The 144,179-nt window shown below is 36.3% G+C and overlaps 2 protein-coding genes across 2 annotated transcripts; one reads left to right on the top strand and one right to left on the bottom strand.

Annotated features, from left to right (window-relative positions):
- The first annotated feature begins 45,842 nt into the window (after positions 1-45,842).
- On the top strand, positions 45,843-63,882 carry LOC123668279. Its single transcript, XM_045602042.1, has 7 exons — positions 45,843-45,862; positions 50,740-50,775; positions 53,911-54,066; positions 60,170-60,205; positions 60,854-61,030; positions 61,884-62,038; positions 63,473-63,882. The coding sequence occupies exons 5-7, from the start codon at positions 60,919-60,921 to the stop codon at positions 63,866-63,868; spliced, it is 663 nt and encodes a 220-aa protein (XP_045457998.1). The 5' UTR covers positions 45,843-45,862; positions 50,740-50,775; positions 53,911-54,066; positions 60,170-60,205; positions 60,854-60,918; the 3' UTR covers positions 63,869-63,882.
- A 4,838-nt stretch (positions 63,883-68,720) lies between these two features.
- Positions 68,721-121,689, bottom strand: LOC123668099 (P protein-like). The gene is made up of 19 exons (XM_045601893.1): positions 121,479-121,689; positions 101,382-101,677; positions 98,594-98,723; positions 97,941-98,001; positions 96,775-96,910; positions 95,626-95,768; positions 87,354-87,534; positions 84,277-84,425; positions 83,735-83,938; positions 82,120-82,235; positions 81,776-81,914; positions 80,926-81,061; positions 80,174-80,271; positions 79,347-79,448; positions 78,593-78,686; positions 78,053-78,195; positions 77,606-77,716; positions 75,894-76,035; positions 68,721-69,337 (listed from the first exon to the last, which is right to left on the bottom strand). The coding sequence occupies exons 2-19, from the start codon at positions 101,563-101,565 to the stop codon at positions 69,159-69,161; spliced, it is 2,448 nt and encodes an 815-aa protein (XP_045457849.1). The 5' UTR covers positions 101,566-101,677; positions 121,479-121,689; the 3' UTR covers positions 68,721-69,158.
- Between the last annotated feature and the right edge of the window lie 22,490 nt (positions 121,690-144,179).

Below are 144,179 nucleotides of genomic sequence, written 5' to 3'. Positions count from 1 at the left end.
AAGTGAACCAGATCGAAATATCACTTAACTTACTGTTAATTTCCTTAAAGTTCAAGCGTTTAACTTTCACGAAAACATATGAAATTTACATGCACAATATTTTATTTACTCCAGTCAATCCGGTTCAAACCAGATCTGAGACTGCAACACCATTACCATGGCTAAAATCGTATAAGGCTTAACCCTAACCCTAGCGCTTTAGTGGTCAGTCAGTCAGTTCAGCCTATCGCAGTCCACTACTGGATCTAGGCCTCCGCAATCCTCATCCAGCCTCCACCGGCAATCTCACGAAAACCGTCGGCCCAGCAGGCTGGAGGAAGTCCCACACTGCATTTGCCAAAACGCGGTCTCCACTCCAGGACACGTCTGCTCCAGCGGTCATCGGTCCTGCGACACAGGTGACCAACCTTCTTCTAACACTTCAAATTCTGTGTGGCCACCAACATATGGTTACTTTCGTTCTACCGCGGAAAGTATCTTTCTGATCATATCTTTGAGAGAGACCCCAAGCATAGTCCGTTCCATGGGACATTGGGCGACTTGAAACTTATGGACTACTATTATTTTTCATTTCGAACTGCTGTTTATTGATATAGTTTACAGGCTTCCAACTTCCAGAGGCAAGCAAGTAACCATAAACGTAAGTAAAATCACACTAATAATCTTATATATAATAATACTAATTATTATATATACTCTATTTCACAATATATTGAAGAAACTCTAAAACTATATAGGTATATATTATAACATTTTATAATAATATCAAACTTATTCCGCCTGTTATATTTACCAGCCTATTTGACATTGTCCAACTTTTGTATTATTTTCGCTCTATTTAAAACTTGAAGGTCGACCAAACTTACTGAAGGATCAGTCACAAAAGTCAAACTAGGTGAAATTGAACGGAACGTATATCTTTTAATAACAATACTTATTACTTATAAGACCGATTATGATGCAACTTTTATAACTCGTCGAGATAAAGTGGCGAATATCGTACATTTAATGGCATCCTCCGACTCGTATCAAAGATCGTAAAAATGTATTAAGACCGTAAAAATATCGTAATACCCAAATATATGCCAGTATGTGTAGTGATTTGGTACAGTGGACTACGAGTATTATGATTGATAATATTCTTATTGAAATCAATTTTAGTCGACTTAAAAAAAGGAAGAGGTTCTTAATCCGATTGTATTTTTAAAGCGTAGTAGTTAAGTGTCTTATAGGTTTTGATTAGGTACATACCGATTTTAATTGATAGCTGGTGCTTGTCGGTCCCATTTAAATTTAATCGTTGGTTATCCCTAATAATATGTATTGACTTCTCATTTTATTAACGAGCAACGAATTATATCTGACGTACTGCATTTCCATTTAACAGATTTAAAAACAAAAAGTAACTGCGGAGTTTCTACCCGATACTTCCTCACAGAATCTACATCCGAATCAGCGGTAGTTTCACTTTTAACTTTCATTAAAGTGAATATAATTTTAACTTTTGAAATGACGATTTGTAAGTAGTTTTGAAGGCTACAAATAAGTAATTTTTAATTTTGATTTAATTTTTGACATGTGTGACATTTTATACCTTTTAGTCCTAATCCTAAGCGGAATGTACTGTAACGTCAGAAGGGTACGAACTTTTCCAATTTAACCGATTTCTCCGACAGACGCTCTAAAATTTTTAGCTTTATTGTTGGCCTAGTTTTGAAATGATAGACTATCCAATTAGGCTAGGCTAACCGTGAATATACCGCGTGCACTTGTATTATGAACTATTTGCACCGCGCAGTTTCAAAATACAATTGTCTTGATCATCTCTTTTTTTAAGTCGGTTAAACCATGTAGCTTATGTTTTATTCTGGCCCTCAAGCTATTTATTTAATTAAGTATTCATTAGTGTAGCAATGGCTTAAATGGTTTACGCGTATGTATGGTACCTAAATATTAACCAAAAGATCGGCGTCCTCAAAAAATTACGCATTAGTTCCAGTAGTAATGTACAATTACAGTTATACGGAAGACCAACGGTTCCGTGGCAAATAGGGTGTCGTTGAGTTAAGCACGAAATACTACCAATATCATAAACGCGTAACTTTGTGAGGATGGATGGAAATTTTTTACAATATCGCGCAAAAACTGTTCAACCGATTGTGATGGAACTTGTTACATAGATACCAATACAACTTACAGGCTACTTATTATCCCTACATTCCCAGGGGATCGGACATTATGCGAAAGGAACCGCAAGACACATCTAGTTAAAAATATAACAACCAATTTTTTTTTCAGTTAGGCATATTTGCCGATCCTTGTACATGGCAAACTGGCACAATCCTGTTCAAAATCTGGAGCAGTCCGACTGGAGCAGTACCTCGATCTTACAGCAGATACCAGCTAAATAATACTGCTTTCAAGGAGCTTGTGTTCCTGTGGTAAGGTGACCACAGCAGCGGGCAGGGTCGGCAACGGGCTTGCGATGCTTCTGGTGTTGCAGGCGTCTATAAGCTACGGTAATCGCTTACCATCAAGTGGACGGTAAGCTTGTTTGCCGACCCAATTGTAAAAAAAATGGCCATATAAGCTAATTACGACGATTTACGAAACCCTAAAACTTAGAACAATTAAAACCTGACCGCCAAGTGTACAACTCATACAAAATTTTCCAGAGACTTAAAATTTTACAATATCCACACGCAAGTAACGAGTAACACGCTTCATTAAACAAAAATAACACTTAAATAACATAAATTATGTTCAAAGGCTATTTTTTATTTACATTAGAAAGTAAAAACAGCTTTTCATTAAATATAAGACTATTTATTTATTATTTTAAACTTTTTAGGTAATTTTTTATTTCAATAACTTATGTTATTACGAAAGGATTACAAATAAAATGACTTCAAATGATCCTTTCGCTTTGGCCTTATTATCTATCTACAAGAACATAGCAAAATCAGGGTCACAATATCTATACATCTAGCATAACACCCATTATTATCCGCCATCTTGTCACCATAACTAGCCTCAAGAAATAGGTCGAATTGTATCTCATAACTATGGCGATACATAAATCTAGTCATAAAGAATATAACTCGTAAACATTTTATAAGCCATTCCGGGACACGCACATGTTACCGTCGTTTATTATCTATTCCTTGTTCCTTTTTCACCTACCCTCCTTTTGTATGATATTCTGAGTATACTTATATTATTATTATCACTATTATTAGATTTTAAAATGACATGATTTGGTCTGTAACATTTCACTGCTGGGCATAGGCTCACAATATTAATGATAATAACCGCAATCTATTACTTTGCGTGCTCCTCAAAACACGTTGGGGAAACCTACTAGGACTAACGACCAGATTATAAACAAATACATACTAACAATCATTCCGCATAGTTACGACTACCTTCATATTGCTAAATCTATGGGCACCACGCATACACACACACGCGCTAACACACACATACGAGTACAATAAACTTACGAACCGCGAAATAACACATACACACACAGGCAAAGACTCGTTCGTGTTCATCCGTAAACACACAGACCATATAAAACTTCGAGAGAAAAGCACTTTTGACTCAAAACAATGTGTATATAAAATTGTTTAAAATAACATTTCGAAGACATGTTTTAACTAAATACATATGTAGTGTTGACAGGTGATATGGGTCGTATCGTACGGTACAAGTGACTGACTTGAAGCGATATTTAACTTTAATATAGAGTTAGGTAAAATTGGCTTTGTTTTCAACAATTAAAGTACATTTTGGTTTAAACCATTACATTAGAGCATGTACAAAGTAATTATTACTAATGAATTGTATGTAATGAGACAAAAATAATTATTCTGCCTGACATTTGAATTATATTTCATTACTGTTGTAGAATTTTCCCCCACGTTTCTTTAAACATGGGAAACGCCAACACAAAATTACGTACAGAGTGTATCTTATTTGTCTTAGTATAATTATTGCAAATCATTAAGGCGCCAGATGTGCCATACTCCAAAGTTATAGTATTTTAAGCCACTCTATTGTATACGGTACTTTAGAACACACATTTATACAACTAAAACTCGTGGTTTTTCCTTGTGACATACATTTCTAACTCAAAATTTTTTTTTCCAAATAGATTAATAATGTAATATTCGCGATTACTAACATAAACGAAAAACAACTCTTTCAATTATAATATTTTGCCAATAATTTCTGTAGAACGTAACAACCATTATTTGAAAGTAAATCCTCAAAACGCTTCTTCCTATAAATTATACTACAGGTAAAACTAAAATATCATCAAAAGGTACTTGAATCACAGGAAATATCACACGGAGACCCTCATATATTATTCAAATGATTTCAGACTTGAGTGATTTAGGAGAAATATTTGTGAAGGAACCGACTTGCTTCTCTGTGATTTCATTTGTTTAGCGTTTTGTTGAAAAACTGGACAACTCACGCAGTTTCATTAACTTTGAGTTTTGATACTTGTAAAATTTAATGAGGCCGTTGCGCCAACACATAATAGAGTGATATTTCTAAGTCTATACAATATGTATACATTACACTAAAACACGAAAACATTTTTTCATATTAAACTTGTAAATTATTAGATTAGCATCTTTTGAATAAACAAGATTCTTTGCATTTTAATATTCAACATTTTTTGTGTAATATTTATAACAATTTTTCGTAATAAAGAAACTTCATTTCAGAGACAGACCATCTTTTATCTTTTAAATTGTTTTTAATAAAGTTTTTTACAACTAACTTCGGCGGAATACCTAAAGTATCGCTGTAGGCGCTTGTAATGAGATATTAAATATTTATCTAAACGTGCAATTAATATTGCCTTTGCTTTTACGTTTGGTACGTGAATAAAAAAGTTTATTTTTTTATTTTTGGTAAAGTATTATTTAATTAGCTGATAATTATACATATAATTCTTTTCAAGTTAAGTGCTATTGTTAATGTTTCCTTTTTTCTTTTTTCCTTATTAAGGCTATCTGAGGATTGCAGATAACCGCGATGTCTTGCGCGAACTTGGGAAGGCCTATGTCCAGCAGTGGACTGCAATAGGCCTAACTACTTTTTTATAGATTTATGTACTGATCAGGAACAGCAACTAATCATGATTCCAAAAAGATTAAAATATATATGAAGATTAAAATATAAATAAAAAATTAAAATAAAGAAAAATATTAAAATATATAAATGAGACGATCAATGTTTTTTATAGCTGTAATAACTAATTATAATGTTAATGTCTATTCGCTATGTTACAACTCACACCATGTAATTAGTCATAACGGGATCAATACGTCACAATACATGTCGTAAATTGATAAGTCTGCGTTCTTCTATTTCGCACTTTCACAACGAGCCGTATCTCACTTTTACACGTGTAGTAAAAAGGATAACAATTCAAATTGAGTTAAACAGAGTTTTACTATCTAACACATTAAAAACTAAATAAAGATAAACACCACACAGTCGGCTAGCACTAGAATTACTCGGGTAGGCCAGAAAGACACAGTACACGTGCACAAACGCCCAGACCACGGCAAACATCTGTGTGGCCGATACAAATGTATTCCATGTGCGAGGATCGAACCCGCAACAGCCAGTGCAACAACTATAAGCTGTTACCGTTGCGCAAACGTGTCGTCAAATCACGTCGCAACGTCCACTGCCTTCGTCGGCTTCTAGTGTATGTTTTACCCTTTATTTCGAATCCTATAAAGATAGGGATTCGCTGTTCGCTCTGTAAAGTCCAGAGAAAACCAAATCTAAAGAAACCTCTAACTACTTATTTGTCTCTTATTATATATCATCACTGAAGTTCTATCAGTAATAAAAAAACAAAAACACATTCATAAGAGGTATGCCATAACTATATTTGAAGCTTTTCCATCTGGAATTCGATTTAAAAATATTATAATCCTGTCTCTACGTAGATATTATACAAAAATTCAATTTCAATTAATAAAAAGTCGTACCCAATTAAAGCGGAATCTTCTGATTCTTGCTTTTCATCGTAGAATTGATATTCCGAACCGTTGGTGCCACTGGACGATTGAAAAAAAAACTTTTAAAACTTTATTTCAATAAAAATAATTTGAATCCGTGTCCGTTCGTGCGATCTTCGTCATTACTTATGTAATTAGCATATTATTTCATAATAAGGTTTTTCTATGTCATTTTTCTTTGATTTTTTTTTTTGGATCAAATATTTTTAATAACGTGTTTTTAAGAAACATAATAAACACAATTTAGCTATAAAATAAAATTGTATTTGTAAATAAACAACTAATGAGTTTAATAATAAAATAATAAGAACGTAATGAGTCCTCTAAAAATCGACTAACACTAAAATTAAATATAATATTGTATTCCCTAATCAATTTTTGTAAATTAGATAATAAACAAACGCCCGTAACTAACTTGTATTTAGAAAGCTTAGAAAGATAGACGAGAAGAAGAATTAAAAGTGAATAAGTATTATTGTATTAAGTATAAAACTCACTATCCTTAAAAAAAAATAATATATTTTTTTTACTTTAACATATTTCTGATAACCCGTATTAAACAAACGACTATCGCCAACATCAAATTAATTTAAATGTTATACTACTTTGATCAAACCAACTTAAAAAATATTGTAAAAAAAAATCGCTACCTCCTATGAATCGTACCACGAGCTAAGTACAAATGTCAAGCTAGTCTCCTTTGAAAATTCATCGCCTTCGGGCAAAGTTTCCCGGCCTATTACAAAGCTTTTATATTCTTTATTAACCGACATTGTTTAGGACGTTTCGTACCAAGATTCCGTTCGTTAAAATATGAATTGTAAATTCTTTGCTATCAAATAAGTTCTTTGTAGTGACAGTTTGTGCTCGCGGTGAAGACCTTTAGGTGTTTCATGTTTTAATTATATTTTCTGTATACCAAATTTTAAATGGAGATTATTTATTTGAGACCAGCTTACACGAAAGACGTTTTCTTATCAAGCGAAATGTCAAACACGTGAAGATTTTATAGTTAAGCTGACCCCGCACAACTTTTGTTTTGCGTATCCGATACAACCATTTTTAAAATCCAGCACGATCATCTTGGCATGACTAAGGTCAGCGAAAGATGGGTACCGAGAATGCTCACGCCGCCGCAAAAACAACAACGCGTAGAGAGTTCACGTGCATTTTTGGACCTCTGCAATGAAGACAAGGATGGTGTATTGAGTCGAATTGTTACTGCAGACGAAACTTGGTTTCGTCATTATGAACCTGAGTCGAAACAAGACTCTATGCAGTGGCATAAAAAGGGCACAGCACCCCCCAAGAAGTTTAAGGTGTCACAGTCAGCTCGGAAACTCATGGCAACGGTCTTTTGGGACTCAGAAGGATTATTGATCGATTATAAAGAGATTATAAAGAGCGATTATAAAGAGCGATTAAAAGAAGCCATTAAACAGAAAAGACGGGGAAAAGTGACGAAAGGTGCTTTTGCACGACAATGCGCTCGTCCACAAGAGCCGCGTTGCGTTGGCTGCCCTGTTTAAAGTGGGCTTCGATATTTTGAACCACCCACCCTAAAGCCCAGACCTGGCCCCGAGTGATTATCACCTCTTTCCAAAAATGAAAAAAGAGCTGCGGGGTAAAAAAATTACCACCGATGATGAAGTTAAGGAGGCAGTTTCAGCGTATTTTGAGGACAAAGACAAAACATTTTTTTATGACTTTATAAATAAATTAATTGAAAGCTCTGAGAAATGTGCCGTCTTGCAGGTGAATATATTGAAAAGGAAAAATAATTGGGTTTTTTTATTTCAACCCCTTATCCTTCATTCCGCGGACATAAAAACGCTCCCTCGTATATATATATAGATAAATTAAACAACCCTTGCGTACCGAAAGTTTTGTACTATTTTAAAATTGTATTTAAAACCTAACACTAAATTTAAGTCGTAACAAGTTCGAGTCACGCTTTAGATCATAATTAATTTAAATAATGATTATAACAAGGTAAAATAGTAAACTAGTGTAAAAATTCAAGTTTAATTGAGATAAGAGCTTTGCATCTACATGTAAATATTTTAAGCCTAGACGTAAGAAAATACGCAAAAACTTAACAATCTCTGCTAATATAACAAAGACGTTCAAATACTTTTATAACGCGTCGGTTTATTTCTTCCTTTGAACGCTACTTTCGCTAATATAATAAAATTCGTGAGGAAACCTTGTTTTACGAAAATAATATTAATTTTGTTATTTTTCTTATTATATTAACTGCCAAATCATTTCTAGTAGTTCGGGTATACAGTGATGGGGACAACCAGGGGACTTTATTTTGAGAGCTTCTATCACGTCTAGAAATAAAATTAAAATAGTTATGGTTCTAAAAACAATGGGCCCGTACAATTTCGGGGTTAAGGTTTTATTAGGAGTGATTTTTTTTAAACAATTAAATTACTTTTTGAAAAACCGGTCGGCTTTCCCCGATTACGAGATTACAGAGAATCGCCTTTAATTGAAAAATCATATTTTTACTTTAAATTAAACTTAAAACAGGTTACGACTCAAATTAATATCAGCAAAGGCTTTAAAAATACACATATTAAAAAAACACAGAACCGCAAAACCGCAACAAAACCGCACAAAAACTCTAGTCTTCATGTAAAAATACTTCGTTACTTAATAAGGAATAATAAAATTACCTAATTAAGCAAACAAAAAATGTAATCTCATTCATATCTAAAGTGTTTCAAACTACAACTAATAATTAATGTAAATTTAATTTTTAGACGAATAAATTAACATAAATAAATGTACACTAAAATATAATTTATGTGATTTTTAAATATGATATGCTGCTGGCAATAAATCATCACATCGATTCTAAAAAACTAAAACACTAATGTATAGAAACAATTTAAAAGTCAAAGGAGACGGAAATGAAATACGGTACATGGCATTTGAATGTCACAATATCACAGTGTTTAACATGATATTATCATGCTGAGCACATTAATATGGCATGGTCTTATGATATATTAACACTTGGATCATATTTAGTGTTGTAAGTTGTAAAGCAGGGAATTCTGACCATACCTTAATAAGTCTGTATGTTTTACTGCTTAGTAAAGGTCTTCATGAATAAGGTGCATTAGGTTCTCATCCACCACGCATGTGGAACACAACAGAGATTTGTCGGGTATTTCCCCATCAAACAGACAACCAACAAAACCAAACAAAATCTCATTTTAAAAAGTAACTTTTGAGTTTCACTAGTCATGTTTCATCGTATAGTGACAGACAAAATTATAATTGTTTAATTTTTTATCTGTTACTTACAAATTATCTTTATAGAAACCTAGGTGCTCTATTTACCTAAAATACGGTAATCAAAAACTATCCTCGACTTCTGCAGCCCTTTTTATCACAAACATCTTCCAGTTTCAAACTCAACTATAATCGCAACTAACCCTAACAACTAACCCTAAAACGGTAGTTACAGTATTACAATTGGTAACAAAAGATGAAACCATCACGTGCAATTTAACCGGCAGTTAGTGCAAGTTGCAGTTAAATGCAGATAATGGGTCGATCGGACCGGAATCACAGTAATTATGCTCTCCGGCGAGCGTAGGGTTGGGAGTGGCTTGAGCGTAACTAGTTTATGTACTTGAGGACAGCTTTGTGTCTTCGTACAAACGTGTACAGTTCTGGATATACGTTACTATTGTATATTTTTTTTAGCCGAGTCCTCCTCGGTAAATAGACTATCAAACACAAAAGGTAGTTTCTGAGATTAGCACGTTCAAAACAAACAAACAAACTCCTCAGCTTTAATATATTTAGTATAAATTATTTTATTTTATTTACTACACCTGTAGTTATAACACAAAAGGTAGTTTCTGAGATTAGCACGTGCAAAACAAATGCCTACTGAGGGCGTTTGGATCAGAAGCTTTTTGCTACCGATTGTAGGTTCAATTTTCGCTCACGACAAATTTCTTTATTGGTTATTATAATTTTTATCGTAATGAAAAACTCACACTCCCTTTTTTGTCTTGTTTGTCAAAATTGCATTTTGTAGCATATTATCATATATATTAAAACGCTAAGATTAAGATGTTTGTCTCCCTTTTTTTTTAAAATAAAACCTCACAATTATTACTCCACATAAATTACATATCATTTTATAGATAATTGCTTGCTCTACTGACATTAACAAAAAAAATATCGCTTTTGTTTTTGTAAATTAATTAATTATTAAAATTGTAAATATGACGGCATTAATTTTAAAAACAATGTCAACAAGATTGACGTTCGGTAAATTTTTTGTTCAATTTCAAATCAACTCACGTATAAATACTTTTTTGTAATTATGTAAAGTGATAATTATCATACTTGTTTAGCGCGAATTATTCGCACGGGTATAGCTAGTATTGTGTAATTGTTGACCTATTTGTAATTTATCAATTGACTAGTGTCAAAATGACACCATAACTTCATCCACTCCGCATTTAAAAAAATCATACGCTTCAGCCTGTAATATCCCACAGCTGGGCATAGGCCTCTTTCCTCATGTAGAAGAAGGATCAGGAACTTAATCCACCACGCTGCTCCAATGCGGGTTGGCGATTATATTCTCTACTATGAGTAACGACCGCCATCAGGTGTACATGATAACAACTGGGACCGCCGGCTTAACGTTTAATAAATGTTATTTTTACAAAAAACATTACAAGCTATCGCAATAGACATCAGTGAAAGAACATTCATTGGTGTAGTAACACCAGAGCAGTTATTCGTCTGTCTTATTATTCAGCACTATTACTAAGATGATGTATTAAATACACTCAACCTACATGATTCAGCTCCATGTAGCAACATAAGCACTATTATATCAATGTTTGTGAAAAGTCACTTGTGCTATGGGTACCTACTGTAATTCTTATTATTAGACTGCATATCTGGACTTCGATGAGAGAAATCGCTTAGTAAATAATGTATACTGGTGCCTAGTGGTCGAAATTCGACCATAATATATTTAAATTATATTTTGAACATTATTAAAGTTCTGTTCTGTTCATTATAAAGGGAGGGGGAAAATGAGGGGGGGTTAATAACATATATGGCAAAACAACTTTGTAGGCAGCTAGTATTTTATATATATGTAGGTAGAATGAGTCACTTACAATTCGCGACCACATTTACAAATATTTTTCAAGTCATGTAAACCGCAATTACGAATGCTAAACAAAGAATTAAAACGTGTTTCAACGCGTGATCAATTATTATCAAAATCTAAATGTCATTATTAAAGTTTAATAAGGCTTTAAAAACTCTTTAAATCGTCATATCACAAATTATAATTATACTAGCTGATACCCGCGAAATTGCCTGCTTTTTATTAGTAACTAGCAACCCGCCCCAAAATCGCACGGTTTGCAAAGACTATCACTGTTCCTCTACTATATTATGCATATATTATACATATAAACCTTCCTCTGAAACCGCATCAAAATCCGTTACGTAGTTTTAAAGATCTAAGCATACAGACAGCGAGAAGCGACTTTGTTTTATACTATGTAATGATAAGTAGTGTCGTTCAAACCAATTTTTCGCAATAAAATATAGCCTATTTCCGTTATCAGGGCTATCTTTATTCTATATCGTTCATCACATGTCACATCTACATCTTTAAATTATAAATTTGAAGGTTGGCGCCGATAACCTCCACCAGATAATTTTACTTAATTAACAAATGCAAACGAAACCTGTATTACGTTTAAAGATAACTTGCAAGATACCGCCGCTAGCGATAAGCAATAAGTAAACGATTTACATTTAATACATAATTTTATACTTACACATCTACTCTCTACTATCTACATTTTTACATTTATAATATAAAAATGAGTCGCTGAATGTGTTGCTAAGCGCAAAACTCGAGAACGGTTGGACCGATTTCGCTAATTCTTTTTTTAAAATATTCCTTGAAGTACGAGGATGGTTCTTATGGAGAGAAAAATTCTAAAAAAAAATTTAAATTTCCTGATAAAGTCTAAAAACAACACTTTTCTATACTACCATACGATAAAGTTTGTGTTAGGCGATACGAAGTTCGCCGGGTCAGCTAGTTTCTTAAATAAATTGTTAATGTATAAATAATATTCTTACAATTGTATAGAACACGACTGAGACTCAACGAAACATCTATTTCTCACTAGGCTGTATGGATTATAGTCCTTTGCCTTTCCCTATTGGGAATAAATTTTAAAACAAAATCTATTTCTCACTTCAAATCTATAGTTATTCATTCACAATACACACTTTTAACTACATTAAATACGATATTACACTAATCACTAATACGCTACTTATCGAGCAGCAACGCTAGCCGCACAATAATTAAATAATAACTGCTTCTTTACTTACAAATTATCATATTTATAGGATAAAAATCCCGCCAATACATGACAAAGATGGCGACTGACCAATCAGAAAATTATTTTTAACTATTCGGAAGATGGTTTCTCTTTATGCTCTTCCGGTACTTCCACAAATAATAATTAGAATAAGAACGTTTAAATGATGACATATTTATTGTTTAACTACCCCGCAAAACAGATAACAAAGATAGTGACTGATTAATCGTAAATTAATAGGTATTAAACATTCAGCAGATGGCGTCATCATCTTCGCACTGTTCCGGTATTATGCGAATAAACAATAAGAGTGATATCGACACAAAATACAATATTTTAATAATTGTGAGAATTACAAATTTAAATGCTAACAGAATGTTAGTTTTTAGGCTTTAACGATCACTGGTAACCGATGACCATGGCGTCTGCAACGTCGACGATATATCGGGATTTTCAAAATAAAAAATCTTCACACTTAAAACGCAATTCTGGAGCAGAGAATAACTAATTAGATTTGTTATAAAACAATAAAAACAACTTTAATTTACATCGGCAAGTAATAAAATGTGAACATAATCAACGTAGGTAGTTGAGAAATTAGTCAGTCAAATAGGTAAGCATAATTAGGGATAATTCAAAAAGTACTCGTGTACTCGTCAGATCTAACTCAAATTTAAATAGAACCACACCAAATACAGTTGAATTAAGAACCTACTACAAAAAACAAATTAATAGTACAATCCCAGAGCGCCAATGGACCATTCATATCACCTTTAGGTACATACAGTAAATTTGTAAACGTTATCTAAAAGTTTAGGTGATGAAGATGAAGTAGGCTATGAAACATCACGATACAGCTCACATGAGATCATGCGAGTGTAGTTGCTAACGTATTCTGGTGAATTTTATATGTATATCCCTGACGTCATGTATAATAAACCGAATACAAAGATGGGTACAATTTTCAGTTATTCCCAGGAGGAACCCTTCCTTTTCCGAGATTCTAACGCACTGGCCTAAAAAACTGGCAGTTTTAATCAATTATCTGAATCTTACTATCCTAGTAATATTACAAATGCAAAGGTATGGGAGGTTGAATGGATGGATGGATATTTGTTACTCTTGCACGCACTACTCAACCTGATTGTAGGTAAACTTGGTACGTAGGTACCTGGAGATCCGGAATAGAACAAAGGCAAACGGGTCGAAAATTATGCGCGTGCATCCGCGAGGCGCAGTTAATGAAGAATAAATTTAAATTGCTTAATGGATACGATGCGAACTATCAAACGCATGAAGTTGAAATAATTGTTACCTTTTCTGAAATTATCAACCTTCATGACAAATCTTCTGTAGGAACAAATAATCAAAAAACTTATTAAAAAAAATTGGTTGTCTGTAAAGTTGGTTTACGGACGATAGTTTAACGCGACAACGTCATAAAAAACATTTTCTCAGACGCAGAGGCCAATTGAGTGGAAGAGAGATAGATGCGGCTTAAGCGTACAATGGACGTAACGGGACAAGGAGCGCAACGCTACAATGAGTCATCCTTTTTCCTGCATTCAGTCGGCGTTCATCGATTTATTAGACGTCATTGTTGTTACGTCAAAAAAACTATTAACGACTATTTAAAGATTCTTTTTTATTTTATTTATTTATTTTATACTTTATTGTACACCACAAATATATTACAAACAAAGCATAAAGATAGCTACAGACAGTGAAGTACAATGGGTGGACTTATGGCTAATTAGCCATTTCTTCCAGACAACCCAGGCATAAAAAGGAAACTTACTATCTAAATTTGGTAGGTGGTGTAGATGTATAATAAACTTACATATACAAATGTCTACTACATTCTAATTTTTATTCATATAACACGTAGTTCAATAAGTCCCGAGACTAAGTACTAAAAAAAGGTCTTTTTTATAAAATTAATTTTTATTCATCAACATAGTCTCCTCCAAGAGCGATACAGTCCCTCCAACGCTTTTCTAACTTTTCTATCCCATGTGTGAAGAACGATTTGTCTTTGGCTTCAAAATAAGCCTCCGTTGCTGCGATAACTTCACTATTTGAGTCAAATTTCTTACCCTGAAGCATTGTTTTGAGGTCTGCAAACAGCCAGTAATCGCTGGGGGCCAAGTCTGGCGAATAAGGGGGATGAGGAAGCAATTCGAAGCCCAATTCGTTAATTTTGGCCATCGTTCTCATGGACTTGTGACAAGTCGCGTTGTCCTGGTGAAACACCACTTTCTTTTTGTTCATGTGAGGCCGTTTATCCGCAATTTCGTACTTCAATCGCTCCAATAACCACATGTAATAGTCACTATTTATATTTTGCCCCTTTTCAAGGTAGTCGATGAAAAGTATTCCATGTGCATCCCAAAATATAGACGCCATAACCTTACCGGCCGATTTCTGAGTCTTTGGACGCTTCGGGCGGCTTTCACTAGCCGCTCTCCACTCCGCTGCCTGCCGATTGGATTCCGGAGTGAAATGGTATATCCAGGTTTCATCCATTGTTACATACCGACGTAAAAAATCCTTTTTATTATGATTCATCAGCGCAAAACATCGCTCTGAATCATTGATACGTTGTTCCTTTTGATTAGTTGTAAGCAAACGCGGCACCCACTTAGAAAAAAGCTTTTTCATGGCCAAATTTTTATGTAAAATAGTGAAAACACTACCAGCTGAAATCTTCACTATCTCGGCTATCTCTCGCACTTTTACTTTCCGATCTTCCAATACGATTTTGAGGACTTGGTTAATATTTTGTTGAGTCACTGCTTCATTTGGACGACCTGAGCGTTCCCCATCATTGGTGTCCATGCGACCGCGTTTGAAGTCGGCATACCACCGACAAATGGTTGCTTTAGAGGGAGCTGATCCTGCATAACATTTTATAAGCCATTGCTGTGCTTCAACGGTATTTTTTCCCATTAAAAAACAATGTTTTATCAACACGCGAAACTCGTTTTTTTTTCCATTGTATCGAAATTGCAACCGTAGCGTCACTTAAATGTTTCAAAATCAATAATTTTATTGTTCCATTTTTTAAAATTTGACACACATTCTTGTATTGATAGCCAGTACTTTTTAAAAATCAAAAGAGTTTTTAATATATGCGCCATTTCCAGGTTAGTCTCGGGACTTATTGAACGATCTAGTAGGTACCTACACAGATTAGAAAAAAATACATAACCGTAAAAACATTTATTGAACACGAAAATTATTAAATTATTTTTAGTAGGTACAATTACATTGGGGGCAGTTAGTAGTTTTAACAAAATTATTATCAAATTATTACGTGGGAAAACAAACATGTTTTATCGTTTACAGCCTAATCACTAATGGGTTAATGACATACATTTTTCTATGTACATAAATAAATAGGCAACTAACAAACTCAAAAACATTTCTACTGTACTATTTAATTTAGTAATTAGAACTTTGTAATGGCGACTTATTATTAGGGTTCCGTCCGAAGTGTATCATCGGAACAATATATTTTTTTATAACACTATGGACAATACGAATGGTGTATCTGATGATAAGCGATTTCCGCGGCCTATGAACACCAAGACCACCAGAAGAAAATTAATGTTTTATTATTATAAGCAGGCATTTGTATATCCTCCTGTCCTAGTGGGTGTCCCCACCGTGCCTCGGAGAGCACGTTAAGCCGTCGGTCCCGGTTGTTATCATGTACACCTGACAGCGATCGTTACTCATAGTAGGGAATACATCCGCCAACCCGCATTGGAGCAGCGTGGTGGATTAAGCTCTGGTTCTTCTCCTCCATGGGGAAAGAGGCCTATGCCCGGTAGTGGGATATTACAGGCTGAAGCGAGGCATTTGTATATAACTGTTCGTGAACTCTACTCTTGAAGTTAGTTAAAAAAGATATTTTTTTTCAAGTACTAAGCCTACCCTGACCCAACACACCTTATATGGGTCATCAGGAGCTCTTATTCAATACAGGAAAAGTACAGTTTTTGACAACAGTATTATTTGGCTATGACCATAAGTCCGGGCTCAGCCAAGCTACTTAAGAAAGACAGATATTTCCTGCTTTCCACTACCCACTTACTAAAACAACAATTTTTTTTAATGATCATAATTTTTAACTGATTAGACGTCATTATTTCATTTTACACCGTATTCCCTATCTACTGGACCAACGATGTCTGCAAGGTCGCTGGAGTAAAATCGAAGAGTGATGTGGACAACTGGGATATTACCTATATACACACTAGCTGAACCCGCAAACGTTGTTTTGCCATATATGTAATTAGAGTGATATTTCTAGTTTCTCTGTGAATTAGCCCTCTTAACCCTCCCCCCCTTATAGCTTAGGGGTATGAAAAATAGATGTTAGCCGATTCTCAAACCTACCCAATATGCACACAAATTTTCATAAAAATCGGTCCAGCCGTTTCGGAGGAGTGTTTTAACTAACGTTGTGACACGAGAATTTTATATATATAAGATATGTCTAGCAGTTGACTGTGATTACACTGATATTATTTATTCGAAAACATATCGTGTTGTTTAGTAATCTAAACAATACTTATCAATTTTAAAAGATTCATTAAATATCTGTTGGATAAATCTCAGATTACGTGTATTTCTTTTTCTACTATGTCTAGGAAAGCACTTAAAGCAGTCGATCCTGATTGTTGTCAAAGACACCTGATAGCAATTGATATTCGTGGTAGGAACATATATTCCATATATATATGCAAAAGTGGCTATTGCCCAACAATGGGACGTTTACAGCAAATTTAGTTCAGTTTGTTTTCAATTTCAATTTAAAGATTATTAAAAAAAAACAACTTATTTTCCATCGTAATGAAAAGAGAATAAAATGTATCTTCCATTACTAATTCCCTTTAATCTGCTCAGGATTAAATTAACTTAATTTTTCAAACAACGTCTTTACGAAATAAATTATTAAAATACTCAAACAAATCCATCAATTAAGTACTTTATTTAGATTAAGATAAATACGATTTAAAAAAAACCTCGCGTTAAAAGCTTTTGAGAAAAAAGAAAATAATCTTTTTTTTTTTAATTAAGTAGCAATTAGATTTTACACAAAATATATAATAAATAGAAAAACAACATTTTAACAATACAAGTTTTAGGGATCACTAGGCGAAGCAAGTTAGGACATTGATTAAGTTTTAACAAATATATATATACTAGCTGACCCGGCGAACTTCGTATCGCCTAACAGTGACTTTTAAGTATTATCACAAATCTTTTGTATGGGAGTATAGAAAAGTGTTGTTTTTAGACTTTTTCAGGAAATTTTTTTTTTTTTTTTTAGAATTTTTCTCTCCGTAAGAACCATCCTCGTACTTCAAGGAATATTTAAAAAAAAAGAATTAGCGAAATCGGTCCAACCGTTCTCGAGTTTTGCGCTTAGCAACACATTGGCTGTGTGAACTTGGCACCCGACTTTGGAAAAAATGTTTTTTTTTGGATTCATTTAATAGATATTGGTTAGTAGTTGATAGTAGTGACAACAACTTTTTTTGTAGTTGTACAAAAAAAATTTTTTTTTGCACCAAAAAATATTGTATCCCCCCACATTTAAAATAAAAATTTTTTTTCTTCGATTCTTATAGAGGAACGTTAATAGATGATTGTAGTGCATTTGGTTTTGTTTTTAGTAAGCTAGAAAAAAAATAATTAAAAATATAAAAAATAATAAATTGCGAGCAATTATCGTCATGAATTTTACCTCTATAAAATCAATTTGAAAGCCACAATAATAACAATTACAGGTTCATTGAACGATAATTTCCGTAGCGATTTATAGTCATCATTTTTTTAGTTTGTGATAGAATTAATATGACATACTCGTAATATATAACAGTATCAGATGCAGTGAAAGTAAGAAAACCGGTGATTCAGTGCGAGCCAGTTACCGATGGATGGTCTTCACAATTACTGCATACGTCTAAAATGATTGAGGGACCTCTATAGAGGTTTGAGTGAAAAGATTTTCGTTTTGTAGTTGAGTAAAAATTACAGAAAATTGAAGTGAGATCCGCGGAAGTACGAAAACTTCGACTTCGACTGATTCGATGCGAGCCAGTTACCGATGGATGATCTTCACAATTACTACAAACGTCATAAATCATTAAGGGACCTCCAAAGAGGTTTTTAAATAAAAGACTTTCGTTTGTAGTTGAATAGAACTTACAGAAAATTGAAGTGAGATCCGCGGGAGTACGAAAACTTCGACGTCGACTGATTCGATGCGAGCCAGTTACCGATGGATGATATTTACAATTTTTACAAACGTCATAAATCCTTGAGGGACCTCCAAAGAGGTTTGTAGTGAAAAGACTTTTGTTTGTAGTTGAATAAAACTTACTGAAAATTGAAGAGACAGCCCCGGAAGTACGAAAATATCGATTTCTACATGTTCCGTGTGAGCCATTACATATGGTTGGTCTTTACGATTACTACAAACGTCATAAATTATTGAGGGACCTTCAAAGAGGTTTGTAGTGAAAAAACTTTCGTTTGTAGTTAAATAGAACTTACTGAAAATTGAAGTGAGACCCGCGGGAGTACGAAAACTTCGACTTCGACTGATTCGGTGCGAGCCAGTTACCGATGGATGGTATTTACGATTACTACAAACGTCATAAATCATTGAGGGACCTCCAAAGAGGTTTTTAATTAAAAGACTTTCGTTTGTAGTTGAATAGAACTTACAGAAAATTGAAGTGAGACCCGCGGGAGTACGAAAACTTCGACTTCGACTGATTCGGTGCGAGCCAGTTACCGATAGATGATCTTCACAATTACTACAAAGGTTTGTAGTGAAGAAATTTTCGTTTGTACTACAATAAAAGTTATAGAAAATCAACGTGAGAGTTGCGAAAGTACGAAAAAATAGATTTTAACATAAATTTCGTAGAGAGCATCCGCCCTTCCGAGAAGAACCTCGTATTCATGCTCCTTTAACGGTTCTTTTGAGAGCGGACTATTCACTTCTTTATACTACTTCTATTATATTCACTTTTTGATATATTTGTATCTTTGCGTAAAGTAGGTAACAAGCAATTTGTTTCACCGATAGGCTAATGTAGCGTCAACAGTGTTGTCAATAGTGACTTCAACATTACTCTCATTTCCGGCAGATTCCAGGCATACGCATAACGTGATTTTTTTTTAAATATTGTTCCTGTTTTGCGACAAATAAATAAAGATAATCTTTCGACATCTTAGCGTTTATTGCAATAGTTGCAATGTCCCAGACACCGCTACTCTACAGTACTAGTCTGTCTTTGTCATCGATAAACCGCAAATGTTTTAAAGACTCAAGAATAATATGTGGCGTATTTGCCGCATTGCAAGACGTATTTATTTTGATTAATATGAAAAATGAATAATTTTAAAATTTGTAGTCACAATTATATATACCAAAAAAAACAAAGTTGTAAAGTGACCATTATCATTACAACCGTATTATTTAGGTCGTCGTGTCCATACGACAAATTTTCATAACAAAAATATTCAATATGTATTTAAAATAAACTAAACTTGATATAATGTTTAAGAAAACATTACTAACGGGAGTGTGTATGAGTGTGTGTGTGGGTGTGTTTTCTTGTGTGTGTAAATATAAGTCTTTCTTTTTGTTTACGGGTACACAATTACTAAGAACTTACAATGAAAAGACTTCGAATTATATATTGGAAATAATGAGAGTCTTATTGTTAGTAACCGTACAGTTTACTTAGTATTCGGATTTTCTGTAATTTTTATTCTACTGCAAACAAAAATATCTCATCTACAAACATCTCGAGAGATCCCTCAATCATTTTAGACGTTTATAGTAATTGTGAAGACCAATTATCGGTAACTGGCCCGCGCCGAATCTCTGTTTTTCTTACTTTCACTGAATCTGATACTATTATATATTACGAGTATGTCACATTAATTCTATCACAAACTAAAAAATGATGACTACAAATCGCTACGAAAATTATCATTCAATTTACCTGTAAATGTAAATATTTAGCTTTCAAATTGATTTTATACAGGTAATCTATAGAGGTCTCTCAATCATTTTAGACGTTTGTAGTAATCGTAAATACCATCCATCGGTAATTGGCTCGCACCGAATCAGACGAAGACGAAATTTTCGTACTTCCGCGGCTCTCATTTCAAATTTCTTTAACTTTTATCCTACTACAAAGGAAAATTTCTTCACTTCAAACCTCTTTGGAGGTTCCTCAATCATTTTACACGTTTGTAGTAATTGTGAAGACCATCCATCGGTAACTGGCTCGCATCGAATCAGTCGAAGTCGAAGTTTTCGTACTTCCGCGGATCTCACTTCAATTTTCTGTAAGTTCTATTCAACTACAAACGAAAAATTTTTCACTACATACCTCTTTGGAGGTTCCTTAATCATTTAAGACGTTTGTAGTAACCGTAAAGACCATCCATATGTAGAGGCTCACACGGAACATGTAGAAATCGATATTTTCGTACTTTCTCGGCTGTCTCTTCAATTTTCAGTAAGTTTTATTCAACTACAAACGAAAGTCTTTTCACTACAAACCTCTTTGGAGGTCCCTCAAGGATTTATGACGTTTGTAGTAATCGTAAATACCATCCATCGGTAACTGGCTCGCATCGAATCAGTCGAAGTCGAAATTTTCTTACTCCCGCGGGTCTCACTTCAATTTTCTGTAAGTTCTATTTAACTACAAACGAAAATCTTTAAATTAAAAACCTCTTTGGAGGTCCCTCAATGATTTATGACGTTTGTAGTAATTGTGAAGATCATCCATCGGTAACTGGCTCGCATCGAATCAGTCGAAGTCGAAATTTTCGTACTTCCGCGGTTTTAACTTCAATTTTCTGTAAGTTCTATTCAACTACAAACGAAATTTTTTTCACTACGTACCTCTTTGGAGGTTCCTTAATCATTTAAGACGTTTTTAGTAACCGCAAAGACCATCCATATGTAGAGGCTCACACGGAACATGTAGAAATCGATATTTTCGTACTTCCTCGGCTGTCTCTTCAATTTTCAGTAAGTTTTATTCAACTACAAACAAAAGTCTTTTCACTACAAACCTCTTTGAAGGTCCCTCAATGATTAATGACGTTTGTAGTAATCGTAAATACCATCCATCGGTAACTGGCTCGCACCGAATCAGTCGAAGTCGAAGTTTTCGTACTCCCGCGGGTCTCACTTCAATTTTCTGTAAGTTCTATTCAACTACAAACGAAAGTCTTTTAATTAAAAACCTCTTTGGAGGTCCCTCAATGATTTATGACGTTTGTAGTAATTGTGAAGATCATCCATCGGTAACTGGCTCGCATCGAATCAGTCGAAGTCGAAATTTTCGTACTTCCGCGGTTTTAACTTCAATTTTCTGTAAGTTCTATTCAACTACAAACGAAAGTCTTATAATTAAAAACCTCTTTGGAGGTCCCTCAATGATTTATGACGTTTGTAGTAATTGTAAAGATCCTCCATCGGTAACTGGCTCGCACCGAATCAGTCGAAGTCGAAGTTTTCGTACTCCCGCGGATCTCACTTCAATTGTCTGTAAGTTTTATTCAACTACAAACGAAATTTTTTTCACTACGTACCTCTTTGGAGGTTCCTTAATCATTTAAGACGTTTTTAGTAACCGTAAAGACCATCCATATGTAGAGGCTCACACGGAACATGTAGAAATCGATATTTTCGTACTTCCTCGGCTGTCTCTTCAATTTTCAGTAAGTTTTATTCAACTACAAACAAAAGTCTTTTCACTACAAACCTCTTTGGAGGTCCCTCAATGATTAATGACGTTTGTAGTAATCGTAAATACCATCCATCGGTAACTGGCTCGCACCGAATCAGTCGAAGTCGAAGTTTTCGTACTCCCGCGGGTCTCACTTCAATTTTCTGTAAGTTCTATTCAACTACAAACGAAAGTCTTTTAATTAAAAACCTCTTTGGAGGTCCCTCAATGATTTATGACGTTTGTAGTAATTGTGAAGATCATCCATCGGTAACTGGCTCGCATCGAATCAGTCGAAGTCGAAATTTTCGTACTTCCGCGGTTTTAACTTCAATTTTCTGTAAGTTCTATTCAACTACAAACGAAAATCTTTTAATTAAAAACCTCTTTGGAGGTCCCTCAATGATTTATGACGTTTGTAGTAATCGTAAATACCATCCATCGGTAACTGGCTCGCACCGAATCAGTCGAAGTCGAAGTTTTCGTACTCCCGCGGGTCTCACTTCAATTTTCAGTAAGTTCTATTTAACTACAAACGAAAGTTTTTTCACTACAAACCTCTTTGAAGGTCCCTCAATAATTTATGACGTTTGTAGTAATCGTAAAGACCAACCATATGTAATGGCTCACACGGAACATGTAGAAATCGATATTTTCGTACTTCCGGGACTGTCTCTTCAATTTTCAGTAAGTTTTATTCAACTACAAACAAAAGTCTTTTCACTACAAACCTCTTTGGAGGTCCCTCAAGGATTTATGACGTTTGTAGTAATTGTGAAGATCATCCATCGGTAACTGGCTCGCATCGAATCAGTCGAAGTCGAAGTTTTCGTACTTCCGCGGTTTTAACTTCAATTTTCTGTAAGTTCTATTCAACTACAAACGAAAGTCTTTTAATCAAAAACCTCTTTGGAGGTCCCTCAATGATTTGTGACGTTTGTAGTAATTGTGAAGATCATCCACCGGTAACTGGCTCGCACCGAATCAGTCGAAGTCGAAGTTTTCGTACTCCCGCGGCTCTCACTTCAATTTTCTGTAATTTTTACTCAACTACAAACGAAAATCTTTTCACTCAAACCTCTATAGAGGTCCCTCAATCATTTTAGACGTATGCAGTAATTGTGAAGACCATCCATCGGTAACTGGCTCGCACTGAATCACTGGTTTTCTTACTTTCACTGCATCTGATACTGTTATATATTACGAGTATGTCATATTAATTCTATCACAAACTCAAAAAAATGATGACTATAAATCGCTACGGAAATTATCGTTCAATTAACCTGTAATTGTAATTATTGAGGCTTTCAAATTGATTTTATAGAGGTAAAATTCATGACGATAATTGCTCGCAATTTATTATTTTTTATATTTTTAATTATTTTTTTTCTAGCTTACTAAAAACAAAACCAAATGCACTACAATCATCTACTAACGTTCCTCTATAAGAATCGAAGAAAAAAAATTTTTATTTTAAATGTGGGGGGATGCAATATTTTTTGGTGCAAAAAAAAAATTTTTTTGTACAACTACAAAAAAAGTTGTTGTCACTACTATCAACTACTAACCAATATCTATTAAATGAATCAAAAAAAAAACATTTTTTCCAAAGTCGGGTGCCAAGTTCACACAGCCCAACACATTCAGCGACTCATTTTTATATTATAGAAGATATAGATATTATAGAGCATACATTTTAAATATCAAGCATCTTACTTCAAAAACATAGAACTTTCATACAAACTTCCAAGCCCCGGTTTACCCCCTTAGGGGTCGAGTTTCGTAAAATCCGTTCTCAGCGGATGTCTACGCTCTATAAGAAACCTACTTGCCAAATTGCAAATTTGTAGGTGTTATAGTTTCGGAGATTTTTTGATGAGTGAGTCAACCTACCCTCCCCCGTTTTAACCCGAAAAGGGAGTTGATTTCCAAAGACATATTATTTGGACACCTTCTCACTATCTATAGAGCATACATTTTAAATTTCAAGTCTCTAAATTCAAAAACATAGAACTTTCATACAAACTTCCAACCCCCGTTCTACCCCCTTAGGGGTCGAGTTCCGTAAAATCCGTTCTTAGCGGATGTCTACGTCCTATAAGGAGCCTACCTGCCAAATTTCAAGTTCGTAGGTGTTATAGTTTCGGAGATTTCGTCATGAATGACCTTTCGCGTTTATATATATATTATAGATTATAGATAGATTATAGATAGATTATAGATAGATTATAGATAGATATTGTAGTAACAATAAGGGGCTGTGTGCTATGAAGAACGTATGCTCGTATTATACATATACATTAATATAATCACAAATAAAACACATATAACCAAAATTTTAAGGATATTTCCACTTATTATACGTAGTTAAGCAACTATATCTATATACAAATATGAGAAGTTTACATTTAATTACTATTCGTAGTAGTAGCTGTTAAAAACAATTAACAGCAATTGGATAATACGCTTCAAGTCTGTAATATGGCGCTGCTGGGCATAGGCCTCTTTCCCCATGTAGGAGAAGGATCAGAGCTTAATCCACCACGCTGCTCCAATGCCGGTTGGCGGATATATTCCCTACTATGAGTAACGATCGCTATCTGGTGAACATGATAACAAACGGGACCGACGGCTTAACGTGCTCTCCGAGGCACGATGGGGAGACCCACAAGGACTGCACAAACACCTAAACTACGGAAAACGTTGTTGTCATGCGCGGGGATCGAACCCGCAAACGCCAGAGCAAACAGCCACAAGCCAGTGCTGTGACCGTTTGGCCAACGCGAGCGGCGTAGTTGTATATGCATACATATTACATTAAAACTCGATGCAGGAATGCCAAAATGAACCAGGCAATCAGCAAGTTTTGACCAAGTTAAAGCTGGTAAAAATTAGAAATAGCTAGTATTCTAAAGTTACCGAGGAAAACGTTAAAAGGATTTTATTTCGGCCCGAATATGAGAATGCATTAGGTAAAAATTAAATTTAGTTCGAAAGTAACGCGATACTTTAATGCGTTCCTAGTACTAGGTCACAAGATACTGAATATATATGGAAACATTCCAACTAATGGATAGGGTTTTTTATTTTTATTATCCGGAGGAAGGCCAAGATCTTTACAAATATAGGAGATATAGTGTGTTATAATTATTTATTTAGATTATTGTTGAAATAATATCCGGGCATTTGTTTTTACTTTATATCAAACTGTCTATGACTGTAAAACAACATCTAAGATGAATCAGCCTTTGTAGGAAGAAAGCTAAAGTTTATTTCAATTTAACGCGTTTGCCAGTTAGCAAAACTAGACGTCCATCGGGACTTCAAAAAAAAAAACACACGACAACCCATTACACTTCGTGTCTTCTCCATTTCACGTGACATAGGTGTAATCATTTGCTATCTTGGCAATAGTAAAAACCGTAATTATGTTTGCTCGCAAATGAAACCGACTTCAATACAATCGACCAGTAAATACAACGTAGGTGGACTAAAAAGTAGTCATGTCGATCTCGATTAAATTGAAATGGAACTAAAAGACAGGCACCATTTTTAGATTTAAAAAAAGAATAAACGAAATGGGTCAACCCAGTAAAAAGCTCTGAGGTAACACTCATAAAAAAGCTGCTCCTTTATTAAAGTCGGTTTAGTAAGCGCGAGAAAAACCTGAAACATGTGTCTAGTTTTGTAACAAAAAAAAGAGAAAATATTACGAGGCAAACAACATGTTAATAATATAAACAGATTAAGATGTTCGAGATTCTAAGACTGTGGGCGTAGTGTCAGAGGGCATCGTAGCATCTAAGGGCAGGCGTCGCACGCGACTTTTTTTGTCGTAACCCTTTTTTTATTGAGTCTTAATTACGGCAGCCGTTGGAAAGTAGACTAAGTTTAAATTTTTTATCTCGAGTTAATTTTTTTTTCAGAATATGAAATACCTATTTTATCTTTTGCTATTTAGCTAGTATATGTATCATAAATCTTATTTGCTTTAATTAACTTAGTTTTACGAGTATTGGGTATTTAAAATCTTAATAGATAATATAAAAGCAATAATAGTAAACATCACACACTCGACAACCAACATGTACAATTTAATTTTGTATTTGAGATTCGAAAAACTATACGGCATAAGTACAAACGCCGAGATCACTACAAAATAGATCATCAAACATTGCCAAGACTACGGGTCGATCCCACGACCAGCAGCATAACAGACAGTTTCAATAACCACTTCGCCAACGTATGGTGATACAAAGTCTATACTTGCTTGCTTGAACGCGCTAATCTCAGGTATACTGGTCCCATTTCAAAAATAATTTTAGTCTTAGATAGCCGATTTATCGAGGAAAGATAGGTTATATATCATCACGCTACCAATAGGAGCGGAGTCCACGTGGACGAATTCACGGCCAGAAGCTAGTGTATAATCAACCCCCAAACTGAATAATTCTCTTATTTTTCTGTTCATTGTCGTTTGTATAAAAAAGCAAGCTTACAAAAAATATCGTTACATACTTCAGCTAATTTATAATTAAAAATAATACCAGGTCAAAATAACATCAAAAGCGATTAAGCACCATAAAAATTATAAATAAAAATTTAACGACAAAAACAACGCATACCATTTTCTCGTGTCGTCCAGTACGAAACGGTCCTATACGTGAGAGTTATTTCGGCGGCGAGATAAAAAGTCCCTTAGCTGGTTAGATAGTGAGTTTTGTTTACTTATTATTATAATAATACTTTTTACTCGGAAAATGTCGCGAAATCGTATTATACTTTTATGCTTTCACTTTATATGAACGGGAATTTTACCATACATTTCGATTATTCTCAGATTGGTTGACGTTTATGGTGATAGCTTCGATTCTGTGTGTCGTTACGTTATGTTTTATAGCCTGAAACATTTCTTAGTAAAGAGGCTTTTATACGCTGAGAGGATTATCAAAATCCGGTTTAACTACTCTGTCAATAGTGCCTTCAAACAAACGAACTTTTGCAGCTTTACTAAAGCATTGGAAGCGCACGAATTTGCATCACTTATTTTAATATATTGGCTGTGTGATAATGGAAAAACCATGCAACAGACTGCTGACTTTGAAATACACAGGCCGAAGACGGGCAGCAGCGTCTTAGATGCGACAAAGCCAGCGCTGCGGTCACCAACCCGCCTGCCCAGGGTAATGACTAAGGGCAACACACATTTTTTTTTATATATCACTAGTTCGGCAAACAAGCGTACGGCTCACCTGATGGTAAGCGATTACCGTAGCTTATAGACGCCTGCAACACCAGAAGCATCGCAAGCGCGTTGCCGACCCAATCCCCAATCCTCCCAGGATCCAAATCCCCCCAGGAGCTTTGGTCACCTTACTCACCAACAGGAACACAATACTGTTTGAAAACAGTATTTTTTCGCTGTGATCTTCTGTAAGGTCGAGGTACTTCCTCAGTCGGGCTGCTCCGTATTTTGAGCAGGTAATTCCTGCTGTGCCCTACCTCAGTTAACACATGAGAACTTGTGGAGGCATATGTCCAGCAGTGGACTGCAATAGGCTGAAATGATGATTCAAAATATAACAATATTTGTGGAGTATAACAATTTAAATAAAAATAACAATGTTTACAAAAGGATAAGCGAGAAGCTCCTGCATATTATACGAAAACTCGGAGAAATCATTTTTTATTATCATTAACAAAATACTCACTCATCAAATTCGTAAAACGCAAATACGAAATATGCTTATTCGACATTGTCGTGAAAACGTTTAAAATACGTAAGTATTATACGAATACACGAAAAACACTTCTCTAAGTATTTAACAGAACACCTTGAATTTTAGTAGGCGACGAATCAGTAGATTATGAAAAGCTTTCAAAAATTACTTACAATTGAAAGAATAGTCATCTGCCGAATGGAACACGAGTATCAATCCTAGACTCCATTTTTTATTTTAATAACAGTAAATAAATTATTGTGGTCTTGTACTAAACCTAGACTTTAATTTATTCTAGAACATGTACTTTTAAGGAAATACTCAAAAGCCTTGTATAATATTGCTATATGAGTGTCCTGCGGTGTACCTACACCAACTATCCTTTACATGTGAATTGTATTATACTGCATCAAAAGATAAAATAAATTATATAATAAAGCTTTATTTCAATATTAAATACGTTTATGGTTTGTAAAACATTCCGAACTACTGTACTATTCTAAAACTTAATGAAAAAAAAAAAACTCAAAGCAAAAAACCAAACATGTTACATTTATTAAATAATTAAACTGTAATTTTTTAATTTAATCTAATTTATAACTATAGAATTATAGTAATAATAATCACTATGTGAAAGTTTCACTTATTTATAATATGTTACAATTTAAAACAAATCATCAAGAAAGGAAACCATTAACAAAATTAAAATAACTACATTATCTTGCCTTTAATATATGATGTCAAGTTAGCCTGTAATTGTGACATACATACTTTGAAAAATTTTCATACATATTGTAAAGTGTATTAATTTAAGAAGTGCATCCTTCGTGTATTATGATAAACTTTCTCCACAACTGATGAAACTTGCTCTAAGCCTGTTTAACACTAGGTTCCTCACATTAACCCAGACTACAACCTAACCTAAACTGAAATATTGTCTTTTTTTATGCAGTGACCGTAAATTAGATTATCTTTGTATAACTTCACTTCAAGGTCGATACCTAGTTTTTAAGTGATAGATCCAAAAGCATTATAAAGAAACAATGATGGCCCAAATAAACCGAATGTGATTACTATCACTAATTATAGCCAAGATAGCTTATATGTAAATATTGTTACAAACACTAATACTTTATGCATGTAAAAATCTGAAATAAACTACTTTTAATTATTTTATTTATTTATTTAAGGAACTGCCACCAGTAACATATTAATCTTAATTATATTTATTGAAATCTTTAAATCTCGAATCATTGATGATATTATCAATTAATCAATAAATATGTAACACACTTATGACATAACAAAAACCTGAATTTCAAAATATATTTTCTGAAGAATAACATAAACTGTGTTAAACAAATATAGATAGAAAATGGTTTATTTTGATTGATAGGAAAAATATAGATAACACTAGCTGACTCGGCGAACTTCGTATCGCCTAACACAAACTTTATCGTATGGTATTAAAGTTCAAATTGACTTTTAAGTATTATCACAAATCTTTTGTATGGGAGTATAGAAAAGTGTTGTTTTTAGACTTTTTCAGGAAATTTAAATTTTTTTTTTTGAATTTTTCTCTCCGTAAGAACCATCCTCGTACTTCAAGGAATATTTTAAAAAAAGAATTAGCGTAATCGGTCCAACCGTTCTCGAGTTTTGCGCTTAGCAACACATTCAGCGATTCATTTTTATATTATAGATAATTAATATAACACGAAATTAATTATTTACCTTTCATAGATACACAGTACTCATATATAAAATAAATTATATATACGAGTTATATCTATAGAAAAATTATTTTAACAAGAACATCATTTTCTTTATTAAAGTAGAATAGGCTTATTATGTGTAGTTTTTGATATCAGAAAGTTAATTGTATAATGAGAAACTCTACTCTTGTACAATAAAAGCCTACAGAATTATTTTGACAAATTACGAAGCTTAGGAGCTCTGTAAAAAATACTATGATATAGGTACTATTTACACAATTAAAGACAGTATCTTTAATTACTTGATCTTTCCCTATCTTCTCAGCAGAATTTACATTACAAATCACCGATTATTTCTTTATTATGAGTTATTATCGCATATGGCGCCTGGACATAGGCCTTTCTGAGTTCGTGCCAAACCACCCGGTTGTTAGCAATCCTCATCCAGACTCTACTGGTGGTCTTATGCAGATTATCGGTCCAGAGGGTTATTGAATTCATATTTATAATTAAATAGATTTGTTATTGAATATTATGTGTTTATTTATTATTTTATTACACTTTTAAAGGACATAAAAAAAAATTACAATATAAAAAATTACTAGAGTAAAATCTTACTAGAAAATCTTACGACAAAGAGAATTACAAAGGCCCTAAAAATATGTACAAACTTCTTATGGCATTTTTTTTCCATATTTTCTGTCTGTGTTAGTTACCAGCATTGTGGGTTTTATAATAATAAAATTATTAGCTTTAAATGACATTAAATATTAGTATTAGTTAGATTTATTTAACTGAACTATTCACTATTCATTTTTGAAGACAAAGGACTATAGAAAATGATTAACAGAAATTTTATTTCTAATATTTCATAGTTTACTATTTCAAATGTGATTATCTGTAAAACCAATTAAAAAAAATTATATACCCCGCTGGAGCGGTCAATTTTTGATATGATATTCAAAAATGTTTAAAAAAATTATTTCTATAGTTTGAATTGTATAAATAAAATTACTTATTGTAATAATTTCTCTAATATTACTAATATTTTTTTTTACAAAATAAAGTAAACAAAACAACATCAACAAGTCATTCAACATTCGATTAATATTCTTTTTACAAAGAAAACTAAGCAATATAGCTCCCAACGGATTAGGGTTACAGTTGGCTGCCTTACTAGGAATGTAGGTAACTCAATACCCGAGAAACTTGTTTGCCATTCAGGTTCTAACACTAGACCTTAGAAAAGAAAATTTTATACCGTTTCATATTTAATCTGCAATGCATAAAGCTATACTTATTATTTTAGGCATAGTTTTTTTGAGTTAACACAGAATTCTAAATTGTCTAGAATACATATTATCTATACTATTTTTATAAAGCTGAAGAGTTTGTTTATTTGTTTGAAGAACCTAATCTTAGGAATTACTGTTTCAAATTGAAAAATTATTTTTGTGTTGAATAGTCCATTTATTAAGGAAGATTATATGTTATAAAATTTTAATTTCTTTTTTTCTCAAATCAACGCGATTAAAGCTGCGGGTCACAGTCAGTATTTTATATGAACTGTATTGTTTATATCTCTTTGTGTTAAAAAAGGTCACATTTCTTTTGTGAAAAGCTTATCTATATATCATTATTGCATATTTTATCTGTATTATTTGCGTTTATTGTGTCAAATGTCAGGCTACAATGGGAGATTTTTAGCACTGATAAAAAACATACACGCGATCGTACGTTGTATCATCATTTATTTTTATATTAGAGCAATTAGTATAATTAAGTATGCAGGTCGGACACTGTTTAATTATTCATCGTTCGTGATACTAAAGTTTGTACCCCATAATCAAGTTTTAGTGTTAAATTATTGGTGAACCTAAAACGATACATATTTATTTCAAATTTAAATTTAAACTATACTCACAGGTATATAATACGTGTAAGATTGTTATTGTTTACTAACCTTTTCGATCGTTGTAGTCTCCTTCGCAAAAACAATTTATAATATAATATCACAACACCACATCAAAAATATCGCACTGCAGTTATCATATACAGATGGTAATTTGAAATGGGCAGCATTCGCCTGCGATATTCGTGCCGGCACTGTATCGAACCGAACCTTTATGAAACCATGGGGAAAATATGCATTTTTTATTATCTTTATCGATTTCCAGACCGCCACGATCAACTACGGTCGAAAAGTCAACGTAACGGTCTTCAAAAGGAACAGGTTCGTTCTTACAACAATATCACCCACAAGCACCTAAGTAATTTCATTAATAACATCTAAAAATCGATTCTACAATTCACGACAATTCAAACATAAGACTGCGGCAGCGTGTGAAATTCATTATTTTACTATCTAAGCACTCCGCACGTTATGCTAAACGTTGTTGCCGATCGGGGATACTTTTACTAGACTATAATTCAGCATATTTAACAATAACAATATTGTAAACAGCGACTTTTCGTATCATTTTCTTAATACAATGGTTGCAAACAATGATCGAGTAAAAAATACGCGCGACCGACGATCGGCGAGCCCGCGGTGACACTAAACTTCGTATAGATGTCGCGGCAGACGTTATGGAAAATGGCGACCAACAGTATCCGTCAAAACCAATTAACCAAATTCCCATCCTATTGCGTATGGAATACGAACCAAATTCAATTGCAGATTCGTATATTTTAAAAACTATTCGATCGTATTAGACGACTGATTTAAAGAGTCCTAAGTGGTAATGACTATGAAACGAATTGAAGTGCTATTTGTCTATTCGCATTAAACATGAGATGTTTTGTCTCTTCTTCTTCAATGTGATTTCGAACAAATATAAACTTTATAGTACGCGTGCGCGAGTTTTTACCTATTAGCGTTGTTACGCAATAATGAACTTTACGGTCTCATAAATAGTGAAAAATTAAATTATGGTTTTAATTTTTTTTATTTAATTGTTTTATGTACAATATCTACTACTGACGAATACAGATTATTAATATTTTTGAATATAGATTATTAATATTTTTATTTACCGACTTAACTCAAAAGTAATTTGATTTACAAAATCTTGATTATTTAATTGCCTTGATAATATTAATAAACCGAAATTGAACTTTTAAGTACCTAATAAGAAAGACGTATTTAGTAACGTAGTAAAAAAAATAAAGCAAGTGTTATAAAAAAAGTTTAGTTATTTTTAAAAGATGATGGTAGGTAAGTATTGTGTTTTGGAATACGCTAACTGACTCTCGTATTAGACATTTAAAATTAAATTCTAAACAATTACCTTTAAAAGCCGGTAGGTATATTTGAATAATACATCTTATTTTTTTTTTTTTTTATATAATTAGGTCGGCAAACAAGCGTACGGCTCACCTGATGGTAAACAATTACCGGCCCTTAGACGTTTGCAACACCAGAAACGTGTTGCCAACCCTACTCCTCAATCCCTTCTAGGAGCTCTAGTCACCTTATTTACCACAAGAAGAAAGCAGTGCCTATTATTTGGCAGGTTTATACAAAAAAATAAGTAAAAATCATTTGATAAGTGTTAAAGTGGGTTGTTGTGTTTGTAAGTTTGTTTTATACAACTAGGATGGCAAACAAGCACAATCCATCTGATCCGATTGTAACACCTCTTTAGGGGCTCTAGCTACAATACTTACACCGGAACAATACATTATTAATAGCAGTGCTATTTAGCTGTGATCTTCTGATGATGTTGAGATGCTTTTACAGTCAGTATGTTTAAGTTTATGAGGGTATTTACAAAATTTATATCTCACCACTTTTCGTGCGTCTCTTCGCAGCTGTACCTGTAGAAATTGACCTTAGTTCGCCTATTGCAGACGACTTAGACAGTTTCAGACAGACGCAGTGTCACCTAGGACACTCTTCAGGAAAACGCAGAGTTGCCTAAGCTCTGCGCCACCCTCTCGACCTCACTGGCTAGGCCCACAGGAACGACGAGTCGATACGTGTGGAGTCAGTTCGGCTGCAGGAGTCTTTCGCATTTTAGAGCTATGCCACGAATGCTTGACGGAGACCCCATTCCGGATTTCAAATGAAGTTTCCCTTCTCCAGAACCCAGATGATATTGAGCCCGGTTTATGCCTCGGCCGCCCCCCCCCCCCCCACGGGAAGAAAGGGAGTGGTGCTGTTCTACTCAGCCGGCACCACACGGCATCTTTAGTACAATATATTAAAATAATAGGTAAAATATTAATAGTTACATCCAATAGACATGTCTATTGCATTGTGATTACAACCACTATAATTGTGTTTGCTCGTAAATGAAAAAAAAACCGCATTCAGTTACATCGACAAGCAATACAACGTAAGTAGACGAAAAATAATCAACATATGCACTAGTCCTCACTACAATTTTCGAGGGTTTCCCTTGATTTCTCTGGGATCCCATGTGTCTGTGAATGTGAAAATGGTGAATCCATCAAAATCCGCATAACTTTTTACTGGGTGTACAGATTTTGATAATTTTTAATTTAATCGAAAGCTGATGTTTATCATGTGGTCACATTCAAATTTCATCGGAATCTGATTACAACTTTTGAGTAATCTTTGATAATGCGTATTTACTTGACTAATATTTTTTCATCTACCTACGTTGTATTACTTTTTGATATAATTGAAGTCGGTTTTTTTCGTTTGCCTGCAAACACAATTATTGATGTATAAGTTTCACGTATATTTGCCTATATCACGTATATTTTAAGTTGAAACATGTTTAAGTGTTATAATAAATTTTATTTAAGTATTATCATTAAATGTTTAGTGTTTTGGAGGATTGAAATTGTTTACAATTTCGATTCTTCATCAATAAACACTAAACGATTTGAAATTTTTTAAATATTTTAATTATTTATTGTTGTTGATTACACCATCGATAAAAATCGCTAGCAATAATAATCAATGTATATATAATAAAAATGTAAACGTACTTAATATGTATGTGCACACTAATCTCAGAAACGGCTTATCCGATTTAGATGCAGTTTTCACTAATAGAATCACTATAATTGTATCGTGGTGAGCTTTATTTAACATTTAGTGTTTGTTTCATGTCAATTGGTTCATAATTAAATAAAAAAGTTATGTCAGTTTAAAAAATCATATTGGACACGTAAACACCCAAACGACGGTGTTTATAATTCAAAATAAACCAGTCACTATTCCACGCGAAGTCGTGGGCACAGCTAGTAAATAACATATTAGCAATTTTTTTCAAGTAGCGACATCTCTTATCGTTATTTTAAATTTTATAAAACTTTTATAGATGGCGTTTATGTGTCCAAACCAAATCTTTTACTATTTGGTTTTTAGTATTACGACAAGATGGCGCTGTACAACAATTTGTTAAATATTGCTTCTCCTTTTTCACGATTTTATTGTTTTGAACTTTCCAAATTGGTAAGCTAGAAAATATTAATCAATATTTATCAATATTCAGAAATAAGTAAACTTCCCAAGTCAAGCGAGCGTAAAGAAGTTTTACTTCAATAGAATAATAACTGCATATTATTTTACTTTGTAACTATTTTTAAATTTTTTTGTTATATTCCTGCGTAATAAATGACGATTAGATTGGTTATTTAACCGACTTCAATTAAATGAGTAGGTAGGTAGGTATAAGGTAGTACTTATATTTCTTTGATTAACTTTTCGTCTTCTTTGATAATATTACTTATAATTTTATTACTTGTCGATGTAAAGTAAATGAGGTAGGGCAGAGCAGAAAATTCCCTGCTAAAAATTGCTGCTGCCTAATGAATGCATGCAAAAGTAGGTATGTGTGCGTGTGTGTATTATAATAGTTTGAAAATTTCCGATTTCAATTGCTCTTATCTTTAATTTGTTTATTTATTTATTTTTAAATAAAGGTCGCTAACACAGCATACATTCAAAATAAATTACCTAATAATATTCAGTTGTTAGTGATTATAAAATTTTGAAAACGAAAAACAGCATTAATAACTGTTGTTTTTCTATCTATACTTATATTAAAACTTTGTACTATTTTTAATCCAAAATTGTGCGGACGGAGGAGTATGAAATTTCGCACTCTAATAGCTTACTAGCTGACCTGGCGAACTTCGTACCGCCTTATTTTTGTTTCTTAAATACAATAATTACATATATCGAAATAAAATATAGCCACGCACACGGTATGCAAATTTGATTAAAATCGGTTAAGTAGTTTAGGAATCCATCGCAGACAAACAACGTGACGCTTAATTTTAAGATATAGAGGAGTGCAGAATGCCAATACAGTTTTTAATTATGCTTAAAGAATACATTAAATCCATAAAAAAACCTTGCACACACTACCATGTATTTGACACAGTCACACAGACATTCTCTTTTGTTTCATGTTCAAACATATAATTTAAATTAATTATGGTTGAATTTCAACCATTGGGCGACCACTAGTTAATTTTAATAAATTGTGTTTGCTCGCAAACGAAAAATAAACCGACTTCGATTACATCGACAAGTAATACAACGTAGATCGACGAAAAAATAGTCCAGTAACTACGCGTTATCAAAGATTACTCAAAAAGTAGTTATCAGATCTCGATAAAATATATGTGACCACATGGTAAACATTGGCTTTCGATTAAATTAAAAATCATCAAAATCGGTACACCCAGTAAAAAGTTATCCGAATTTTCGAGAGTTTCCCTCGATTTCTCTGGGACCCCATCATCAGATCCTGGTTTTCTTATCATGGTACTAAACTCGAGATATCCTTTCTAACAAAAAAAAAAAATTATGCTGTATAATACAACGTAGGTAAGTCGACGAAAAACGAGTCAAGTAAAAACGCATTATTAGATATAACTCGAAAAGTAGTTGTTAGATCTCAAATAAATTTAATTGCGACCAAATGACACACACCACCTTTCGATTAATTTTTTTTGTCGAAATCGGTCCACCCAGTCAAAAGTTCTGAAGTAACATACATAAAGAAAAAAAATATAGTCGAATTAAGAACCTCCTCCTTTTTTGGAAGTCGGTTAATGATATTGACCTAATGCAAAAACATGTGACTTATGCACTCGTGTCCTTAGACGTTAATGAGCGTGTTCTACTAAAGGCCCGCAACGCCATCGACTACGACTGCTGAAATTGCCGTTCCACTAACGTAAAAAACGCCGAGGGCGTTGTAGGCGAATTTTATAAGTGGTACGCATATTTGAGCACTGTCAGGTGTCAGCTGTGCTAGTAATATGGAGGCATGGTGAAAAAATGCAACTGTATTCAGCTGCTTCATTATGTTTTGAAAGAACTTTAATGAAGAGATGTCTATTGACTACTACATGTAAAGGTACTGATGGTTTGGTTCTCTTTGGTTTGTTGTTGTATGGATTAATTAGTTGTACAACTTTCTTCAATGTTTGTATGTATTTTAGATGCCTGATGATGGTCCAATAAAGGATCGAAACGTCGCATGAATTTGCAATTAGTGGTTTGATTGGCACCTTATGTCCACTTTCCTGCGAACCGTCAAAGAATACTTATAACAAATGGACACAACGATAAATAATTAGAATAGAGTTTTGATATATCTATGTATGTTTTATATTTTATATATCGCATTCAGCCTGTAACGTCCCACTGCTGGACATAGGTCTCTTCCTTCATGTAGCGGAAAGATTGAAGAATTCGTCGTGTTGCTCCCCTGCGGGTTAGCGGATATATTCCCTGCGGTGAATAACCATCACTATCATGTGTATATGGTGGCTATGTCTTTACGCGCTCTCCGAGGTACGGTGGTGAGACCCACTCACAAGGACAGACATCCAAACCGGAATATATATTAAAATTAAATTTAATTAAAAAATGTAACAATAGAATAAATTAATAATCATAATTTTCAGTTACGTCTACGTTGGAGATATCAGAACCTTCTGGTGGGTACTGTTTGCAACAATTATAACCTATTCTTAGAAATCAGAAGTGAAAGAGAATTTTATTTTAAAAAGAATAAGACACGGAGTAACCTTACAAGATTTATTCATTTACATCAACTAATTGTTTATCGACACAAGTACAAGTACGCGTCCTATTAGCACTAGAGAGTACGTCCGTCGCTGCCGCGAGCTCGAAGCAAAGAGAGCGATGCTACCGCATGATGCGACGTGGCGCACGCGGCGTTATTGCCCCGCTCTCCGCGCTCCGTTGCACGACGTCACTGAGTAGAGGAGCCGGGTCGTGGGAAAGTTTCTAACACGGCCTCTCCTGACAGCTGAACGTCCTCGTCAGCTTAACTCCCCTCGGCTTGGCTCTGCTCTTCTTCAGCAGGAGTTCCTCGGGCTTCATCTTCCTTTAACCCCAATCAAACCACCGTCATCTAAAGCAAAAAAAAATCTTTTGGTTGTTGTTTCATACTTTGTTGTCGTTGACAACATCCCATTGTAAAATGATCACAAGTGTGCATTTCAAGTGATCAGATTAAAATAGGTAGCTACAACTCGTATTCACAAACTATAGCCACAATGTCGGGGCTAACAAATACCACAATGTCGGGGTGAAAACAATTGCCACAATGTCGGGGCAAACTATAGCCACAATGTCGGGGCTAACAAACGCCACAATGTCGGGGCGAACAATTGCCACAATGTCGGGGCTAACAAACGCCACAATGTCGGGGCGAACAATTGCCACAATGTCGGGGCAAACTATAGCCACAATGTCGGGGCTACAATATTAATCCCTCTGCGAAGCGTCACACGCAGCTCACTCTTCTCTGCCCAGCACTGCAGCACAGGCCCATCAATGCAGCACAGGCCAAGCAATTCACCGCTTATCAGCAGGCTGTACGATGCGACGCTCAACTGAGTGTGTCACGCGTTGCGCACACCCGACGCAGCTCAGGTCGCAGGATGGAACGCTCAGCTGAGTATGTCACGCGCAGCAGTACTCAACGTAGCTCAGGCAGGCAGCACACACTATTCGCACCTCTGGCCACGCTATGCTACACATGAAGTTGGTCGTTAGTGGTCACAGCTGTAACATTTTAAAATAGGCAACAAACATCTAGTCGTACGTAGTCATGTTTAGGCTAAGCTCCAAATCACATCTCATGTCGGTGGTAACAGTATGTAGCACTGTTTTATATTGTCCATCAGTATCACTCAACTTATTTTTTTTTTTTTGGTCCAATATCAGATATTACGTGTTGCAATGTGATGCACAAAATATCACTTATTTTCAAAATTCTGGACTCTAAAACAAGTGTCGATGTGTACTACAATTCGTATGGGAGTAACCAAACAGAGAACTCACATTTTTTAATAAAAGCATCAGTTACAGTTTCGTTAGATTAAGATATAGCGCGTCTGAGTTAATTTTTCTTTTCAAAATGAGTGCAATACTTTTATTACGAAAGTATTAAATCAAGAGGAATCTCAACAAAAGCTTCGTCTTTTGTTCGCTCGGTCATACCTGACCTTGACTTATGTTACGTTCAATACTATCTCAGTTGATTAAAAAAAACAGCATTCCTAATGATTGATATTGAAACTCGGAACCAAACCACTGTCTATCAAAAAAACTTTATTCAAATAACCTTCAAAAGCACTATCGAATCGTCATTTTACCAATTAAAATTTTAAAGTGATTATTATTTTTAAAAGTAAAGCTACCACCGATTTGGAAATCGTTACGGCGTTACACCTATTTTTCCACGTCTGTAGCATGACAATCAACCGTACCTAATAGCATCACGTTTACGTGGATTTAACGTACTACTATCGCTTGACGAACGAACAGGATTATTCGCTGAACGCGCGCTCTTAGGCTTTACATATACCGACAGAAATTCGACCATATTATTTAACTGTAACCTAGCGTTCGTTGACACGGCTTTAATCTGAGATCAGAAATGCCTCCGATCACTGAAGCAGTTTTTAATTCACCTCACATGGCCACAACAATCGAAATTCAGTTTTAAAATTCGTATACGTGCAGTCCAGCCATCCAGCCATGCATTAGCATTTAGCATCACACGTAAGCAATTGCCTGTGTCCCAGACATTCTCGATAGTCTCAGTTATTTAATTTCCGAGCGCGATCTAGTTCTGCGCACCACAGGTCAGAATCATGAACACTGGGGTCGAAGTTTGATATATAGTAATGCTTAGATCTTACTTGAATGAAAAACGCGTCAACAATCCTGTCCGCTGTCCCTGCGCTGTCATCGCGAAGCGCCTCGGACGCTTGACCTGTCGCGTGCGACTCCGCATCTTCTACAGAGACCTCGTTGTTTCCTGGTGCGAAAGTTGGGATGCACGCTCGGCGCTAGGATGCGGTATCGTACTTGACGTCAATGACACCGTAGTAGGCAGCCTACTCTCTAGTGCATTTAACCACTTGAGTATTCGATTAAAAGGATCATCACGTCGTACACTATCGCGACGGCCATACGAACTATCGCGGCGCCTATCCCTCGTACTTTCACAGGGAGATTTACTACGATTGTGACAGGAACGAGTTTGTCTATCCAAACGGTCGTAATTACTACTGCGTGAATTACCACGACGTCTACAAGAATTCTGCTTTTTATATCGTTCTTCAGACGGAGTGTGTCAACCCGTAGACCCAGACTCACGATCAGACATTTCTAACTAAATAGCTGAATACCACACATGACACAAATAACGTAACGAACAACACAAAGCTTTCTTTCCTAATAAAACAAAAAATATTACGCAATCACTATTGTTGATTTTAAACAAAATACCACACTCGACACACATTTAACGAGCAACACGAGGTTTTTTTTTCGTATGAAAGAAGAAAAGAAATGTTACACAATCACTATTGTTGATTTATAACAATGGCGAACGGTCGAAACGCGCGTGTATCTATCCCACTTCTGATCTTAGAAATCAGAAGTGAAAGAGAATTTTATTTTAAAAAGAATAAGACACGGAGTAACCTTACAAGATTTATTCATTTACATCAACTAATTGTTTATCGACACAAGTACAAGTACGCGTCCTATTAGCACTAGAGAGTACGTCCGTCGCTGCCGCGAGCTCGAAGCAAAGAGAGCGATGCTACCGCATGATGCGACGTGGCGCACGCGGCGTTATTGCCCCGCTCTCCGCGCTCCGTTGCACGACGTCACTGAGTAGAGGAGCCGGGTCGTGGGAAAGTTTCTAACACTATATTAATGAATGTGGAAAGTAATTAATAAAGATTTTTTTATTTATAAATTATAAAGTAATAATGTGTTAAAAGCTCGCAACAAGAGACCCATACCACTTGTCATTTCTGAATTGCGGCAACAAATCTGCTATGGGTCTGTTTTAACGGTTTTGGATAACGCTATTTTACGAGTGACAGTATCCAATAGATAAAAGTTTTTGGTAAATAATTTTATTTTACTACTAGCTGACCGGGACCCCGCAAACGTTGTCTTGCCGCTAAACACCATTTAAAAATAGGGGTTGGTGGTAGAAGGGTGAAAATTTAGGGTTGCATGTAATTTTCAACGCCTAATCATAATAAATTAAAAATAAAATAATTTAACTAAAAATTAAAAAAAAAATAGCGGTGGACTACCCTTAACATTTAGGGAGGTGAAAAATAGATGTTGTTCGATTCTCAGACCTACCCAATATGCACACAAAATTTCATGAGAATCGGCCAAGCCGTTTCGGAGGAGTTTAACTACAAACACCGCGACACGAGAATTTTATATATTAAGATTGAATTCTAATATAAGATATATAATATAGAATAAAAAAGATAATAAAGAAATATCTCATATTATATATATATATATATATATATATAATATGAGATATTTCTTTTCGCAAATGTGAAACAAAAGTTGTAATTTATTAATTTAGAAGAAAAGGCTCCTATTAGGAGTACCGCTGATGTACCGCCTTTTAATACTTTTTATTCTAACTAACTTTATTCACAAGCGGTGTAGTCGATCCTTAATCTGTTAAATACAGTTACACGTCAGATAGCTATCCGAGAGGATCCGAACTGAGCAGTACCGGGCTATTTCAGCGGCAACTGATAAACAGGCACGATGTATCCGTATATCTTTAGTATAATAGTCACTTATAAATATTATTATTGTTTTTCCCACAGATTAAGATAAATGGTGTTAAAATATGTGGTAAACAAGTAAAAAAGGACTTAATAAAGACTACGACTTACTTACGATGTTTTTGAACCTAAGACATTAAATATTACCTGTGAAACTATTAATATTGCTAATAATTTTGTTAACATGACTTTAGAAAGCGGAAAGAAATCGAAGACAGGTATGTACAAGAAACATGCACTAACGCACACGCGCACACGAACACGCACACACGCCCACACACATACACACCCGCACGCACACACGCACGAATATTATCTATACAAATAAATAAAATCGGAGTGTCATTGGAGTGTGTAATAGTAAAATAACCGTTATTACTGAATGAATATGGATGTATCATCATCATCACCACTTCAGCCTATCGCAGTCCACTGCTGGACATGGGCCTCCACAAGTTCGCGTCAAAAATGGCGTGAGCTCATCTGTTTTGCCTATAGTCACCAAGCTGGGCAGGCAAGTTTGTGACCGCAGGGCTGACTTTATCGCACCGAAGACGCTGCTGCCCGTCTTCAGCCTGTGTATTTCAAAGCCAGCAATTGGATGGTTATCTAGCCATGCCATCGGTCGCCCTTTTAAGTTCCAAGGTGGTAGTGGAACTGTGTTATCCCTTAGTCGCCTCTTACGGATTTACTTATGAATGTATATACATATACCAAAAATATATATACCACGATATATATACCAAAATAACATTTTTTTAAAAAAATTTGTCTGTCTCTCTGTTCCGGCTAATCTCTGAAACAGCTGGACTGGTTTTGACGGGACTTTCACTGGCAGATAGCTGATGTAATAAGGAGAAACTTAGGCTACTTTTATTTTAGAAATTTATTTAGCTTGTAACTCTGCGGTCTGAACAATATTTTTTTTTAATTCCACGCGGATGAAGTCACCGGCACAGTTAGTTTATAATAAAGCGAATCCGACTGCTCATGTCGATGTAAATCATATAATTTTATTTAAGTATAATATATAGTATATATATGTATATTGCATGATGTTATGAATATTATTTAATTATGTTTTTATTTTCAAGAATCTGTATGATGTCTACATTACTGCACTTTCTTAGCCTGCTACGTAACATTAGTTCCACTACCACAGGTTGGCTGGAAGAGATCTCTCCTAGAGATAAGTCCACCGTTGCTAACTAAATTTGTATACAAATAACTGTATTTTTTTTAAAGTGCAATAAAGAATATATACTAAATTCAAGTCGTTTTTTTTTTCTTTAATTTCCAGTCCCCTGTTATCAGTACACGTCAAATCCTACCTGTTCTTCAAGTATGGATTTTACTCCGAATATGAGTCTTAGGACAAACGACACATTTACGTGTGTTGTCAAATCAAAAGCTCGTGGAACTGTGAACGACGAAAGTATTAAAAAATACATTTACTCTGTGATTTTTGTAGCACATATAAGTAAGTATCCTGACTTAACTAACGCATTTTCATCGGCTTGGTTCGATATCCACTGAAGACAAATGTTTGTCTAGTTTCGTACATGTCTTGTCTGGGCGTTTGGGTTGTGCGCGTCTTCCAAACTCGAGATGTATTCCTCTTGGGGTCAATTAGTTATTTACTATAAACAAAGTAAATTTATATTTGATGACAAAATAATTGTTAATGGTTAATCTATACATATAATAAAATGGTAGGAAAGTCAGAACTAAACATTGAATATTTTTTTAAAAGAATATTTGGGGTGTGATCTACAATCGATAACGAAGCCAAAAATATAGTTTTTAGAATTTTTGTCTGTTTGTCTGTATGTATGTCCGGGATAAACTCAAAAAGTACCGCATGGCTTTACTTTAAATTTGGCACGAATATTATTAAGAAGTCGGGTCAACATACGCTATCACCTACGGGGAACGAGCAGTGAACCTTTATTTCTTCAACGCATTCTGTAACAACGCGTAATCTAACTACGCATATTTGAATGTTGTTGTTATTATGTTAATAATAACCATGCTATAAGCTAGCTTCATACTATAAATAAAGATATTCTGTAGTATATTTAGTATCAGCATTGCACCCACGCGAAGCCGGGGCGGGTCGCTAGTAATACTTAAAATAACAAATAGCTATATAAAGTGGATTGAAACCACAATCCGCCTCTACACCAGAGCGGTCGTTCGATTCCCGTTTGAGATGGATATTTTGTATTTGTACAAATATTCGTTTCCGGTTTGGTTTACTTGTTTGCCTACCTAGTTGTAAAAAAATATTGCACAATTCACGATGCAGCCCTTAACATCCAACTGCTGGAATAGGCCTATTTCTCCATGTAGGAGAAGGCTTGGAGCTTAATCCACCACGCTGCTCCATTGAGAGTTGGCAGATATATTCCCTACTATGAGTAACAATCGCTACCGTAACCGACGGCTTAACGTGCTCTCCGAGGCACGGCGTTGAGACCCACAAGGACTAACTTCATAACTTGAAGTACTCGTAACTCTCTCTATCTTCACTAACTTATATCTTCCTAAACTTCCGTTCGCTTCGCCCGATCACACTTTTCGTAACGATCTCATCACTGCATATCGAGTTTTACATTTATTTTTGCTTCAGCTCTTAAAATTCTGGGTACGCCCATGCTCTCATATAGTATTGTATTCCTGTGATGAGCGAGGTGGCCAGAGATTGCGCTAGTCGACAGCGTAAGTCCTAAGAGACGCCTGCGTCCATAGGATAACCAAAAAGTTCGTGTATCAGGTCTGATCCGCAACTGGAGTTCGATAACCATCAAATTTATGGGAGTTAAAATTTAGTAATAAATGATCAAATTATAATTAATGAAAATAATAAAACTCTAGAATTTTCTAATAGCGCTGTACATAGTCACTCACAACGTCACTAGCTCCACTCTCCGAAATTTTTATACCACGGGCCTTACATAGTTTCGAGATAAACTCCTAAAACAGAATATTTTTTTATTTCACAGAGCGAGAAATAGGCAATAAAAGTGATCATTCGGATACAAAACATGCAGAAGTTAACAAGAAGGTTAGAGGAGGTCCAATTATTTCCGATGACAAGTCTCCAACGGCCACAGTTGGATATGAGACTAGTAAGTGAATAATAATAGAAAGTATGTATAATACACACACACATACCCAAAAATATATGTGCGCGACAATGTGGTCCCAAAACAGGCAATTTAATGCCTGTGATTTATGAATTTTTTGTATGAAAAATCTATTTTATTTACACAACTACGTCGGTAAACAAACGTATGTTCCACCTGATGATAAACGACTATTGTCTATAGACGCTTGCACACATTACATTGGTACAAGTATGCTCAACTGAGGTAAACTGAGGACCCAGAAGGAAATATTCGACTCAAAATTTGGAGCAAGCCGACTGTGTAAACACCACGACCTTATAGAATATCACAGCTAAATAATAGTGTTTTCAAGAAGTGTTGTGTGCCTGTAGTGAGTTAGGTGACCACAGCTCCTGGTGGGATTAGGGGTAGGATCGGTAAAGTTCTGGCGATGCTTCTGGTATTGCAGGCGTCTATAGGCTACGGTAATTGCTTACCACCAGGTGAGCTACGGCTCATTTGTTAAGCTAGCTGTAATAAAAAAAAAATATTATCTAGTGGACGAAGAATTTCACAGTAAACTCTTAAAAAATTATTTTTGAATTCAGTAGAACTTTATGTGTAATCAAATAATATTACAAATTCGCAAGTGATAAAAATAGAATGAGTTGAATTGAGGATAATAGATGAACATATCCTCTAACACCCATATAAGTAAATTGCGTACATTTGACAATATATTCAAGCAATTTAGGCCTTTAATTTGTATTAAAACCAAATAACAGAGGTGATATTTACTTGGTAAATTTTATTAGTTTTCGTTGTTGGATACTGCGCCTCACAGAAAACTGTACATTATATTCCGTTCTGTCACTGTAACAATACATATAATCCTAAAGTCTAAATTAATGTATAAAAGAGTGAAATTTATTACGAAAAATGGTTGAATATAATTTATTATTTTTCTTAATTTTGTGTTACTCGTGTAAGTACTAGATCTTCATCTTTGTTTACTGAACTCTTTCTAATAGTGTTAAGTTCCTGTGGTGAATATGGCTACAGCTCCCGGGGTGAGTCAGGGAAGAGTCGGCAACACGATGGCAATACTGATGTTGCTGGAGTCCATAAGCTAAGTTATCCTCTTACCATCATGTATAGCCGCACGTTTGTTTGCCACGATGTTTTGTTCATTAATAAAATTCGAGATTTTGTCTTTATTAAATAATGTTGAGTTTAAATAAATAATGCAGTAGCTGTCTCGACAAAAATTATTTTCTCTATGCGTCAAGTATAAAATAAGAAAGTGATTATATATTTATAAATAAAATAAAGAAACGGTTAATTACTAAATATTATTATATATAGATGTATATTTATTGATAAAGTACAATGGAACCTATATTATCTCATAATAATCAGTACATCGTGTTTATGTTCAAATTATAAAAGCGACAGCCGAAGGTTGCAAAAAAAAAGGGAAAGTTTAATTGAAAATTAAATTTATTATTACTAAATTATAATGAATAAGACGTGACAATTATTCAATATGAGAAACAAGAGTGTTTAAAATTAAAGAAGGGTCGTTCAGTCGGGGCATCGGGTTGTGTGGCATTCTTCGTGTTGGGTCGTTTTCACACGGCGCGATGCCCAGGTGAAAAAGCTTTGTAACAAGCTCCGGCTAACGATTCGAGTCGTGGGAATGTTTCACCTTATTGCAAAATAAATATTTTCGTTTAATTATATTATAGTATTTTTTAATTATATATAACTTGTCCGGCAAACAAGCGTACGGCTCATCTGATGGTAAGCGATTAAAGTAGCTTACAGACGTCTGCAACATCAGAACCATCGCAAGCGTGTTGCCGACCTTACCCCCAATTCACCCCAGGAGCTCTGGTCACCTTATTCACCACAGGAACACAACACTGCAAGAAAACAGTTTTATTTAGCTGTGATCTTCAATAAGATTGACGTTCTTTCCCAGTCGGATTGTTCCAGATTTTAAGTTGGTTATTTCTTGCTGTACTCTACTTCAGTTAAAACCCTCATATGTTTAATGACAATCCATATCATATCATCATAATCATATATCATCATCCAGTACATATGCAAAATAATACACCTAATGAAATCGCATCCAGACAACATTAATTAATTTACAACGTAAACTAATTAAGAGGGTAGGTTATAGTTCTGCATAAACCGTCTTTTCATTGTAAATTATAACCTCACTTACGCGATCGTTGAAAAATAGAGTTTTTTTTAAAGAAGAGGTGCCCAAGTTATTAATGGACGAAAATAATGGATTTCACATAGGAAAATTGTCAAACGACTGACACATAAGTGATGTAATATCCAATTATAGTCACAATTAACTTTTACTGCGGCTGATTGTTCTATTAATAATTTTTCGACAAAAACCTGTTCGAATAATAATAATAATAATATTCTTTATTGCACACCATTAAAAGATACAAACAAAAGTAGTACAATTAGAGGAAGATGTACAAAGGCGGTCTTATCGCTAAAAGAGCGATTATTTTAAATCGAAACTATTTAAAAATTATGTTAGATGCAAAAGCAGACGTAGCAACTTTATTTAGCACTAGCTGTGCCCCGGGGTTTCATACGCGTTAATTTGAGGCAAAAATCCTCTCAAAATAAAATACCTTCTGAAATAGCCATCCTCGTAAATGGGTTATCAAGCACGAAAATAATTTTTCAATTTGCACCAGTGGTTATATTAGCGCGTTTTAACAATGAAACAAACAAACAAACTTTTCGACTTTATAATATTAGTATAGATATTGGTCTGAATTTTCCGTTGATAGTCGTAAAGCTATGATTTTAATTTGGTACATATTTGTCATATTCTAGTGTGCCACAGGGATCACATTTGGGATCACCATTATTTCTGGTGTTTATTAACAATATTACGAGTAAAATAAAATATTGCAAATTTCTTTGTTTGCTGATGATTTATAGATTTATAAAACAACTAGCCGTGCCTGCGACTTCGTCCGCGCGAAATTTAAAAAAATAGTTATTGTTCAGTTTGCAGAGGTATAAAATATAAAAAAAAATCCAAATTTAAAGTAGCCTAAGTTACACCTTATTAGATCAGCTATCTGCCTGTGAAAGTCCCGTGAAAATCTGCTGAAACAAACAGACAGACAGACAAAATTTTTAAAAAATGTTGTATTTGTATGCGTATCGTGTATACGATATTAAAAAATGTTTAGCATTTCCTAATGTGTGGGTAACACAAAAATAAAATCGTACAAATTAAAAATAGCATGGTGGTCTCCTATCAAAGATTTTCATTGTAATATGAAAACTTTGAATAGTTACAGATTCCTGTAAAGAACTCACTATAGATAGTGCCACGGTCGCTTAGACCGAATATAAAATCATTATATAAAAAATTTCGATCTAGCGAGTACATCGTTCCATAGCTTATTTGGCTTATAGACAGTGCCACGGTCGCTTAGACCGAATATAAAATCATCATATAAAAAATTTCGATCTAGCGAGTACATCGTTCCATAGCTTATTTGGCTTATAGACAGTGCCACGGTCGCTTAGACCGAATATAAAATCATTATAATAAAAATTTCGATCTAGCGAGTACATCGTTCCATAGCTTATTTGGCTTGAACACCGCTACGGTCAGTCGGAGATGCAGGTTCGATCTCCGCTGGAACGGTCGGTTTTTGATATGATATTAAAAAAAACTTTTTATATTTGATTACATTATATTATATTACACTATGTTATATTTTGCAGTATTGTATTGTATTATTTTATTATATTATTAGTATTATGTTACGATATGACCTACGCACTATGTATACTTTCTCGCACATACTAAGGTTGGCTGGTAGAAAATGCATTAGCATTAAGCCCGCCTTTTGTACACACTTGTACTAGAGTGTTTATTGTACAATAAAGAATTTAAATCACTACATAGTATAAAACATAGTCGCTTTCTCTGTCCCTATGTCCCTATGTAGGCTTAAATCTTTAAAATTACGCAATAGCTTTTGATGCGGTTTTTTTAATAGATAGAGTTATTGAAGAGGAAGGTTTATATGTATAATAAAATCCATAAAATAGTGGAGAAATACTGTTATTTTTGAGGTTTGTAATGTGATGTCGTAAATAATTACATTTTTTCCGCTTACATTGCAAACGCAGCCTGAACCCCACGAGATTTATCAAAATAATGTACTAAGTATTGTACACATTGAAAAGGTCTACAGAAAACTTCGCTATGGTATATATGTAATGCTATGTATCGCTATGGGACCTATAAAACACATTTAAATAATATTTATGCTTTACAGATACGTTTATTAAAAACCATTATCCCAAAATTTGAAAATAAACGTATCTTGAATGAAAGTGATATTTTTAAATATTGTAATGTCATGGATGTATTTACTTTGGTGAAATTCAATATTCTAAATGAAGTCAATGATCCTTCTTTATTAATCGAAAAATGTAGACCCAATACCCTAAGACATATCCAAAACTCAAAAAAATTTGTTGTGCCGAATGCTAGGAATTTTTACGGAGCTAGAATGTTAAACACTATTATACCTGCATTCGTTAATGAACTTCCCGAAGACCTACAAGAGTTATACCTGGACAAACGAAAATATAGGAGATCACTAAAAGAACATTTACTAAAATCTTTAAGCGTTTAATAGTTACAAAATTTTGGTAATTACCTTAGTTTAAATTAAATGACTATAACATGGTACGGTACGATAAAGATATCATATGATAATATGATATGCGACGCGGCGGCTTGTCCGGATAAGCTCTTGTGAGTTTTCGTGGCAGGCTTATGTATAAGTCTTAAGTATGTATTTTTTTTGTATTTTGAACAAATAAAAAAAAAAAAAAAAAATATGTCTCTATCTCTTATGGATATCCCACAATAACATTTTTTTTTTGTAATTTACTTTTTACGACAAATAATGGCTAATTTTCAAAGCGATTTTAACCAATACAGCACCGGTCGGCTTTTTAAGTTCCAAGGTGGTAGCGGAACTGTGTTATCGCTTAGTCACCTCTTACGATACCCACGGGAAGAGAGGGGGTGGCTATATTCTTTAGTACCGTAGCCACACAGTACAAAATTAACGCGTGGCAGTAATGAATAAATCAAAACTACTGCATCGATTTTAATCATTTTTAACCAACTTCCAAAAAAGGAGGAGGTTCTCAATTCGACTGTACTGACTGTTTTTACTTTTCGAGTTATATCTAATAATGCGTTTTTACTTGACGCTTTTTTCGTCGACCTACGGTGGTATACCACATAACTTTTTACTGGATGTACCGATTTTGATAATTTTTTTTGTTGAAAAGAAGATATCCCTAGTTTTGTACCATGATAAGGAAACTAGGTTTTGATGATGAGATCCCAGAGAAATCAAGGAAAACTCTCGAAAATCCGCATAACTTTTTACTGGGTGTACCGATTTTGATAATTTTTAATTTAATGAAAAGCTGATGTTCATCATGTGGTTACATTTAAATTTTATCGAGATCTGATAACTAATTTTTGAGTAATCTTTGATAACGCGTAGTTACTTGACTATTTTTTCGTCGATATACGTTGTATTACTAGTCGATGTAATTGAAGTTGGTTTTTTTTTCGTTTGTCTGCAAACATAATTATTTCAGTGAATAATATAATATAACATAGGCTATAATTATATTTTATACCCGTGCGAAGCCGGAGCGGGTCGCTAGTTAAATAAATAAAAAATGTGTAAATTTTTTATCTAAGCACATACGCCACGAAGTAGCTTGTATAAATCTAATATTATATTTTTGTTTTTCTTTCAGATCCAAAAACAACTGCAGCCAGTAGCACCAACGACGGTAACTTAAATGCTTAGTTATATAAATATACTGACACTCTCTGACCCGGTTAACGTTGCTACGCCATATTTATAAGGACACTTATTTATTTATTTATTTATTTATTTATTTATTTTGTTTCAGACATAAGTAGTCCATATCTTAATGTTAGTATTACAAAAACAACTTATATCTAATGTTAGTAAATCAATATAAATATGAATAAAAGTAAATAAAGATATCAAACGACAAATAAAATCAATACAAATCAATAACAAGCAAAAGTAAAAGTAAAAGTAATAGCTATCTGGACACGACCCTCGTCAGTCAGAATGTAGCCGTATCCAGTGGCGCAGTATTGCTGAGTCCCAGCGGTCCGCCAGTGCACTCAGAATGCCGTTCGAGCTGGTTCGTAGCCTCCGGAGCATGGATGCACACCTCTTACGAATAATAGCCTTAAAGCTATCAACGCGCCTCGTAGTAAACATTTCGGAGGCACTGCAGTAACGCGGCAACTCGAGCAGCACTCTGAATGCATTGTTGTACTGGACTCTCAGGGCGTTGTACGCACGCTGCGTATACCTGACCCAAAGGCTGCAGGTGTAGAAGGATTGGCAATATGCCTTAAACAGAGTTACTTTTACACTATCACTACACCTTGCAAACCTTCGGGCCAGCATGTTGCAGCGCACGGCCAGTGCCCTGCGCTCTCGCTCCACATCCTCGTCATCACTGAGGTTGTCCGAAACCCAGTGACCCAGATACTTAAAACGTTCTACTCTATTTAAAGCAACACCTCCAAGATATAAAGGTGGCACATTCGCATAGACTTTCTTGCCGGCCTTAAACACTAGGAGTTCACTCTTCTTCGAGTTATATCTGAGTCCCTGGGCCTCAGCGTACCTTTCACAAATCCGCATTAATTTGCGCAGTGCACCTATAGACGGGCTTAACAGTACCATATCGTCAGCGTAACTGATGTTATTTACGCAGACGCCCCCGATATGACAGCCAATGTTGCTATTTCTAAGCTCGGCAAGCAGCCCGTTCATATAAAGGTTAAACAAACGAGAAGAGGTCAAGCCCCCCTGTCTAACCCCACATTCCAACCCGTACATTTCTGAGTGCGTGCCCGCCCACTTTACAACATTCCGTTGGTTGTAGTACCAGTATTCTAGCACAGATGCAACGTCGCAGGGTACATCAGTCTCCTCCCTTAATTTTGTCCAGAGCACATCATACCGTATTGTATCAAAAGCTTTTGATAAATCCAGAAAACAGGCATAAACTGGAGTTTTTCTAGCTGTATAGTACTGTACAGTCTGCTTGAGGCATAGGATGGCACTCTCTGTAGAAAGACCCGGTCTAAAACCAAATTGGGAGTCTTGAAGCTTAATATGCCCCTCTAACTGCTTATCAAGCAGACTGTCCAGTACCTTAGCTATGACCGTAGCGAGTGAGATTGGTCTATAGTTGGACACATCGGATACATCCCCTGTTTTATTTTTCAATATAGGTACTACTATGGTGTACATAAGACCCTCTGGCAGATAACTGTGACTTATACATAAGTTAAAAAACATAGCGAGAACTCTAGACAAGTCAGGCTCTGCATACTTCAGATGCTCAATACTGAGCCCATCGTGACCGGGTGACTTACCTCGTACCATCTGACTTATGACCCTCTTTACATCGTTAGCGGAAAATCTAACGCTTATTGACTTCGGTTGCACAGTATTGAGCATCCGAGTACCGGAGCTGCTCGATAGATCAACCTTGAAATGTTGTCTAAAAAAGTTTGCTATATCACGGGGTTCGTGAAAGCCAGCAACGCTCGCAGGGCGGCTATTTGACTTTGGATTCAATTTGTTTGTTTTCTTCCAAAATTTACTAAAATTTTTACTTGCGTGATGTTGCGCTATGATATCTAACTTTATTTGATTTTCATTTTCCTGACACAATTTTAATTTTGACTTAAAAACCCGTCTGCTTTCCTTCATCTCCTCATAAACCGATCCCCCCTTTGGCTTACCCATAAGAAGCCAATTTTGATAGAATAATCGTGCCGTCCTGTGAGCGTCACTGACATGCATATTCCATCCCGGTACAGATCTATGTTTTCGAAAAGTAGGGCCCACATAGGAGTTCACAGCCGCCTCTCTAAGTATTTGCACTATGTTATCATACATTAGTTTTAAATCGTATCTATGTTTAATGTCGCTACAGAAACCATCGGTGCATTCGCAAAAATGCGCAGGAAACACTATCTTACTAAGCTCATTTTGACACAACTTCGAGTATTTACTGGTCTGTTCTGAGCTTCTTTCCCCCCAAATAACTTTATTAACCCTGGTGTTAGGGGATGTCAACTTAGGCGTTATAAGTTGAAAATTACACTCAACAATTAAAGGCAAGTGATCAGACCAGTAAACATCATATAGTATCGCAACATTACAAATCGAGCGACTGGCCGCGTCGGTCGTCACGCAGTGATCGAGCCAGCGCCGACAGCCGTGCGCATCACTCACAAATGTATAACTGTCTAGAGGAAGTATTTCCATGTCCACACACGACCACTTTCGTTCCACACAGAAGTTCAATAGTTCGTTGGAAAATAACTTAGCCTAAAACTAATTATTTATGACGCTTACGACGGCCTCTTTCTCTACGTAGGAGAAGGATCGAAGCTTAATCCACCACCCTGCTCCTCTGTAGGTTGGCGGATGTATTCCCTACGTTGAATTACAATTGCTATCTTATATACTATTGCTAGGCTTATATGGTAACAACCGGGACCACTGCCAGTAATATCGTGCACGATATTTCATTGCACCTTGAGCGACTTTAAACTTGTGGACTAGTCCTCTCGACAGTGTCTACGTCTCGGCACCGTATGTTAACACAGGCAGGACGCATTGCTCGAAGACTTTTGTCTTCAAATATTGCGGAATCTTCGAAGAGAAGACTCGACGAAGTCTACCAAACGCCGCCCAGCCCAATCGAATCCTCCTATCAGCTTCCTCTGAAAGCTGATTCGGCCATAATCCCAAAGAACTTCAGAATTGATACTGTCGACCGACACCGGTCTCGGTATAACTTGGTTGTTAAACATAACTTTCGTTTCGTTTTATTACTTAATAATTATTGTTTTTTCAGTATTTAGAATAGAGGGTCTTAATGAGAATAAAATTATAAATAAAACAAATGATACCATAAATTACGAATATGATGAAGGAGAAAATATCAATTGGTGTTGTATCTTGGACAACATCGATCCGAAATTACCTAAATTTAATGTGTACTGGGAGACAGGTAGGTAACAAATCATTACTCAGTTTTTAAGCTATATTTTAAGTATCTATACTTTGGCACTGTTTCGCCAGTTTCTGTTAAAGCTACAATACCTGACCGATGGCGGTATCCAAGAGATAAAAGTTTATTAGTTACTTTTGTATTTCAATATCCTATTTCTTTTTATTTATGGATTACTTCTATTCACTACATGTAAATTTGAAAATTATAGTTTACTAGCGGACCCGGCAGACGTTGTCCTGCTTGCTTGAGCGGTGCTATGAATGCTTGACGGAGACCCCATTCCGTGTTTCAAATTAAGTTTTCCTTCTCCAGGACCCTGATGATTTTGGGCCAGGTTTATCCTTCGGTCGCCTTTTACGACCCCCACGGGAAGAAAGGGGTTGGTGCTATTCTACTCGCCCGACACCACACGGCATCAGATTTACAATAATAGTATAAATATAAGCCTGAATTTCCCGTTAATTGTCGTAAAACTAATGTATTAATTTTTTATCTAAACACATACCTCATGAAGTTCATTATCCGTATATATTTTTATTTATATAATATTATAAATGTGTGTAAGTTTTTTGTTAGGTTTTCACGCAAAAACTACTTAACCGATAATCATGAAACTTTGTAAACATGTTCTAGGAGGTATTAGAAGTAACATAGGATACATTTTATTAAAAAAAAAAGACGTGTGGCACTCGGGGACTGCCGCGGTAAAGCTATTGCATAGCATTTTGTATCAACTTATGCAATTATGATTATTTATTTATTTTATTTATGCAGTATTTCTTTTTCTTTGATATTAATTCAAGTTACACTTTTTGAGCGTGGTGACCGATAAGAAAACAATTTTTTCTTTTATTAAATAAATAAAAAGTTAATATTGTTTAAAATATTTTTATTATTTTACAATACGTGTGGGTTTTATTATCTTACAGTAGCTGTTCGTTATTCAGGAATATTTATCATTGAAACTATAGTGTTGTGAAATAACAAACTCCAGTTGTTACAAATAACTTTATTCACACTTGATATCCTCCACTTCACACAACTTACTTCAACTTTACTATTACAACTTCTTTTTCGACTTCTATTCTGTACCGTTGATATCAGAAGACTGCCCTTTTTAATAAGCCAACAACTATTTATAACCAACGACCGGAAACAAATGCTTTTGACAATCCGTATTTAAGAAATAAAAAGGCAATCTTCTCAAATAATTATTTGCTTACAATAAGTATGAAAATATAAAATAAAATGTATAATACAAAATAAATTTGATTTTACAAACAATTCATTAAAATGTAAACACAGATCCATAGCACCAAAAATAGTCAAAATCACTACTTATTGTAAAGATATTTTATCAAAAGCGTATAAAATATTTGAAATTATTACAAAATCATTACATTCGGCCGTCCTACTACGTGCGGTCTCCTGACGCACGTACAAATAAATGTGTATTAAAATGTATAAAGAATTAAAGTATTAATAACGGATTATTATTAAATAATTATTTTTGAAGTTTTAATCATTACATTCGGTCATTATTTGATCTCAAATTGATTTTCGTTTTTTTACACATACATATATTGAACCTAGAATTATCTGATTAGTGATTATGCATCGCAACTGCATTCGTTATATGAAACCGGTTAAAGTGAATGAGCTACCTCGATCCGACACTATTCGTAATGGTAACACAAAGTCATAAAATATTTCATAAATACAGTAGTAGTTTTGTATCTTAAGCGGCCAATTGGTCGTTTTACATCGTTATGTGTCGTCTTTATTATATGCACATTTAATACACGTTAAATCATATTTTTAACAAACTATTGAAACCAGTAAACATATTGAATAGTATCAGTTGTTTTGGGAAATTTTGGAAATATTTGGGTTAGTTATTTGTAAGGTTAAGTGCTAATCACTAGTTTTAATACTATACACAGTTATCGAGTTTTCAGTCACTTTAGGTGATAGTATTATAGATTAGTATTGTGGCTCAATTCTATACTGGAATTAAATTTGCTGATATAATTACAATCTCGCAATCCGGGGAATGAGATCGCGCTTGGTTAGTTTAGTCCAGAGAGCTTTACAATCTGTCACTACCAAGATTCTAATCCTCATAAATAAACTCTAAATTTCTTTAACGCGCACACGACTGCTAACGTTTCTAACTCGAAAGAGGGTAAATTGAAACAATATTTTCTAGTCTCATTATAAAGGGCCCTATAATCAACGCATAACCCAACTATGTGACATTTGTCTGGAAATTTTTAGGTTTGATTATACCTTGTCTAACCCGCTTGACAGTTCACGCCTATAAATGTACCATCAAATTATGAGTATAAAAAGTGAAGTTCCCTGTGCTTAACAAACGACCAAAACTAAGGAAACAAAATAGTATCTATGATTCCAATATTGATTTTTTTGCAAGGAATTAAGTCGAAATCTATGAATTTAATTTCAAATAAGGAGTAAAGAACAATAACTCTGTTCATTCATTTATCCTTTGAAGGCTGCCTTAAAATGTAACTATTCATGAGCTAGTAAAATTTAACTTTCAAACGCACTGTTAATAAAGTGTAACTTAAGTTTACTAATAAATATACTTAGAAAATCCTACCTACTTATTTGTTTAAAAAAAAAAAAAAACTAGCTGTTACTTTGTTTCGCTTTCACGCGAAAACTACTTCTAAACTAACAAAATCTATACATATAGTAAAATGGCAGGAAAGTCAAACTGTACATTGAATTTTTTTTTTTTGAATACGTGGTGGTTTGGTGTGATCTAAAATCGATACCGAAACCAAAAATACAGCTCTTAGATCTTTCGTCCGTTTGTCTATATGTATGTCCGGGACAAACTTAAAAAGTACTGCATGGATTTACTTCAAATTTGGCACGGATATTATTAAGAAGTCGGGTCAACATATAGGCTACAAATTATCACGCTATCACCTACGAGGAACGAGCAGTGAACCTTTATTTCTTCAACGCATTCTGCAACAACGCGTAATCTAACTACGTATATTTGAATGTTGTTATTATGTTAATAACCATGCTATATAAGCTAGCTTCATACTATAAATAAAGACATTCTCTAGTATATTTAGTATCAGCATTGCACCCGTGCGAAGCCGGGGCGAGTCGCTAGTAACTAATAAACGAATAATTAATATTTTTAAACTAAAATATTTCACTAAATCGATTGAAAATTGTTCTTAAATAAAAGCAATTATTACTTCAAATCGGGATTCAGGCTAACATTTCTTCAAGAAGCTGACCATAATTTTAATCGTTAGGAAACGCCCTCTTAACGCTTGGAAGAGGATCAAACCACCTCTTTGCCTAACCAGAAAGTTTTTGTAAAGTAAAATGTATGGTCTGCTTCTCATTTCATTCGTAAATGGCAGCATATTCATTTACTTTCTTAATACCACTATAAATAATTTGAGATTTACTAGCCGGACCGAATACCAACATGACAATTATATTATAACGATTATATTACCTTATGTGACGTATTTTTTTTTTGTAGGGTATCAAATAGTTGCAGTACCTCTTTTGTGGACCAGTTGCAAGTTCTTTTTCATCTGACCTGTCGTCACTCGAATATTCACTGCTGAACGCGGACAGGCTGGGCGCCAGCCCGCGTCTCCTCTTTGATTTAGTCCCAGACCGCACCTTATCGGTCTTAGTCGCGGAATTTCGCTTCCTTTAATTTCTCCTTGACCTTGGCGCTCCTCCTTAGGAGTCATTGCTTTGTCGGAGTTCATTGCCAAAAAAGAATCAATATTAGATTCGTATCATTAAAATAAAAACTAAATAAAAGATGTGCGTAAAATATTTTTCTACACACATAAATCCTCCTAAGATTTCATTTAATTTGATAGATTTAGCTTGTTATTGATATATTGATAAGCACACTTGGCTTCTAAATAACTAGAGCTCACATGGCTCGCTAGGTACACATGACCTCTATCGATAAGCACACTTGGCTTCTAAATAAGTAGAGCTCACATGGCTCGCTAGGTACACATGACCTCTATCGATAAGCACACTTGGCTTCTAAATAACTAGAGCTCACATGGCTCGCTAGATACACATGACCTCTATCGATAAGCACACTTGGCTTCCTAAATAACTAGAGTTCACTCGGCTCGCTAGGTACACATGACCTCTATCGATAAGCACACTTGGCTTCTAAATAAGTAGAGCTCACATGGCTCGCTAGGTACACATGACCTCTATCGATAAGCACACTTGGCTTCTAAATAAGTAGAGCTCACATGGCTCGCTAGGTACACATGACCTCTATCGATAAGCACACTTGGCTTCTAAATAACTAGAGCTCACATGGCTCGCTAGGTACACATGACCTCTATCGATAAGCACACTTGGCTTCCTAAATAACTAGAGTTCACTTGGCTCGCTAGGTACACATGACCTCTATCGATAAGCACACTTGGCTTCTAAATAAGTAGAGCTCACATGGCTCGCTAGGTACACATGACCTCTATCGATAAGCACACTTGGCTTCCTAAATAACTAGAGTTCACTTGGCTCGCTAGGTACACATGACCTCTATCGATAAGCACACTTGGCTTCCTAAATAACTAGAGTTCACTCGGCTCGCTAGGTACACATGACCTCTATCGATAAGCACACTTGGCTTCTAAATAACTAGAGCTCACATGGCTCGCTAGGTACACATGACCTCTATCGATAAGCACGCTTGGCTTTTAAATAAATACACGTAAAATTATTGCTGGAGCATACATAATAATTCTAATTATCTCTTCATTTTAATAATCTTTAATACTTAGTAAAATTCATAACCCAATAAAATGTTAAATATATGTGGGTAATCTATAATAAAAACTGATAAAATTATTTATCCAATGTAACTTTATAGAAAGCATCCAATTCAACATCATATATAAAATCCATTATGAAGAACCAAAAAAATCCTAAAGCCTTATGGTCATAAAAAATTATTTTTTTCTTTTTCGTTCCTTAACTTGGGTCCTGATCGCACTTCTGACTTGTTGTGAAATAACAAACTCCAGTTGTTACAAATAACTTTATTCACACTTGATATCCTCCACTTCACACAACTTCATCATTACAGCCTATACAGTCCACTGCTGGACACAGGTCTCCACAAGTTTACGCCAAAAATAACGTGAACTCATGTGTTTTGCCCATAGTCACCACACAACTTACTTCAACTTTACTATTACAACTTCTTTTTCGACTTCTATTCTGTACCGTTGATATCAGAAGACTGCCCTTTTTAATAAGCCAACAACTATTTATAACCAACGACCGGAAACAAATGCTTTTGACAATCCGTATTTAAGAAATAAAAAGGCAATCTTCTCAAATAATTATTTGCTTACAATAAGTATGAAAATATAAAATAAAATGTATAATACAAAATAAATTTGATTTTACAAACAATTCATTAAAATGTAAACACAGATCCATAGCACCAAAAATAGTCAAAATCACTACTTATTGTAAAGATATTTTATCAAAAGCGTATAAAATATTTGAAATTATTACAAAATCATTACAATAGGTTTATGATAACTGAAATAAGAAACATAAGTTTGCGACTTAATATCCTCTAAATACCTAGAAAATACTCGTCTCGATTCGTGCGAGTTTCGTAGAGTCATACAATATGTCTAATCGCACGCACACAACGCCGTGTCGAAGACTGCCGAACTTAAACGATGTTAGACGATGCACGGCCTTCAAGCCACACCTCCGTGCCCGTCGGAGTGGGGAACGTGAGGTTTTTTCGTTACGGAATTTCTAGATTCAGTCCCCGCGCTCAAGGCCCGTGATAGAAGCTATGCAATAGCTTAAAAATTAACGCAAGCGAAGCTGTGGGTAAAAGCTAGTTTTATTTTTATTTTTGTACCATGATAGGCTTGCGTTTGACCACTATTTCACCTGATGATAAGTGAAAATGCGGTCTGAGATGGAGCACGCTTACCTAGAAGTAACCTATTCACTCGCGACTTAAAGATCCCAGAAAAGTATTATATAAATTTAATAAAATTATTATATACTTTTGTTTTTCTTTCAGATCCAAAAACAACTGCTGCCGTTAGCACCAACGACGGTAACTTAAATGCTTAGTTATATAAATATACTGACACTCTCTGACCCGGTTAACGTTGCTATGCCTTATTGATAAGGACATACATATTGAAAAATTCCCAGATAAAAATTGTATTTTAACGTATCTAAAATTTGAGTAAAGTAGGTATTTGGAATCCCTGTTTGAAATACACAATAGTTTAAAACTTCTCATCAATCATCGTTTTATATTTGGATCTGTCTGGAACTTTCAGCAGGGTTCACTAGAGTTTGTTATAAATTGTGTACCTACTTAATTGTTTGGGTGATCTTTTTCAGTCTGTAAAATTAAATTACAGTATAAAGTTATATTTATTCAATCTGACATATTGAATTTTTTTTTTTATATTGAAATTGATTTTAAGTGTAATTAAAATAAATGTGTTATTTTTTGACTGTTATTGAATGTTTGTTTTATAAATGTTTAAATTTGATTATTTCATTAATTAGACAGAATTATTATTATTTTTAATCGATTTTATTGAATTGTTTAAATTAATTTGTATTTTAATTGTTAAATTTAATGTTATTAACTTAACTAACGCATAACGCAATTCTTCCGAGCGATAATTAATTTCAGATTCAGAAAGTAGCGACGTTATTTTTTTATTTTTAATTATGATTTTTACAGAAAAAAACACTAAAGATGGAAAATCTACAAATTGTTCTACAAATTCACAGAGTGCCAACATTGAAATGGTATTACATTCACAGAGTCAGATTAAGGCACTTGTATGTCACTATGTAGAAAAAACAAAAGAGGAACATAAAGAAAAAGGATTTAAAACGGTCTACTTAAGCGTCAAAGGTACATTCTTTATCTTTTTGTTCAACGTAAGAGTCGCTTCAGCCTGTAATATCCCACTACTGGGCATAGGCCTCTTTCCCATCAGGAAGGATCAGACCTTAATCCACCACGCTGCTCCAATGCGGGTTGGCGGATATTTCCCCGCAGTAACGATCGCTATCTGGTGTACATGATATAAATCGGGACCGACGGCTTAACGTGCTCTCCGAGGCACGGTGGGGAGATCCATAAGAACTGCACGAACACCCAGACTACGGCAAACACCTGTATGGTCAATACAAATGTTTGTCATGTGCGGGGATCGAACCCGCAACCGCCAGCGCAACAGGTACAATTTAGAGTGGCAGAAATAGAGAGAATTATGTATGTATGCTCATTCTAACAATTACTGTAGTTAAGGTTGCTGGTACATATAAAATAAAATAAAAAAGCCTTTTGTTTCTGGTATAAGCATATACAATACTTATGTACCTAATGTTAATGTGTAGGAATTATTGAACTGACTCTTGTTTTTGCCATCTTGACATTTTGTTCTTGTTAGTTTTTAATGAAAATGCAGATAATATTTGACGTTCGTTAACTGTGTATTAATAACGAAATAAATATCTATAATATAAAAATGAGTCGCTGAATGTGTTGCTAAGCGCAAAACTCGAGAACGGTTGGACCGATTTCGCTAATTCTTTTTTTAAAATATTCCTTGAAGTACGAGGATGGTTCTTACGTAGAGAAAAATTCTAAAAAAAAAAATTAATAAAATTAAAGAATCGACTGTTAGGCGATACGAAGTTCTCCGGGTCAGCCAGTTATAATATAAAATCATTTATTGAGTTGATTGAAATTTTTTTTTCAGATAATATAACTGATAAAATAGGTAAAACGGAAAAATTAGAACAAAAAAGTAATACAATGTACATTGTAATTGCTATACTAGCTGTAATTATTCTCATAACCTTTTTGATACTAATGGCGATGGCTTGTCGTAGTAATAAGGTTGTCACTCAGCAGGTAAGGTTTTTCAGTATTACTTACTACTTTTTATACTATCGTCATCATCATCATCATTACAGCCTATACAGTCTACTACTGGACATAGGCCTCCACAAGTTTACGCCGAAAATAACGTGAACTCATGTGTGTTGCTCATAGTCACCACGCTGGGCAGGCGGGTTGGTGGCCGCAGGGCTGGCTTTGTCGCACCGAAGACGCTGCTGCCCGTCTTCGGCCTGTGTATTTCAAAGCCAGCAGTTGGATGGTTATCCCGCCACCGGTCGGCTTTTTAAGTTCCAAGGTGGTAGTGGAACTGTGTTATCCCTTAGTCGCCTCTTACGACACCCACGGGAAGATAGGGGGTGGCTATATTCTTTAGTACCGTAGCCACATAGTACAGTACAGTTTTTATACTATAAAGGTGCCAAACAAGCGTACAGCCCACCTGGTGGTACGCGTTTATCGTATTCTATAGACGTCTGCAACACCAGAATCATCGCAAGCGCCTTGCTTACCTGATTTGTAAATGTATGTCATAGAAAAACATAAAAATTGTCCTTTTAAAACGAAAAAATAATAATATACCTAAAATTTACTGCGTTAGCGCATCGGTCACAGAACTAGCTTATGGCTGTTGTGCTTGCGGTTGTGGGTTCGATCCCCGCACACGATTTGTGCTTGTATATTCTGTTTCCGTATCTCCGATGCAGGAGTAAGTCTAACTGGGGGCTTTTGAATGCGAGACGTTTTTAGGGTTCCGTATCTCAAAAAGGAAAAAACAGAACCCTTATAGGATCACTTTGTTGTCCGCCTCTCTGTCAAGACCCTTTTTCTCAGGAACGCGTGGAGGTATCAAGCTGAAATTATTAAATACTCAGGTCTACTGTCCCTTAGAGCTGTGAAAAAAATTAAACTTTTGGTAGCGTGTGATGGTATAGGTTGTGAAGTTCTCGTCCGCCATCGCAAAGAGAGGATCCTCCGACCAGACGGTTATTGTGTCTGGTGGGCTACCGGCCCGACGGTTGTTGTCGGGATCTTGTATATATACTTAATCACTTTGAAAACTCTGATAGCGCGATGTAGCATACTTTAGTTTTCTCTAATTACGTTGTTTGTAGTCGTTCGTATTTCGCGCGATAGATGTCGCCACAAACTCCTAAGTCAAGGCAATCAAAAGAAACAGCCGCTTATGCTGCAAATTTTGACACTCGCAAGGGAATCAAAACCTACAGGGTACTTTCTATGAACTCAGAATCTTAAAATTTGGTACGAAGCAACGTCTTATAGCACAGATAAAGGAAAAATTGCGAAAAGTATAATTTTCTAGTTAAATCATATAATAAAAATATCTTTAATAATTTTTGTACGGAACCCTCGGTGCGCGAGTCCAACTCGCCTTTGGCCGGTTTTTTTTTTCATTTCAAAAATAATTTTATACCATTAAATTTTCAGCAAAACACAATAGTACGCTGTAACACATCTAATAAAAAGTCTAATGTTATAATTACGGATGAGACGTATTCGAATCCGGCCGATGTATATTACACTGACACAGCACCCGTCAGTTCAAACTATAGCGATCCCTACGTAGCCCTCTATACGGCACCAATACCTAAGAAAAATCGAAAAAAATTAACTACCAATGAGTATTGCAACACAGGTAAAAGAAATATTTACGAAAATGTTACAGATAGAAAACGTACTAATCAAAAGGAATCGATACCTTATGAGAATCTGAAAGAAGAGTTTAATTCAAATTACGTAAATTTAAATGAAAAAAATTACAAAACTTACGATAATTTTAACGATACTGGATCTGACTTATATTACGCCGTTGTTGACAAATAAATTATACTTTTTGAGATATTGTTTTATTTTAAATAAAATTTTTTAATCGAATGGTGGTGTGTGTCAATTGGTCCAATTTAAATTTATTTGAGATCTAATGCGTTGCGTTTTTACTTGACGCTTTTTTCGTCGACTTACGTTGTATTATACCGCATAACTTTCTACTGGATGTACCGATTTTGATAATTCTTTTTTTGTTGGAAAGGAGATATCCCAAGTTTAGTACCATGATAAGGAAAACAGGATCTGATGATGGGATCCTAGAGAAATCGAGGGAAAATCTTGAAAATCCGCAATAACTTTTTACTGGGTGTACCGATTTTGATAATTCTTTTTTTTGTTGGAAAGAAGATATTCCTAGTTTAGTACCATGATAAGAAAACCAGGATCTGATGATGGGATTCCAGACAAATCGAGGGAAACTCTTAAAAATCCACAATAACTTTTTACTGGATGTACCGATTTTAATAATTTTTAATTTAATCGAAAGCTGATGTTTGTTATGTGGTCACATATAAATTTTATTAAGATTTGATAACTACTTTTTGAGTAATCTTTGATAACGCGTAGTTACTTGACTATTTTTTTCGTCGATCTACGTTGTATTACTCGTCGATGTAATTGAAGTCGGTTTTTTTTTCGTTTGCGAGCAAACACAATTATTTTATCTATATATTTAATACGTGAAGCAAAAACTTTGTACCCCTTTTTACGAAAAACGCGCAGACGAAGAAGTATGAAATTTCGTACACTTATAGTTTATATAGAGAAGGAGTGCAGAATGCTAATATTTTTTAACAGACTTAAAAAAAGGAGGTTACTCAATTCGACCGTATATATATATTATATGTATGTTCGGGGATAACTTCGTCGTTTATGAACCGATTTTGATAAAAAAAATACAGTCGAATTGAGAACCTCCTCCTTTTTTGGAAGTCGGTTAAAAAATAGAGTATATCTTATTCATTCACTGTATGAAACTTTTTAAGGTGAAATAAATCGTAATTGTATAAAACATATACATTTAATTCATAAAACAATAAAATTGTGATAGCTCGATTAACTAAAATCATTTTAGCCAACACTCGCTAATTAAAGCATTCATTTTATATAAATATAAAAACTAATAAAAATTAAATGCCTATTTAATTGAAATGTAACGGATTTATTTACATAAGTGTACAGTAAAACGTTAAAACTGCATCTCAATATAAATATTCTGAGATGAAAAATATTAAAGAAAAACAAATTATGACATTTTTTTTGTAATAAATTTTTCAGTTCTTTTCACTTGAATATATTTTAACTCCGTAACATTTCTAATAGGCATTAAAATAAACAATATAAATTGTTTACTTATTAAATATCCGTATAAAATATATATTTTATAAATTTTAAAATCAATAAAATTTATATTAAACGATTTAATACAATAATAACAATAATAATAAACGCACACTCAAAGAAACTCCCAGTAGGAATTTCTCCTGTGTCGGGGGTGCGGAAACACAATCATCATATCATCATTACAGCCTATACAGTCCACTGCTGGACATAGGCCTCCACAAGCTCGCGCCAAAAATGCGTGAACTCATGTGTGTTGCCCATAGTCACCACGCTGGGCGTGGGTTGGTGACCGCAGGGCTGGCTTTGTCGCATCGAAGACGCTGCTGCCCATCTTCGGCCTGTGTGTTTTAAAGCCAGCAGTTGGATGGTTATCCCGCCTCGTTCGGCTTTTCAGGTTCCAAGGTGGTAGTGGAACTGTGTTATCCCTTAGTCGCCTCTTACGACACCCACGGGAAGAGAGGGGGTGGCTATATTCTTTAGTACCGTAGCCACACAGTACACACAGGAAACACAATACAGAAGAACAAACGCCTAGATCACGCACAAACATCTATATGGCCAATCCAGATGTCTGTCGTGAGCGGGGATCGAACCCGCGACCACCACCGTAACAGCCAGTGCTGTGGCCGCTAGACCAACGCGTCATCAATAATTTTACATATTATGCTCAAAATCAGCAAAATATGTAAAGAAATTGTTCAGCAAACACCATTTGTAACCACACAAATATTATCTACAAATAAGATTTAAAAACCTTTGCTAATACTTGATATACATTTTATTTTATAATTACAAAAATATAAGATTTTTCACATTATTAATACTTTTTCATTGACCATATTTTACATAAAATCACTTTTATAATATATTTTAGCTTTCTGGTCATTATTTGAATATTTTAAGTGATATTATTTTTTTAGGAAGTGGAAATACAGTGTTACCTAAATAAGTAGGATCTGGTTTTGTAAGTAACTTGGAATTATATACTATTATATATCTATATGAATAAAAATCAATCTAAGTAATGTAACATGTTGAAACGACTTAAGCAAATTGGGATTTTTTTTGTGTTCGAAAAAAAAATGGCGTCACGTAACGGTTCAACTAGGAATTGTTAACAGAATGACATAATAATAGTTTCAGATTCTCACGTTTATCATAGAATCTTTAAAGTTCAATGACTCATGGGCGTACCCGCGGTGGAGCAAGATGGGGCATTTGCCCAACCCTGACTCGTAGCTAATAACAAATTTTTAGATTTATCCAAAATGTATATATAGTTTGTGACGGTAAAAAAAAAAAAGAATTTTTAATTTTCTAGTACTACAGTACTTATTTCTTCTTGTATTTATTTGATTCTGCCCAACCCCTTACAAAATTCTGGATATGCCCTTTAAATGACATATTGTATATATATATATAAACAATAATTCACTATTTAATGTTATTGTTATACAGAATCAAACAAACGTACCTAACGTTTGTTTGAAACGATGAAATCTTTCATTTTTCCTTATTTTTAGGTCATTGACTGGAATTTGGTTGACTACGCATATTAAAGTAACAAAACTGTAGTCTAACTCATTGCCTAAACGACTTTACTTGTATCTGTTGCTTATCCATAGACAATTTTTGGAAATACTTTCATCCATAAATACGTAGACAAAATTTAAGATCATCGGAATTGTACATCAAAACTTTGGTCTAATTCTTTAAATAATAAAGCTATCATTTTAAATCTGACAATTTATATGAAGTACCTCGTTATACGTGATAAATAATTAGGTCTCTCGAGTTCCCACTCATACAAGTAACGCTGTATTTTGACGTCAACAGTACGTTTGGTCGTTTCATGCTTTTTCTCTATTAAAAATTAGATTGTGGTGTGTGTTGTGACACAGAGCTAGGGTAGTCAATTAGATAAAAGTGATTAAAATTAGTTCAAAATATGGTACAATGATTTTTAATTAATAAAATAATACAGTTTTGTTCAAAATAATACTATTAATAAGCTCTCGATAATACATAATAAAACCTAACAGTAAGTACACGTAATATAACATAAACTATCAAATACTGCCTGTGAAGTAACTTAAGCTTATTTTACATAGGACCTTTAAAATTTAGAAAATCGTCCATCAATAAAATTTCATTACAAAGGCCGCTGACAGGAAAAAAGTAAAAACAATTGTTTAATTCATGCAATATTTAAACAATTTAACAAAAAAATGTCATTAAGTACACACAAAATATTCGTAATGTTACTAACACCATAAAAACGCTATGTTCATTTGTTCAATAAAAAACATTGACATGAAAAAATATCACTTTGACAGCTAAATGTCAAAATGGAGGACTCTTGACCACGTCTTATACACAGGTCGGGCAACTAAAGTGGTGGAGGTACGTCGGCTTAATGGTTTATAGCCACCAGAGGCATGACGATCGATGGATCTGCTGTGCAACGAATACAGAATAGCATTCTGTCTCTTTTTCTATTTATTATTACGCATTTATGTTTTAAAATATAACCAATTACAATGAAACGTCACCACCACACCACGTGACCGCACACAGCGACAGCACTATCGTACTAATCTCTCACCATTGAAATGGGGCTCCGTTGCATGACCTGTATATAAGACTATGTAGATAACGCTATTTGACGGATGACGGTATCATACAGTAAAAGTTATTGCTTAATTATTCTTTTCTACCATCCTATTGATTATATTTATGAGATATTCCTATTCGAATATATTAATCTTAAAGTTTGTTCATTGAGGTGGAACAGATCCTACTGTCCTATCCTACTTCCCGCTTTTAAAGTCTATTTGTATCGTTATCCACCAAATAGTTTTATCCACAACTGAACCAAACAGATCCTAAATGACAAAGACTTTTAACTGAATAGAAACTGTCATTATTCTAGTTTGTGATAATTTAAAACGACAATGACATTTCATAAAACGTCATCTGTCATTAACACTAATTTATGACTGACTAAACAGATGAAAAAGAAGCAAATAAATATACATCATCATCATCATCATCATCATTCCAGCCTATCGCAGTCCACTGCTGGACATAGGCCTCCACAAGTTCGCGCCAAAAATGCGTGAACTCATGTGTTTTGCCCGTAGTCACCACGCTGGGCAGGCGGGTTGGAGACCGCAGGGCAATATCAAGGTCAAATAAATAAACATATTTTGGAAAATATCGTAAATAAAATATTTTTATGTTACTGAATATAAATTAAATATGAAAATTGTAAAATAATTGTAAGAAATATAAAAATTATATAATTTTGTTTTTAATAGGACTGTTTTTGAGTATTTTTTTTTCATTTCTAACATAATGTAAGGTGTTTATAGATTTTAGAATGATTTTATAACACACCAGTGTTATTAGTAACTATATTTATGACTGAAATATTCCTAAGAGGTCAATAAATATAATAATTTTAATAGTAATTATCGTTGCCATGGTTAGCTCAGTTAACACTATGGAAGATCTAAATTTTACAATCTTCTAATAATCTTCTGCCAATCATTGGGATTATTTTTGGGGGGCTTTGACGGTACTCTTCTGCCAATCTAACTACTGTTAATCAATGCCAGGTAAAGAGACTACGTTAGGGCAGGAGCTGGATGTATACTATAAGTTTCTAAAATTTTTTTACGGTCACTATGAACACTTTTGATTTTACGGGTCTCAACAGTCACCCGTGACCATGATGTCTGCAACGTTGCCGAAAATTGGGAGTTTAAATTGACAATCGTGGTGGGTCCTGTAGAATCAATAGTGTTAAAACTGGACATATAGTATCGGCGATCAGTGCCATGTGTAGATGTTGTGGCAGAGTAGCAGCTAGATTTATACCATCAGTGATCACTGTCAAGTGAGGCTGGGGCAGAGCAACAGCTGGCCGTATTGCTGGCGATCAGTGCCAGGCGAAGAGGCCGTGGCACAGCAGCAGGTAGAGCGAGGCGACGGCCAGGTTGGCCAGCATGACGGGGAAGCCGACGGCGAGGAACTGCAGGAACGTGAACCGGTAACCGTGCTGCTCCGCCACGCCGGCGCACACCACGTTGGCGCTGGCGCCGATCAGCGTGCCGTTGCCTGCGGGGGTGGAGCGACCTCATCGTCTTTACTAGTGCTTTCCGACCTTTGTTACATGTACCCTTACGCATACGGTATCTGTAACTCCAGTGAATTCCATTGAGGTACGTAAAAATTATATTGTTAATGACGAAATGACTAATAAGTTAGTTAAACTACGAGTAGTTCACTCGTCGTGTACCCTTAATATATATACCGAAGCTCAGCGCCCAGGCGAGCGGCCCGGGTGTCCTAGACCAGAGCCAGGCCGGTCCAGCGCCACTCACCCCCGAGGCAGGCGCCGAAGCTCAGCGCCCAGGCGAGCGGCCCGGGTGTCCTAGATCAGACCCAGGCCGGTCCAGCGCCACTCACCCCCGAGGCAGGCGCCGAAGCTCAGCGCCCAGGCGAGCGGCCCGGGTGTCCTAGATCAGAGCCAGGCCGGTCCAGCGCCACTCACCCCCGAGGCAGGCGCCGAAGCTCAGCGCCCAGGCGAGCGGCCCGGGTGTCCTAGACCAGACCCAGGCCGGTCTGCCGCCACTCACCCCCGAGGCAGGCGCCGAAGCTCAGCGCCCAGGCGAGCGGCCCGGGTGTCCTAGATCAGAGCCAGGCCGGTCCAGCGCCACTCACCCCCGAGGCAGGCGCCGAAGCTCAGCGCCCAGGCGAGCGGCCCGGGTGTCCTAGATCAGAGCCAGGCCGGTCCAGCGCCACTCACCCCCGAGGCAGGCGCCGAAGCTCAGCGCCCAGGCGAGCGGCCCGGGTGTCCTAGACCAGACCCAGGCCGGTCTGCCGCCACTCACCCCCGAGGCAGGCGCCGAAGCTCAGCGCCCAGGCGAGCGGCCCGGGTGTCCTAGATCAGAGCCAGGCCGGTCCAGCGCCACTCACCCCCGAGGCAGGCGCCGAAGCTCAGCGCCCAGGCGAGCGGCCCGGGTGTCCTAGACCAGACCCAGGCCGGTCTGCCGCCACTCACCCCCGAGGCAGGCGCCGAAGCTCAGCGCCCAGGCGAGCGGCCCGGGTGTCCTAGATCAGAGCCAGGCCGGTCCAGCGCCACTCACCCCCGAGGCAGGCGCCGAAGCTCAGCGCCCAGGCGAGCGGCCCGGGTGTCCTAGATCAGAGCCAGGCCGGTCCAGCGCCACTCACCCCCGAGGCAGGCGCCGAAGCTCAGCGCCCAGGCGAGCGGCCCGGGTGTCCTAGATCAGAGCCAGGCCGGTCCAGCGCCACTCACCCCCGAGGCAGGCGCCGAAGCTCAGCGCCCAGGCGAGCGGCCCGGGTGTCCTAGATCAGACCCAGGCCGGTCCAGCGCCACTCACCCCCGAGGCAGGCGCCGAAGCTCAGCGCCCAGGCGAGCGGCCCGGGTGTCCTAGACCAGACCCAGGCCGGTCTGCCGCCACTCACCCCCGAGGCAGGCGCCGAAGCTCAGCGCCCAGGCGAGCGGCCCGGGTGTCCTAGATCAGAGCCAGGCCGGTCCAGCGCCACTCACCCCCGAGGCAGGCGCCGAAGCTCAGCGCCCAGGCGAGCGGCCCGGGTGTCCTAGATCAGAGCCAGGCCGGTCTGCCGCCACTCACCCCCGAGGCAGGCGCCGAAGCTCAGCGCCCAGGCGAGCGGCCCGGGTGTCCTAGATCAGAGCCAGGCCGGTCCAGCGCCACTCACCCCCGAGGCAGGCGCCGAAGCTCAGCGCCCAGGCGAGCGGCCCGGGTGTCCTAGATCAGAGCCAGGCCGGTCCAGCGCCACTCACCCCCGAGGCAGGCGCCGAAGCTCAGCACCCAGGCGAGCGGCCCGGGTGTCCTAGACCAGACCCAGGCCGGTCTGCCGCCACTCACCCCCGAGGCAGGCGCCGAAGCTCAGCGCCCAGGCGAGCGGCCCGGGTGTCCTAGACCAGAGCCAGGCCGGTCCAGCGCCACTCACCCCCGAGGCAGGCGCCGAAGCTCAGCGCCCAGGCGAGCGGCCCGGGTGTCCTAGACCAGCCCCAGGCCGGTCTGCCGCCACTCACCCCCGAGGCAGGCGCCGAAGCTCAGCGCCCAGGCGAGCGGCCCGGGTGTCCTAGATCAGAGCCAGGCCGGTCCAGCGCCACTCACCCCCGAGGCAGGCGCCGAAGCTCAGCGCCCAGGCGAGCGGCCCGGGTGTCCTAGATCAGAGCCAGGCCGGTCCAGCGCCACTCACCCCCGAGGCAGGCGCCGAAGCTCAGCGCCCAGGCGAGCGGCCCGGGTGTCCTAGATCAGAGCCAGGCCGGTCCAGCGCCACTCACCCCCGAGGCAGGCGCCGAAGCTCAGCGCCCAGGCGAGCGGCCCGGGTGTCCTAGATCAGAGCCAGGCCGGTCCAGCGCCACTCACCCCCGAGGCAGGCGCCGAAGCTCAGCGCCCAGGCGAGCGGCCCGGGTGTCCTAGATCAGAGCCAGGCCGGTCCAGCGCCACTCACCCCCGAGGCAGGCGCCGAAGCTCAGCGCCCAGGCGAGCGGCCCGGGTGTCCTAGATCAGAGCCAGGCCGGTCCAGCGCCACTCATCCCCGAGGCAGGCGCCGAAGCTCAGCACCCAGGCGAGCGGCCCGGGTGTCCTAGACCAGACCCAGGCCGGTCTGCCGCCACTCACCCCCGAGGCAGGCGCCGAAGCTCAGCGCCCAGGCGAGCGGCCCGGGTGTCCTAGATCAGAGCCAGGCCGGTCCAGCGCCACTCACCCCCGAGGCAGGCGCCGAAGCTCAGCGCCCAGGCGAGCGGCCCGGGTGTCCTAGACCAGACCCAGGCCGGTCTGCCACCACTCACCCCCGAGGCAGGCGCCGAAGCTCAGCGCCCAGGCGAGCGGCCCGGGTGTCCTAGATCAGAGCCAGGCCGGTCCAGCGCCACTCACCCCCGAGGCAGGCGCCGAAGCTCAGCGCCCAGGCGAGCGGCCCGGGTGTCCTAGACCAGACCCAGGCCGGTCTGCCGCCACTCACCCCCGAGGCAGGCGCCGAAGCTCAGCGCCCAGGCGAGCGGCCCGGGTGTCCTAGATCAGAGCCAGGCCGGTCCAGCGCCACTCACCCCCGAGGCAGGCGCCGAAGCTCAGCGCCCAGGCGAGCGGCCCGGGTGTCCTAGATCAGAGCCAGGCCGGTCCAGCGCCACTCACCCCCGAGGCAGGCGCCGAAGCTCAGCGCCCAGGCGAGCGGCCCGGGTGTCCTAGATCAGAGCCAGGCCGGTCCAGCGCCACTCACCCCCGAGGCAGGCGCCGAAGCTCAGCGCCCAGGCGAGCGGCCCGGGTGTCCTAGATCAGAGCCAGGCCGGTCCAGCGCCACTCACCCCCGAGGCAGGCGCCGAAGCTCAGCGCCCAGGCGAGCGGCCCGGGTGTCCTAGATCAGAGCCAGGCCGGTCCAGCGCCACTCACCCCCGAGGCAGGCGCCGAAGCTCAGCGCCCAGGCGAGCGGCCCGGGTGTCCTAGATCAGAGCCAGGCCGGTCCAGCGCCACTCACCCCCGAGGCAGGCGCCGAAGCTCAGCGCCCAGGCGAGCGGCCCGGGTGTCCTAGACCAGAGCCAGGCCGGTCCAGCGCCACTCACCCCCGAGGCAGGCGCCGAAGCTCAGCGCCCAGGCGAGCGGCCCGGGTGTCCTAGATCAGAGCCAGGCCGGTCCAGCGCCACTCACCCCCGAGGCAGGCGCCGAAGCTCAGCGCCCAGGCGAGCGGCCCGGGTGTCCTAGACCAGACCCAGGCCGGTCTGCCGCCACTCACCCCCGAGGCAGGCGCCGAAGCTCAGCGCCCAGGCGAGCGGCCCGGGTGTCCTAGATCAGAGCCAGGCCGGTCCAGCGCCACTCACCCCCGAGGCAGGCGCCGAAGCTCAGCGCCCAGGCGAGCGGCCCGGGTGTCCTAGATCAGAGCCAGGCCGGTCCAGCGCCACTCACCCCCGAGGCAGGCGCCGAAGCTCAGCGCCCAGGCGAGCGGCCCGGGTGTCCTAGACCAGACCCAGGCCGGTCCGCCGCCACTCCCCCCCGAGGCAGGCGCCGAAGCTCAGCGCCCAGGCGAGCGGCCCGGGTGTCCTAGATCAGAGCCAGGCCGGTCCAGCGCCACTCACCCCCGAGGCAGGCGCCGAAGCTCAGCGCCCAGGCGAGCGGCCCGGGTGTCCTAGATCAGAGCCAGGCCGGTCCAGCGCCACTCACCCCCGAGGCAGGCGCCGAAGCTCAGCGCCCAGGCGAGCGGCCCGGGTGTCCTAGATCAGAGCCAGGCCGGTCCAGCGCCACTCATCCCCGAGGCAGGCGCCGAAGCTCAGCACCCAGGCGAGCGGCCCGGGTGTCCTAGACCAGACCCAGGCCGGTCTGCCGCCACTCACCCCCGAGGCAGGCGCCGAAGCTCAGCGCCCAGGCGAGCGGCCCGGGTGTCCTAGATCAGAGCCAGGCCGGTCCAGCGCCACTCACCCCCGAGGCAGGCGCCGAAGCTCAGCGCCCAGGCGAGCGGCCCGGGTGTCCTAGATCAGAGCCAGGCCGGTCCAGCGCCACTCACCCCCGAGGCAGGCGCCGAAGCTCAGCGCCCAGGCGAGCGGCCCGGGTGTCCTAGACCAGACCCAGGCCGGTCTGCCGCCACTCACCCCCGAGGCAGGCGCCGAAGCTCAGCGCCCAGGCGAGCGGCCCGGGTGTCCTAGATCAGAGCCAGGCCGGTCCAGCGCCACTCACCCCCGAGGCAGGCGCCGAAGCTCAGCGCCCAGGCGAGCGGCCCGGGTGTCCTAGACCAGACCCAGGCCGGTCTGCCGCCACTCACCCCCGAGGCAGGCGCCGAAGCTCAGCGCCCAGGCGAGCGGCCCGGGTGTCCTAGATCAGAGCCAGGCCGGTCCAGCGCCACTCACCCCCGAGGCAGGCGCCGAAGCTCAGCGCCCAGGCGAGCGGCCCGGGTGTCCTAGATCAGAGCCAGGCCGGTCCAGCGCCACTCACCCCCGAGGCAGGCGCCGAAGCTCAGCGCCCAGGCGAGCGGCCCGGGTGTCCTAGATCAGAGCCAGGCCGGTCCAGCGCCACTCACCCCCGAGGCAGGCGCCGAAGCTCAGCGCCCAGGCGAGCGGCCCGGGTGTCCTAGACCAGACCCAGGCCGGTCTGCCGCCACTCACCCCCGAGGCAGGCGCCGAAGCTCAGCGCCCAGGCGAGCGGCCCGGGTGTCCTAGATCAGAGCCAGGCCGGTCCAGCGCCACTCACCCCCGAGGCAGGCGCCGAAGCTCAGCGCCCAGGCGAGCGGCCCGGGTGTCCTAGATCAGAGCCAGGCCGGTCTGCCGCCACTCACCCCCGAGGCAGGCGCCGAAGCTCAGCGCCCAGGCGAGCGGCCCGGGTGTCCTAGATCAGAGCCAGGCCGGTCCAGCGCCACTCACCCCCGAGGCAGGCGCCTAAGCTCAGCGCCCAGGCGAGCGGCCCGGGTGTCCTAGATCAGAGCCAGGCCGGTCCAGCGCCACTCACCCCCGAGGCAGGCGCCGAAGCTCAGCACCCAGGCGAGCGGCCCGGGTGTCCTAGACCAGACCCAGGCCGGTCTGCCGCCACTCACCCCCGAGGCAGGCGCCGAAGCTCAGCGCCCAGGCGAGCGGCCCGGGTGTCCTAGATCAGAGCCAGGCCGGTCCAGCGCCACTCACCCCCGAGGCAGGCGCCGAAGCTCAGCGCCCAGGCGAGCGGCCCGGGTGTCCTAGACCAGACCCAGGCCGGTCTGCCGCCACTCACCCCCGAGGCAGGCGCCGAAGCTCAGCGCCCAGGCGAGCGGCCCGGGTGTCCTAGATCAGAGCCAGGCCGGTCCAGCGCCACTCACCCCCGAGGCAGGCGCCGAAGCTCAGCGCCCAGGCGAGCGGCCCGGGTGTCCTAGACCAGACCCAGGCCGGTCTGCCGCCACTCACCCCCGAGGCAGGCGCCGAAGCTCAGCGCCCAGGCGAGCGGCCCGGGTGTCCTAGATCAGAGCCAGGCCGGTCCAGCGCCACTCACCCCCGAGGCAGGCGCCGAAGCTCAGCGCCCAGGCGAGCGGCCCGGGTGTCCTAGATCAGAGCCAGGCCGGTCCAGCGCCACTCACCCCCGAGGCAGGCGCCGAAGCTCAGCGCCCAGGCGAGCGGCCCGGGTGTCCTAGATCAGAGCCAGGCCGGTCCAGCGCCACTCACCCCCGAGGCAGGCGCCGAAGCTCAGCGCCCAGGCGAGCGGCCCGGGTGTCCTAGATCAGAGCCAGGCCGGTCCAGCGCCACTCACCCCCGAGGCAGGCGCCGAAGCTCAGCGCCCAGGCGAGCGGCCCGGGTGTCCTAGATCAGAGCCAGGCCGGTCCAGCGCCACTCACCCCCGAGGCAGGCGCCGAAGCACAGCGCCCAGGCGAGCGGCCCGGGTGTCCTAGATCAGAGCCAGGCCGGTCCAGCGCCACTCACCCCCGAGGCAGGCGCCGAAGCTCAGCGCCCAGGCGAGCGGCCCGGGTGTCCTAGATCAGAGCCAGGCCGGTCCAGCGCCACTCACCCCCGAGGCAGGCGCCGAAGCTCAGCGCCCAGGCGAGCGGCCCGGGTGTCCTAGATCAGAGCCAGGCCGGTCCAGCGCCACTCACCCCCGAGGCAGGCGCCGAAGCTCAGCGCCCAGGCGAGCGGCCCGGGTGTCCTAGATCAGACCCAGGCCGGTCCAGCGCCACTCACCCCCGAGGCAGGCGCCGAAGCTCAGCGCCCAGGCGAGCGGCGCCAGCGGCAGCGCCAGCGACTGCGCCAGCGCGCCCACCACGCGCACCATCATCGTCGTCAGCGGGATGTTATCCACGAAGGCGGACGCTAACCCCGACACCTGATCGATGTATTTAACCCACTTTAAAGTCCATCACGCTTGAGTGAAATGACGTCAGATACGTTTAAGATATATTATAAAAAAACCTATATTTCCTAGAAAAAACACTTCTCAATCTTCTATAAGTGCACTTAAAATCCTTCCCGGCTTTAGCTACTTTACTCACCACAGTAACACAACACTACAGAGCAGTATTATTTGGCTGTGACATTATGTAAGGTTGACGTAATCAAATCTCAACGGCCCTCAGGAGGAAGTGCGGCTGTCTCGGGGAAGACACACACAATGAGGTAGGGCAAAGCAGGAATTTCCTGCTCAAAATATGGGGTAGCCCGACTGGGGTAGTACCTCGACCTAATAAAGATCACAGCAAAATAATACTGTTTTCAAGCAGTATTATGTTCCTGTTGGTGAATAAGGTGACCAGAGCTCCTGGGAGGGATCGGGGATTGGGTCGGCAACGCGCTTGCGATGCTTCTGGTGTTGCAGGCGTCTATAAGCTACGGCAATCGCTTACCATCAGGTGAGCCGTACGTTTGTTTGCCGACCTAGTGACATAAAAAAAACAATACACATACGAACAATCTACGCCCAGACTACAATCCAGCCCAGACAAAGATCTGTATGACCAATAGAAATGTACGTAGCACGTTTTTTTTTTAAATATAGATCAACAATCGACAAATTTGGTATTATTTATAAACACTATTTCTACGGTACAAAGCCGCCCTGCGACAAAGCCAGCCCTGCGGTCACCAACCCGCCTGCCCAGCGTGGTGACTATAGGCAACACACATGAGTTCACGGTATTTTTGGTGTAAACTTGTGGAGGCCTATGTCCAGCAGTGGACTGTATAGGCTGTAATGATGATTTCCACGGTAGTCGATTCTTGTCAAAGCATCGATGCTATTTATGCAGATTTCAGCAAGGGTTCCTCAATTTGTCTTTCAAACACTTTATTGATATTGTAGCAGTCGTTTACCATAGAGATTATTGTAACACGGTACTTTTAAATCAACGTGAGATGCACTACGTGTTTCGTAGGTACGCCTGATGACATGTTGGTGTTTATCATTACGAAATTGTTCAAATGTGTTTAATGTTGGCCAATTCTCACACCCACTTGATATGCACACAAAATTTCATAAATATCGGTCCAGCCGTTTTGGAGAACGGTAACTAGCAATGCTAGTTGCATTGTGATACGAGAATTTTATATATAAGATAATAATAAAAGAGCTCGTAATAATCATTTTTGTAATATAGTTTAATTTTAGCAGTGACTTGTAAAGTTATGATACACCCCCAATCGGGATGCTCCAAATTATAAACTAAGCAATGTAGCTTTACTGTTGGGTTATAGCGATTTTTGCTCTTAATCTTACTACCCATTGAATTTTGGAAGAATGGGTGCGATTTGATTACACACTCTGTTTCACTGCTTCAGGCTGATAAGGCAGGATAAGGCTGCCATCACTCCTTTTTATCTTTGGTTATGTCCAAGTTGTGCACAATCAAGATTATATATAAATATATGTCCGAAAGGTATGAAGTTTGTACACAACTTACCCATAATATAAGCATTATGGCGACTGTGAGTCTCGACTCTTCTCCAACCTTTAATATTAGGGATTCCGTTAGACTTCCTATCCACGCTATTAAACCTAGTTTTGATAACGCCTGAAAAGAAAAATTAATAACCAACACGTTTTAGACCTTCAAGACATTTTTCATTTATGCTACTTGTACCTAAATGTATACATAAATTCCGGAAGTAACTTTCAAAATGTTTCAGACGCTTCTATTGAAACCAATTTTATTCCTTTGAAACCAAGATTAATGAAAATTTGTACGAAAGACATTTTAAATTTATCTATGTTTAACAAATATTACTCAATACGAATAAACGTTACATTCAAACGTTGCCGTGAATTCGAATTGTGGAATATTGTATTCTAGAGAAATGTAGTCAAATTACGTTCTAAATTGGCAATAAATATATAGAGCAATATTTACCTCCATCAAAACGAATAAAGCAGCGAAGAACAAGAGGGTAGACCACTCCACTCTGGCCAGTATCGGTTCTAAGTCCTCTCTCTCAGCTAGAAGCAATAGAAGTATTGCTCCCAGTAACGCCGTCCAACCCAGAGATAACACCTCTGTCACATGTAGGAAAAAAAAAACATCAAAAGTTAAATTTTATACTTTGTCATTGTTGTTGTATGTTTTTGCTCTACAAGAAAGATGTATTCTTAAAAACCTATTTGCATTTTTTATTGTTTTATTTTCACCAGATCTTTTTTCTCAAAAGTTATTCTATTTGCTTTATGTATAAAATTTAACTGGTATGTGTTGCTTCAGTGCAACACCAACCAAAGGTTGACAAATCTTACCAAATTCTTGGGCGAAATGTTTCTAAAGTTTTCTAATATTTTTTTGGAGATTCTAATGGAATGGAAAACAAGGAAAATTGTGCAGTAAATTTGGAATTTCTTCACGAGTTCGACAGTTCGCACGATAAGACAAAGTTTGTTAAGTTGAGGTGAAATAACTTACGCAGTTCAGGTATGGCGTGTAGGAAGAATACTACTACGACAAAAGTGACACAAATGGTAGCTTTCACTAGAAGCTGTTTGTCTCTGATACGATACTGAAATAAATCAAAGATTTAATTATAACAAATGCTAAAATTCATGAAAAAGAAGCTGGAAGCTTTTTAGTAGTAACAAAATACGTAGGTACGCAGATTCTAGATCACAGTCAAACTAGCTCCCTTTTCTGAGTTAGGCCATGGTACTGTAGCAAGTTTCATTAAATTATATACGTGGTTAATACAGGTATTCTTGTAATTTTAATAAATTGTATGTATGAAATAAATAAATAAATAAAAGATTTAATATGTTTAACGAATCTCTAAAGTCAGGTAAAAAGTATGTAACTATTAGTTCTGTAATCACAATTGCGTTCTGATAATATATTACCGTCAAAGACAAAACAGTTTGACGGTTTTATCTACTGTTTTTATTCTAGATTTATGACATTGATAGAATACCAAACTGTCAAAATAAATCGTTAATGGTTCATCCATTAATCCAATTATATTATACTAGCTGTACTCTGCGCGCGTTGCTAGGCTTTATTTGGTCGTTCCACTCAGAAATCTTTGTGGGCTCATGCACAACACTTTGCTGAAGATCATGACATGATTTAATGCATAATTTACGATTCTATAAAGGACGTACAGACAAACTTTCATTTTTATATATGTCGATTACGGCTTTAACGCCTATAAGTCCTACAACAAATCTACCTTTTCCTTCATCTGAGCGAGTGTTGAACAAAATAGTGGGTCAGTCCTTGATTTCCCACTCCCCGCCTCACGCTTCATCAGAGTGGTCTGCAGTCTCTGTACCTGCGATAAATTGACTTTATTTATATTAGTTGAACCTGTCGTTTAAGATCTTAAGTGATTCTGATTTCTGCTCCGTGGGTTGTAGGTTCGATTCCCGCCTAAGTCTGGGTGTAACATACATATTTATTAGCGATATCTTCCAGACAATCAGCGTCGAAGAAATAATGTGATACAAGCGGAAAGGGTGTATAGAGTAAAAATTACGCAGAACAACACGAAAAATAAATATAAATACACAGATATACATACATATATAAATACATATATACATACATATATACATTCATATATACATCAATATAAGTTATAACAATCTTGGGGGTACTACTTATACTACTTATGTTAAAATAAAGGTATATTATCTCATCATTACAGCCTATACAGTCCACTGCTGGACATAGGCCTCCACAAGTTTACGCCAAAAATAACGTGAACTCATGTGTTTTGTCCATAGTCACCACGCTGGGCAGGCGGGTTGGTGACCGCAGTACTGGCTTTGTCGCACCGAAGACGCTGCTGCCCGTCTTCGGCCTGTGTATTTCAAAGCCAGCAGTTCGATGGTTATCCCGCCATCGGTCGGCTTCTTAAGTTCCAAGGTGGTTGTGGAACATTGTTATCCCTTAATCGCCTCTTACGACACCCACGGGAAGAGAGGGGGTGGCTAAATTCTTTAGTGCCGTAGCCACACAGCACGTATATTATCTAGCTTAAGATTATATACCTACTTTTTTCTCCAGCGCTCTCCTCACGATGTCTTCATCTCTCGAATAAGATGAGAGGGATGCTGCGGCACGTTTCCAGACTCCTATCTCCTGACGCATTTCTGTAATATAGACACTCACCCATAAAACGGATAAAGTTCTCTATTTTTAAGAGTAATCCTACCCTCAGATAAGACATAGCAGGAAATATCCTGCTCAAAATCTGGAGCAGTCGACTGGGGAAGTTCCTCGATCTTGCAGAAGATCACAGCTAAATAATACTGCTATCAAGCGGTGTTTTGTTCCTGTGGTAAATAGGGTAGCCAGGGCTGATAAAAAGGGACATGGTTTTGCAGCAAATTTTCGGTTGTTTTTTCTCTCTAATTATTTGGGTACACAAACAGTTTTAAAGCATCTAGGTACAACATAGACAGAATATATACAAAACGTTTTTTTTGTTATCGCAGGGTAACCCATTTAGGGTGATATCCAGGATGCCCGGGAATTCCTAGACCGTATGTCGGCTTCAGCACTTGGGGGGTGCAATACCGAAAAAAACGGACTTAACGTAACACCAACGCCGTTTACCATGAACTTCTAAATTTTAGTTTAGTGCACTAATTTTATGGTGTTTAGTGGAAGGCCATCGGGTAATCAACCCGATGTCCTTTCACTAAAACTAGAAAAAAAAAAATTGAACTCGACTCGAATAGAGGACCCGTTATTATTGCTTACAAAAGGTAAATCAGTTAAATCTAAAGTGATTGGTTCCTTACCCACGATATCCCTGGGCACGCTATGTCTCAACTTGTTCATATCTCGGAACATATAACGGAGCTGTATGTATGTCTGCACGCACACCAGCAATATCCCCAAACCCATGTGTAGGGTGAATGTTGTGAAGTTTATATTCTGTAATATATCAAACTCCAAATCAAAATTGCTCCCAAACGAAAAAAAAAGTCTCTGTACTTGTGTAGGCATGTAAGAAGTTATACTTCATTGGCTAGCTAACTTCACGTTGCTAACTTCTTCTTCGTTGACTAGCTAACTTCATGGTGTTAGTTTTTTGTGACGGTGTGTACGCGCATTATAAAAATTTACAATCATCATTTTTCCCTAACGCACCAAAAGAAATATAACTTCAAAAATACTTCGTAGGTAAACGGAAAATTAGTCAAGTAAATACGCATTATTAGATATAGCTTAAAAAGTACCGATCTCAATCAAATTTGTATGAGACTACACAACAAGTGCAAGCTTTCGACTAGTAAAAATTATCAAAATCGATCCACCCAGTAAAAATTATCGTGAAAAACTTGCAGTCGAATTGAAAAATTCCTCTGATCTATATAAATAAAAATGAATGTTACTAAGCGCATCAGTCGAGAATGGCTCGACCAATTCGGCTAATTTTTTTTTGTATGTTTCTTAAGGCCCACGGAAGGTTTTAATGCAAAAAAAAATAATTAAAAAAATATATTTTTACTACTAACTTTTGAAAGAACGAAGTCTGTCTGGGCAGTTAGTTCTAGAATTAACACAAGTTATACTCCATCTCGTTGTTCCACCTACTTTATACTATCGGCTAAAAGTAAATTAGTACATTTATAAAACATTTCTTACCGCGTGTAACACGGACGGATGGCTGGCAATGATAACGTTGGGGGGGTCGCCCACGGGGGTGGCGGCACCCCCCACGTTACTGAAGATCACCATCGACATCAAAACCGGCACAGGATTCAGTTGCATCACTTCGCATAGCCTGGTGAAAAAGTATTTTATCATTCAAATTATATCTTCTATACTAGTAAATGGAGCCGGTTTTTTTGGTGATGAATTTATTTAAGGTTCAATATATTAGCCACTGAACACGTTTTTGTCATGAAACATGTAAATTTGTTTTTTTTTTTTTGACTTATCTCCTTTTTCCTTGAGACTACAAATGTATAATGAAATACTTTTATTACCGTATCGTGACAGGTGTCATCAACAGCACAGTGGTGACGTTGTCCAGGAAGGTCGAGAAGATCGCCGTGAAGAAACACAGCGTATTGATAAGAGGCCAAGTCCTACCTCCTGTCATCTGGGACGCAAAAAATTTAAACAAACATTAAATAAACGCTGTTAAATAAACGTGCTGTGTGGCTACGGCACTGAAGAATTTAGCCACCCCTCTCTTCCCGTGGGTGTCGTAAGAGGCGACTAAGGGATAACACAGTTCCACTACCACCTTGGAACTTAAGAAGCCGACCGATGGCGGGATAACCATCCAACTGCTGGCTTTGAAATACACAGGCCGAAGACGGCCAGAAGCGTCTTCGATGCGACAAAGCCAGCCCTGCGGTCACCAACCCGCCTGCCCAGCGTGGTGACTATGGGCAACACACATGAGTTCACGTTATTTTTGGCGTAAACTTGTGGAGGCCTATGTCCAGCAGTGGACTGTATAGGCTGTAATGATTGATAATGATTGAAATAAACGCCTCACACTTTTGGCGGTGCGATGGTATAGTTTGTGAAGTTCTTCGTCCGCTATCGCAAAGGGAGGATCCTCCGACCAGACGGGTGTTGTGTCTGGTGGGCTACCGGCCCGACGGTTGTTGTCGGGATCTTGTATATATACTCAAACACGTAGATAACTTTGATAGCGCGATGTAGGATACGTCAGTTTTCTCTAGTTTGTATGCCGCGCGATAGATGTCGCTACACACACAACGACCCCCACTAGTATTTTCTCCTGTGTCGGGGGTCCGGAAACATACAATACAAACAAATACGGACAAGAGTATTGTACACTAAGTGAGAATTTTTTTTTTCATCGGAAGAAAATATAAACGTGTATAAAAGGCAGTCTTATCGCCAAAAGAGCGATCTCTTTCATACAGGATCTTTTTGTTGAGAGACTGGGTGTCTGGCATCTTCTCCAAAGTCTTATTTGAAAGTTTGGACTTTTCATCTGGTCACTTATGTTACTTGTAACAAGTAAATTTTTAATTTAATTTTGATTTTACTAATGCGTATGTACATAATAGTTCGGATGACTTTGTTTTCATACAAACATAAATTAATACATAAATATTACACTAGGCTTATGGAAAAATTATAATCTACAAATACCCGGGCTAGGCAACGGGTAGGGTTGGTATTTTATAAAACAGTAGTAGAACCGGCAGACGTTGTCCTGCCCGGAATTGCAACTACCTGGAAGCTGATTTATTGACAGCAGCGCCATCTACCGGGTCCAATTGTATTTTCAAACCATCCATGGATCCATTGAAATGCACACACGACATTTCAACAAATTCCTTACAAACACTGCTACCTGGCGAACTACGTAGTGTCGTATTTTTTTTTTAGTTTTTTAATAAAAATAACACGGTCATTAAATGAAATATTTTTTTATATTGGAAATCATATATTTTAAGTTATACAAAGTTACATATCTGTGCAAAATTTCACTAAAAACGGTTCAGTAGTGTCAGAGATTAGCTCGGACAAAGATCGTGACAGGAGATTTTTTATATATACAGATTAGAAAATATGTAGCTTAACATAAACCATAACTAAAGTTATAAAACCTACTTCAAAAGCAACAACCGCTAGGTAATCAAACAGCCCAGTCTCCGCCAATATGGCGACCAGGATCATCATGCTGAAGAGCAGCAGCAGGGTCTCCACGTCCAGCCAGGAGACCAGCTCCGGGAGCGAGGGTCGCTCCCCGCTGAGAGCCAGGACTGCGATCCCCAGGGACGATGAGAGTAAGGCGGCGATCGTTCTGTTTACTATCTGGAGGGTATTTGAAAAAAACGAAAAAATCGTTTTGAAGGGCAAATGATAAAAGGGATACAAGATAAGAGGTTATCAATTCGATTCTATGATTTTTTAAATATATTTATTATTGTTTGTATACATTGTACAGCAGCGTCTTCGGTACGACAAAGCCAGCCCTGCGGTCACCAACCCGCCCAGCGTGGTGACTATGGGCAACACACATGAGTTCACGCCATTTTTGGCGCGAACTTGTGGAGGCCTACGTCCGGTAGGTGACTGCGATATGCTGAAGTGATGATGATGATATTGTACAGTAAGGTATAGATGAAAGTACTAAAATTATTAATATCTACCTCTAAAATTATCAAGACGTAGAGCGTGCAGAGCAGAAGTGTAGCGTAAATGATACCGTCCTCTTCAGACAAAGGATCTAGGTGGTAGCTGACAGTTAAAGGCACTGTTCTGTTGCTGGCTGTACTTATCCGCAGAGATATGGAGCTTTCTGGAAAATATGTTCTATAATTATAATATATACAGATTTAAATTAAACAACATTTACTACTTTTTGCATATCAATATTCCAAACAAGCGTAGGACTCCCCTGCTGGTAAGGATGGGTTTACCGTTGCTTATAGACGCCTGCAACACAACAGAAGCATCTCCAGCGCTACCCTCGAGCCTATCTTTTATATGTCATGTCTATCATGTTTATTATTAACGCGTAACTACGTTTATAGTTTACGATTCTATATAGGGCATACAGACAAACATTTATTTATCTATATATTCTATATATATATATATATGGTATGTGCCAAATACCGAGGTCCTGCGAGTTTCTGGAATGTGTGGAGTGGAGGCTTTGCTTATCCAGAGACAACTGAGATGGTGTGGGCATGTCCTTCGCATGGATGACCGTCGTCTACCCAAAGCGGTCTTTTACTCTGAGATGGCAGAGGGTAAACGAAGGCACGGCGGTCAACATATACGGTATGAGGATATGCTCAAAAGAAACTTGAATGCTTGTGCTATTGATCCCGAAAGCTGGGAGGAACTCGCATTAAATACTATAGGTCATCTTAGCGATCTACTACCAATCATAAAATTAAGTCATTTGAAGAAAATCGACTTCTAGCGCTTAATTCAAAACGCCATGTTAATAAACAGATACCTAAACCCTCCTATACTTACACATACAACTTTGCGGGTCAGCTTTACTGCCGCACTTGCTCTAGGACATTTAACTAAATGTGGATTAGCGAGCCATATTAGGGCCCATCAGAGAAATTAGTCATGACTCCCTGGGTCGCCGTCATCGAAATCGATGAGGAGGACTACTACTATATATATATATACTAGCTGTGCCCGCGGCTTCGCCCGCGTTCAAATTAGTTTGTCACAAAGTTTTCCCGGCAAACTTCCAGTGAAACTCTCATCGAAATCGGCTAAGCCGTTCCGTAAACCTTCCTCTTGCCAATGGTCGAGTCCTCTCCAATGGTGAAACCGCATGAAAATTCGTTCAATAGATTTTGAGCGAATCGATCACATACACTTTTGGGGACTTTGTTTTATAATACACTAACTGTTGCCTGCGACTACGCCCGCGTGGTTATGAAGATATGCATTACTTAACTTTAAGATGTTTAACGCAAATTATTTTTTTATTTCAGTAACTTGAAATCCTTATCAAACTGAGTAACTTTTTAAAAGGCACAATTTAGTATAATTTAATAGTTATTTTTATAAAACCTCACACCACACCATACACCACATTTTTAGTTTTATTTTCAGGCTGTATATGTTTCATACAAACTATCAACCCCAATTAAACCCCCTTAGCGGTGGAATATCGGAAAATCTGTTCTTAGCGGACATCTGCTAACTATAATCTACCTCCCTGCCAAATTTTGTCTTTGTCCAACCTGGATGGATGGGACCATCCAGCGGTTTTTGAGTTCTCGTAATGAGTGAGTTAGTGACCTTTCTCTTTTATATATATATATATATATATATATATATATATATATAGATTACGATGCATTATTTGAACACCTCCTCACCATCTATAGATTATATATTTTAAATTTCAAGTCTCTTACTTCAAAAACATAAGACTTTCATACAAACTTCCGACCCCCGTTTTACCCCCTTAGGGGTCGAATTTCGTAAAATCCGTTCTTAGCAGATGTCTATGCCCTATATGAAGCCTGCCTGCTAAATTTCATGTTTGTAGCTGTTATAGTTCCGGAGATTTCGTGATGAGTGAGTCAATCTACCATCCCCCGTTTTAACCTCAAAGAAGAGTTGCTTTCTAAAAATAAATTATTTAAACACCTTCTCACCATCTAAAGAGCGTACATTTTAAATTTCAAGTCTCTTACTTCAAAAACATAGGACTTTCATACAAACTTCCAACCCCCGTTTTACCCCCTTAGGGGTCGAATTTCGTAAAATCCGTTGTTAGCAGATGTTTACGCCCTATATGAAGCCTTTCTGCCAAATTTCAAGTTTGTGGGTATTATAGTTTCGGAGATTTCGTGATGAGTAAGTCAACCTACCATCCCCCTTTTTAACCCCAAAAGGGGGTTGATTTCTTAAGATACATTATTCGGACACCTTTTCATCATCTATAGAGCATATATTTTAAATTTCAAGTCTCTTACTTCAAAAACATAGGACTTTCATACAAACTTGCAACCCCCATTTTACCCCTTTAGGGGTTGAGTTTCGTAAAATCCGTTCTTAGCGGATGCCTACATCCTATAAGGAGCCTACCTGCCAAATTTCAAGTTTGTAGGTGTTATAGTTTCGGAGATTTCGTGATGAGTGAGTGGCCTTTCGCTTTTATATATATTATTATTATAGATGTAGAATATTTTTATAAATAGAATATTTTTTTAAAAGAATACTCGGAGCGTGATCTACAATCGATACCGAAGCCAAAAATATAGTTTTTAGAATTTTTGTCTGTTTGTCTGTTCTTCTGTATGTATGTCCGGGATAAATTCAAAAAGTACTGCATGGATTTACTTCAAATTTGGCACGAATATTATTAAGAAGTCGGGTCAACCTATAGGCTACAAAATATCACGCTATCACCTATGGGAAACGAGCAGTGAACCTTTATTTCCTCAACGCATTCTGTAACAACGTGTAATCTAACGACGCATATTTGAATGTTGTTATTATTATGTTAATAACCATACTATAAGCTAGCTTCACACTATAAATAAAGACATTCTGTAGTATATTTAGTATCAGCATTGCACCCGTGCGAAGCCGGGGCGGGTCGCTAGTATATATAAATGTAGCTTGGAAGTGAAATAATTGAGCAGGGATGCACATGCAATTTGGAGGAGTCCGACTGGGGAAGTACCGTACCCCACTCGTAGACATAAGAAATTAAAACAAAAATATTTGAAATTCTTACCGTTTTTAAAATTACTCGCTGATATATTGTTCGCTGTATCGACGTTAAGCGCTCCGCTGATGTTCATAAGTGGTGGGTAGTCTGTATCTTTCTTGATGATGAGAGTTTTGGTCTCAGAGGCGCTAGGCGAGAAATCGATGATATTATCAGGTTGGAGGGGAATGATCCATGGTGATGAATCCTGGGAAGAAATATAGAAGGGTTGATATCTTCCAAAGCCATTCTGCGTAAAAAAACTGTTGCCGATGTCGACAGAGCTTTGGTTACCTTACTCTTCGCAGGAGTAGGTACAACACTGCTTGAGTTTAGTATTGTTTGTCTGTGATCTAAACTCAATCTGTTATACATGATTGTTGCAAAACTTTTACTGTTAACGTAGGGCACGCAGCGGAAGCTCTCAAAAGGAAAAAAACCCGATTTTGAAACTTTCTTCATTGGTGCTTCGCTCCTATTGGTCTTAGCGTTATGATATATAGCCTATAGGCTTCCTCGATAAATGGGCTATCTAAGACTGAAAGAATTTTTCAAATCGGACCAGTAGTTGCTGAGATTAGCTTGTTCAAAGAAAGAAAGAAAAAAACAAACAAAATCTTCAGCTTTATAATATTAGATATGACATATTTACTGTTTTATTTAGATGAAATACAATAAAATCCGGGCAGGTTGTATAGTCACAAAGATAATAAAGGAAATATTATAAAATGTTTGTGAGTATTTGTAAACGAACCATCTTTCCCTCCAAATATTATCAACAACAGTTATATGATTGCGTTATGATCATAAATATTTATGAAAATGTATGTCTGTTTGTAAACACTATTGTTCTTGAGCTATGAAACGATTTATGACTATCTGAGAGTTTTATGTGATATTATTTGATACTATGAGATTGGAGTATGTTATTTGCATGCAGTTTTTATATATTGTAATTTTGTATGTACATCTGTGTATATGTAATTTTGTATGTGGATTATTGTTTTGTCTGTCAAGTCATATAGAATAGATACCGATAATATATAGATATATAATGAAACAACTTTTTGGATATTTTACTGCAACCATGGTCACGGGAGAAGCATTTAAAAAACTTAATAAACCGCGATAAAATCCGAAACAGTTGTTTCATTATAATGAGTTCAATTTGCGTAAATATTAGAAAACAATATGCACATATGCATTATGCATTTGTGTTACCCATACATTAGGGAATTCTAAAAAAAATTTCAGCGAGGACCGAACCTCAAACGTCGTCTCCTGTATTGATTGATGATTTTCATTGTTATATGAAATTTTGAATAGTTACGAGTTTTATAAATTACTCACTACTTATGCCGCTGCGATCGCTTAGACCCGAAAAAACATCATATCAAAAATTTCGATCTAACGGGTACATCGTTCCATAGCTTAACTGCCTAAAGCACCGAAACGGTCAGTCGGAGATGCAGGTTAGATCCCAACTGGAACGGTCGATTTTTGATATGATATTAAAAATTGTTTAAAAAATATATAGATATATAATTAAATATACGTGAGTAAAATAACCAACTTCGAAATTATATAGAAAAGTAAAATGTACTGAAATTCGCGTGACGAAATGAAAAATAAGTCAGTCAAGTACGGGCCGGGAAATCTGTCGTTTCACTTAATGATTGTATCGCTGTAATTATCAAGATTAAACTTTATAAAAACGACTTAAAGTTCGTTTCTTGTGTGTGAGTTGGCTTTTAAATTAATTATTAGCAAGTAAAATAAAGCTATTAAAAAAACAAATATTCCCAAAATACAAAATGGTTTAAAATATTATTAATTCACAATTAATTAAAAATATAAGTATATTATATATTGGTAATACATAGCTTATATTTAAAAAAAATCTCTGTTATTCTAACATTGATACGGCTATTACTTCTTTTTATTGAGTCACAGCAATACCTATATATTACAAGCTAGGTGCGCTGTGTGGTTACGGCATTAAGAATATAGCCACCCCCTCTCTTCCTGTGGGTGTCGTAAGAGGTGACTAAGGGATAATACAGTTCCACCACCACATTGGAACTTAAAAGGCCGAACGATGGCGGGATAACAATCCAACTGCTGGCTTTGAAATACACAGGTCGAAGACGGGCAGCAGCGTCTTCGGCACGACAAAGCCAGTTGCGGTCACCAACCCGCCTGCCCAGCGTGGTGACTATGGGCAAAACAAGAGAACTTGTGGAGGCTTATGTCCAGCAGTGGTCACACAGCCAAACCAATTATACCTAATATGATTATTTATTATTATAAATTTAAAAGCTATTTAATTAAAACTAATAAGATGACCGAAAAAATCCATGCTCTGATTGACATAGATGATAAAGATGTGTGAATTTTGTGACGCTGTATTTCATGCAAGATATTACTAATTTTGTACTAAATACATTTTATACATTATTTTTTAATGAGCAACTGCGAAATTTCTTGCCTATCTGCTCTGCAGAATCTAACACTTAAAAATAGTTTTAACATTACTGTCTTAAAAGAAACATGTACGGGGACAGTAAAACCCATTAAATTACTCATAAATAATTATTAATAACTTCACGTGCACGTAGACACGACGCGCTTACAATAATCTCTTTGTTAAGCGTTATAGCATTTGTAGCTGAAATCGTGAGTTGCTTTAACATTCAGTTAGCAGATATAATGTACTAACAATATTTAATGCTTGCGCCTCTTTTCTCTATAATAACATTTATATTAAGGTAAATAAATAATCTATACATATCTATACATATAATAAAATGGTAGGAAAGTCAAAACTGTACATTGAATATTTTTTTAAAAGAATACTTGAGGTGTGATCTACAATCGATACCTAAGCCAAAAATATAGTTTTTAGAATTTTTGTCTGTTTGTCGGCATGTATGTCCGGGATAAACTCAAAAAGTACTGCATGGATTTACTTCAAATTTGGCAAGAATATTATTAAGAAGTCGGGTCAACATATAGGCTACAAATTATCACGCTATCACCTACGAGGAACGAGCAGTGAACCTTTATTTCTTCAACGCATTCTGTAACAACGTGTAATCTAACGACGCATATTTGAATGTTGTTATTATGTTAATAACCATGGTATAAGCTAGCTTCATACTATAAATAAAGACATTCTGTAGTATATTAGTATCAGCATTGCACCCGTGCGAAGCCGGGGCGGGTCGCTAATCAATACATATAAAAATTATGGGATGTTATGGGACACCAGGTAGGAACGAAGTTAAGATAATATAGAAGCAACACAATTTGAAAAAAAAAAAATTGTGAATTTTATATATATTTTCTAGTTCTTGATTTTTTAAAATTTTGTTGACTGGTTAATTAAATAATTAAGTACATAAAAGTATTTAGGCAATTTAGTATTTTAGAAAATAACAAATACCGTAAAATAAAATAAATCACACAAAATAATAATAATAATAATAATCAATAATAATAATTCAAACTATTAAGTGAAATAAAAAAACATGTGTCTTTATTTATTTTTGTCGACAGTATAAAATTACATAAATAATTAAAACAAAAAGTATACTAGTAACGTTTTAGTTTTCTTACGGTTTTAGTATCACATTTTTTTCAGTTCGGTCGCCCACTCAAATGTCAAGCCTGTCATAAGGAACTTCGTTCCAATAAAAATGTATACATGCAATGGAACGTGTGCATGTGTGCTCCCGAAAAGCAGCTGAATATCATATCAAAAATCGACCGTTCCAGCGGGGATCGAACCTGCATCTCCGACTTACCGTGTCGGTGCTTTAGCCAATTAAGCTATGGAACGATGTACTCGCTAGATCAAAATTTTTGGTATGGTGATTTTATATTCGGCCTAAGCGACCGTGGCGCCGTAATTTTTTGTAAGGTTAAGTGACTTCCCTAGACGGGTTATTCCATATTTTGAGCAGGATATCTCCCACTTTACCCTACCTCCAAAAGTGTGATATAAATGTAATTATCGTGGACGTATATTGTAACGTTATACGTACATTATTTATACTAGTAAATTAAAATATGCTTAAATTTAATATTTTAAATACGTGAAATGGTTTTTCTTTAAAAAAAAAACATTAATTTATTATAATTAAATCTTGCATGAAAATCTACAGTAATTTATAAAACACAATTTTATCACAAATTTTTTTTTCTACAAATAAATAATATAAATTCATCAACCGGCATTTATATATTCGCGCGGGCAACATTTTATCTTTTCAAAAATTCAAATGAATCTTTTGTCTCGGGTTATAAAAACGGCAGTACCGATCGCCGCCGCGTCATTCATTTTTTGAATGTTGTCTCAAGAAAGTAGTTAACACACATCACATTTTTTATTACGGTCTCTAATACGGTGTCTAATATATATTTAAACATCGTAACCGTAATTCCTAAAATTAGTGTGATCCTTGCTTAGCGTTGTCTCGATTCAACAAATATATATCGTGTCAGTGTTTATCGCCCCCAAACTGGGTAAGTGGTATTTTTATATAGCAGGCAATTTATGTAGTTTTAATTCAAGTAATCATGCCTAATGTAAAATTTAATATTTGTATTTTGTAGCATAAATCTCATTTAAATTATTTTCTTAGATTTCATCATCTTTCAAGTCTACCCTCATTTTTAATATTTTTTTATTATAATTGTATATTTTAATATAAGTTAACCTACTTTTAAAAAATGATTATCTCCGCTTCTGGCTTTATGATTCCACGGCACTACTGCTACAATTTAGGTGCTTTCTTTTATAACGCAGTGCCGTGGATGTTTGCAAATAGTGCTGGAACGCTTATTTTTATATTTTGATGGCGCGTTCCAGGGTTCGACGTTTGGGTCACCAATTTTGGAAGTTTTCATCTAACCCTTTAACCCCAACGACGAGAGTGCACTCCGCCGGGTTTTGAACTACCCGTTCCTGCCGCCCCCGGTCGATAGCGGAATCTTGCCACGCGACTCCCGGGATTACCACCAGCACGGTGAACCAGGAGAGTACCTGAGCCGAACTGCATTTGGAGCTTGTGTGAATTGAGTTATCGACCCCGCCCATATACATACATTTTTTATCTACCTCACCGGGTTAATTAATTTAATAAATTTTTTTTAATTCATGGTACCCTGGTTTCATTTATATCTTTAATAGACTAGGGGAACAGTGACAATATAAGCGAGTTATTATAGTAGTTATTTTAACTATAAAGATTAGAGGTTAACTGGACTAACATTAAATTTATAACTAACGAGGATATGATTACACTTTTAATAGTTACTGTTTTGTATTTTTATCTTTACATATATATTTTAACATACTACAAAGGTGGAAAACAAGCGTACATATCACTTGATGTTAAGCGGAAACAGTAACAAATAAACGCCTGGAACACCAGAGGCATCGCAACCGCGTTCCCGACCCTACCCCCGATTTTGTCCAGAAGCTCTCTACCACATACACACAACACTACTTGATCGAGTTGTTATTTAGCTGTGATCTTCTGTTCGATTAAGGTACATATTTTCTCAGTCCATCTTGTCATGGGTAATTTTTATTTAATGTTTTATTGGATGTATGTATGAGGCCTTTATTTATTGAGAAATGCAAGTAAAGTATGTTGTTAGAACGAGTTAAGTCCTTAAACTGAGTTTAACATTTTTAGTTTATTACGGTAATTTAAATTGTAATTAAAACGATACGATCTCTTAATGAATTAATTATGTGCCGTTTTTGTGTTATTACTGCGTTTATTTAATGTATAATATGTTTAATAAATTATTTAATGTATAATAATGTATAATATGTTTAATGTATATAATGTTTGAACAAAATTGAGAATATAAAAGAACTAGTTGACTAGTATAGCCTGTATTCTTTTATCCTTTACATTAGACTTTTAGTAATAGATTAATATTGTTTTCTAATTTTTACGCGAATTTCACTCATTATAAAAAAAATCTGATTTTAGCGCGGTTTGTTACGTTTTTTTAGACGGCCGACGTTCCCGTGACCATGGTTGCTGTGAAGTATCCGAAACATCGGGCATCTAAGAAACTCAATAAACCGCGATAAAATTCGAAAGAGTTGTTTCATTATAATAGATTAATATTTATAATTGTGTTTGAAAAAAAGCCGACTTCAATTACATCGATTAGTAAACGTAGGTAGACGAAAAAATTGCCAAGTGAATACGCATTATTAGAGATATCTCAGAAACTGCTTGTCAGATCTCAATTAAATTTAAATGTAGCCACGTGACACGCTCCACTTATCGCTTAAGAAAAGTATCATCGAAGTCGGTCAAAACAGTAAAATTAAAAAAAAAACTCATCAAAAAAAGTGTGCTTAAGACCACACGACAGAAGTAAGACTTCTTTAGTTAACCTACCTCCTAGTAATATACGAAACGTAACTCTCTATCTTTCTATCTTCACTAACTTATATCTCCCTCTAAACTTCCGTTCACCTCGCCCGATCACACTTTTCGTAACGCTCTCGTCACCCATACACCAGCTTACTCTCCAAGTCAAGCGTACGTAAAGAAGTTTTACTTTAAAAATACATTCGAATTTAAACCTCTCTTTCCTTTTTCGAAGTCGGAGAAATACATTTCCAAATAACTCGTTCACATATACCTTACAACGTAATGTACCACAAATATGCACAGACATTTTTTTTTATGTCACTAGGTGGGCAAACAAGCGTACGGCTCACCTGATGGTAAGCGATTACCGTAGCTTATAGATGCCTGCAACACTAGAAGCATCGCAAGCGCGTTGCCGACCCAATCCCCAATCCCCCTGGAGCTCTGGTCACCTTACTCACCAACAGGAACACAATACTGCTTGAGAACAGTATTATTTTGCTGTGATCTTCTGTAAGCTCGAGGTACTACCCCAGTCGGGCTGCTCTATATTTTGAGCAGGAAATTACTGCTGTGCCCTACCTCAGTTTAACATAAGCTAAATAAAGGTTAGTGAGTACAAAACCTCAACAAAAACAATTATTAAGTATGATTAAACATTGTTTATGTTTTAAATCTCGTGATTGTCTTCGTTAAATGAGTTATTAAAATATTTGCTTTTACATAGATAAAGGAAAGATTATAATCAATAACTACAATAGCGTATTACAAATAGCGCTTATAATATTAGTTTTATTTTTTTTTAATTTTTTTCACAACTTTTGTCGAAGTAAAACTTCTTATTCCCCAAGTCAATCGCGCGTAAAGAGGTTTTACTTCAATAGCCGTAGTCTATGGATGCCTCCAACACTAGCATAACCATAAACGCGTTACTATTCTGCACCCGACCTTTCCCAGAGGTTCTCTACCTTACCCACCACAGGAACACAACACTGCTTGAGATCTGACCGCTATGTCTGATATTCTGTAAGGTTGAACTAATTCCTCAAACGAACTACTGTACTGAACAAGATCTTAAACATTTGCTTGTTACCTTAGTACTTTAACTGACGTAATGTGCAGAGTGTCTAGTGCGAGTTTTGTTTAATCCGTCTCGCAATAACGGGCGTAAATTTTAACTTCATTTTGTATGGGAAATTCGGCATTTCAATCTAGTTCTCGTTTTTGCCGCTAGATGACTCTGTATCGATTGTATCGTATACTATTCTTTATCGTCTAGGCTGCACTATATAAATTTCCATAGAAAATAATCTTCACGTATTAACGCGTTTCTGTCATGTTTCTGTGAATAAAACTCGCACTAGGCACTCGGGCGTCTATAAGCTGCGTTAATCGCTTACCATCAGGTGAGCCGTACGCTTGTTTGTTGACTATCCTTAAAATTTATCTCCATTCGGTAAGAAAAACATTCATAGCTTAATGAAGCTGAAGTATCGATATTTGATTTATCATTTGATTTTTTTTAGTATATCAATCAACGTTTTTTTTTAATCTTAGCAAGCATTAATATACGAGTAGCTATATGACGTCATATTTAATTCAAAATGGCACCCTTATGAAAGTTACTTGAATTAAATTTAACGTGTCGTATTGTATCAATTGCGAGAACTTGATTAGCACACCTTAAGGTATACAAATAAATTATTTTAAGCCGTTTTGTTTATAGTAACTCGATAACTATGTTAAACATAAACTCACGTTTAACGGCCGGTTTTCACAATAATTCTGTCTGCGATTCCAAGAGGATGAAAGAAACATATTTTTTTGGGACATTACACAAATCATATAAACTTTTCACACACTTACACGTAGTTTTGAATATTTCCACTTACCTGATCGTCATTCTCGTCCATAAAACTTCTCTGTAACCATAGCTGTAGAAAATTGTTCGTCCGGTTTCCAGAAGCGTCTGCGAACGGTCCGGTCAGCGTGATGGATACTTTGAAATCGCTATTAGTTGATTTGAGGAAGTATTCTGAAACAATATTGCGACTTAGAATAGATTTATATTTATAGAAATAGTAGTCAAGATTTTTGGCAATGCGCTGTATTGATAAGGTAAGTTCGGGAAGATTTTTTTTGAAGTCGGTCAAAAAACTAAGCTAAAGGTAAAATATTGACTTTTTTGGTCTGGTGTAATGGTGCGTAGTCTGTGTCGGCGGCTCCTAAACAGCGATGGTCGCGGGTTCGATTCCTGCTCGGAGTGGATATTTGTGTTTATTCAAATATTTGTTTCCGGTTTGGTTGTTAGTCCTCATGGGTCTCCCCACCGCGTCTTAGAGAGCTCATTAAGCCCGGTTGTTATCATGTATACTCATAGTATGGAATATATCCGCCAATCCGCAATAGAGCAGCATGGTGGATTAAGCTTTGATCCTTCGACATGGGGAAAAAGGCCTATGCTCAGCAGTGGGATATGACATTATTACAGCCTATACAGTCCACTGTTGGACATAGGCCTCCACAAGTTTACGCCAAAAATAACGTGAACTCATGTGTTTTGCCCATAGTCATCACGCTGGGCAGGCGGGTTGGTGACCGCAGTACTATAGGGATATGACAGGCTAAAGCGAATTGTAAAAGACAGCGACCAATGTTTTAAATACTCTCCAAAGCACGATGGAAAGGCCCACCCACGCATATATTAAGACCAAAACCAAATATTTGTACAAAAGAGAACCATCTCTCCTACGAAGCCCTGCCTACCTTACTCACAACAGGGACACAACACTACTTAAAAGCAATATTATCAAACGAAATTACGCTTCTGCCTGTAATATCCCCATATATGAGAAGGATCAGTGCTTAATCCACTACGCTGCTCCACTGCGGGTTGGCGGATATATTCCCTACTATGAGTAACGATCGCTATCAGGTATACATGATAACATCCGAGACCGACGGCTTAACGTGCTCTCCGAGGCACGGTGGGGAGACCACAAACGAAATTGGGTAAGATATTTCCTTTTCCTGTGCCATACCTTTAATTTCTCCATTATTAACCGCCGTGTGTAACACCACGTTTGTTTTCTCTCTGTTCAACAGAAGTGATACGGTGACTAAAGCCCAGCAAGCTATAAGTACTGACAGCTTGACCACACGTAGGATTCTGTCCAGCTGTTAACAAAAAAAAAAAAATATTAAATGAAATTTGTTGACTAGTAAAATAGTGTTTGCTCGCAAACAAAAAAAAAACAATTTCAATTTAAATTGAGAAGTAATACAAAATTAAATACGCATTATTAGCGATAACTCAAGAAGTACTCACCAGATTTCGATCTGAGCGAAACCACATAACAACAACCAGCTTTCGTATAAAATAACCGTCAAATTTCGGTACACCCCGTAAATAGTATATCATTACAAGTGTGGAAAGGCTGTCATTGCAAAGAGTTCCGACAAATGTCTACCCGAGCCGAGGCGCAGCCGAAGCCGAGGGTTGACAGTCGGAACAAGTTGCAATGACGGTTCCGCACGTGTACTGAACGACTATTTTTAATACAGTTGCGAAAAAATGAAACAATTTAATAAAATAATAAAAACACAATAAACTTATTCAAAAAAACTAGGGTTGAAATTACTCATTTTGTGCAACAAACAACTAAACTCGCAAAGAAAATTTCTGAAAAATGGCGCCAACCGTAGAATATAAGCAGAGTTTTTTTTTCTTCACCCATTCTGGTAGGCAAAGGGAACTATGCCCATACAGCCAAGTCTTCAGTAGTAGTTTTTTATTGATATGAAATGAAAATGAAATTTAATGAGATGAAATAAAATGAAATCTAACCAAACTCATTCAATCAAATCATTAAATCTGATATTGAAACAAATTAGTAGCTTCTTTTTAGAAATATACGTATTTGCATGAAACATAAAAACTTCTATGAATTTTTTTAGTAAAAGCTTCATGGTTGGTTTTTTTTTAATAGACATTATTTTGACAGTTGGGAAAGAGAACGCACGAGTTCGAAAAAGGTAAAAATAAAGTACGAGTATGTAATAGCCCACATCCCGAACGCTATACGTCCCTGCAATACGCCACTTTTTGAGCAACTGTATATTTACTATATATTTGACAGTTCGCATGATAGGACCAACGTCTGTCGAGTCAATTTAAAAGAAATTGCAAAAAAAAAACGAAATTTACCTTTTTCTTTCGTAACGATCGTGTCTTCACAGATTCGCCTGGACCTGGCTCTTGCACTAATCTAGAACAAAATATTTATTATTAAAGTACCGTCATTTACTTGACTCAAAGGTCTTATCTGGAATGCAATTTACAATAACTGGACGATAATGCCGTAATGAATATTTTCCGCATTACAACTTTATAAGTCCAACCTACGTCAAATATGGCTAAAATTATTGATGGAAGTTGAAGTAGTCATTTACACTAAGTACATCTCGCTGGCGTATTGATTCACGGCCAGTTTTAATACTCTATCTATCTCTAAATTTGCTTACTAGAGATAGAACTTTGACTGTGTGAGTCTCCATGTATATGAATGTATGACATACGATATAAGAAATACAAAATATTCGTACCGATTTAATTTAAAACTTTATCTTAAAGTACACACTTGGGGAACTTGGGGAGGCCTATGTCCAACTGACTTCATTAATAATTTTTTTAACTACGTTGTATCACTTGTCGATGTAAATTCAAGATGGTTTTTTCGTTTGGCGACCAAAAACAATAAATTTAAGTTGAAAATAAAAATAAAACGATATATTCATGAATAAAATATGGTATCAAGTTCACAGAGTTAGCTAGAACAGAATAATTGTATGTAAATTTACCTGTTCTCATCCCTATTATTGGTGTTACTTCTTTCATGGGCATCAATGTCTCCGACAACGGGTTCCGGTACTTTAGGGTTGAATATATTGCGATCTCCTTCATTGCATTCCTCGCGTTCTTCAAGTTTACCTGTAACATAAGATTTATTATCATTTTAAGTTATATTTTTAATTTTAATAGTTTTGTGTTCATCTATCGACAACCGCTCTGTTGGCGCCTAAAACACCGATGGTCGCGTGTTCGATTCCCGCTCGGAGTGGATATTTGTGTTAATACAAATATTTATTTCCGGTCTAGTTGTTAGTCCTTGTGGGTCTCCCCACCGTGCCTCGGTTAGCAAGTTAAGCCGTTGGTCCCGGTTGTTATCATGTACACCTGATAGCAATCGTTGCTCATAGTAAGGAATATATCCGCCAACCCACATTGAATAAATAATAATTAATAGATAAAGCTTATTACTCGGTGCAGGATTACATAGTTGATAAAGATGTCTGGACTTAGTGACGCTGTATTTCATGCAACATGTTTCTAATTTTGTACTAAAACGCAGATTATATATAATTTTCAAAAGAGTAACTGCGGAGTTTCTTGCCGATTCTTCTCTGCAGAATCTACATTCCGAATCGGTGGTAGCTTTACTTCTACAAATATAATAATTGATTTTTAAAGTTTTAATTTGTAAAATGACGATTCGAAAGTGCTCTTGGAGCCTATTTGAATAAACTGTTTTTGATTTTGATTTTGATTTTGCAGCGTGGTGAATGATCTCTGATCCTTCTTTTACACGGGGAAAGAAGCCTATGCCCAGCTGTGGGATATTACAGGCTGAAGCGTAAGTACGGCAGGTAGAGCTCTTAATAATGCGATGCGATGTGAACAGTGGTGATAGAGTCCTGGTGCTTGGTGTTGCAGGTGTGCAGGCGACGGTAGCCGCTTACCATTAACATTCATTTGTATTCCTCACGAGTGGTATCGTAAAAAACGTGGTACGTAAAGTCTCTAATTGTATTCCGAACTCTTAGATTAATAGAATAGATGAAGTAAGAGTATTTTTATTATTTTAGGAAACGATCGAAATCAGACAAACGTTTGTTCATTAACATCGAAAATGAAATTTGTTTGATAGTCCGATATTAGAAACGCAAAAATCCTAAGGTTTCAAGAACCAGCCCAGCATCAGATTTGCCAAACATGTGTATGATCGTTTGTTTTATTGCTTTGATTTTTATCTAAGACTAGTGTGCCCGCGACATCGTCCGCATGGAATTTAAAAAAATATTATTGTTCAGTTCACAGAGTTACAAAATAAATAAATTTCTGAAATAAAAGCAGTCTATGTTACTTCTTATTACATCTGGTATCTGCCAGTAAAAGTCCCGTCAACATGGGCCCATCAATAGATAGACAAACAGACAGACAGACAGAGAGATAGACAAATATTCTAAAAACGTTATTTTGCTATATGTACCGTGTATACACCTATATGCATATAGTAAAAAGCGGTTATTTTAATATTACAAACAGACACTCCAATTTTATTTCTTTGTATACTCTTGAAATTAATTCTAGTTTTCCCAATTAATAAAATTAGTTTATCAGCGTGACATAATATGTTTGACTATTGTTAAAATTAATAAATGGTGATTTATCGTTTGTGTAAAAAATAAAACTATGATTCGTGTGTAACAAGGACTGATTAGTTTGTATTAGTATTTGGTTAGGAGTTAGCAGATACCTATAATACGTCATACGTATGTAGAATCGTGCGTCTGTTTTTAACCGACTTCAAAAAAGGAGGAGGTAATTCAATTCGACCGTATCTATATGTACAAATATTTTTTAATGTATTTTAGGGGATAACGTCGGCGTTTATGAACCGATTTTGATAATTCTTTATGGTGGAAAGGAGATATCCTAAGTGTGGTACCATGATAAGGAAACCAGGATCTGATGATTGGGTCGCAGAGAAATCGATGGAAACCCACAAAAATCCGCATAACTTTTTACTGGGTCTACCGATTTTAATAATTTTTAATTCATATTTAAATTTCATCTAGATCTGATTTACAACTTTTGGAGTAATCCTTGATAATACGTATTTACTTGACAATTTTTTCGTCTACCTACGTTGTTTACTTGTCGATGTAATTGAAGTCGGTTTTTTTTCGTTTGGCAGCAAACACAATTATATAGTGTTAATTTAAGAAGATGATAGAGCAGTAGGTAAGTTATTATTGAAAATAATATAATATTCCCGGTGTCATAAGTATATTTTCTTTTTATGTTTACGTTTTTTACTGAATATATCTGTACTTAAGCTTTTTTTATAACATATTTGTGATTTGTACACAATTATATATGTGAAATTCATTACAATAGTGCTTCTGTCTTTGTGTTTACTGGCTTGATTGTTAGGTTTAATGGGTTTCAGTTATGGTAGCGATAGATTGGAGAGTTAACATGGGTGTGTTATTAACACTAAGCTAGATAAGGGATTTCCATAGTGGTCCATTTTGAACCCTTGGCGTGAAAATCGGTTTTTCAGGGGTGTATTTTAAGAAATTTGTGTTATTTCCTTTTTTGTCTAATATAGATAGATCTAATGTATCTATCTTTCTCCCTCTCTGTGTGTGTCTCTGTCTATTTTGTATCCATTAGGAAAATTAAAATATTTTTTTAAGTAATTTGGCTAAGTGGGACTGAGGTATCAGTTCATTTTGAAAAAGTTCCAGCCCCCTTATCACAAGCTGAGGCAGTAGAAAAATTAAATTAAGTATTTCAACTTACCATGATGTTGCTCATATAGTTGTTTGAAGGGTGCAAGCGCGGGGTCGTACTTGATCGCGTCAGGCAGCTCGACCCACACCTCCAGACTCCCGGGAGTGAGGTCACTGCACGACACCATAGAATATACACTGTTCCTGTCCTTTCTCTTCTTCATTTTACCGATTTTTGTCATTATACCCGCCATTTTTTACTTTTCGTCAATTCTACATTTCATTTACTTTATGATTGAGGTATTAATGTCCTTTTTTTAGTTCTGATTTTTTTTACTATTTTTTTTACTTTTATTCGAAAACGTGCTGTTTTGATTAAAATTATATAAATACCTGCATTAAATAGACGTTATTTATTCGTAGATAAAATTTCAATAAAAATGTTGAAAAGCTAGAACTTTCTTGTAAATTAAGCTGTAGGCATTTAAGTCAATAAATTTAGTTAGTGTTTTATTATTTGTTATCAACTGATGATAATAAAGTGAAGAAGTTTTAAATAGTTACTGTATTATCTATATATCTATATGTTATATATATGTACTGTATATACTGTATTATCTATATATCTATTTATTATCTATATATTAATACGTGAAGCAAAAACTTTGTACCCCTTTTTACGAAAATTGTGCGGACGGAGGAGTATGAAATTTCGTACACTTATAGTTTATATAGAGAAGGAGTGCAGAATGCTAATATTTTTTAAAAAAATTGCATAAAAATATCTACATTTGATCAATAACAAAAAAAAAAAAAATTACACACACTACCATGTATTTGACACACACACGCATGTTATATTATTTTGTTGATTGTCAAAGTTTGTAGTCAAATTGAATTTTTTTAAAAAAAGGTTCGTTATTTTCATTATTTTTTTTTTATATTAATATAATAGTATATACCTATTAATACGCTAAGGTTAAGATGATTGCCTCCCTTTTTAGAAAAAACCTCACAATTACTCAACATAAATTATATGTCATTTAATTACTTGCTAGGTATCCATAACTAAAAAAAATATTATTGCTTTTGTTTTTGTAAATTAATTAATTACCAAAATTTAGTGCGAATATTCCCACGGCTCTTGCTAGTGTTAATTATTTGATATGTTTTATTGTTAATTATTTTAGATGATTATTAAAAAAAGTAAACAATTCATTGTACAATTTTTTTGTAATAAGTATACGTTTATTAGAAAACGAAATTATTACTTTATTTTCATATATATGCATTTTTTTAACATAATTTACACAGGTACATATTAACCGATCTGATGCAGTGATTCGTGGTCACCTGAAACACCGACGGTTTGCGGCTTCGATTCCAGCTCCGGATGGATATTTGTGTTTGTACAAATATTTCTTTCCAGTTTGGATATCTTGAGGGTCTTCTCGCTGTGCCTCGGAGAGCACGTTAAGCTGCCGGTCCCGGTTGTTATCATAAATACCTTTTATTTTTTTTTACTCATAAAAACCGCAGCAATGCAGTGTGTTGGATTAAGTTCCGACCCTATGAGAAGGGTGGGAATGGAGAAAGAGGCCTAAGTCCAGCTGTCGGTTGTTAAACGCCAAATAGTGATCGTGATCGTGATTTATTTTTTATCTTATAGCAGACGAAACCGAGTGTCAAGTATAGTTAACATAAACATAAGTAGAACTTAGGAAGTTAGTTCAAAATTTAGGTCAATTGGAAATTGGTGAGACTTTTGAAATTCAAATTTTTGTATATTAAAAATAATGATGTCATTTTAACACAGAAAGAGTGACGTAGATACGTCATTATTTTTGTTTCAAAAGCACTGTGGTTAAAATCAGCCGGTTCAGCTTTTCTTTTATAAATTTGTGACTTTGTTAAAAGCATAATCTAAATAAACTATGTTGTTTAGTTTCGTCGTCAACGGTACATAACTTATTTGTTTTGTTTTCAATTTAGCAACAACATGAGGAAAACAAACTTAAAATCTTAACAATTACGTATTTACTATAAATTATTATAGAGCATATATTATGAAATATATAGTATTAGAGAATATGGCCACCCCTTCTCTTTCTGTGGGTGTCGTAAGAGGGACTAAGGGATAACACAATTCCACTACCACCTTGGAACTTAGAAAGCCGACCGATGGTGGGATAACCATCCAACTGCTGGCTTTGAAATACACAGGCCGAAGACGGGCAGCAGCGTCTTCGGTGCGACAAAGCCAGCCCCGCGGTCACCAACCCGCCTGCCCAGCGTGGTGTCCATGGGCAAAACACACGAGTTCACGCCATTTTTGGCGCGAACTTGTCGAGGCCTATATCGATCAGTGGACTGCGACAGGTTAAAGAAAATAAAATTGAAATCTATCCAATTATTTACTACAAATTAAAACTCTACCTACCAATACACCGTCCTATAGACATAAATAAACTTCCACACACATACACACATGTTTCGCTCATAAAACACACGCCTTATATGTTCACTGAACACAGAGAACAAATGTTCACGTGCCATATTTCCGATTATAACATCACGCGTACAGAATATAAATAAAAAAAAAAATGATAGTCACGATCTAAATAGGTTGCATGACTAATTTGAATATGTATACAATTGTACTTGGCCATTCTATCTATATATGTATACTACGGTAAGTATAGCGCTAAAGCTAGCCTTTCTTATGCAATTTGTATATGTTAAACTCATAACTTTTGTCTCGGTGAATCGATTTTATTGGCTAGCTGGCGCTTGTCGGTCCCACTTAAATTTTATATAGATCTTTTCCTTTTCATATAGAAGTTTTCCCTAATAATTCCTATTTAATTATAATGAAAAAAACTTTTTCGAATTATATCTCGGCTTATTAAATTTTTAAACATGCCTCAAATCTCAGTCCTCCCGTAACCATGGTTGCTGTTAACCGCGATAAAATCCGAAAAAGTTGTTTCATGAAATTCGCGTAAACATTAGAAAGTTTGAATTTAGAAGTTTTGGCGTATATGCGCCGATGCACTATGTTCTAATAAATGACGCTGTTTTTAGTTAAATATCAAAATACTGAATATTTCACGTAAATAGACTACTCAAAAAACTACCAACGAGTAAGTAACATAAAAAAAATTAATTAAATATTAATAATTAAATATAATAATTAAATTCAAAAGTTTTAATGTACGTTTGTTACTTAATCATTTACGGAAATCGGTTTCGATGCAATTTGTCACAGATATAAATCAGTTTGAAATAGCAGGGCTACTTGGTAAACTGGAAAAACATAGAAGTTGCAGGTAAGAGCTCACTGTTGTCTACATATACAGGTTGCTCACTGAAAATCAGTGTTGGGGCAAAGATGTCTCAACAATACTGAGTGGGTCCGATTGGTGACATCACAAATTCATTTTTTTTATTTATTTCTTTTTGCGTAAAGCTTTGTATTTTAGTATTAGGATTTGTATTAGGATTGAATTTTGTTGAATTTTATCTTACATAAGCAGTGTTTTGCTACCAATATTTTTTTTAAACTAGAAGCTACTTGATAGCGATCATTACTCCTAGTAATATATTCGCCAACCCGCAGTAGAGCAGCGTGAAGCTGCGATCCTTCTCCGACATGGAAAAAAAGGCCTTTGTCCAACAGTGGGATGTTATAGGCTGATTCGTTTGTTTATTTCTACTGCAATGATTCTACGGATCTTATCGTGATTATTGTTTAAATATCTTCTGGATATTCCGGAATTCCTGCTGCTGCTAATCATTACAATCATTTTGCTGTCTGTATGCCTAGATTTTTAAAACTACGCTACTAATTTTGATGCGGTTTTCTTTAGTAAATAGAGTGATTACAGAGGAAGGTTTATATATATATAACACATGCATAATATAGTAAAGGAATACTGATAGTTTTTGCAACCGTGTGAAGCCGGGGCGGGGCGCAAGTTTTGTTGTAAACAGATAACTCGACAGTGACCGTTGTGCTAACTGCCTAACGGCAGGTTGAAGTAATTACATCCTTCGTAAATTGACGAAATTTTCTGCGTTATTTTCTCAATTTGTCTTTCCGCAAAAGCCTTTTTCAAAGTATTAGGATTAGGAAACTTAAAAAAAATTAGTCAAATCGGTTCAGCCATTTTTGATTTATTATTTTATTAGTTAGATATACAGGAAAGCATGCAAGTATGCCGTATCATATTTACTATGGCGCTAGTAAGATGATCTCTTGTGGAATCGTATCCTAGGCATTTTGAACTTTATCTAGATCAAATTTGAGTCTAGAATCCAACGTATGAACTAACTGCGTGGTGAAATCTCATATTACAGTCAGCTAGTATTGATAACACAGCTACTTAGTTGAAAATTCTCATCCCACACATCATATCATTAATTATTCATCATGAATTTATTTACTTACTAGCTGACCCCGCAAACGTTCTTTGGCCATATATTTTATTAACCTTCTCAATCCCCCCCCCAGAACTTAGGGGAATGAAAAAAAGATGTTGTTCGATTCTCAGACCTACCTGCATATATGCACACAAAATTTCATGAGAATCGGTCAATCCGTTTTGGAGGAGTTTAATTACAAACACCGCGACACGATAATTTTATATATTTGACTAGTTGTGTCCGCGTGGAATTAAAAAAAAATATTGTTCAGTTCGTAGAGTTACAAAATAAATAAATTTCTAAAATAAAAGTTGCCTAAGTTACTCCTTATTAAATCAGCTATCTGCCAGTGAAAGTTCCGCCAAAATCGGTCCAGCCGTTTCAGATATTAGCCCAAATAAACAGACAGACAGACAGACAAAAATTGTAAATAAATGCTATCTTAGTATACGTACCGTGTATACATCCATATGCATTTAGTAAAAAGCGGTTATTTCAACGTCTGTACGAAGTGCTCCAGGTTAGTCTACTAGATATACTTCTTACAATTTTAAAAATTTTGAGAATCATTTTGACAACGCGATGGTGAGTGATCACAGTAACTGAGTGATAAGTAATGATACTTGAAAGCATATATACCTATATACTTTATATCAACGATCTGATAAGAAAAAAAAGTACAATAACAAAGTCGAAAACTTAACGACTTTTAAATTAAAAAATAACAAAAACAAATCATCTTCATATTCGGGTTCAATGTACTCGTAACCAGTTCGTACTGGTCAGAACCAGTTACATCTAGTTGATCGTAATATTTAATTCAAGCGAAAATAAGGTCTTAGCTTAAGATTTTAAGGACTTAAATTGTGTATAGTGTATCAAATATAGTTTTCAAGCGAACTTAGTAGTTATTTTTAGTGAAAGAAGGCTTAAAATTCAAATTTACAGTTTGGGTAATATAAGATCTTGTATACTTGGATTAGTTTTTTAGCAGACAACATTAGCAAGTCTGTGGATATAACATTTTAGTTTTATCTAGAGCTAGACGTCCTACCCGGTTTCACCCGCTTCAGAACTTCTTTTCTAGTTATTACTGCAGTCTGTTCTAAAAATATGGATTGATAATTTATTTATTTACTGTACACCAAACAAATAAAATAAGCAAGCAACATTAGCAATACTTTGTAGACAAAAAGAATTATATACAAAAGGCGGCCTTATTGCTTAAGAGCAATCTCTTCCAGGCAACCTTAGGGCAAAGGAGATGGTATATTGACGGTGTAGGATAATTTAGACTAGACTTATCAAGACTTATCTGGTTTCATCAAAACGTTGCCGTTTCATTCTTAACAATTTTACCCTCATGCGCCTCTAGAAGTTTCACTTCAAAAATTACTTGACTATTTTTTCGTCTACCTATGTAGTACTCGATGTAATTGCAGTCGGATTTTTTCGTTTGCGAGCAAACACAATTATTTATTTTACTATCGTGTCTTGTTGCATTTCATCATGTTCTCGCGTTAGATAACTTTCAAGCATACCAACTGCGTGAATTCAAACCTACAGGCTGCGGCAGATAAGATTCGGGAGCGCGTGTCGGCTTTCTCAAATAACAACTATTGTATTAAAAAATATTTAAATATAACTAGCGAGATGACCCAACAGAAGTGCATGCGCTGATTAACATAGATGATAAAGATGTGTGGACTTACTGACGCTGTATTTCATCCACGATATTACAAATTTTGTACTAAAACACAGTTTATATAGTATTTTTAAAGGATAGCTGCGGAGTTTCTTGCTTATTCATCACTGCATAATCTACATTCCGAACCGGTGATAGCTTTACTTTTAAAGTAATAATCACTTTTAAAGTTTTAATTTGTAAAATGACGATTCGAATTGCTTTTGAAGCCTATTTTTAATTTGATTTGATTTTACTGAACTTCGGTAAACTACTATTACTCAAGTTACAACTTAAGATATTTAACGAGAAATTGAGCTCACAATAGGCTGTTATAAACCAACGTTTGCGGAACACAATTAAGATGTATAATAATTGTGTTTGCTCGCAAATGAAAAAAAAACCCGACTTCAATTACATCGACGAGTAATACAACGTAGATAGACGAAAAAATAGCTAAGTAACTACGCGTTATCAAAGATTACTCAAAAATTAGTTATCAGATCTTGATAAAATTTATATGTGACCACATGATAAACATCAACTTTCGATTAAATTTAAAATTATCAAACACGGTACACCCGGTAAAAAGTTATTGCGGATTTTCGAGAGTTTCCCTCGATTTCTCTGGGATTCCATTATCAGATCCTAGTTTCCTTATTATGGTACCAAACTAGGAATATCTACTTTCCAACAAAAAAAGAATTATCAAAATCGGTACAGCCAGTAGAAAGTTATACGGTATAATACAACGTAGGTCGACGAAAAAAGCGTCAAGTAAAAACGCATTATTAGATATAACTCGAAAAGTAGTTGTTAGATCTCAAATAAATTTAAATGGGACCAATTGACACACCCCACCTTTCGATTAAAAAAAATACAGTCGAATTGAGAACCTCCTCCTTTTTTGGAAGTCGGTTAAAAAGGTAAAGATAATAAGATGTCGTTACCTACGGCTACATAATTATGTAACTCCTTTGTCTCTTTAATAGAATATATCGAATGTTTTACATGACAAAGGACGATTATTGTCGATTTTCGTCGACTTCAGGGTATAATTGGCAAACAAATAGATATATCAATACTTTAAATATTTAATAATTTGCTGTAATATTATGATATGTTTTATTTAGATATTGCGTTTTTAATGGTTCGATGGCTTAAGCTCAAGTAACGAAACAGTGAATTTATTTAATAGAAATGGCTGTCTTTTTTATTATTTTAATCGTACTATAAGTATGTTATCGTATATTTACGCTCAAGTGCCATCACTATAGATTATACAATCTATTAGAAATGATGTCAACCCATCACACTTGAGTGAAATGACGTCACATATCGATTAAAGATATGCTTAAGAGAGGATAGATTATATAAAACCGGTATTTTCCAGATAAAGCATGTCAATATTCTATAAGCGCACTTAAAATGAGCTAGATAAATATGGTTTTCCAACTCATTTACTAAAGCTTCGATCTGATATTAAAATAATTATGTTGTTCTTAAACAAAAAAAAAAAAAATCCGACTACAATTTAAATTAACAAGTATAGTACTATACACTACACATTATTAGGTAAATAATGGTCGCCCAGAGGTCGAAATTCGAACATAATCAATTAAAATTATAAGTTACATTAAACGAAATAATATATATATATATATACACGCTTCAGCCTGTAATATCCCACTAATGGGCATAGGCCTCTTTCCCCATGTAGGAGAAGGATCAGAGCTTAATCCACCACGCTGCTCCAATGCAGGTTGGCGGATATATTCCCTACTATGAGTAACGATCGTTATCAGGTGTACATGATAACAACCGGGACCGACGGCTTAACGTACTCTCCGAGGCACGGTGGAGAGACCCACGAGGACTGCACAAACACCCAGACCACGGCAAACACCTCTATGGCCAATACAAATGTTTCTCATGTGCGGGGATCGAACCCACAACCGCCAGCGCAACAGGTACAATCCATGGCTGTAACCGTTGTGCCAACGCGGCGTCTATATATGTGTGTGTCAAATACATGGTAGTGTGTACAGTTTTTTTTTATTAATTTAATGTATATTTTATGTATAATTAAAAAAAAAATTAGCATTCTGCACTTCTTCTCTATATAAACTATAAGTGTACGAAATTGCATACTCCTCCGTCCGCAATTTTCGTAAAAAGGGTTACAAGTTTTTGCTTCACGTATTAATATAAAGATAACTAAAAAAAGTACTGGTCACTCGCAGTCGTAGTCGCTCAAATTTAAATGGGACCACTCTAAGCACCAACTTAAAAAAAAGTGTGTGTGAACTTATGTACGCATGTAAGAAGTTATATGTAATTCATTGGCTAGCTAACTTCACGTTACTAACTTCTGCTTCATTGACCAGCTAACTTCAGGGTGTCGATTTTCTGTGACGGTGCACGCGCATCGAAAAAATTTACTCTCATCTTTTTTCCCTAACGTACCAAAAGAAGTATAACTTCAAAAAGTTATTATCAAAATCGGTACTATCAGTAAAAAGTTAGAAAGTAACACTATGTGTGTTTTAAAAAAACACATACGGAGTTAGAAGATCCTTTCTTTTGAAGTCGGTTAAAAACTTATTCGTTCTACTCATAAACTGAAGTTATAATAATCTAACCGCAATTCTGTATAAAGGAACAGACTTAAGTGCATAGAAAACAATTTTGTCTAGATAAGAAATTTTGACCTCTTTAAAAATTTATTTATTTATAGGTAATGTGTAAAATCAAAATCATGAATGACTCTCTTCAAGTAGGCTTTAAAAGCGCTCGGAATTGCCTTTTTACAAATAAAGTTTATGTAGACTCTGCAGAGAAGAATCGGCAAGAAAGTAAGCAAACTTTTTTGACTGCCTGATTCATATCATATCTACACATTAGTGTACTTGAACTTATCGTTAGTGGCGTCATAATGAGTCTTTGTGTTTTTTACGTAAGCGACCTTTACATGTGTACTTATAAGTAATTTTCGCAATAAAATTGTAAATAAATTGGTGGAATTTGGATTCCTCTTGTCGAATTAAATTACATAAAATTACTGTAAATGTCTTACGGTTAGATAAAGCCCTTCAGTACTATACGAACTGGCTGGGTGGGATAAAGTGGTAACCGATAAGTCACGATACAACATTTCGTATTCACATACCAACCAATACTACATACACTCTTTTTAACCGACTTCAAAAAAGGAGGAACAACAATTCGACCATATACCTATATATTTTTTTATGTATGTTCGGGGATAACTTTGTCGTTTATGAACCGATTTTGATAATTCTTTTTTTGTTGAAAAGGAGATATTTTAAGTGTGGTACCATGATAAGGAAACCAGGATCTGATAATGGGATCCCAGAAAAATCAAGGAAACCCTTGAAAATCCGCATAACTTTTTCCTGGTTGTACCGATTTTGGTGATTTTTAATTTAATCGAAAGCCAATGTATGTGGTCACATTTAAATTTCATCGAGATCTGATTACAACTTTTGGAGTAATCTTTGATAATGCGTATTTACTTGGCTATTTTTTCGTCTACCTACGTTGTATTCTTGTCGATATAATTAAAGTTGGTTTTTTTTCGTTTACCTGTTTAGTTTTAGAGGTTTCTAATGTGATGTCGTAAAAAACATTTTTTTTGCGCATTCATTGCAAATATTTATTTTAAATTTTATATTTAGTATCAACATTGCACCCGTGGCTAGCCGGAGCGGGTCGCTAGTTTATTTATAAATATCAGTTGACTGTTACCTATAACACGAGTATTGAGTTACTTATCTTAGGAATAGACGACCGTGTGTCTAAAATATGTGTGTGTCGTCATTACAGCCTAAACAGTCCACTGCTGGACATAGGCCTCCACAAGTTTACGCCAAAAATAACGTGAACTCATGTGTTTTGCTCATAGTCACCACGCTGGGCAGGCGGGTTGGTGACCGCAGTTATTGGCTTTGTCGCACCGAAGACGCTGCTGCCCGTCTTCGGCCTGTGTATTTCAATGTGTGTGTGTATTAAAGATTTTTTTTCAACGTAAGTTTCACTAAAATTTTTTTATCAAACTGATAAAATGCCACTATCCAGATATACCTGAGTCACATAGTTTTGCAGATAAAACCGTATGACGCAACAATTTCACGAAAATAACATCATGTTACAAATGTTGAAGAGTGTTATCGCACAAATAATTAGCATCTTCCGCTTAAAGTTACATCAAATTAAGCGCTATTATTTTAACCGACTTTAAAGCTAATATGTTTTGTCTTAATTTTTAATTTTTTATATTAAACATTATGAAAACAAATAAAAAATCTTTTATAATAAGTATGAAGAACGCTAATGAATCATTATTTTATAAATAAAAATTTTAATAAGTAATTTGTTTTTAATGAATTAATTAGATATTTAAGAAAGTAAAGCTACTACCGATTTCGAATATAGATTCTGCAGTGAAGAAAGAAATTCTTTTAAAAATGAGTCAATCTAATTATAGGAACACTAACAAAAAACGTATTACAAGTAAACAAATTTCTTCCAGATAACCTTTGGGTACTGTACACGATACAGTAGCAGCGGTTAGAAGTGTGCACACATTAAGGAGGAAAAATCAATAATAACTAGATAAAAACTACGATATGATATAAACGATACGATATGACTTACATAATTATTAAGGAAGGATATATATATACATATATACACACACATAAATATATACATATACTATGCATATTATAATATACATATATACACACACATAAATATATACATATACTAGCTGTGCCCGCGGCTTCGCTCGCGTTGAAATCAGTGTGTCACAAAGTTTTCCCGGTAAACCTCCAGTGAAACTATCATCAAAATCGGCTTAGCCGTTCCGTAAACCTTCCTCTTGAAGCCCTCTCTCCATTGGTGAAACCGCATAAAAATCCGTTCAGTAGATTTTGAGGGAATCGATCACATACACTTTTGGGGACTTTGTTTTATAATACCTGTTACTACAACTGTTACCCGCGACTACGTTCGCATAGTTATGAAGATATGTACTATTAAGATTTTTAACGCTAATTATTTTTTTAAATAACCTATCAGGCGAACATATAGCTGCTGTATATGTTTCATACAAACTATCAACCCCAATCAAAGCCCCTTAGCGGTGGAATATCGCAAAATCCGTTCTTGGCGGACGTCTACTAACTATAATCTAATTTCAAATTTAATCTTTGTCCATCCTGGATGGATGGACCATCCAGCGGTTTTTGAGTTCTTGTGATGAGTGAGTCAGTGACCTTACTTTTTTATATATATAGATTACGATGCATTATTTGGACCCCTCCTCACCATCTATAGAGCATACATTTTAAATTTCAAGTCTCTTACTTCAAAACATAGGATTTTGATACAAACTTCCAACCCCCGTTTTATCCCTTTAAGGGTCGAGTTTCGTAAAATCAGTTCTTAGCGAATATCTACGTCCTATAAGGAATCTACTTGCCAAATTTCAAGTTTGTAGGTGTTATAGTTTCGGAGATTTCGTGATGAGTGAGTTAACTTACCATTCCCCATTTTAACCCCAAAAGGAACGTTATTTCTAAAGATACATTATTTAGACACCTCTTCACCATCTATAAAGCATACCTTTTAAATTTCAAGTCTCTTACTTCAAAAACATAGGACTTTCATACAAACTTTCAACCCCACTTTTAACCCCTTAGGGGTCGAGTTTCATAAAATCAGTTCTTAGTAGATGTCTACGCCCTATAAGGAACCTACCTGCAAACTTTAAGTTTGTGGCTGTTATAGTTTCGGAGATTCCGTGATGAGTGAGTCAACCTACCATCACCCGTTTTAACCCCAAAAGGGAGTGGATTTCTAAAGATTATTTGGACACCTTTTCACCATTTATAGAGCATGCATTTTAAATTTAAAGTCTCTTACTTCAAAAACATAGCACTTTCATACAAACTTCCAACTCCCGTTTTACCCCCTTAGGGGCCGAGTTTCATAAAACTCGGTATTAACGGATGTCTACGCCCTATAAGGAACCTACCTGCCAGATTTCAAGTTTGTGGCTGTTTTAGTTGCGGAGATTTCATGATGAGTGAGTCAACCTACCATCCCCCGTTTTAACCCCAAAAGGGAGTTGATTTCTAAAGATACATTATTTAGACACCTTCTCACCATCTGTAGAGCATACATTTTAAATTTCAAGTATCTTACTTCAAAAACATAGGACTTTCATACAAACTACCAACCCCCGTTTTACCCCCTTAGGGGTCGAGTTTCGTAAAATCCGTTCTTTACAGATGTCTACACCCTATAAAGAAACTATCTGTCAAATTTCAAGTTTGTATCTGTTACAGTTTCGAAGATTTCGTGATGAGCGAGTCAACCTACCATCCTCCGTTTTAACCCCAAGAAGGGGTTAATTTCTAAAGGCACATAATTTAGATACCTTCTCACCATCCATAGAGCACACATTTTAAATTTCAAGTCTCTTACTTCAAAAACATAGGACTTTCATACAAACTTCCAACCCCCGTTTTATCCCTTTAGGGGTCGAATTTCGTAACACCCGTTCTTAGCGGATGTCTACGTCCTATAAGGAACCTACCTGCCAAATTTTAAGTTTGTAGGTGTTATAGTTTCGGAGATTTCGTGATGAGTAAGTCAACCTACCATCCCCCGTTTTAACCCCAAAAGGGGGTTGATTTCTAACGATACATTATTTGAACGCCTCCTCACCATCTTTAGAGCATACATTTTAAATTTCAAATCTCTTACTTCAAAAACATGGGACTCTCATACAAACTTCCAACCCCTATTTTACCCCCTTGGGGGTTGAGTTTCGTAAAATCCGTTCTTAGCGGATGTCTACATCCTATAAGGAGCCTACCTGCCAAATTTCAAGTTTGTGGGTGTTATAGTTTCGGAGATTTCGTGATGAATGACCTTTCGCGTTTATATATATTATTATAGATGTACACATAAAGTAAACTACAAATCGCGACAGTTATGACTTAATGAGCGACATATAATGCTTTTTAAGGCGTTGCTTGAAGCAAGCTTGTGTTGGAGCTTGTTTTATTGAAAGCGGAAGAGAGTTCCACAGACGGACAGCATTAACAGTAAATGAATTGGAGTAGAAGGGGGTAGAATGGAGAGGAATTTTCAGAAGCAAATTGGATTCAGATCTAAGGGAGCGTTCATGGGATTCGCAAAGAAACGTGAACCGTTCTTTTAGGTAATGAGGGGCATTAGGATTAAAAAGAACACAGTAGAGTAGAGTAAGTACATGGGTATTCCTGCGAAGGCGAATTAGGAGCCACTTGAGTTTACTGCGAAAATCGGAGACGTGGTCATATTTGCGAAGACCAAATACGAACCTTATACAGATTTTGAAGGCGCTCAAGTTTATTTAGTTGCTCCTTTTTGAGATCCAGAAAACACGTATCTGCATAGTCAAGGATTGGTAAAAGTAGTGATTGTGCCAGCGCAATTTTGGTAGCAAGGGAAGAAAGTACTGGAGTCGACGGAGTGAACCGACGGCTGCAAACGATTTCCGGCTTAGCTCAGTTAATTGAGGTGACCAAGAGAGATGACGATCGAAAGTTATTCCTAGATTTCTCACTTTATCGCTGTCGTTCAAAACAACTTTGTTGAAGAGTACAGGAGGTAAAAGTAACCAATCAATGCTACTGACTAGTTTTGGACTACCCAGGATAATGACTTGAGACTTAGAAGGATTAACTTTTAACCCGTACTCGTTACTCCATTTAAAAATAAGGTCCAAGTCATTATTCAGTTGGTGAATATTCGTGGGTAGATCAGCCAGCTTAGAGTGAGTGTATATTTGAAGATCGTCTGCATACAGGTGATAGAGAGAAAATAAGTTTGTAGTTACTGAATTTATAAATAAAGAAAAAAGAAGAGACCTACTCCTACATGGGGAAAGTGGCCTATGTCCAGCAGTGGGTAAATACTAGCTAGCCTATTCATTGCTTTCTGTTCTGCGGATTGCGGGTTCTATTTCCACATGATTCTGGGTGTAATATATGTATTATTATGTATTATTAAATTTATCAACATAAAATTTGCTTTAACAGTCGGCTGTTACCTGTAACACAAGCATTAAGTTGCTTACCATAGGAGCAGACGACCGTGTGTGTATAAGATATTTATTTATTAACTTGCTTAGTAACTACTTACTATTGTTTACTTCAAGATGATTGTCAGTTGTAATCGGATTTTATGAGTTTTTGAATTAGTCTATTAATACTTACAATTTCTAGTATGTACTTAAATAAATCCTCATAACAATCAACATAAGGAAACAGGTATTAAACATATTTATCTACAAGTGCCTATTTTGATGTGATATTATCGACCAACAACCAATACAGTAGGATAAGAATTCTGTCGATTTTTTTTTTAATCGAAAGGCGGTGCGTGTTAGGCTTATAATTGAGATGTCACAAGTACTTTTCGAGTTATATCTAATAATGCGTTTTTACTTAACTATTTTTACGTCTACCTACGTTGTATTATACCGCCTAACTTTTTTGATGATTCCTGTTTTAATCGAAAGCAGATGCTTGTATTGTAGTCCCATTTCAATTTGATCGAGATCAAATACTACTTTTTGGGTAATTTTCAATAGTGCATATTTATTTGATTATTTTTTCGTCTACTTAGAATGTATTACTTGTCGATTTATTGCAATGGACTTCAATAAATCAACAAATTTGGTTTTTTTTCTTCGTTTGCGAGCAAGCACAATTATTATTATCATTTTATGAACAGATAATATTAATTAATTATTACAATAGAATAAAAATAATTTTGTTATATTATCTACTGTTATAATAATACAATTACAATGTATGAGAGTGGAATTTTTGAATGTCACGTCATTATTTTATCTGACATTGCATTGTATACAAGTTCGATAACAGGTCGGTGCAATGGTCACAGAAACTGTCATAAAAATAGCTGTTGTGTTCAGGGCATTTATGTGTTCGGATCACGACACAGGATTCACATTTGACTACGGCTGTTGAGAAAGAAGCGATTTATTTTTTACAAAATATCTATATAGTAATACGTGAAGCAAAAACTTTGTACCCCTTTTTACGAAAATTACGCCGACGAAGGAGTATGAAATTTTGCACATTTCAATAAAAAAAAAAGACATTATACACACTACCATGTATTTGACACACACACGCATATTATAATCTTTTATTGATTGTCTAAGTCTGTAGTCAAATTGAAATTTAAAAAAGGTTCTTTATTTTCATAATTTTTTGGTTTTCTTTAATTATAATTTTTAATTATGGTCGAATTTCACCTCTGGGCAACCACTAGTATATAAATAAAAATTTTTAAATTATATTTATATATAATTTAATAAATAGGTACTTTATAACAATCACTAAAATTACAGTAAAAACAATTTGACCTCAAATTAAAAAAAAAACCGACTTAATGCACATTGATTAGCATAGTACAATTTACAACGCAACGGATAACTCAAAAAGTACTCGTCAAATTAAAATATAAACGGAACTCCGCGAAAATATTTATCTTTTGAAAAAAAAAGAATCATCAAAATCGATACAGCCATTAAAATCGTTTTGAGTTAAAAAAACAAGAAAATAATACAATAATAAATAATCGTTTTGTTAGAGTATTAAAAATATAAATCAATAATCAAAACATTTATTTTAAGGTTTAGCGACGTTTTAATATCAGTAAAATCGGTTAATTACAAAACCTTTGATAACTCATTTGTAATGGCAACACAGTTGACACTTAAAAAAAAATAGAACGTTGGCGGGAATTAATTATCTAGTTTTGGCGGCGGTAGATCAAAAAAAGAGAGACAATATATACTGACTACGGATCAGACGTAGAAGGCGGTCTCGATACTACTTTAGTGGTGTTAAATACTGATGTGTTAATTAATAAACTTTATAATAGTGCATATTGAGTTTTTCTAACAGTTTGTTGTCAACAAATAACAACATCAGCAAGCGGCTCTCGACGACCTGCATGGAGCGGGCACTTACCTTCATCGGGCACATCATGAGGTCTCCCAAGCATAGTCTCGAGAAGCTAAATAAATAAATAAATCAGCAAGATGGTCTGATGTCATGAAGAATACGGTGGGTGGCAGCTTGCACCGTGCAACATACGCCACTTATGATCACCTTCAATGGACAGATAACATTCATGGTCGCGATCCTTATCATTGAGGAAACGAGGAAGAATAATAATTGTTCTAAAAAAACGACATTAATCTATATTGACAAGTACAGTACCTATATACATATTCTTAGAACTCAAATTTAAACAGGTCCCCGTGACAAACATCAGCTTTTGAACAAAAAAGGATCATCATAATCGGTACAAGCAGTAAAAAGTTAAAACGCAAGACAACACGCATTTAAAAATAGAGTTTAATTGAGAAATAAAAAAAGTTTAAAGTTAAGCGAATTCAAATCAAAGAACTGTGTTTGGCAAACAAAAAAAAAACCCGACTTCAATTACATCGACAATAATACAACGTAGATAGACAAAAAAATAGTCAAGTAAATACGCGTTATCAAAGATTACTCACAAAGTAACCATCACAAAAAGAATCATCCAAATCGGAACATCGAGTGAAATGTTATGCGGTATAATACAACGCAGGTCGACGACAAAATAGCCATGTAACTACGCGCGTTTAGATCTCAACTACTAAGTCTATTAAATACTGGTGGCATATTTAAATTTTCAACAACATTGTGAAAATGCCCTTATAATAATTATAATATATTTTACAGTTACATAAAGTCTATGTATAGAATTCATAGCGGATAATATAATTTACCACAATTTGTAGAACTAAGCGTTACGGCTGAATGATACCGGTTACGTTTCAAGCCAAGGTCATTGTTATTTTAAACCACATTTAAAAATTATTGTTTAATGGTATATTTGATGTGACACGATGTTTCACTTCATTGGAATTAGGTAAAGACTTTGTGTAGTACATGTTTCAACTTAGGTTTGACATAAGAAAGTTACAAATATTATGAATCTTTCATACTTATTATATATTATTTATACATATTCGCTATAGTCAAGAAAATCAGAAGCTATTCGATAGAGAGACACACACATACACACACACACATAAGGAGAAAGAGGGGGGGGGGGCGGTCTGTCATGAGGAAGAGATGAGACAAAGAAGAATATTATATTTTTTAGTAAGAAAGAAAACTCTGTCCACCCGAGTGATTACCGTTCGCGTTGTTTATATTTGATAATCCTGTATGATTGAATACTAAAATTCTCATAACAGCGCCTTAAGGAAAACCCCATAAAAAGAACATGACGCTGGAATGGTGGTAGGATTTCAAGCATTTCAGATGTGTCTTATGACTGTATGGAAGGAGTAAGTGTCTAACCAAGTAATAATGGAAGTTGCAACGAGCTTATCATCATTACAGCCTATACGACTTTACCCCACCCTTTTTCCTATTACGACTGCAATAGGCTGAAGTGATGATTATTAGCTGTAATCTTCTGTAAGTTTAAGGTATTTCCCCAGTCGGGGAAATCAAACAACCTTGGACATATTGAATATCGTTTTACGTATAAATTTAATTCGCAGTTCAAAAGTAAAATTGACTATTTAACTAAACACCACTTGGATTAAATTTCACGTTGTGACATTGTTCTAGAATTTATGTACAATTTAGACTAATCAGTTGAATTTAAATTGCTCATTACTTTATTCTAGCTAGAGTAACATTGTGTTGATAGCTGGGCTATGGTCGTCTACGCGCTTGTGATGCTCCTATACAGATAAACAAGTAAATTATATACCTAATTGATTTTAATTTTTGTATCACACTTCAACCTGTCGCAGTCCACTGCTGGACATAGGCCTCCAAAAGTTCTCGCCAGACATTATGTCCATAGTCACCACGATGGGCAGACGGGTTGGTGACCGCAGGGCTGGCTTTGTCGCACCGAAGATGATTTTAATCTTTGTAAGTATCATCCTAAGTTAATACGAGAACTTAAATCTCGCAAGCTTACGTGCGCAACAAGCTTTTATGTTATACAAATTGTGCAATGACGTTATATTTACGTTGATAGTAAAAGCTTGTTTAATGTATTTTAGAAGTATAAGTTCTTTACGTACGCTTGACTAGGGGAGTAAGCTGGTGAATGCGTGACGAGAGCGTTACGAAAAATGTAATCGGGCGAGGCTAATGGAGCAAGAGAGACAGATGAGAGCACACGTTTTCTTTCTCTCTTTTTCTCTTAGCCAGTTATGTTTCGTATAATATCTAAGACAGCGCAAGCCTGTTGTGCAAGTTTTACTTCAGTCGTGTGGTCTAAAGCACGCTCGTTTTATTTATTTTCTTTTAATTTATCTATTTTCATTCTACGTAATAATAGAATCGGAAAGTAAAAACATAATAGTCCTTACGTGCTTAGTCTCAATCGGATAAAACAGATTTATAGGTAACACATGTATTATAGAACATATATAATATTATTTAATTACTAAGCGTGGTGTGTTTGATATATTTAGTATATTAAATGTAACAATTATTCTACTTGCAACTATCTATGTGCGGAGACTTATAAAAAACAGTAAAAAGTTATGAAAATATAGTAAAATGCACCCCACGTTTTTTACTATGCATTGAATTATTCTCTTAATAACTTTAATTTTATTATAATTTTATTTTGAAGTAATTAATTATGATTGATTGTTCGATCTTCTACTACTGTAATATAAACTCCTTGTAAGTAAATATTATTTTCTACTTTTTAGTTCGATTAGCTATAGAAGCGTGGTTTTATAGTTTTTTTTTTAAATTATAATTCATTTTAATACATTAAAGCAATAGAAAAACATTTACACATTACCGTGTATTTGACACAACACGCATATATACTTTTTTTGTTTATTGTTAGTCTGTGGTTAAATTATGGCTGAATTTCGACCACTTGGCGACCACTAGTCTGTACAGTTCCCTATTCGCAATTCTGAATCTAAAAATTGTAGTTTCGTAACTGAGGTAGAACGGATTCTAATGGCCTATTCTACTTACTGCTGCTTATATTTATTCGTAATTTATCTGCCGGACAAACTTATCTATAACCGGTGAATCAGGGCCCTAAGTAGGAAATACGGATAACATGTATGTTACACTTATTTCTTTATTATCATCTTTTGTTTCTTTTTTAACCGACTTCCAAAAAAGGAGCAAGTTCTCAATTCGACTGTATTTTTTTTTGTATGTTACTTCAGAACTTTTGACTGGGTGGACCGATTTCGACAATTTTTTTTTATCGAAAGGTGGTGTGTGGTGTGTGTCATTTGGTCCCATTTAAATTTATTTGAGATTTAACAAGTACTTTTCGAGTTATATCTAATAATGCGTTTTTACTTAACTATTTTTTGGTCGACCTACGTTGTATTATACCGCATAACTTTTTACTAGGTGTACCGATTTTGATGATTTTTAATTTAATCGAAAGCTGATGTTTATCATGTAATGAAGTAAATCATTGATACGCGTATTTACTTGACTATTTTTTCGTCTACTTACGTTGTATTACTCGTCGATGTAATTGAAGCCGGTTTTTTTCGTTTGCGAGCAAATACAATTATATCCAAATCATTGGATATAATAATTAAAATCCTAATGTGTTGTTAATGTTAATGAATTTTAATGGTTTTTTTGCAATGATTTTTTACACGAGTACTTATATTTTTAAGTTTTTTGTGTTTTTAGATAGAGTTATAGATTTGAATTTATTTTAAGCTTGTTTTAAAATGTTAATTTTCATAAACTTTTTCACTATACACAAAGTTGTAATTTTAATCATTATTGCTTCGACTAGCATAATATAAAAAGTATTTATATTTAAACATTTGACAAAATCGTATTTGCACTTATTTAATATTTTTCGTATGTTCGACTACTTTGATAATACCTCTCAAAGAAAATTAAAAAAAAGTTGTTATAAAACCTTATTATTAGAAACTTTTTGTTCTTTTTACTAATACAAAATTCACTTCACGCTATTTCTACCTTAATTTAATAATATCACTTCAATAATAAAACACAGCATAAAATAACACGATATGAAAATTTCAAATATTTCTTAACGATTGCCGCTAAAATGGCATCCACGCGTCGCGCATGCGCGTTGTGAACTAAACAGTAAACTTGATTCTTGAAACGACGGTGTAAACATTCACCTTATCAGTATCCTCACGGCAAAATTGTTAAGTTATCAATAGTTAAAAGCTTGTAACAATGGTCGCCTAATGTTTTTTTTTTTAATTTATTTTTTCCTGTTTCGTGGACCCGATAAAAGTTTTTATATATTTTAATTAAGTATGTGTGTGTGCACGCATGTTTTGTATATTACAGACAAAATATAAATAACTTTTTGTTTGTTCTGTCTACTAAAAAATAATGATATTATTGTAATCCTTTGTCACACACAAATACAGTAAATTAATAAGAAAAAACTTTTTAAAAATATGCTTTTATATTAAATGCACTAAAAAGAATAAAATTAACATATAACGTCATTATCTGCACAATTACATATATTGCAAGTCAAATTTCGAGGCTATTAAAAATATAACATGTTTGATGACATCTCAAAAAAAAATGTATTTATTTATTTATTATTCAATAATTATAAAAATGAAATGTAACAACATAAATAATTTTCAGAGGTTCATAATTACATATACAAAACTAACTGCAGTTTTATCAAGGCGGTTAATTATGCAAATAAGAAAACAGCTTACACTCGAGTGCGTTCAAAGTTATATACGAATAATTAAAAAAGTACTGTGTTAAAAAATTTATGGCTGTCTTTGTAGAGATAAATAAAATACATTTATACTATTATAGATAAAAAACTACAAAAGTTGGTATCCTTTTTTATACCAGTAGGATATGGAAAACAAGCATATGACCGTAATGTTCCACCTAATGGTAAGCGGTCTGCCATAACCTGCTCACACTAACATAAGTAACATCATTTGAGAGCTTTATTTACCTGTGATCTTCTGTAATGAGCGGTATTATTAAATGTGATATTGTGTTTAAAAATTCCTTCCCCAGGATAGTTATACACTATCTCTGAGTAACAGGCTATATAATATGTTAGTTAAAAATCTTAAAAACCAAGCAGGTGTAGCATTGGACGAAAAGCTTGTGTACCTACAAGTAATGTATAGTTCATAATTTTAATTATAATTTTATTTTATATTTGACACAGATAATTATAATAGACTAGCTTTTACCGGCGGCTTCGCTCGAATTGATTTTTTTAAAATAAAAAGTACCCTATGTTATCTCTAAGAATATGTGTAAAAAGTTTCATGATGATCGGTTTAGTAGTTTTCGCGTGAAAGCGTAACAAAGAAACGTACATTCACATTTATGATATAAAGTAGTGATTGTTATAAAAATTATATTAAAATGGACCTAATTGTTGATTGCGTGATTTTTATGATTATATAAGATTAAATCTATGTGATTTTTATGGTTTCCTTCCATAGAGCGTAACGTAACGGTTGGCATGAGTTGTTTGAGGTTATTAGAATTTAAGTTTTTATATTTGTGTATTTAAACGACATTATCTCTGGAACTACTGGTATAATTGAAAAAAAAAATCTGTATTAATATTTCTAAGAAAACTTTTTTTGTCAATACTAATAATTCGCGTACAAAGATGGAAATTTTTTTTTCTTTTTTTTATATTCTTTATTTTTATATTCTTTATTTATAAAGCATTTATGAGGTTGCCAGCTGTTTTTTTTCTTTGTAATGGAAGAAATAATGGACTGGAAAACTACTGAACCCAAAACCCAACTGCTAAAAACCGATATATTACAAAAAAATAAAAATGGCGGTACGAAATTAGCCCGGTCACCTTGTAAAATATAAAGTTTAACGAGCCATCGACGCCGTGTGACACATCTAGTGTAACTTCAAATATGCCTTACGTCTAGACCATACATTTCTAGGAAGTAAAGGCTAAAGGTATTATGTACATAGTGGAATATTTCTAAGCACCGTCATACGCTTACGCAGGCTTTTGTTTGTTGTTTGACACTTACATTGGAGTGAATTATTTTTATTATTAGCTTACGATCAGTTATCACCATTTTTTGACCGACTTATAAGAAATAATGTTTAAAATAATTGAAGTCAATTCCTATTATGCGTATATCTACAAGTTTATCTATAAAGTGAAACTTAAATTACGTAACTAATTAATACTTTAAAAAACTGAATTAAGATCAAGTATCTTCCACTGCAAATTATTAAAATGTATATGAAATTGAGTGGATTAATAAAAAAAAAATGTAAAATAATAGTAAAAAATTAAAAAAATATATATATATATTAGTATTTTAGAGATGGATGGAAATAGAGTCTTTTCTCATATAAAGAGATTCGTCCTATGCCCTATTTTCCATTCATTTTTAACCGACTTCCAAAAAAGGAGGAGGTTCTCAATTCGACTGTATTTTTTTTTTTTGTATGTTACATCAGAACTTTTGACCGGGTAGACCGATTTCTACAAATTTTGTTTTAATCGAAAGGTGGTGTGTGCCAATTGGTCCCATTTAAATTTATTTGAGATCTAACAACTACTTTTCGAGTTATATCTAATAATGCGTTTTTACTTGACGCTTTTTTCGTCGACCTACGTTGTATTATACCGCATAACTTTCTACTGGATGTACCGATTTTGATAATTCTTTTTTTGTTGGAAAGGAGATATCCGTAGTTTAGTACCACGATAAGGAAACCAGGATCTGATGATGGGATTCCAGAGAAATCGAGGGAAACTCTTGAAAATCCGCAATAACTTTTTACTGGGTGTACCGATTTTGATAATTCTTTTTTTGTTGGAAAGAAGATATCCCTAGTTTAGTACCATGATAAGGAAACCAGGATCTGATGATGGGATCCCAGAGAAATCGAGGGAAACTCTTGAAAATCCGCAATAACTTTTTACTGGGTGTACCGATTTTAATAATTTTTAATTTAATCGAAAGCTGATGTTTGTCATGTGGTCACATATAAATTTTATTGAGATCTGATAACTACTTTTTGAGTAATCTTTGATAACGCGTAGTTACTTGACTATTTTTTCGTCGATATACGTTGTATTACTCGTCGATGTAATTGAAGTCGGTTTTTTTTTCGTGTGCGAGTAACCACAACTATGTTAACCTTGAGTTGCTAATCTATGTATTAAAGTCCTTAGTTATAACTTTTCGTCTTTAAATTTGAGAAACAAGTATTTATTTATTCAAAGCTCGCTGATTAAGATTCAGATTGTTATCTGGCACATAACGGTATCAATGAAAATTGATTAAATATAGTTATCTGTTTTAACATTTAACTCAATTTTGTATGGCGGATATTTTATTTCTCTTTGAAACTAAAAGTTGTAGTAAGTTGAGGAGTAACAGGCCCTTAACTCCTTTACCTGTCACGCTGCTAGCTTATCACTAACTATTGTAATAATAGATTCACTTTTTGGAAAACCAGCAAATTACAACTTACTAAAATACTCGCCTGTTGTCTTTAGATTACTTTCGAAGTACTAAAAGCATAAATTTATTTTCACGGTTCTACTACAAATGTAAATTTATATAATAAAATATCGATACAAAAAGTATGTAGCATATTAAAATTAAAATAAACAATATTGTTTTGTGGCATTATTATGTCATTTTAACACCATTAAATAAAACCGATGAACCACCACTAGTTTACCATTAGAAAACAATTGGAGGACTAGATTTTTTTTCATGACATAATTATTAATTTAAAAGACTTATTTTTAACCACAGACATATAAAGAAGGGTACTTATTATAAGTTAAAGATAAAGTTTAGGTACTAATAATCAATCCAGCGGTTTAAAGCACAACAGCTCTTTTTCAAAATGATGTAAGGAGACATACATTAATTATGTGAACTCAGAATGGGGGGAGGTCCAATGAAAGCTCACCAAATCTCATTTAAACCGAGGGTGCGATAATCGAAAATCTCACATCAATTTCAAAAAATATAAAATATTATAGATATAAAAAAAATTGAGTATTCATTATGCCCGCTAAAATAAACCTCATGGCTATAAATATAAAATACCTATATATCATCATTTAGTTTTTGCTTTATATATAAATCATTTATTTTGCTTTGCTTTTTATTAAAAATAAATTAACTATAGTATACTTGAAGAGTTTCTTATTTCCCGCCAATCTCTATTATATTCAGCGTCAATCTCACGTAAGAAGAGGCGGAATCAAAGCAAATCTCACTAAATCTCACCTAAGGAGGGGTCTAAACTGATCGAAAAATAGCTCACGTTATTAATGAATGCCCCCTACCTCATGACATGAATAATTCTTCTAGAACAGTGGTTCTTAATCTTTTAGTGGCGAGGGACCATTGTTCCAAATGTATGTTTTGAAACGGTATAGTTTTCCCTAATTAGTAGTAATTATACTTCTGAGTTATAGCCTAGAGAGACTCACTCACTCTGCGCACCGCTTTCGTGGACCACTTCGGGATCACCTTAAGAACCACTGTTTTACCTACCGTTCACAGTCCATGGTAGAAATGTCACCATCGCCACTGGAATCGCTGATGCTGATTCGAGTCTTCTTGAGAAAGTGGCACCTCATACTCCGATCTTCTAAGCTGGATTCCACTATGGACGCCGTTGATGAGTTGTTGAAGTCCTGCACTCCTTCCATTTTGAGCTGCGATTAAATTGAATGATTGGTTGAGTGAAAGAATGATTGATCGATTCAGTCGGTATCATCCCACTGCTGGGCATATACCTCTTTTACAGAATATAACAGAAAATCAGTGCTGGGCTTATCAAATCCTACTTCGAGCTGCACGTGCATGCATAACACGTAGTTATAGACGATACTAGTTATATACTTATTATCTATAACTATACCTTTTGTTTTTTTTTTTTAATTTGAAAATTATAAATTTTTTAATTTTGCTTTCGTTTTTACTTGTTGTTTATTTTACTTTTGTTTTTATTTTTGATATATTTAACTTAATAGTATATTCATTACAAGTGTGGAAAGGCTGTCATTGCAAAGAGTTCCGACAAATGTCTACCCGAGCCGAGGCGCAGCCGAAGGCGAGGGTTGACAGTCGGAACAAGTTGCAATGACGGTTCCGCACGTGTACTGAACGACTATTTTTAATACAGTTGCGAAAAAATGAAGCAATTTAATAAAATGATAAAAACACAATAAACTTATTCAAAAATACTAGGGTCGATTTTGTGCAACAAACAACTAAACTCGCAAAGAAAATTTCTGAAAAATGGCGCCAACCGTAGAATATAAGCAGAGTTTTTTCTTCTTCACCCATTCTAGTAGGCAAGGGAACTATGCCCATACAGCCAAGTCTTCAGTAGAAGTTTTTTATTGATATGAAATGAAAATGAAATTTAATGAGATGAAATGAAATCTAACCAAACTCATTCAATCAAATCATTAAATCTGATATTGAAACAAATTAGTAGCTTCTTTTTAGAAATATACGTATTTGCATGAAACATAAAAACTTCTATGAATTTTTTTAGTAAAAGCTTCATGGTTGGTTTTTTTTTTAATAGACATTATTTTGTCAGTTGGGAAAGAGAACACACAAGTTCAGGAAAGGTAAAAAAAAGCACGAGTATGTAATAGTCCACATCCCGAACGCTATATGTCCCTGCAATACGCCACTTTTTGAGCAACTGTATTAAAAAATGTTTTTCGTACCACTTGCTCAAAAAAGTGGCATTCTATGCCACAAAAAGCGAACATAACAATAGTCATTTTTAATCTGTTAAAAACAGGGAAGGAAAATTGTACCGAATTTCATTCATCCTCTAGGGGGAGAATGACTAGCCCGTTGGCGCAGTTTGTAGTGACCCTGCTTTCTGCTCCGAGGGTTGTGGGTTCGATTCCCACCCCGAGTCTGGGTGTAATATAAATATTTATTTATATATTTATATATGTATTATTTATAAGTATGTTTATCGAAAAAAAAAAAAGTATATGTAGCTATATACTAGTCGGCTGTTACCTATAACACAAGCATTAAGTTGCTTACTTTAGGAACAGACGACCGTGTGTGTATTAAAAAAAAAAAAAAAAAAAAAAAAATTAAAAAAAAAAATGTGATTTAAATTTGGAATACTTACCGACATTTATAGTGACCTACATCTGTGCTTACATCACTGAGTTTGTATATAAAGCATTATACATCTTTTTGAAAAAGGAATACGCATTTATTATTCAGTTATGATTATTATTATTATGGTGTTAATTTTTTCGCAAATGGTACGAAAAGTAGAGTATTTTCCTCAGTGATAAAGCTGTCTTAGTCTTGGGTGAACTTAAATGCCTCGCTACACTCAGGACTCGTCTTAAATCCCTCGCTTCGCTTGTGATCTCAGTTTTAACACCTCGCTACGCTTGGGAGTAAACCTCGAGTCCTTCGTTACGCTCGCGATTTAAATAGTCGCCCGCGACAGAAGACACTGCTTTATCCCCTTGGTTAATAATCTACTATTATTCTAATAACTTACTTTTTATTAAACTATATCTATACTCTACCCTGTGGTTACGGTAGTAATGAATATAGCCTCTCTTCCCGTGGGTGTCGTGAGAGGTGACTAAGGGATAACACAGTTCCACTACCATCTTGGAACTTAAATAGCCGACCGATGGCGGGATAAATATCCAACTGCTGGCTTTGAAATACACAGACCGAAGACGTCCAGCGTGGTGACTATGGGCAAAACACATTAGTTCGCGCCAAAAATGGCGTGTTTTGATTTCGATTTTTACTTTCCATTTTTCTTTTTCTTGGGGTTTGTTTCATTAGTTATGGATAGTACTATTTGACGGATGATAATATCCAATAGATAAAAGTTTTTTACATATTATTATTGTTGGTAAGGCTTTAGATTAAGAACCGTCGAATTATTTAAGCTCAAAATTTGACCGTTTATCGGCATAATTTCGTTACAAAAAAATAAAAATAAAAAAATAACCCTAACCTATCTAACTACCAAATTAGGCTGTTTATTGACATAATTTGGTTACAAAAAAAAAAAAAATAAAAAATAAAAAAAAAATAACCCTAACCTATCTAACTTCAAAATGCGGTTGTTAATCTAAAGCCTAGCCTTATTCTTTACCACATAATTCATCTCTTTTCATTAGATATTTCTATTTGGAAATATAAATCTAGTAGTTCGTTTTTTTAAGTGAAGAGAAACCATTCATAATGGTTTATTCTACCTTATTATGTTAAAACCTATTCGTAACTTATTTGCTAGATAAACATTATCCAATATCAATGAAACCAGCTCTTAATGTGGAACCTGCCAGATACGAGTACAAGCAGTACCTACAAAGAGGTTTTATTCGACTTCATCCTTCAATTTTATACATACAAAATACAAAGACTCTTTGGTCACAGATGTAATAATAGAATATGAAAAGTTCAATAAATACAAATAAAAAAAAAAAATAAAAAAAAATCGGTAAAATATTTGTTAAAATTTATCATTAATAACTTTAATTCTTGGTCAGAACTATGTTTTATTAAGCACAAGTAGATACCTATTTTTTAATGTTTAAAGGGAAACATTGAATGTATAAAATATTAAAGAGTAAATCTTTTTGCTACAAAAAATATATATTAAATATCAAACATGAATATAATAACTCAAAAAGAATAATAGTACTAATCAATAATGTTGTATAAATTTTTAATTTGTAGAAATAACGCTATAAATACCTGTTATAACACCATTTTCATATAAACTGTAGCACTTGAGTTAACACAATATCACATCATACTTGATAACTTTCCAAATATTATGATAATAATATTTTTTATGTACCCACATCATAAAAAATAAACAAATTCTAGAGTGGCGCTAGCTGCGTGCGGATAAATTCAGAACTAAATTTTAAAATCAAAAGTTAAAATAACGCACTGTATTTTTATTTAATTCAAATTGTTTTGTAATTAAATATTTGTTTTTTATAATGTAGATAGATAAACTCAGCACCGAGTTCGAACGCAGTATAAATTTCTGATTGGGCATCAATGTCAATGTGAAACCTTATAAAGTGTCCAATTCAAAGAATAAACTAGATTAAAATTTATTAAGCGTTAAGCTACTTGTTTGTATAATAATCTGTCTGCAGGTGATTAAAAATAATTATTTTATGCGACAATGTTGCATAAAATAATGAGGATTTTGAATTTTGAATTTTTAAAAATATCTGATGAGTGCCATCTAGTATTAAGAGGCTATAACTAAAGATTTTGTAAAACTTTTATGATCTGTTTATCTTTTTAATTTATTTTTAAAAAATAGTACCTATTAAAAAATCTTTAAAATAATTAAGCCAAGTTTTTTAGAATAAAAATATACAAAATTAATTTAGTGACATCTTACTTTTATACGCGAACTATGTAATAGAAGCACTGTCATTGCAACTACATGCTACTACGCAGCAACAATAGGTGGCGGTGTGAAACAAAATATAAAGTGTCTACTGGTGCTAGAAGGAGAAACATATATAAAACTTCTCAAATTTCTCGTCTCTTAGAATGAGATAGAGGATAACAGAATGTATTGTAGCGGGTAGCCGCATATTAAGTTATCCCTTTCAGTACTCATTCATCGTTATCCTTTAACCGTTCAGTGTTTTGGTTGTGAAAAATCGTAGTGTAAACTTCCTAAAAATATTTTCCAAGTAATATTCGTGTGGTTTCAAGTATTTCGTGAAGATACGGGTAAAACGAGGACTTTCTTTGTGTACGTGACGCTGTGGGCTGTTTTGTAATGTGCTTTTGTAGTTGTTATCGATTTCGACATAGCCGTGGTTACGGCGTTTGGGATTTTAAATCATAAGCTTCATTTATCAGGTAATATATTTACAAATATATTTATTACCTGTTTTGCAATATACAGTACTGTCGGTTTCGTGTTTCTAGTCAATATATAGTACAAGTTAATTAAAAATTAACTTGGTATATTAACGTATCTGTGTTAATTGTTTTGATAACTCTGAATTATTTTTGCTTATTTTTCCTTTACCAGTTGTTTTTATAGTGCTTACGAATTTTAAATACATTACTTTGCGATGTTATATATCTATAAAAGAAGAAGTCGAATAAGGAGCTTTGAAATTTTTATATAAGAGTGACAATCACATAAAACATAATAAACGCAAACATGCCTCTCCTAGACGTCTTGTAAATAGGGCAATGTGTTTTTTCTTAGTGTTATATTATGTACTAGCTTTGCTCGCGACTGTGTCCACGTGGAATAGTGGACTTTACATGTTCAACGTGATTCTTTAATTTGGCATAACGTTTTTATTTATGAACCAATTGACATGAAACAAACGTTCTGAGATTAGCGTGCATAAACGCACAGACCAATAGACAAGTAGATAAACATTCTGACAATCATTGTTTTTGGTGATATTTGCGTTCATAAAGGCCCCAATAATATTTTTCCTCATATATCTTTAATGTATATAGGTAGGTATTGATTATACTGAAATTCACTTTTTATCCGACTTTAAAAAGGAGTAAGCTTACGATTAGGTTGTTTGTTTTTCGTTTGTTATCTAAACACTTAGCAATGTATGACAATGTAGAATTATTTTTTTTGTTTGGGAGTGTATGAGTGGACTTTTCTTTCGATACCAAGTAAAAAAAAATACTCCTAAGGTGTGAAAAATAAGGTTTGAAAGTTTTAATTTAAAATAAATTTCTTTAAAATATCCATAATTAACTATATCTACATACTTAATAATATAATCACTAAAAGGAATCGACTTTCTTTCCCCTTCGCGACGTTACGTCGATGTCGGCAACCCCACCGTGAATCACAACACGAAAGTCTAACCTGCCTACTAAGTTCTAATCCTATATTATATGATTCACTTTCAAACATAAATTTTATAAAGTACCTTAGCCCTTAGGCGTACTTAGAATTTTGTAAAAGTGGAACTAAAACGTGTAACTCGATAAGTACCTAGCATATACAATTATTAATTTTATTTATTACAACTTTTCATTTACTTTCACTATTAACGCTACTACAATAATAGCTTGTATAGGCTTTATTAGCTAAATCTATCTCAAATTTCGTCATTCAAATCTATAATATTAGCTTCGGTCCAGGTTGGGGCGAATGTCCCACCTTGCCCCAACCGTAGGTACGCCCATTCCACTGAGTTGACAAATGTGGTTCTGTCTTGCGAAGTTTTAAACGTTTCAAGTTCTAATAGAGTATGATTTAGACCACACGACTGAAGTAAAGCTTTTTTAGCTGCATAATTTACATCTCCCTTTCAACGTTCGTTCGCTTCACCCGATCTTTTACGTAGTCACCAGCTCAACCCCAAGTCAAGCGTGCGCAAAGAGGCTTCGCTTCAATAATTGTAAAGTTCTCTGTAATTTTCTAACTTTCGGCGCAATTTTCCTAACTTTTCCCTAACCCTTAACCCTAAGGACCTTGTAGAATTCATTTAAAAAACTTAAAAAAAAAGTAACTTAATCGGTTGAACCTTCTTGCTTAGCAACACATTCAGTGATTAAAAACTTAAAAATAAAAATGAATTATGTACATTGTATAGATCAGCAAAGATTTTTATTAGTATTTTACATACTAATTTAAAACCTGTTTCCTTCGACCTTGACTCGTGCTCGGAATTTATTGCTATTTAGTGTATTTGCTGCCGCTGGACCGACGATCTACGTAAGATCGATAGTGGAGGCTGCTTAAGGACTGCAGAGAAATGGAATATTTTACGCGAACTTGGGGAGTTCTACGTCCACCAGTCGACAGAGAAAAGCTCAATATATATTATATTAAACAAACTTAATATCAAATTTATTATTAAAGGTAAATAGGTATATCGCTACGCTTTAGCCTGTGACATCCCACTGCTTAGCCTTATCCCTATGTAGGAAGGATCAGAGCTTAATCCACCACGCTGCTCCAATCCGGGTTGGTGGATATATAGCCTACTTTAAGTATCGACCGCTATCAGGTGTGCATGATAACAACCGGGATCAACAGCTTAACGTGCTCTCGGCTAAACCCACAAGAACTGCACAAACACCCAGACCACGGCAAACACCTTCATGGCCAATACAAACGTTTGTCATGTGTGGGTATCGAACCGCAACAACCAGCGCAACAGCCACGAACCAGTGCTGTGACCGTTATGCCAACGCGTCGTGCAAAAATTTACCAGTCCATATATTGAAGCTTAAACTTTTTTCAGATCAAAATGAAGACAAAACTGACGTCTGTGACCTACCTAGGTTATACGGCGATGGATAGGAGGTTCTCAATATCCATGCTGCCATGGGTATTGAGAGAGATACGAGCAACGGGTGTCAGAGAAAAGGTAGGTTTTGTAGGTAGCTGTAGTAGTAGTAGTTTGTATTTAGAAGATACTATACAGGAGGTAATTTTTTGGAAGTGGTCACTTTTTGACCAAAATTTACTAGATGCTTTTAATTAGGGTTGGAACCAATTTTATCGCTTACAAACCTAGTCTAATATAATATAAATTTCTAAAAATAATTAATTGATCTGTCCCAATAAAAAAAAAAATACCCCAAAACTAATAGCTTAAAAAAATTGTTGTGATGAATTGTGGAAAAATAGACTTATAAAAGCATTTAAATACCTGAAACATCAGAAACATTGCAAGCGCATTGCCGATTCTACCCCTGATCCTTTTGTCCTTAATAGGAGCTCTGGCCAATTTACTCACCATATGAAAATTACAGCTAAATAATACCTCTTACGAGTATCATTATTTAGCTGTGATCTCTAGATTTTGAGCGGGATCCTTTTGTCCCTATCCCTATCTACATATACTGGTAATAATATCACAGGAACATTAAGTCACCATCATCATCATCATCATCATTACAGCCTATACAGTCCACTGCTGGACATAGGCCTCCACAAGTTTACGCCAAAAATAACGTGAACTCATGTGTTTTGCCCATAGTCACCACGCTGGGCAGGCGGGTTGGTGACCGCAGTACTGGCTTTGTCGCACCGAAGACGCTGCTGCCCGTCTGCGGCCTGTCTATTTCAAAACCAGCAGTTGGATGGCTATCCCGCCATTGGTCGGCTTTTTAAGTTCCAAGGTGGTAGCGGAACTGTGTTATCCCTTAGTCGCCTCTTACGACACCCACGGGAGGAAAGGGGGTGGCTATATTCTTTAGTACCGTAGCCACACAATACAGTTAAGTCACCAACAGCATAGAAAATATCCTCTTATATACCGAAGCGTTAGAGTCCAGGATTTTTATTATGTGATTCTGTATCATCTTTGTTACCTACTACTAGAGTTTTCCTATACTCGTAGATGCAATTTTAGTATTTGTGTTTCTTTACAGTTGAGTATAGCGGTTGAAGATGGCTGTTTAAAGGCGTATAATGGAAACTTTGAACCCATTATCATACATCGTCTGGTTGATATTCTAAGGTAAGTTTTTATTAAATGAGTTAATGAAAAAAACAGATGTTTTAACAAGGATTTTTTCCTGTTACATAATAACAATACAATACAATACAAATACTCTTTATTGTACACTATCAGAGAAAAATTTTACACTGTAAAAGAAAATATAGACATGTACAAAAGTCGGTCTTATCGTTAAAAGAGCGATCTCTTCCAGACAACCTCTAGCATGAAAAGGACATGACTAAAGAATTAGACGGCATGGAGGTGTACATACATAACAATAACATTAAAATATTGTTTTTACGTCATTTTCTTTTGACGTATAATGCCTTGTCTTGAATTCAATGAACATTTTATTTTGTACTCAAGACAAAGTTACCAATGTAATAATAAATAAACTAAACTCACTACACTCTACGGCTCGCAGTAAGATTATTACTTGTCTCGGGGGTCCGCAAACACTCACAATACACAAGCACAAACACCCAGACCATGACAAAAATCTATATGGTTAACATTTGTAATGTTAGAGATGAGCAGGGATCGAACCCGCAACCGATAATGCACTTTCAGTGTTGTGACCGCTGCGCCAGAGCGTCGTCAAGATCATCACCTATAATCTGCAGCATATAATTACCAATTACTCCTACATGACACATGCTGTTATGTCGTTTAATTTCGTTTCTTATCACATTGGTTATTTACATATATACTAAAATAGGGACAAGTGGGCGTGGTCGAATAAATTCAACGACTTTATACTACAATACGAATGTATTATAACATCAATGAAGCAAGCTAGGTCATGTTTAAAAACTATGTCGAGGACTCTAGAATCTAGTTCAAATTCTAGATATCAATCTAAACTAGGGAAATAGGAATTTTGAAGCCTTTCCATACGTGCTACCATGCTATAATGGTTCATGCCTGAACACTCTTCCGTGAAGTTATATTTCAGGAATTTTGGTAATGACAATGTGTTAAATAATACGTAATGTGTAAATAAATCCAACGTGTAATGTAAAAATGATATCCCTAATTTCATTCAGAAAGATTGGATCCATGTGGTGTAAGCAATTGAATGACCTGAAGGAATGTACCTTAAATGAAAAGTTTTATTTGTTAACCAACATAAAAAAGAGTGGACTCTCAATACAACAGTATTTTTTTGTTTGTTAACATATAAATTCTTACAGATTGTACCGATTCTGAAGCTTTTTATTTAAAAGTTGGGGCTTGTTATGATCTAATTTAAATTTGAGAGACATTATGATGATTAATATTATCCATAACATAATGAACCTGATCATTTTTTATACAACTAGGTCAGCAAACAAGAGTACGGTTCACTTGATGGTAAATTATTACCGTAGCTGATAGATTCCTGCAACAAAACAATTGCAAGCGTGTTGTCGACGTTATTTGCAACCCACTCAGGAGCTTAAGACACTCTGCTCACCCCAGGAACACAACACTCCTTGAAAACAGTATTATTTAGCTGTGATCTTCTGTTAGATCGAGGTACCTCCCCAGTCGAGGTACTCCAGATTTTGAGCAAGATACATATGTGATGCTGTATCCTATCACATACATTGCAGTTTCAACAAATGTCAAAATAAAAACGAGAATTTTATAAGGTTTTAGGAAGTAGTTTTCTAGAATGTTCTTTTATGTTTGTCTAGAGCCAGTCAAGTTCCGGGAAGACCGAACGAGCTGTTTTACATACTCCTCAATGAGAAGGAGGGTCTGCTGCAGTGTTACCTCTTCAAAGGCGAGACAGTTACTGAGGTAGGTATTGATGTACTGAAAAGTAAATATTACTGATAATTTACAAGGAAATAATTTATTTATTTGCGTATAATGGTAATATATTCTAGAAGTCAGATATAGGTCGGTTGAACTAATAATAATAATCATTAACAGGAGAATTCTTAATATAATAAGTACTAACTGAAATAAGTTATAACTAAGCAAGTAGTTAGCAGAGCTTGCAATTTGCCAGAAAATCGATTTTGGCTCGACGAAGGCTTAAATGCGTCACAACTATTAGAGTAATATAGTGAGACAGGTCACGGTCGTCAACCGTGACGACGTGTAGCACATGTGTCGGATAGGTGCCTTAACACACGTTGACCTTCCTTTACATCGATAAAGAGGCCTATGACCAGCAGTGGGATTTTTAATGCTATCTTGGTAACCTAGTACCTAGGGTGGACCACCCCAGGATGTATACAATCTAGGGGAATTCAATTACACATAATTACTACATATCATTCCTAGTTACATATATACATAGGCTCAAGAAAATTTTACAACTAAAATTAAAATTATGACTATATTACATAGGTTTATATTATATAGGTATATAGGTATATATTGAATATATATAAAGCATATTATATTATATTTGACTAATTATATAAAGCTTAGAAATTATGTCTGATATAGTTGAATGTGATACCTATCGTAACATATTATTACTAGCTGTGCCCCGTGGACTCACACGCGTTCATTTGAAAAAAAAAATAGTGTATAGCCTTCCCAGATAAATGGGCTATTTAACACTAAAATAATTTTTCAAATCGGACCAGTAGTTCCTAAGATTAGCGCGTACAAACAAACAATTGGCCGATTCTCAGACCTACCCAATATGCACACAAAATTTCATAATATTTTACTAACCCTCTTAACCCCCCTTATAACTTAGGGGTTTGTAAATAGATGTTTGATTCTCAAACCTACCCGATATGCACACAAAATTTCATGAGAATCGGCCAAGCCGTTTCGGAGGAGTTTAACTACAAACACCGCGACACGAGAATTTTATATATTAGACTAGCTGACTCGGCAAACGTTGTCTTGCCGCTAAACGCTATTTAAAAATAGGGGTTGGAGGTAGAAGGGTAAAAATTTAGGGTTGTATGTATTTTTAAAATAAAATAAATAATTTATCAAAAAATTAAAAAAAAATATTTAGGGGTGGACTACCCTTAACATTTAGGGGGATGAAAAATAGATGTTGTTCGATTCTCAGACCTACCCGATATGCACACAAAAAATCACGAGAACCGGTCAAGCCGTTTCTGAGGAGTTTAACTACAAACACCGCGACACGAGAATTTTATATATTAGATTATTATTACTATAAAATAAACACACGTGTCTGTTCCACATGTTAAACAACTTAATGCTTGTGTTACAGGTAACAGCCGACTGCAATAACTATATATATATTTTTTGATAAACAAACAACAAGAGAAAATAATACACATAAATATATAAATACAAATATAATATTACACCCAGACGGAAAATCAGGGGCTCATTTATCGAAGAAGGCTTTAGGTATATATACTCGTATCATCACGCTAAGATCAATAGGAGTGGTGCACCAATGAAGAGCGTTTCAAAATTGGGTTTTTTTTTATGCTTTTGAGAGCTTCTGCACGTCTACCATGAGTTTTTGTTACAAACGCACATGACATAACTACAGTAGTAAACGTAGAAACGCAACAGGAATAGTTATCTATACCATACGTATTATGAGTATTTCTAAATTTCACTATAGAGTTTATCGAGCACTCGATAAGACTTATAGTTTTAAATGCGTTATATTGGTATTAGTTACTAATATCTTATCTCTTTCTTCCGTATAGAAAAAAGAAAGAGTAAACATGATGACATTCGAATGAAGTGAGGTCTAAACGAAGTTTAAAATAATCCGACAAAAATGCAAAGCAGCATATTAAGTGAATTCATGCGAGCACAAGAACTTTTAAATTTTTTCACGTTATTCCGTCAGTTTAAATGTCTAACTAACTTAATAACTTTAGTTGTTGTCAAACACTTGTGAAACAATTATATTGTTTAATTGTTATACAATAATTCTAAAACAACAAAATATAAAAAACTAGCTGTGCCCGCGGCTTCGCCCGCGTTGTAATCTGTGTGTCACAAAGTTTTCCCGGCAAACTTCCAGTGAAACTCTCATCAAAACCGGCTTAGCCGTTCCGTAAACCTTCCTCTTAAAGCCCTCTCTCCATTGGTGAAACCGCATGAAAATCCGTTCAGTAGATTTTGAGGGAATCGATCACACACACTTTTGGGGACTTTATTTTATAATATACTAACTGTTGCTCGCGACTACGTTCGCGTGGTTATGAAGATATCCATTACTATCAGGATGTTTAACATAAATTATTTTTTTATTTCAGTCACATGAAATGCTCATCACACTGAGTAACTTTTTAAAAGGGACAATTTAGTATAATATTTATTTTTATAAAAACTCTCTATACACCACATTTTTAGTTTTATTTTCAGGCTGCAGTATAAATAACCTATCAGGCGAACTTATAGCTGTGTATATGTTTCATACAAACTACCAACCCCAATTAAACCCCATTAGCGGTGGAATATCGCAATATCCGTTCTTAGCGGACGTCTACTAACTATAATCTACCTCCCTGCCAAATAATGGATGGATCATCCAGCGGTTTTTGAGTTCTCGTGATGAGTGAGTCAGTGACCTTTGTCTTTTATATATATAGATTACGATGCATTATTTGGACACCTCACCATCTTTAGAGCATACATTTTAAACTTCAAGTCTCTTACTTCAAAAACATAGGACTTTCATACAAACTTCCAACCCCCGTTTTATCCCCTTAGAGGTTGAGTTTCCTAAAATTCGTTCTTGAAGGATGTCTACGCTCTATAAGGAACCTACCTGCTAAATTTCAAGTTTGTAGCTGTTATAGTTTCGGAGATTTCGTGATGAGTGAGTCAACCTACCATACGCAGTTTTAACCTCAAAAGGGAATTGATTTCTAAAGGTACATTATTTGGACACCTTCTCACCATCTATAGAGCATACATTATAAATTTCAAGTCTCTTACTTCAAAAACATAGAACTTTCATACAAACTTCCAACCCCCGTTTTATCCCCTTAGGGATCGAGTTTCGTAAAATTCGTTCTTAACAGATGCCTACGTCTTATAAGGAGCCTATCTGCTAAATTTCAAGTCTGTAGGTGTTATAGTTTCGGAGATTTCGTGATGAGTGAGTCAACCTACCATCCCCCGTTTTAACCCCAAAAGGGAGTTGATTTCTAAAGATACATTATTTGGACACTTTTTCACTATCTATAGAGCACACATTTTAAATTTCAAGTCTCTTACTTCAAAAACATAGGACTTTCATACAAACTTCCAACCCCCGTTTTACCCTCTTAAGGGTCGAGTTTCGTAAAATCTATTCTTAACGAATGATTACGCCCAATAATAAGCCTACCTGCCAATTTTCAAGCTTGTAGGTGTTATAGTTTCGGAGATTTCGTGATGAGTGAGTCAACCTACCATCCCCCGTTTTAACCCCAAAAGGGCGTTGATTTCTAAAGATACATTATTTGGACACTTTTTACTATCTATAGAGCATACATTTTAAATTTCAAGTCTCTTCTAAAACATAGGACTTTCATACAAAATTTCAACCCCCGTTTTACCCCCTTAAGGGTCGAGTTTCGTAAAATCCGTTTTTAACGGATGCTTACGTCTTATAAGGAGCCTACCTGCCAAATTTCAAGTCTGTAGGTGTTACAGTTTCGGAGATTTCGTGATGAGTGAGTCAACCTACCATCCCCCGTTTTAACCCCAAAAGGAAGTTGATTTCCAAAGATACATTATTTGGACACCTTCTCATCATCTATAGAGCATACATTTTAAATTTCAAGTCTCTTACTTCAAAAACATAGGACTTTCATACAAACTTCCAACCCCCGTTTTACCCCCTTAGGGGTTGAGTTCCGTAAAATCCGTTCTTAGCGGATGCCTACATCGTATAAGGAACCTACTTGCCAAATTTCAAGTCTGTAGGTGTTATAGTTTCGGAGATTTCGTGATGAGTGAGTGACCTTTCGCTTTTATACATATTATAGATTATAGATAAGAACTAGCGCTTGCCAGTTCGAACTTATGGTGGATTATATGGAAAAGTAAGTGTACATTTAAGTGTTATGGTTATTTATCTCTTTCTTTATTCACGTAAATCGCGATCATAATTTTATTCACGTAAATCGTGTTTTACGAACGGGGACGAATTTCACTTTGGAAGGCTTTTTGCTGCCGTCTTTCGTCTGCTAATGTAGCTGCTTCTAACATTTCCGTGGCAATATATGTTCTACCAAACATAACGCAAATAAATAGTATATAAACTTAATAATTATAAACTTCTCGCCCAATTTTTTCGAGTGAGTGACGCAACTATAATAGTAACGTTAAACAGGGTGACATCTGTCAAATATGTTACTCATGGTAGCGAATTGTATGAAAATATCGGCGCTCTAGAATGACATTTACGAATGTAGTTAACTTAACTGTCCTGAGAAAACTTATGGTACCAAATATAGTAATGATAGTATCCTGTAGAGGCGCTGCACAACTTGCCATACAAATTTTCTACTACACTCGCTAACGTGTATCGTCTCTGGAAACTCATGGTAGACCCACTGCTGCGTGCGCTGGGTATACAGTTAAAGTTTCGCAAAAATCATGTATCACAGAATTGTTCCTATTTCATGCGGACAAAGTCGCGGGCGAAAGCTAGTCTAATATACACGTCGAGTTAAAAATTTGTTTAGGGGCCGGTTTATGTATAAAGTTCAGTCATGGATAAAGTTTATCTAACAAATAAGTTATAAATATACTTTAATAGTAGCAGATAGAATACATCATTAGGATCTGCTTCTCCTCAATTATTAAACTGCAACGTTTAGATTTATATTTACAAATAGAAATATCTCATAAATAAAGTGGAATTCGATGGTAAAAAAGAATATTATATCAAAAACTTTTATCTGTCAGATTCCGCCATCCGTAAATTCTATCCACAACAGGATAAACAGGCCCTTAGTATTATTATAGATTCCTAGCTAGCTCCCTAGCACAGCAGTAGTTTTTGAGTGGCTGAATAACAAAATCTTATGAAATTTTTTGGATTGATAATAATATTAATAGGAGCAGATTACATCCGAATTATCAAATCGTTAGTCGGCTAGGTTGTCAGTGTTATAGACAATTTTTAGTATCACCATTCTAAAGGTTAGACTTTTGAATCAAGATGTTTTTTAGAAGATAGTAAATATACACACGGATATAATTAGAAAAATGTGTATAAAAAGACGAAATCTATTCAAAACAGGTTTTATTTACGTCATGTTTAGACTTAATGGATTTAGTAATTATGGTATAGCGATAAAGTGATACATGTTTTTTTTTATAAAACGAGGTAATGTAATTATTGTGTGTCTGTATGTCTGTCTGTTTGTTCCGGCTAATCTCTGAAATGGCTGGACCGATTTTGACGGGACTTTCACTAGCAGATAGTTGATGTAGTAAGGAGTAACTTAGGCTACTTTTTTTTGTAGATGTTTTTTTGTAACTCAGCGAACCGAACGATAACTTTTTTGTTAATTTCCATGCGGATCTGGCTAATTTTGATCTTGAAATATTTGTGGAAGTTCAGGGAAGGTTTAAACTGTGAGAAACATAAATAATAACTAGCGGAAAATACTAAAAACGTCAATTTAATTTTCCGATGCAAAATTTCTGTTCAAATACTGTATAACTGTTTTTCGTTTAATGTAGATAAAAAAAAACTGCACCATATTTTTCAAAAATACATCTAGATGATAAGTTTTTTTTTTACCCGCATGCCAAGGAAGGGTTATGTTTTTCGCGCGTATCTTGTATGTATGTATGTAATATTCTTTACTACCTCATATTTCCAGAACCACTGAACGGATTTACATAATTGAGGTGTCGTTAGGTTCGTCTTAGCTGCCCAAGTGTTCTTAGATAGGTGACATTAAAAAAAAATCAAACATGGCGGCTGCGCGAAGCCATTGTAGTTAATGAAAAAAAATTTTTTTCTCGAATACTACAATATGGGTATCAAATTGAAGGGCACAATACAAGGATTTAAAAAAGGTATATCATGATTATTATTACCGTAATACTAATAAATAAATACAATATTAAAGTTTAAAAAATGTGGACTTTGCTCTTTCCCACGCCTATGCCATGCCAAACTCGCCTCCTAGGCGACGATCAACTTCGGGGTGTAGCCTTTCTAATAAAATACAATGGTTAAAAAAAACACAATTAAAATTACAAATAAAAATTAATAAATGTCACACCAATTTACAATTACATTAATAAAATCAATAACAAATACATAATACCATAACATACAGTCGGAGACATGCACAAAGAGAGAATGATTTGACTTATCCTTCAATTTCATTTTTTTTAAATTATTATTTTATTAATTATTCTTAAGTGGTCAGTAATCGGTCACATATAAAGTAACGTTAGACCTTAGTTTAGGCTCACATCTTAACGCTTTTATTCAATATCAAAATCAAAAATTACTCGGGTTCTGATCCAGTATGCCTTACCATACTTGATTATATTTTACATCAGGCTATCCTTGTCTGGACCAGACCTAGTCCTGATAGAGCTTGCCGGATCTGGCATGCCTCATTCTATCCTGATTCGGTCCAGATGCATAATCTGGTCGAGCCTGACCTTTTTTCTAGTCGGGAATCGGCAAGAAACTCCGCAGTTACTCTTTTATTGATGACCAGCTCACTCGATAGACTTTGTCCTATCTTGCAAATACTCAGTTGTATTAATAATATTAAAATAGTAATTACGTTTTGTATATTTGTTGTACATATGTCTTTATTTTTCTTTACGTTGGATCTGAGAAGGTTTTTTTAATTTTTTGCTTAGAAAAAAAATAGCCATTTTGTCACACAGTGACCACGTCACCTCTATCGGTCCGAGCTATGTTATCACCGTCTACTCAAATATATTACAATTCCTTCATAAATATTTCTGGCCTCATCAGAAGTCGACGAGGTCGGGACACTGCTGAGAAAATTGAATGATGTTTCAAATATTTTTTTGATTTATGGATAATAGCGGTAAAAATATTAGAATACCACCACGTTACTTATCTGTTACATTATACCTCTTTTTAGTAGATATTTACGTAAATAAATAAACATTCTAACGCACTTTCTGAATGATAATTTTCAAGGTACTCAATTTACCGTTAATGTCAAATGTAAACTGAGCCATTCTATTTCAAAATCACATTTGTACTTCACAACTTTGCATGAAATGTGCTAAAATGAATGTACACAGTTTTTCTGCAATATGTTTTTTTCAAATTAGCGTTGAAACTAACATTATTTATGTAAGAGGACGTAATACGACAATTGTTTCATCAATATTTAGAATAATATTTTTTAACCGACTTCAAAAAAAAAGCAAGTTCTTAAGGCGACTGATTTTTTTGTGTCATAAAATTATATTCCTGGGTGTACCGGTTTTGATGCTTCTTTTTTAAATCGGAAACTGGTGCTCGTCGTGAGGTCTTATTTAAGTTAAATCGAAATCTGACGGGTACCTTTTGAGTTGTCCCTTGTAATGCGTAAGTAATTGACTATTTTACGTCTATCTACGTTTTATTAGTTATCGATGTAAATTGGAGTCAGTTTTTTTTTTCGTTTGCAAGCAAACACAATTATAACGAAAGCCTAAACCGTGTGAACGCGGGCAAAGCCGCGGGAGGAAGGCTAGTTTTTGAATGTCCCTTGTCTTTGATCGATGGTTAAACATAATGACATGTTTATGTTATAATTAATTGCGAAGAGGCGCCATTTTGAGGTGTGTCTGTTTGTACTGTAATGGATCATTGTCACGTTATTATTAAAAGATAAGAATATTTTGATAATTAAAAAATTTATATGAGTTTATGGTGCATTGTATTTTATTACAAAATAGTTTTTAGTAATATTATTATGGTATGCTATTTTTTTTGCTTTGTATATCTATGGTTAGATTTTTACAACTACTCGTAATTTTGTTTTCAAATTTTCTTTAGTAATAATAAAGTCTAGAAATAAATTTATGTTAGTAATTACCCTTAGTTATTTAATAGTAGATGCATACATATTTTATAAATATTTTTATTTATTATCAGCTACCTGGACAGATTTCATTCTGTCAAAAGTTAATAGTAAAAATTAAATTATAATTTTTCTTAATATTATATTTGTTTTG

Source organism: Melitaea cinxia, chromosome 30 (genome assembly GCF_905220565.1).
Source record: "Melitaea cinxia chromosome 30, ilMelCinx1.1, whole genome shotgun sequence".
NCBI classification, from domain to species: domain Eukaryota; kingdom Metazoa; phylum Arthropoda; class Insecta; order Lepidoptera; family Nymphalidae; genus Melitaea; species Melitaea cinxia.
Note: the sequence above shows the minus strand (reverse complement) of the source record. Positions and strands in the feature narration are given on the sequence as shown.

Coding starts and splice junctions, on each gene's coding strand:
- LOC123668099 (XM_045601893.1), bottom strand. CDS start 101,565: ATGGCGGGTATAATGACAAAAATCGGTAAAATGAAGAAGAGAAAGGAC. Junction 98,724..101,381: donor ACTATATGAGCAACATCATG/GTAAGTTGAAAT, acceptor CTTATGTTACAG/GTAAACTTGAAGAACGCGAG. Junction 81,915..82,119: donor ATGACACCTGTCACGATACG/GTAATAAAAGTA, acceptor CTTTTTCACCAG/GCTATGCGAAGTGATGCAAC.
- LOC123668279 (XM_045602042.1), top strand. CDS start 60,919: ATGGTATTACATTCACAGAGTCAGATTAAGGCACTTGTATGTCACTAT. Junction 61,031..61,883: donor GGTCTACTTAAGCGTCAAAG/GTACATTCTTTA, acceptor TTTTTTTTTCAG/ATAATATAACTGATAAAATA. Junction 62,039..63,472: donor ATAAGGTTGTCACTCAGCAG/GTAAGGTTTTTC, acceptor TTAAATTTTCAG/CAAAACACAATAGTACGCTG.